This window comes from Ranitomeya variabilis, chromosome 4 (assembly GCF_051348905.1).
Source record: "Ranitomeya variabilis isolate aRanVar5 chromosome 4, aRanVar5.hap1, whole genome shotgun sequence".
In the NCBI taxonomy this organism is placed as follows: domain Eukaryota; kingdom Metazoa; phylum Chordata; class Amphibia; order Anura; family Dendrobatidae; genus Ranitomeya; species Ranitomeya variabilis.
In genome coordinates this window covers 398,541,978-398,643,207 of record NC_135235.1, presented here as the reverse complement: position 1 = coordinate 398,643,207, position 101,230 = coordinate 398,541,978, and the positions used below count along the sequence as shown (strand labels likewise).

Genomic DNA, 101,230 nt, shown 5'->3' with positions numbered 1-101,230 from the left:
TGATGTGTACAGAGCAGAGCTGCGGGTGTATGAGGTGTACGGAGCAGAGCTGCGGGTGTATGATGTGTACTGAGCAGAGCTGCGGGTGTATGATGTGTACTGAGCAGAGCTGCGGGTGTATGAGGTGTACTGAGCAGAGCTGCGGGTGTATGATGTGTACTGAGCAGAGCTGCGGGTGTATGATGTGTACAGAGCAGAGCTGCGGGTGTATGAGGTGTAGAGAGCAGAGCTGCGGGTGTATGATGTGTACTGAGCAGAGCTGCGGGTGTATGATGTGTATGGAGCAGAGCTGCGGGTGTATGATGTGTACGGAGCAGAGCTGCGGGTGTATGAGGTGTAGAGAGCAGAGCTGCGGGTGTATGATGTGTACTGAGCAGAGCTGCGGGTGTATGATGTGTACTGAGCAGAGCTGCGGGTGTATGATGTGTACTGAGCAGAGCTGCGGGTGTATGATGTGTACAGAGCAGAGCTGCGGGTGTATGATGTGTACTGAGCAGAGCTGCGGGTGTATGAGGTGTACAGAGCAGAGCTGCGGGTGTATGATGTGTACTGAGCAGAGCTGCGGGTGTATGATGTGTACTGAGCAGAGCTGCGGGTGTATGATGTGTACTGAGCAGAGCTGCGGGTGTATGATGTGTACAGAGCAGAGCTGCGGGTGTATGATGTGTACTGAGCAGAGCTGCGGGTGTATGATGTGTACTGAGCAGAGCTGCGGGTGTATGATGTGTACTGAGCAGAGCTGTTTGTGTATGATGTGTACTGAGCAGAGCTGCGGGTGTATGATGTGTACAGAGCAGTGCTGTGTGTGTATGAGGTGTAGAGAGCAGAGCTGCGGTTGTATGAGGTGTACTGAGCAGAGCTGCGGGTGTATGATGTGTACGGAGCAGAGCTGCGGGTGTATGATGTGTACTGAGCAGAGCTGCGGGTGTATGATGTGTACGGAGCAGAGCTGCGGGTGTATGATGTGTACTGAGCAGAGCTGCGGGTGTATGATGTGTACGGAGCAGAGCTGCGAGTGTATGATGTGTACGGAGCAGAGCTGCGGCTGTATGATGTGTACGGAGCAGAAATGCGGGTGTATGATGTGTACTGAGCAGAGCTGCGGGTGTATGATGTGTACTGAGCAGAGCTGCGGGTGTATGATGTGTACGGAGCAGAGCTGCGGGTGTATGATGTGTACTGAGCAGAGCTGCGGGTGTATGAGGTGTACTGAGCAGAGCTGCGGGTGTATGATGTGTACTGAGCCGAGCTGCGGGTGTATGATGTGTACTGAGCAGAGCTGCGGGTGTATGATGTGTACTGAGCCGAGCTGCGGGTGTATGATGTGTACAGAGCAGAGCTGCGGGTGTATGATGTGTACTGAGCAGAGCTGCGGGTGTATGATGTGTACTGAGCAGACCTGCGGGTGTATGATGTGTACAGAGCAGAGCTGCGAGTGTATGATGTGTACTGAGCAGAGCTGCGGGTGTATGATGTGTACTGAGCCGAGCTGCGGGTGTATGATGTGTACTGAGCAGAGCTGCGGGTGTATGATGTGTACTGAGCAGAGCTGCGGGTGTATGATGTGTGCTGAGCAGAGCTGCGGGTGTATGATGTGTACTGAGCAGAGCTGCGGGTGTATGATGTGTACTGAGCAGAGCTGCGGGTGTATGATGTGTACAGAGCAGAGCTGCGGGTGTATGATGTGTACTGAGCAGAGCTGCGGGTGTATGATGTGTACTGAGCAGAGCTGCGGGTGTATGATGTGTACTGAGCAGAGCTGCGGGTGTATGATGTGTACTGAGCAGAGCTGCGGGTGTATGATGTGTACTGAGCAGAGCTGCGGGTGTATGATGTGTACAGAGCAGAGCTGCGGGTGTATGATGTGTACTGAGCAGAGCTGCGGGTGTATGATGTGTACTGAGCAGAGCTGCGGGTGTATGATGTGTACGGAGCAGAGCTGCGGGTGTATGAGGTGTACTGAGCAGAGCTGCGGGTGTATGATGTGTACTGAGCCGAGCTGCGGGTGTATGATGTGTACTGAGCAGAGCTGCGGGTGTATGATGTGTACTGAGCAGAGCTGCGGGTGTATGAGGTGTAGAGAGCAGAGCTGCGGGTGTATGATGTGTACTGAGCAGAGCTGCGGGTGTATGATGTGTACAGAGCAGAGCTGTGTGTGTATGAGGTGTACTGAGCAGAGCTGTGTGTGTATGAGGTGTACTGAGCAGAGCTGTGTGTGTATGAGGTGTACTGAGCAGAGCTGTGTGTGCATGAGGTGTACTGAGCAGAGCTGTGTGTGTATGAGGTGTACAGAGCAGAGCTGCGGGTGTATGATGTGTACTGAGCAGAGCTGCGGGTGTATGATGTGTACGGAGCAGAGCTGTGTGTATGATGTGTACTGAGCCGAGCTGCGGGTGTATGAGGTGTACTGAGCAGAGCTGCGGGTGTATGATGTGTACTGAGCAGAGCTGCGGGTGTATGAGGTGTAGAGAGCAGAGCTGCGGGTGTCTGATGTGTACTGAGCAGAGCTGCGGGTGTCTGATGTGTACAGAGCAGAGCTGCGGGTGTCTGATGTGTACTGAGCAGAGCTGCGGGTGTATGATGTGTACTGAGCAGAGCTGCGGGTGTATGATGTGTACTGAGCAGAGCTGCGGGTGTATGAGGTGTACTGAGCAGAGCTGCGGGTGTATGATGTGTACTGAGCAGAGCTGCGGGTGTATGATGTGTACAGAGCAGAGCTGCGGGTGTCTGATGTGTACTGAGCAGAGCTGCGGGTGTATGATGTGTACTGAGCAGAGCTGCGGGTGTCTGATGTGTACTGAGCAGAGCTGCGGGTGTATGATGTGTACAGAGCAGAGCTGCGGGTGTATGATGTGTACTGAGCAGAGCTGCGGGTGTATGAGGTGTACTGAGCAGAGCTGCGGGTGTATGATGTGTACTGAGCAGAGCTGCGGGTGTATGATGTGTACAGAGCAGAGCTGCGGGTGTATGAGGTGTACGGAGCAGAGCTGCGGGTGTATGATGTGTACTGAGCAGAGCTGCGGGTGTATGATGTGTACTGAGCAGAGCTGCGGGTGTATGAGGTGTACTGAGCAGAGCTGCGGGTGTATGATGTGTACTGAGCAGAGCTGCGGGTGTATGATGTGTACAGAGCAGAGCTGCGGGTGTATGAGGTGTAGAGAGCAGAGCTGCGGGTGTATGATGTGTACTGAGCAGAGCTGCGGGTGTATGATGTGTATGGAGCAGAGCTGCGGGTGTATGATGTGTACGGAGCAGAGCTGCGGGTGTATGAGGTGTAGAGAGCAGAGCTGCGGGTGTATGATGTGTACTGAGCAGAGCTGCGGGTGTATGATGTGTACTGAGCAGAGCTGCGGGTGTATGATGTGTACTGAGCAGAGCTGCGGGTGTATGATGTGTACAGAGCAGAGCTGCGGGTGTATGATGTGTACTGAGCAGAGCTGCGGGTGTATGAGGTGTACAGAGCAGAGCTGCGGGTGTATGATGTGTACTGAGCAGAGCTGCGGGTGTATGATGTGTACTGAGCAGAGCTGCGGGTGTATGATGTGTACTGAGCAGAGCTGCGGGTGTATGATGTGTACAGAGCAGAGCTGCGGGTGTATGATGTGTACTGAGCAGAGCTGCGGGTGTATGATGTGTACAGAGCAGAGCTGCGGGTGTATGAGGTGTACTGAGCAGAGCTGCGAGTGTATGATGTGTACAGAGCAGAGCTGCGGGTGTATGATGTATACAGAGCAGAGCTGCGGGTGTATGATGTGTACTGAGCAGAGCTGCGGGTGTATGATGTGTACTGAGCAGAGCTGCGGGTGTATGATGTGTACGGAGCAGAGCTGCGGGTGTATGAGGTGTACTGAGCAGAGCTGCGGGTGTATGATGTGTACTGAGCAGAGCTGCGGGTGTATGATGTGTACTTAGCAGAGCTGCGGGTGTATGATGTGTACAGAGCAGAGCTGCGGGTGTATGATGTGTACTGAGCAGAGCTGCGGGTGTATGATGTGTACTGAGCAGAGCTGCGGGTGTATGATGTGTACGGAGCAGAGCTGCGGGTGTATGAGGTGTACTGAGCAGAGCTGCGGGTGTATGATGTGTACTGAGCCGAGCTGCGGGTGTATGATGTGTACTGAGCAGAGCTGCGGGTGTATGAGGTGTAGAGAGCAGAGCTGCGGGTGTATGATGTGTACTGAGCAGAGCTGCGGGTGTATGATGTGTACAGAGCAGAGCTGTGTGTGTATGAGGTGTACTGAGCAGAGCTGTGTGTGTATGAGGTGTACTGAGCAGAGCTGTGTGTGTATGAGGTGTACTGAGCAGAGCTGTGTGTGCATGAGGTGTACTGAGCAGAGCTGTGTGTGTATGAGGTGTACAGAGCAGAGCTGCGGGTGTATGATGTGTACTGAGCAGAGCTGCGGGTGTATGATGTGTACGGAGCAGAGCTGTGTGTATGATGTGTACTGAGCCGAGCTGCGGGTGTATGAGGTGTACTGAGCAGAGCTGCGGGTGTATGATGTGTACGGAGCAGAGCTGTGTGTATGATGTGTACTGAGCCGAGCTGCGGGTGTATGATTTGTACTGAGCAGAGCTGCGGGTGTATGATGTGTACTGAGCAGAGCTGCGGGTGTATGAGGTGTAGAGAGCAGAGCTGCGGGTGTCTGATGTGTACTGAGCAGAGCTGCGGGTGTCTGATGTGTACAGAGCAGAGCTGCGGGTGTCTGATGTGTACTGAGCAGAGCTGCGGGTGTATGATGTGTACTGAGCAGAGCTGCGGGTGTATGATGTGTACTGAGCAGAGCTGCGGGTGTATGAGGTGTACTGAGCAGAGCTGCGGGTGTATGATGTGTACTGAGCAGAGCTGCGGGTGTATGATGTGTACAGAGCAGAGCTGCGGGTGTCTGATGTGTACTGAGCAGAGCTGCGGGTGTATGATGTGTACTGAGCAGAGCTGCGGGTGTCTGATGTGTACTGAGCAGAGCTGCGGGTGTATGATGTGTACAGAGCAGAGCTGCGGGTGTATGATGTGTACTGAGCAGAGCTGCGGGTGTATGAGGTGTACTGAGCAGAGCTGCGGGTGTATGAGGTGTACTGAGCAGAGCTGCGGGTGTATGATGTGTACAGAGCAGAGCTGCGGGTGTATGAGGTGTACGGAGCAGAGCTGCGGGTGTATGATGTGTACTGAGCAGAGCTGCGGGTGTATAATGTGTACTGAGCAGAGCTGCGGGTGTATGAGGTGTACTGAGCAGAGCTGCGGGTGTATGATGTGTACTGAGCAGAGCTGCGGGTGTATGATGTGTACAGAGCAGAGCTGCGGGTGTATGAGGTGTAGAGAGCAGAGCTGCGGGTGTATGATGTGTACTGAGCAGAGCTGCGGGTGTATGATGTGTATGGAGCAGAGCTGCGGGTGTATGATGTGTACAGAGCAGAGCTGCGGGTGTATGAGGTGTAGAGAGCAGAGCTGCGGGTGTATGATGTGTACTGAGCAGAGCTGCGGGTGTATGATGTGTACTGAGCAGAGCTGCGGGTGTATGATGTGTACTGAGCAGAGCTGCGGGTGTATGATGTCTACAGAGCAGAGCTGCGGGTGTATGATGTGTACTGAGCAGAGCTGCGGGTGTATGAGGTGTACAGAGCAGAGCTGCGGGTGTATGAGGTGTAGAGAGCAGAGCTGCGGGTGTCTGATGTGTACTGAGCAGAGCTGCGGGTGTATGATGTGTACTGAGCAGAGCTGCGGGTGTATGATGTGTACAGAGCAGAGCTGCGGGTGTATGAGGTGTACGGAGCAGAGCTGCGGGTGTATGATGTGTACTGAGCAGAGCTGCGGGTGTATGAGGTGTACTGAGCAGAGCTGCGGGTGTATGATGTGTACTGAGCAGAGCTGCGGGTGTATGATGTGTACTGAGCAGAGCTGCGGGTGTATGATGTGTACAGAGCGGAGCTGCGGGTGTATGAGGTGTAGAGAGCAGAGCTGCGGGTGTCTGATGTGTACAGAGCAGAGCTGCGGGTGTCTGAGGTGTACGGAGCAGAGCTGTGTGTGTATGATGTTGTCACGATTCACACCGTGACTGTCAAGATCCCTCAGCCGCTGCCCACCATATGTCACGGATTGGGGTGACTTTAAACCAACAGACGGCTATCACATGTGCAGGGGGCTTATCCTAGTTATCCCTCCACTGCCACAATGTGATGAAAAAACACACACGAGGCTATTGACCTCTTAGTTTACAGCAGGGGCTTATTCTAGGTATCCCACTGCTCTTCAATATACCATGAACTGCAGGGATTTGTGTCTATCCCGCTTACAGTTCCACTTAACACTTGCAGCTCTCTGGCGCCCCCCTTACTCTCAGGTCAGATTAGGTACTGCACCTGGGGTAATTAGTCGCCAGAAACGCTGCCTGCTATGTACTGGCTATTGGGAACACTGCAGCGATGCGATAACTACTCCCACTCAGGCAGGAACAATAATTATCAAGCCGCAGTCGCTACAGGGACCCCCAAAAGCCGGCACACGGTCGCTGCCACCAGCTCCAATTGAAGGGGTCTGGAGCAAACCCCCAAAAACAGTAGGGTAATTCCCTTCAGAGACAGGGTACGGTTTAGGGCAGGAAGAACGAACTAGTATTAAATAATATACCCCATAAATGATTTTTAGGCAGTGTTTATAAAAATATTTTACAAAGATGTTACAAATGAGACAATTGCAAATATGTACAAGGTAATTATGAAAATAAAAGGATTAAAGGAAGAAAAAGATAACTCACATGTTCTCAGATCATTGCATTGCAGGCAACCACACGTCCCAGCTCATTGGGCGTGCTCAGGTCTGTCCAGGAAAAACTCCAAATCTGCCTCCTGAAAGTCTCCCAGCAACTTAAAACCTGCAGGCTGTGACCTCACAGAAAGGGCTGGCTCTTCCAACCCCTCCTACCTCTTCAGTATCACTCACTGGGCATTAAATATATCTGATGCCCGTAACTTCGCCACAGAACATAAAATAATCGCACCATACCCATCACTCATCTAGCAGTACCGTGGGCACTCCGACGAGACCAAACAAGTCCTATTTGTCACGCACACTGACTGAGAAATCCCTACTTCTTCACCAGATGGAGCTACATGCCTGTGATTATAGTGATGCGTAGATCCTCCGAGTGTGATTATGACGATATATTTTGGTGTTCGTAACTTAAACGGTTTGCATAATATCTTTCAAAAACAGAACAAAGGATTTTCATGATTCTAGAAGTTTCTCTAACAGTTCCTGCTAACACAAATTTCTCTTGCAGCTATGCTAGTCGTAAATACCTTTCGTCAATAAAACTCCCCCACAAGGCAAGCTCTTCTACACAGACAGATAGAAACACAGGGAAGGAAAGAGAACCAGAGAGAGGGGGGGGGGGGGGTTTAGCCCCCGCATGCTAGCAAGAAAACTAACTTATGATATTTCATACCATATCGTGACAGATGTGTATAGAGCAGAGCTGCGGGTGTATGATGTGTACTGAGCCGAGCTGCGGGTGTATGATGTGTACTGAGCAGAGCTGTGGGTGTATGATGTGTACAGAGCAGAGCTGCGGGTGTATGATGTGTACTGAGCAGAGCTGCGGGTGTATGATGTGCACTGAGCAGAGCTGCGGGTGTATGATGTGTACAAAGCAGAGCTGCGGGTGTATGATGTGTACTGAGCAGAGCTGTGGGTGTATTATGTGTACTGAGCAGAGCTGTTTGTGTATGATGTGTACAGAGCAGAGCTGCGGGTGTATGATGTGTACTGAGCAGAGCTGCGGGTGTATGATGTGTACAGAGCAGAGCTGCGGGTGTATGATGTGTACTGAGCAGAGCTGCGGGTGTATGATGTGTACAGAGCAGAGCTGCGGGTGTCTGATGTGTACTGAGCAGAGCTGCGGGTGTATGATGTGTACTGAGCAGAGCTGCGGGTGTCTGATGTGTACTGAGCAGAGCTGCGGGTGTATGATGTGTACAGAGCAGAGCTGCGGGTGTATGATGTGTACTGAGCAGAGCTGCGGGTGTATGAGGTGTACTGAGCAGAGCTGCGGGTGTATGAGGTGTACTGAGCAGAGCTGCGGGTGTATGATGTGTACGGAGCAGAGCTGCGGGTGTATGAGGTGTACGGAGCAGAGCTGCGGGTGTATGATGTGTACTGAGCAGAGCTGCGGGTGTATAATGTGTACTGAGCAGAGCTGCGGGTGTATGAGGTGTACTGAGCAGAGCTGCGGGTGTATGATGTGTACTGAGCAGAGCTGCGGGTGTATGATGTGTACAGAGCAGAGCTGCGGGTGTATGAGGTGTAGAGAGCAGAGCTGCGGGTGTATGATGTGTACTGAGCAGAGCTGCGGGTGTATGATGTGTATGGAGCAGAGCTGCGGGTGTATGATGTGTACAGAGCAGAGCTGCGGGTGTATGAGGTGTAGAGAGCAGAGCTGCGGGTGTATGATGTGTACTGAGCAGAGCTGCGGGTGTATGATGTGTACTGAGCAGAGCTGCGGGTGTATGATGTGTACTGAGCAGAGCTGCGGGTGTATGATGTCTACAGAGCAGAGCTGCGGGTGTATGATGTGTACTGAGCAGAGCTGCGGGTGTATGAGGTGTACAGAGCAGAGCTGCGGGTGTATGAGGTGTAGAGAGCAGAGCTGCGGGTGTCTGATGTGTACTGAGCAGAGCTGCGGGTGTATGATGTGTACTGAGCAGAGCTGCGGGTGTATGATGTGTACAGAGCAGAGCTGCGGGTGTATGAGGTGTACGGAGCAGAGCTGCGGGTGTATGATGTGTACTGAGCAGAGCTGCGGGTGTATGAGGTGTACTGAGCAGAGCTGCGGGTGTATGATGTGTACTGAGCAGAGCTGCGGGTGTATGATGTGTACTGAGCAGAGCTGCGGGTGTATGATGTGTACAGAGCGGAGCTGCGGGTGTATGAGGTGTAGAGAGCAGAGCTGCGGGTGTCTGATGTGTACAGAGCAGAGCTGCGGGTGTCTGAGGTGTACGGAGCAGAGCTGTGTGTGTATGATGTTGTCACGATTCACACCGTGACTGTCAAGATCCCTCAGCCGCTGCCCACCATATGTCACGGATTGGGGTGACTTTAAACCAACAGACGGCTATCACATGTGCAGGGGGCTTATCCTAGTTATCCCTCCACTGCCACAATGTGATGAAAAAACACACACGAGGCTATTGACCTCTTAGTTTACAGCAGGGGCTTATTCTAGGTATCCCACTGCTCTTCAATATACCATGAACTGCAGGGATTTGTGTCTATCCCGCTTACAGTTCCACTTAACACTTGCAGCTCTCTGGCGCCCCCCTTACTCTCAGGTCAGATTAGGTACTGCACCTGGGGTAATTAGTCGCCAGAAACGCTGCCTGCTATGTACTGGCTATTGGGAACACTGCAGCGATGCGATAACTACTCCCACTCAGGCAGGAACAATAATTATCAAGCCGCAGTCGCTACAGGGACCCCCAAAAGCCGGCACACGGTCGCTGCCACCAGCTCCAATTGAAGGGGTCTGGAGCAAACCCCCAAAAACAGTAGGGTAATTCCCTTCAGAGACAGGGTACGGTTTAGGGCAGGAAGAACGAACTAGTATTAAATAATATACCCCATAAATGATTTTTAGGCAGTGTTTATAAAAATATTTTACAAAGATGTTACAAATGAGACAATTGCAAATATGTACAAGGTAATTATGAAAATAAAAGGATTAAAGGAAGAAAAAGATAACTCACATGTTCTCAGATCATTGCATTGCAGGCAACCACACGTCCCAGCTCATTGGGCGTGCTCAGGTCTGTCCAGGAAAAACTCCAAATCTGCCTCCTGAAAGTCTCCCAGCAACTTAAAACCTGCAGGCTGTGACCTCACAGAAAGGGCTGGCTCTTCCAACCCCTCCTACCTCTTCAGTATCACTCACTGGGCATTAAATATATCTGATGCCCGTAACTTCGCCACAGAACATAAAATAATCGCACCATACCCATCACTCATCTAGCAGTACCGTGGGCACTCCGACGAGACCAAACAAGTCCTATTTGTCACGCACACTGACTGAGAAATCCCTACTTCTTCACCAGATGGAGCTACATGCCTGTGATTATAGTGATGCGTAGATCCTCCGAGTGTGATTATGACGATATATTTTGGTGTTCGTAACTTAAACGGTTTGCATAATATCTTTCAAAAACAGAACAAAGGATTTTCATGATTCTAGAAGTTTCTCTAACAGTTCCTGCTAACACAAATTTCTCTTGCAGCTATGCTACTCGTAAATACCTTTCGTCAATAAAACTCCCCCACAAGGCAAGCTCTTCTACACAGACAGATAGAAACACAGGGAAGGAAAGAGAACCAGAGAGAGGGGGGGGGGGGGGTTTAGCCCCCGCATGCTAGCAAGAAAACTAACTTATGATATTTCATACCATATCGTGACAGATGTGTATAGAGCAGAGCTGCGGGTGTATGATGTGTACTGAGCCGAGCTGCGGGTGTATGATGTGTACTGAGCAGAGCTGCGGGTGTATGATGTGTACAGAGCAGAGCTGCGGGTGTATGATGTGTACTGAGCAGAGCTGCGGGTGTATGATGTGCACTGAGCAGAGCTGCGGGTGTATGATGTGTACAAAGCAGAGCTGCGGGTGTATGATGTGTACTGAGCAGAGCTGTGGGTGTATTATGTGTACTGAGCAGAGCTGTTTGTGTATGATGTGTACAGAGCAGAGCTGCGGGTGTATGATGTGTACTGAGCAGAGCTGCGGGTGTATGATGTGTACAGAGCAGAGCTGCGGGTGTATGATGTGTACTGAGCCGAGCTGCGGGTGTATGATGTGTACAGAGCAGAGCTGCGGGTGTATGATGTGTACGGAGCAGAGCTGCGGGTGTATGATGTGTACTGAGCAGAGCTGCGGGTGTATGATGTGTACTGAGCAGAGCTGCGGGTGTATGATGTGTACGGAGCAGAACTGCGGGTGTATGATGTGTACGGAGCAGAGCTGCGGGTGTATGAGGTGTAGAGAGCAGAGCTGCGGGTGTCTGATGTGTACAGAGCAGAGCTGCGGGTGTATGAGGTGTAGAGAGCAGAGCTGCGGGTGTATGATGTGTACTGAGCAGAGCTGCGGGTGTATGATGTGTACTGAGCAGAGCTGTGGGTGTATGAGGTGTACTGAGCAGAGCTGCGGGTGTATGATGTGTACTGAGCAGAGCTGCGGGTGTATGATGTGTACAGAGCAGAGCTGCGGGTGTATGATGTGTACTGAGCAGAGCTGTGTGTGTATGATGTGTACTGAGCAGAACTGCGGGTGTATGATGTGTATTGAGCAGAGCTGTGTGTGTATAATGTGTACTGAGCAGAGCTGCGGGTGTATGATGTGTACAGAGCAGAGCTGCGGGTGTATGATGTGTAGAGAGCAGAGCTGCGGGTATATGATGTGTACAGAGCAGAGCTGCGGGTGTATGATGTGTATGGAGCAGAGCTGCGGGTGTATGATGTGTACTGAGCAGAGCTGCGGGTGTATGATGTGTACGGAGCAGAACTGCGGGTGTATGATGTGTACAGAGCAGAGCTGCGGGTGTATGATGTGTACAGAGCAGAGCTGCGGGTGTATGATGTGTACTGAGCAGAGCTGCGGGTGTATGAGGTGTAGAGAGCAGAGCTGCGGGTGTATGAGGTGTACTGAAAAGAGCTGCGGGTGTATGATGTGTACGGAGCAGAGCTGCGGGTGTATGATGTGTACTGAGCAGAGCTCCGGGTGTATGATGTGTACGGAGCAGAGCTGCGGGTGTATGATGTGTACTGAGCAGAGCTGCGGGTGTATGATGTGTACTGAGCAGAGCTGCGGGTGTATGATGTGTACTGAGCAGAGCTGCGGGTGTATGATGTGTACTGAGCAGAGCTGCGGGTGTATGATGTGTACTGAGCAGAGCTGTTTGTGTATGATGTGTACTGAGCAGAGCTGCGGGTGTATGATGTGTACAGAGCAGTGCTCTGTGTGTATGAGGTGTAGAGAGCAGAGCTGCGGTTGTATGAGGTGTACTGAGCAGAGCTGCGGGTGTATGATGTGTACGGAGCAGAGCTGCGGGTGTATGATGTGTACTGAGCAGAGCTGCGGGTGTATGATGTGTACGGAGCAGAGCTGCGGGTGTATGATGTGTACTGAGCAGAGCTGCGGGTGTATGATGTGTACGGAGCAGAGCTGCGGGTGTATGATGTGTACGGAGCAGAGCTGCGGCTGTATGATGTGTACGGAGCAGAAATGCGGGTGTATGATGTGTACGGAGCAGAGCTGCGGGTGTATGATGTGTACGGAGCAGAGCTGCGGGTGTATGATGTGTACTGAGCAGAGCTGCGGGTGTATGAGGTGTACTGAGCAGAGCTGCGGGTGTATGATGTGTACTGAGCCGAGCTGCGGGTGTATGATGTGTACTGAGCAGAGCTGCGGGTGTATGATGTGTACTGAGCCGAGCTGCGGGTGTATGATGTGTACAGAGCAGAGCTGCGGGTGTATGATGTGTACTGAGCAGAGCTGCGGGTGTATGATGTGTACTGAGCAGACCTGCGGGTGTATGATGTGTACAGAGCAGAGCTGCGGGTGTATGATGTGTACTGAGCAGAGCTGCGGGTGTATGATGTGTACTGAGCCGAGCTGCGGGTGTATGATGTGTACTGAGCAGAGCTGCGGGTGTATGATGTGTACTGAGCCGAGCTGCGGGTGTATGATGTGTACAGAGCAGAGCTGCGGGTGTATGATGTGTACTGAGCAGAGCTGCGGGTGTATGATGTGTACTGAGCAGAGCTGCGGGTGTATGAGGTGTACAGAGCAGAGCTGCGGGTGTATGATGTGTACAGAGAAGAGCTGCCGGTGTATGATGTGTACTGAGCAGAGCTGCGGGTGTATGATGTGTACAGAGCAGAGCTGCGGGTGTATGATGTGTACTGAGCAGAGCTGCGGGTGTATGATGTGTACTGAGCAGAGCTGTGTGTGTATGATGTGTACTGAGCAGAGCTGTGTGTGCATGAGGTGTACTGAGCAGAGCTGCGTGTGTATGATGTGTACTGAGCAGAGCTGCGGGTGTATGATGTGTACTGAGCAGAGCTGCGGGTGTATGATGTGTACTGAGCAGAGCTGCGGGTGTATGATGTGTACTGAGCAGAGCTGTGTGTGTATGATGTGTACTGAGCAGAGCTGCGTGTGTATGAGGTGTACTGAGCAGAGCTGCGGGTGTATGATGTGTACGGAGCAGATCTGCGGGTGTATGATGTGTACGGAGCCGAGCTGCGGGTGTATGATATGTACAGAGCAGAGCTGCGGGTGTATTATGTGTACTGACCAGAGCTGCGGGTGTATGATGTGTACTGAGCAGAGCTGCCGGTGTATGATGTGTACAGAGCAGAGCTGCGGGTGTATGAGGTGTGCAGGGCAGAGCTGCGGTTGTATGAGGTGTACGGAGCAGAGCTGCTGGTGTATGATGTGTACAGAGCAGGGCTGCGGGTGTATGAGGTGTACAGAGCAGAGCAGCGGGTGTATGAGGTGTAGAGAGCAGAGCTGCGGGTGTATGATGTGTGCTGAGCAGAGCTGCGGGTGTATGAGGTGTACTGAGCAGAGCTGCGGGTGTATGATGTGTACTGAGCAGAGCTGCGGGTGTATGAGGTGTACTGAGCAGAGCTGCGGGTGTATGAGGTGTACTGAGCAGAGCTGTGTGTGTATGATGTGTACTGAGCAGAGCTGCGGGTGTATGAGGTGTACTGAGCAGAGCTGCGGGTGTATGATGTGTACTGAGCAGAGCTGCGGGTGTATGATGTGTACAGAGCAGAGCTGCGGGTGTACGATGTGTACTGAGCAGAGCTGTGTGTGTATGATGTGTACTGAGCAGAACTGCGGGTGTATGATGTGTACTGAGCAGAGCTGTGTGTGTATAATGTGTACTGAGCAGAGCTGCGGGTGTATGATGTGTACAGAGCAGAGCTGTGGGTGTATGATGTGTAGAGAGCAGAGCTGCGGGTATAAGATGTGTACAGAGCAGAGCTGCGGGTGTATGATGTGTACGGAGCAGAGACGCGGGTGTATGATGTGTACTGAGCAGAGCTGCGGGAGTATGATGTGTACGGAGCAGAACTGCGGGTGTATGATGTGTACAGAGCAGAGCTGCGGGTGTATGATGTGTACAGAGCAGAGCTGCGGGTGTATGATGTGTACTGAGCAGAGCTGCGGGTGTATGAGGTGTACTGAAAAGAGCTGCGGGTGTATGATGTGTACGGAGCAGAGCTGCGGGTGTATGATGTGTACTGAGCAGAGCTGCGGGTGTATGATGTGTACGGAGCAGAGCTGCGGGTGTATGATGTGTACTGAGCAGAGCTGTTTGTGCATGATGTGTACTGAGCAGAGCTGCGGGTGTATGATGTGTACAGAGCAGTGCTGTGTGTGTATGAGGTGTAGAGAGCAGAGCTGCGGGTGTATGAGGTGTACTGAGCAGAGCTGCGGGTGTATGATGTGTACGGAGCAGAGCTGCGGGTGTATGATGTGTACTGAGCAGAGCTGCGGGTGTATGATGTGTACGGAGCAGAGCTGCGGGTGTATGATGTGTACTGAGCAGAGCTGTTTGTGTATGATGTGTACTGAGCAGAGCTGCGGTTGTATGATGTGTACAGAGCAGTGCTGTGTGTGTATGAGGTGTAGAGAGCAGAGCTGCGGGTGTATGAGGTGTACTGAGCAGAGCTGCGGGTGTATGATGTGTACGGAGCAGAGCTGCGGGTGTATGATGTGTAATGAGCAGAGCTGCGGGTGTATGATGTGTACGGAGTAGAGCTGCGGGTGTATGATGTGTACTGAGCAGAGCTGCGGGTGTATGATGTGTACGGAGCAGAGCTGCGGGTGTATGATGTGTACGTAGCAGAGCTGCGGGTGTATGATGTGTACGGAGCAGAACTGCGGGTGTATGATGTGTACGGAGCAGAGCTGTGGGTGTATGATGTGTACGGAGCAGAGCTGCGGGTGTATGATGTGTACTGAGCAGAGCTGCGGGTGTATGAGGTGTACTGAGCAGAGCTGCGGGTGTATGATGTGTACTGAGCCGAGCTGCGGGTGTATGATGTGTACTGAGCAGAGCTGCGGGTGTATGATGTGTACTGAGCCGAGCTGCGGGTGTATGATGTGTACAGAGCAGAGCTGCGGGTGTATGATGTGTACTGAGCAGAGCTGCGGGTGTATGATGTGTACTGAGCAGAGCTGCGGGTGTATGATGTGTACAGAGCAGAGCTGCGGGTGTATTATGTGTACTGAGCAGAGCTGCGGGTGTATGATGTGTACTGAGCTGAGCTGCGGGTGTATGATGTGTACTGAGCAGAGCTGCGGGTGTATGATGTGTACTGAGCCGAGCTGCGGGTGTATGATGTGTACAGAGCAGAGCTGCGGGTGTATGATGTGTACTGAGCAGAGCTGCGGGTGTATGATGTGTACTGAGCTGAGCTGCGGGTGTATGAGGTGTACAGAGCAGAGCTGCGGGTGTATGATGTGTACAGAGAAGAGCTGCCGGTGTATGATGTGTACTGAGCAGAGCTGCGGGTGTATGATGTGTACAGAGCAGAGCTGCGGGTGTATGATGTGTACTGAGCAGAGCTGCGGGTGTATGATGTGTACTGAGCAGAGCTGTGTGTGTATGATGTGTACTGAGCAGAGCTGTGTGTGCATGAGGTGTACTGAGCAGAGCTGTGTGTGTATGATGTGTACTGAGCAGAGCTGCGGGTGTATGATGTGTACTGAGCAGAGCTGCGGGTGTATGATGTGTACTGAGCAGAGCTGCGGGTGTATGATGTGTACTGAGCAGAGCTGCGGGTGTATGATGTGTACTGAGCAGAGCTGCGGGTGTATGATGTGTACTGAGCAGAGCTGCGGGTGTATGATGTGTACGGAGCAGAGCTGCGGGTGTATGATGTGTACTGAGCAGAGCTGCGGGTGTATGATGTGTACTGAGCAGAGCTGCGGGTGTATGATGTGTACGGAGCAGATCTGCGGGTGTATGATGTGTACGGAGCAGCTCTGCAGGTGTATGATGTGTACTGAGCAGAGCTGCGGGTATATGAGGTGTATGGAGCAGAGCTGCGGGTGTATGATGTGTACGGAGCAGAGCTGCGGGTGTATGAGGTGTACGGAGCAGAGCTGCGGGTGTATGATGTGTACTGAGCAGAGCTGTGTGTGTATGATGTGTACTGAGCAGAGCTGTGTGTGCATGAGGTGTACTGAGCAGAGCTGTGGGTGTATGATGTGTACTGAGCAGAGCTGTGTGTGTATGATGTGTACTGAGCAGAGCTGTGTGTGCATGAGGTGTACTGAGTAGAGCTGTGTGTGTATGATGTGTACTGAGCAGAGCTGCGGGTGTATGATGTGTACTGAGCAGAGCTGCGGGTGTATGATGTGTACTGAGCAGAGCTGCGGGTGTATGATGTGTACTGAGCAGAGCTGCGGGTGTATGATGTGTACTGAGCAGAGCTGTGTGTGTATGATGTGTACTGAGCAGAGCTGCGGGTGTTGTTGTGAATTTGGATTCTGGGCTCCCCCGGTGGCTACTGGTGGAATTGAACTGGTGTCTTCATCTTCTCTGTTCACCTGTTCCCATCAAGATGTGGGAGTCGCTATATAACCTTGCTGCTCTGTTAGTTGCTTGCCGGTCAACAATGTTATCAGAAGCCTCTCTTTGCTTGTTCCTGCTCCTAGACAACTACTAGATAAGTTGGACTCTTGTCCATGTTTGTTTTTGCATTTTTGTTCCAGTTCACAGCTGTAGTTTCGTTACTGTGTCTGGAAAGCTCTTGTGAACAGGAATTGCCACTCTGGTGTTATGAGTTAATGCCAGAGTTTTAAAGCAATTTCTGGATGGTGTTTTGATAGGGTTTTCAGCTGACCATGAAAGTGTCCTTTCTGTCTTCTGCTATGTAGTAAGTGGACCTCAAATTTGCTAAACCTATTTTCATACTACGTTTGTTATTTCATCTTGATTCACCGCCAATACATGTGGGGGGCCTCTGTCTCCTTTCGGGGTATTTCTCTAGAGGTGAGCTAGGACTAATATTTTCCTCTGCTAGCATTATTTAGTCCTCCGGCTGGTGCTGGGCATCTAGAATCAACGTAGGCATGCTACCCGGCCACTGCTAGTTGTGCGTTAGGTTTAGTTCATGGTCAGCTCAGTTCCCATCTTCCAAGAGCTAGTTCCTATATATGCTGATGCTATGTTCTCTTGCCATTGAGAACATGACAGTTTGACCGGACCACTAAAGGGTTAAAATCCTTGGCTGAGAAAGGAGAGAAATAAGAAGTCTGCTGAGATTTTTTTTTTTTTTTTTTTGGCTCTTTGTCCACCTGTTTGTAATGGATCTTCAGAGTGTAACTGCAGGTTTGAATAATCTCGCCACGAAGGTACAAAATTTGCAAGACTTTGTTTGTCATGCACCTGTATCTGAGCCGAGAATTCCTTTGCCGGAATTTTTCTCGGGGAATAGATCTGGGTTTCAGAATTTTCGAAATAATTGCAAATTATTTTTGTCCCTGAAATTTCGCTCTGCCGGAGACCCTGCACAGCAGGTCAGGATTGTGATTTCCTTGCTCCGGGGCGACCCTCAAGACTGGGCTTTTTCATTGACACCAGGGGATCCTGCGTTGCTCAATGTGGATGCGTTTTTTCTGGCCTTGGGGTTGCTTTATGACGAACCTCATTTGGAGCTTCAGGCAGAAAAAACTTTGATGTCCCTATCTCAGGGACAAGATGAAGCGGAAATTTACTGCCAAAGATTCCGTAAATGGTCTGTGCTTACTAGTGGAATGAGTGCGCCCTGGCGGCGACTTTTAGAGAGGGTCTCTCTGATGCCATTAAGGATGTTATGGTGGGGTTCCCTGTGCCTGCGGGTCTGAATGAGTCCATGACAATGGCTATTCAGATCGATAGGCGTTTGCGGGAGCGCAAACCAGTGCACCATCTGGCGGTGTCCACTGAGAAGTCGCCAGAGAGTATGCAGTGTGATAGAATTCTGTCCCGAAGCGAGCGGCAGAATTTTAGACGGAAAAATGGGTTGTGTTTCTATTGTGGTGATTCTACTCATGTTATATCAGCATGCTCTAAGCGCACTAAAAAGCTTGATAAATCTGTTTCCATTTGCACCTTACCGTCTAAGTTTATTCTATCTGTGACCCTGATTTGCTCTTTATCATCTATTCCCTCTGAAATTCCTGAGTTCCTGTCTGACTATCGTGACGTCTTTGAAGAATCCAAGCTTGGTTCGTTACCTCCGCACCGAGAGTGCGATTGTGCCATAGATTTAATCCCGGGTAGTAAATACCCAAAGGGTCGTTTATTTAATCTGTCTGTGCCTGAACATGCTGCTATGCGAGAATATATAAAGGAGTCCTTGGAAAAGGGACATATTCGTCCATCGTCATCTCCCTTAGGAGCCGGTTTTTTCTTTGTGTCAAAAAAAGACGGCTCTTTGAGACCATGTATCGATTATCGGCTTTTGAATAAAATCACTGTTAAATATCAATACCCATTGCCGTTGCTGACTGATTTGTTTGCTCGCATAAAGGGGGCCAAGTGGTTCTCTAAGATTGACCTTCGTGGGGCGTATAATTTGGTGCGAATCAGGCAGGGGGATGAGTGGAAAACCGCATTTAATACGCCCGAGGGCCACTTTGAGTATTTAGTGATGCCTTTTGGTCTTTCAAATGCTCCGTCAGTTTTCCAGTCCTTTATGCATGATATTTTTCGCGATTATTTGGATAAATTTATGATTGTGTATCTGGATGATATTCTGATTTTTTCGGATGACTGGGACTCTCATGTCCAGCAAGTCAGGAGGGTTTTCCAGGTTTTGCGGTCTAATTCTTTGTGTGTGAAGGGTTCTAAGTGTGTTTTTGGGGTACAGAGGATTTCCTTTTTGGGATATATTTTTTCTCCCTCTTCCATTGAAATGGATCCTGTCAAGGTTCAAGCTATTTGTGATTGGACGCAGCCCTCTTCTCTTAAGAGTCTTCAGAAATTTTTGGGCTTTGCTAACTTTTATCGTCGATTTATTGCTGGTTTTTCGGATATTGCTAAGCCATTGACCGATTTGACTAAGAAGGGTGCTGATGTTGCTGATTGGTCCCCTGATGCTGTGGAGTCCTTTCGGGAGCTTAAGCGCCGTTTTTCCTCTGCCCCTGTGTTGCGTCAGCCTGATGTTGCTCTACCTTTTCAGGTTGAGGTCGACGCTTCTGAGATCGGAGCTGGGGCAGTGTTGTCACAGAAAAGTTCTGACTGCTCCGTGATGAGGCCTTGTGCCTTCTTTTCCCGTAAATTTTCGCCCGCTGAGCGGAATTATGATGTTGGGAATCGGGAGCTTTTGGCCATGAAGTGGGCTTTTGAGGAGTGGCGCCATTGGCTTGAGGGGGCCAGACATCAGGTGGTGGTATTGACTGACCACAAAAATTTGATTTATCTTGAGACCGCCAGGCGCCTGAATCCTAGACAGGCGCGCTGGTCATTATTTTTCTCTCGGTTTAATTTTGTGGTGTCATACCTACCGGGTTCTAAGAATGTTAAGGCGGATGCCCTTTCTAGGAGTTTTGAGCCTGACTCGCCTGGTAACTCTGAGCCCACAGGTATCCTTAAGGATGGAGTGGTATTGTCAGCCGTTTCTCCAGACCTGCGGCGGGCCTTGCAGGAGTTTCAGGCGGATAGACCGGATCGTTGCCCACCTGATAAACTGTTTGTTCCTGATGATTGGACCAGTAGAGTCATCTCTGAGGTTCATTCTTCTGCGTTGGCAGGTCATCCTGGCATTTTTGGTACCAGGGATTTGGTGGCAAGGTCCTTCTGGTGGCCTTCCCTGTCACGAGATGTGCGAGGCTTTGTGCAGTCTTGTGACGTTTGTGCTCGGGCCAAGCCTTGTTGTTCTCGGGCTAGTGGATTATTGTTGCCCTTGCCTATTCCTAAGAGGCCTTGGACGCACATCTCGATGGATTTTATTTCAGATCTGCCTGTTTCTCAGAAGATGTCTGTCATCTGGGTGGTGTGTGACCGTTTCTCTAAGATGGTCCATTTGGTTCCTCTGCCCAAGTTGCCTTCTTCTTCCGAGTTGGTTCCTCTGTTTTTTCAAAATGTTGTTCGTTTGCATGGTATTCCTGAGAATATCATTTCGGACAGAGGGACCCAATTCGTGTCTAGATTTTGGCGGGCATTCTGTGCTAGGATGGGCATAGATTTATCTTTTTCGTCCGCTTTCCATCCTCAGACGAATGGCCAGACCGAGCGGACTAATCAGACCCTGGAGACATATCTGAGGTGTTTTGTGTCTGCTGACCAGGATGATTGGGTTGCTTTTTTGCCATTGGCAGAGTTCGCTCTCAATAATCGGGCCAGCTCTGCCACTTTGGTGTCCCCGTTTTTCTGTAATTCGGGGTTTCATCCTCGATTTTCCTCTGGTCAGGTGGAATCTTCGGATTGTCCTGGAGTGGATGCTGTGGTGGAGAGATTGCATCAGATCTGGGGGCAGGTGGTGGACAATTTGAGGTTGTCCCAGGAGAAGACTCAGCTTTTTGCCAACCGCCACCGTCGTGTTGGTCCTCGGCTTTGTGTTGGGGATTTGGTCTGGTTGTCTTCTCGTTTTGTCCCTATGAGGGTCTCTTCTCCTAAGTTTAAGCCTCGGTTCATCGGCCCGTATAAGATATTGGAGATTCTTAACCCTGTTTCCTTCCGTTTGGACCTCCCTGCATCCTTTTCTATTCATAACGTTTTTCATCGGTCATTATTGCGCAGGTATGAGGTACCGGTTGTGCCTTCCGTTGAGCCTCCTGCTCCGGTGTTGGTTGAGGGTGAGTTGGAGTACGTTGTGGAGAAAATCTTAGACTCTCGTGTTTCCAGACGGAGACTCCAGTATCTGGTCAAGTGGAAGGGATACGGCCAGGAGGATAATTCTTGGGTGAATGCATCTGATGTTCATGCCTCTGATCTGGTTCGTGCCTTTCATAGGGCCCATCCTGATCGCCCTGGTGATTCTGGTGAGGGTTCGGTGCCCCCTCCTTGAGGGGGGGGTACTGTTGTGAATTTGGATTCTGGGCTCCCCCGGTGGCTACTGGTGGAATTGAACTGGTGTCTTCATCTTCTCTGTTCACCTGTTCCCATCAAGATGTGGGAGTCGCTATATAACCTTGCTGCTCTGTTAGTTGCTTGCCGGTCAACAATGTTATCAGAAGCCTCTCTGTGCTTGTTCCTGCTCCTAGACAACTACTAGATAAGTTGGACTCTTGTCCATGTTTGTTTTTGCATTTTTGTTCCAGTTCACAGCTGTAGTTTCGTTACTGTGTCTGGAAAGCTCTTGTGAACAGGAATTGCCACTCTGGTGTTATGAGTTAATGCCAGAGTTTTAAAGCAATTTCTGGATGGTGTTTTGATAGGGTTTTCAGCTGACCATGAAAGTGTCCTTTCTGTCTTCTGCTATCTAGAAAGTGGACCTCAAATTTGCTAAACCTATTTTCATACTACGTTTGTTATTTCATCTTGATTCACCGCCAATACATGTGGGGGGCCTCTGTCTCCTTTCGGGGTATTTCTCTAGAGGTGAGCTAGGACTAATATTTTCCTCTGCTAGCATTATTTAGTCCTCCGGCTGGTGCTGGGCATCTAGAATCAACGTAGGCATGCTACCCGGCCACTGCTAGTTGTGCGTTAGGTTTAGTTCATGGTCAGCTCAGTTCCCATCTTCCAAGAGCTAGTTCCTATATATGCTGATGCTATGTTCTCTTGCCATTGAGAACATGACAGGGTGTATGATGTGTACTGAGCAGAGCTGCGGGTGTATGAGGTGTACAGAGCAGAGCTGCGGGTGTGTGATGTGTACAGAGAAGAGCTGCCGGTGTATGATGTGTACTGAGCAGAGCTGCGGGTGTATGATGTGTACAGAGCAGAGCTGCGGGTGTATGATGTGTACAGAGCAGGGCTGCGGGTGTATGAGGTGTACAGAGCAGAGCTGCGGGTGTATGAGGTGTAGAGAGCAGAGCTGCGGGTGTATGATGTGTGCTGAGCAGAGCTGCGGGTGTATGAGGTGTACTGAGCAGAGCTGCGGGTGTATGATGTGTACTGAGCAGAGCTGCGGGTGTATGAGGTGTACTGAGCAGAGCTGCGGGTGTATGAGGTGTACTGAGCAGAGCTGTGTGTGTATGATGTGTACTGAGCAGAGCTGCGGGTGTATGAGGTGTACTGAGCAGAGCTGCGGGTGTATGATGTGTACTGAGCAGAGCTGCGGGTGTATGATGTGTACAGAGCAGAGCTGCGGGTGTATGATGTGTACTGAGCAGAGCTGTGTGTGTATGATGTGTACTGAGCAGAACTGCGGGTGTATGATGTGTACTGAGCAGAGCTGTGTGTGTATAATGTGTACTGAGCAGAGCTGCGGGTGTATGATGTGTACAGAGCAGAGCTGTGGGTGTATGATGTGTAGAGAGCAGAGCTGCGGGTATATGATGTGTACAGAGCAGAGCTGCGGGTGTATGATGTGTACGGAGCAGAGACGCGGGTGTATGATGTGTTCTGAGCAGAGCTGCGGGTGTATGATGTGTACGGAGCAGAACTGCGGGTGTATGATGTGTACAGAGCAGAGCTGCGGGTGTATGATGTGTACAGAGCAGAGCTGCGGGTGTATGATGTGTACTGAGCAGAGCTGCGGGTGTTTGAGGTGTAGAGAGCAGAGCTGCGGGTGTATGAGGTGTACTGAAAAGAGCTGCGGGTGTATGATGTGTACGGAGCAGAGCTGCGGGTGTATGATGTGTACTGAGCAGAGCTGCGGGTGTATGATGTGTACGGAGCAGAGCTGCGGGTGTATGATGTGTACTGAGCAGAGCTGCGGGTGTATGATGTGTACTGAGCAGAGCTACGGGTGTATGATGTGTACTGAGCAGAGCTGCGGGTGTATGATGTGTACTGAACAGAGCTGCGGGTGTATGATGTGTACTGAGCAGAGCTGTTTGTGTATGATGTGTACTGAGCAGAGCTGCGGGTGTATGATGTGTACAGAGCAGTGCTGTGTGTGTATGAGGTGTAGAGAGCAGAGCTGCGGGTGTATGAGGTGTACTGAGCAGAGCTGCGGGTGTATGATGTGTACGGAGCAGAGCTGCGGGTGTATGATGTGTACGGAGCAGAGCTGCGGGTGTATGATGTGTACGGAGCAGAGCTGCGGGTGTATGATGTGTACTGAGCAGAGCTGCGGGTGTATGATGTGTACGGAGCAGAGCTGCGGGTGTATGATGTGTACGGAGCAGAGCTGCGGGTGTATGATGTGTACGGAGCAGAACTGCGGGTGTATGATGTGTACGGAGCAGAGCTGCGGGTGTATGATGTGTACAGAGCAGAGCTGCGGGTGTATGATGTGTACTGAGCAGAGCTGCGGGTGTATGAGGTGTACTGAGCAGAGCTGCGGGTGTATGATGTGTACTGAGCCGAGCTGCGGGTGTATGATGTGTACTGAGCAGAGCTGCGGGTGTATGATGTGTACTGAGCCGAGCTGCGGGTGTATGATGTGTACAGAGCAGAGCTGCGGGTGTATGATGTGTACTGAGCAGAGCTGCGGGTGTATGATGTGTACTGAGCAGAGCTGCGGGTGTATGATGTGTACGGAGCAGAGCTGCGGGTGTATGATGTGTACGGAGCAGAGCTGCGGGTGTATGATGTGTACTGAGCAGAGCTGCGGGTGTATGATGTGTACGGAGCAGATCTGCAGGTGTATGATGTGTACTGAGCAGAGCTGCAGGTGTATGATGTGTACTGAGCAGAGCTGCGGGTGTGTGATGTGTACAGAGCAGAGCTGCGGGTGTATGATGTGTACGGAGCAGAGCTGCGGGTGTATGATGTGTACTGAGCAGAGCTGTGTGTGTATGATGTGTACTGAGCAGAGCTGTGTGTGCATGAGGTGTACTGAGCAGAGCTGTGTGTGTATGATGTGTACTGAGCAGAGCTGCGGGTGTATGATGTGTACTGAGCAGAGCTGCGGGTGTATGATGTGTACTGAGCAGAGCTGCGGGTGTATGATGTGTACAGAGCAGTGCTGTGTGTGTATGAGGTGTAGAGAGCAGAGCTGCGGGTGTATGAGGTGTACTGAGCAGAGCTGCGGGTGTATGATGTGTACGGAGCAGAGCTGCGGGTGTATGATGTGTACTGAGCAGAGCTGCGGGTGTATGATGTGTACGGAGCAGAGCTGCGGGTGTATGATGTGTACTGAGCAGAGCTGCGGGTGTATGATGTGTACGGAGCAGAGCTGCGGGTGTATGATGTGTACGGAGCAGAGCTGCGGGTGTATGATGTGTACGGAGCAGAGCTGCGGGTGTATTATGTGTACGGAGCAGAGCTGCGGGTGTATGATGTGTACGGAGCAGAGCTGCGGGTGTATGATGTGTACTGAGCAGAGCTGCGGGTGTATGAGGTGTACTGAGCAGAGCTGCGGGTGTATGATGTGTACTGAGCCGAGCTGCGGGTGTATGATGTGTACTGAGCAGAGCTGCGGGTGTATGATGTGTACTGAGCCGAGCTGCGGGTGTATGATGTGTACAGAGCAGAGCTGCGGGTGTATGATGTGTACTGAGCAGAGCTGCGGGTGTATGATGTGTACTGAGCAGAGCTGCGGGTGTATGATGTGTACAGAGCAGAGCTGCGGGTGTATGATGTGTACTGAGCAGAGCTGCGGGTGTATGATGTGTACTGAGCTGAGCTGCGGGTGTATGATGTGTACTGAGCAGAGCTGCGGGTGTATGATGTGTACTGAGCCGAGCTGCGGGTGTATGATGTGTACAGAGCAGAGCTGCGGGTGTATGATGTGTACTGAGCAGAGCTGCGGGTGTATGATGTGTACTGAGCAGAGCTGCGGGTGTATGAGGTGTACAGAGCAGAGCTGCGGGTGTATGATGTGTACAGAGAAGAGCTGCCGGTGTATGATGTGTACTGAGCAGAGCTGCGGGTGTATGATGTGTACAGAGCAGAGCTGCGGGTGTATGATGTGTACTGAGCAGAGCTGCGGGTGTATGATGTGTACTGAGCAGAGCTGTGTGTGTATGATGTGTACTGAGCAGAGCTGTGTGTGCATGAGGTGTACTGAGCAGAGCTGCGTGTGTATGATGTGTACTGAGCAGAGCTGCGGGTGTATGATGTGTACTGAGCAGAGCTGCGGGTGTATGATGTGTACTGAGCAGAGCTGCGGGTGTATGATGTGTACTGAGCAGAGCTGCGGGTGTATGATGTGTACTGAGCAGAGCTGCGGGTGTATGATGTGTACTGAGCAGAGCTGCGGGTGTATGATGTGTACGGAGCAGAGCTGCGGGTGTATGATGTGTACTGAGCAGAGCTGCGGGTGTATGATGTGTACTGAGCCGAGCTGCGGGTGTATGATGTGTACAGAGCAGAGCTGCGGGTGTATGATGTGTACTGAGCAGAGCTGCGGGTGTATGATGTGTACTGAGCAGAGCTGCGGGTGTATGATGTGTACAGAGCAGAGCTGCGGGTGTATGATGTGTACTGAGCAGAGCTGCGGGTGTATGATGTGTACTGAGCTGAGCTGCGGGTGTATGATGTGTACTGAGCAGAGCTGCGGGTGTATGATGTGTACTGAGCCGAGCTGCGGGTGTATGATGTGTACAGAGCAGAGCTGCGGGTGTATGATGTGTACTGAGCAGAGCTGCGGGTGTATGATGTGTACTGAGCAGAGCTGCGGGTGTATGAGGTGTACAGAGCAGAGCTGCGGGTGTATGATGTGTACAGAGAAGAGCTGCCGGTGTATGATGTGTACTGAGCAGAGCTGCGGGTGTATGATGTGTACAGAGCAGAGCTGCGGGTGTATGATGTGTGCTGAGCAGAGCTGCGGGTGTATGATGTGTACTGAGCAGAGCTGTGTGTGTATGATGTGTACTGAGCAGAGCTGTGTGTGCATGAGGTGTACTGAGCAGAGCTGTGTGTGTATGATGTGTACTGAGCAGAGCTGCGGGTGTATGATGTGTACTGAGCAGAGCTGCGGGTGTATGATGTGTACTGAGCAGAGCTGCGGGTGTATGATGTGTACTGAGCAGAGCTGCGGGTGTATGATGTGTACTGAGCAGAGCTGCGGGTGTATGATGTGTACGGAGCAGAGCTGCGGGTGTATGATGTGTACTGAGCAGAGCTGCGGGTGTATGATGTGTACTGAGCAGAGCTGCGGGTGTATGATGTGTACGGAGCAGATCTGCGGGTGTATGATGTGTACGGAGCAGCTCTGCAGGTGTATGATGTGTACTGAGCAGAGCTGCGGGTATATGAGGTGTATGGAGCAGAGCTGCGGGTGTATGATGTGTACGGAGCAGAGCTGCGGGTGTATGAGGTGTACAGAGCAGAGCTGCGGGTGTATGATGTGTACTGAGCAGAGCTGTGTGTGTATGATGTGTACTGAGCAGAGCTGTGTGTGCATGAGGTGTACTGAGCAGAGCTGCGGGTGTATGATGTGTACTGAGCAGAGCTGTGTGTGTATGATGTGTACTGAGCAGAGCTGTGTGTGCATGAGGTGTACTGAGTAGAGCTGTGTGTGTATGATGTGTACTGAGCAGAGCTGCGGGTGTATGATGTGTACTGAGCAGAGCTGCGGGTGTATGATGTGTACTGAGCAGAGCTGCGGGTGTATGATGTGTACTGAGCAGAGCTGCGGGTTTATGATGTGTACTGAGCAGAGCTGTGTGTGTATGATGTGTACTGAGCAGAGCTGCGGGTGTATGATGTGTACTGAGCAGAGCTGCGGGTGTATGAGGTGTACAGAGCAGAGCTGCGGGTGTATGATGTGTACAGAGAAGAGCTGCCGGTGTATGATGTGTACTGAGCAGAGCTGCTGGTGTATGATGTGTACAGAGTAGAGCTGCGGGTGTATGATGTGTACAGAGCAGGGCTGCGGGTGTATGAGGTGTACAGAGCAGAGCTGCGGGTGTATGAGGTGTAGAGAGCAGAGCTGCGGGTGTATGATGTGTGCTGAGCAGAGCTGCGGGTGTATGAGGTGTACTGAGCAGAGCTGCGGGTGTATGATGTGTACTGAGCAGAGCTGCGGGTGTATGAGGTGTACTGAGCAGAGCTGCGGGTGTATGAGGTGTACTGAGCAGAGCTGTGTGTGTATGATGTGTACTGAGCAGAGCTGCGGGTGTATGAGGTGTACTGAGCAGAGCTGTGGGTGTATGATGTGTACTGAGCAGAGCTGCGGGTGTATGATGTGTACAGAGCAGAGCTGCGGGTGTATGATGTGTACTGAGCAGAGCTGTGTGTGTATGATGTGTACTGAGCAGAACTGCGGGTGTATGATGTGTACTGAGCAGAGCTGTGTGTGTATAATGTGTACTGAGCAGAGCTGCGGGTGTATGATGTGTACAGAGCAGAGCTGTGGGTGTATGATGTGTAGAGAGCAGAGCTGCGGGTATATGATGTGTACAGAGCAGAGCTGCGGGTGTATGATGTGTACGGAGCAGAGACGCGGGTGTATGATGTGTACTGAGCAGAGCTGCGGGTGTATGATGTGTACGGAGCAGAACTGCGGGTGTATGATGTGTACAGAGCAGAGCTGCGGGTGTATGATGTGTACAGAGCAGAGCTGCGGGTGTATGATGTGTACTGAGCAGAGCTGCGGGTGTTTGAGGTGTAGAGAGCAGAGCTGCGGGTGTATGAGGTGTACTGAAAAGAGCTGCGGGTGTATGATGTGTACGGAGCAGAGCTGCGGGTGTATGATGTGTACTGAGCAGAGCTGCGGGTGTATGATGTGTACGGAGCAGAGCTGCGGGTGTATGATGTGTACTGAGCAGAGCTGCGGGTGTATGATGTGTACTGAGCAGAGCTGCGGGTGTATGATGTGTACTGAGCAGAGCTGCGGGTGTATGATTTGTACTGAGCAGAGCTGCGGGTGTATGATGTGTACTGAGCAGAGCTGTTTGTGTATGATGTGTACTGAGCAGAGCTGCGGGTGTATGATGTGTACAGAGCAGTGCTGTGTGTGTATGAGGTGTAGAGAGCAGAGCTGCGGGTGTATGAGGTGTACTGAGCAGAGCTGCGGGTGTATGATGTGTACGGAGCAGAGCTGCGGGTGTATGATGTGTACTGAGCAGAGCTGCGGGTTTATGATGTGTACGGAGCAGAGCTGCGGGTGTATGATGTGTACTGAGCAGAGCTGCGGGTGTATGATGTGTACGGAGCAGAGCTGCGGGTGTATGATGTGTACGGAGCAGAGCTGCGGGTGTATGATGTGTACGGAGCAGAACTGCGGGTGTATGATGTGTACGGAGCAGAGCTGCGGGTGTATGATGTGTGCAGAGCAGAGCTGCGGGTGTATGATGTGTACTGAGCAGAGCTGCGGGTGTATGAGGTGTACTGAGCAGAGCTGCGGGTGTATGATGTGTACTGAGCCGAGCTGCGGGTGTATGATGTGTACTGAGCAGATCTGCGGGTGTATGATGTGTACTGAGCCGAGCTGCGGGTGTATGATGTGTACAGAGCAGAGCTGCGGGTGTATGATGTGTACTGAGCAGAGCTGCGGGTGTATGATGTGTACTGAGCAGAGCTGCGGGTGTATGATGTGTACAGAGCAGAGCTGCGGGTGTATGATGTGTACTGAGCAGAGCTGCGGGTGTATGATGTGTACTGAGCTGAGCTGCGGGTGTATGATGTGTACTTAGCAGAGCTGCGGGTGTAGGATGTGTACTGAGCCGAGCTGCGGGTGTATGATGTGTACAGAGCAGAGCTGCGGGTGTATGATGTGTACTGAGCAGAGCTGCGGGTGTATGATGTGTACTGAGCAGAGCTGCCAGTGTATGATGTGTACTGAGCAGAGCTGCGGGTGTATGATGTGTACAGAGCAGAGCTGCGGGTGTATGATGTGTACTGAGCAGAGCTGCGGGTGTATGATGTGTACTGAGCAGAGCTGTGTGTGTATGATGTGTACTGAGCAGAGCTGTGTGTGCATGAGGTGTACTGAGCAGAGCTGTGTGTGTATGATGTGTACTGAGCAGAGCTGCGGGTGTATGATGTGTACTGAGCAGAGCTGCGGGTGTATGATGTGTACTGAGCAGAGCTGCGGGTGTATGATGTGTACTGAGCAGAGCTGCGGGTGTATGATGTGTACTGAGCAGAGCTGCGGGTGTATGATGTGTACTGAGCAGAGCTGCGGGTGTATGATGTGTACTGAGCAGAGCTGCGGGTGTATGATGTGTACTGAGCAGAGCTGTGTGTGTATGATGTGTACTGAGCAGAGCTGTGTGTGCATGAGGTGTACTGAGCAGAGCTGCGGGTGTATTAGGTGTACTGAGCAGAGCTGTGTGTGTATGATGTGTACTGAGCAGAGCTGTGTGTGCATGAGGTGTACTGAGTAGAGCTGTGTGTGTATGATGTGTACTGAGCAGAGCTGCGGGTGTATGATGTGTACTGAGCAGAGCTGCGGGTGTATGAGGTGTACAGAGCAGAGCTGCGGGTGTATGATGTGTACAGAGAAGAGCTGCCGGTGTATGATGTGCACTGAGCAGAGCTGCGGGTGTATGATGTGTACTGAGCAGAGGTGCGGGTGTATGATGTGTACTGAGCAGAGCTGCGGGTGTATGATGTGTACTGAGCAGAGCTGTGTGTGTATGATGTGTACTGAGCAGAGCTGCGTGTGTATGAGGTGTACTGAGCAGAGCTGCGGGTGTATGATGTGTACGGAGCAGATCTGCGGGTGTATGATGTGTACGGAGCAGAGCTGCAGGTGTATGATGTGTACAGAGCAGAGCTGCGGGTGTATGATGTGTACTGACCAGAGCTGCGGGTGTATGATGTGTACGGAGCAGAGCTGCGGGTGTATGATGTGTACGGAGCAGAGCTGCAGGTGTATGATGTGTACAGAGCAGAGCTGTGTGTATGAGGTGTATGAAGCAGAGCTGCGGGTGTATGATGTGTACGGAGCAGAGCTGCGTGTGTATGAGGTGTACAGAGCAGAGCTGCGGGTGTATGAGGTGTACTGAGCAGAGCTGTGGGTGTATGATGTGTACTGAGCAGAGCTGTGTGTGTATGATGTGTACGGAGCAGAGCTGCGGGTGTATGATGTGTACGGAGCAGAGCTGCGGGTGTATGATGTGTAGTGAGCCGAGCTGCAGGAGTCTGATGTTTACTGTGCCGAGCTGCAGGTGTATGATGTGTACTGAGCAGAACTGCGGGTGTATGATGTGTACTGAACAGAGCTGTGTGTGTATGATGTGTACTGAGCAGAGCTGTGGGTGTATTATGTGTACTGAGCAGAGCTGTTTGTGTATGATGTGTACGGAGCAGAGACGCGGGTGTATGATGTGTACGGAGCAGAGCTGCGGGTGTATGATGTGTACTGAGCAGAGCTGCGGGTGTATTATGTGTACTGAGCAGAGCTGTGTGTGTGTATGATGTGTACTGAGCAGAGCTGCGGGTATATGATGTGTACTGAGCAGAGCTGTGGGGTATGATGTTTACTGAGCAGATCTGCGGGTGTATGATGTGTACAGAGCAGAGCTGCGGGTGTATGATGTGTACTGAGCAGAGCTGCGGGTGTATGATGTGTACTGAGCAGAGCTGTGTGTGTATGTCACGATATGGTATGAAATATATAAGTTTAGTTTCTCTGCCAGCACCCATAGGGTGGGCGCTGACCCCCCCTTCACTGTGTTTTAGCTTGTCTTGTCAATGAGTGTAGAGATTTTATGGCCTCTAGCTCTGAGAGCCGAGGTATTTACGACCGGTTTCCTGCAGTGTAAACTCTTCTCCAGCTATAACTGGATTAGAAACTTCCAGAATCCACGAAAGTCCTTTGTTCTGTTTTTGTAACATATTAGGCCAACCATTTAAGATAGGAACACGAAAATATATATTCTTAGTCTCCATCGGAGCATCTATCCAGCACTCTAAACATGAGCTTCTAACTCCATCAGGTAAAGAAGTAGGGATTTCTCTGTAAATATACATCCCAAATAGGACATATTTGATCTCACTAGAATGCCAGCGATAATACGAGATGAATGCTGGGTGTGGTATGATTATGACATGTTCTGTAGCGAAGTTACGGGCATCAGATATTTTTAATGCACAGTTAGTAAAACTGAAGAGGTAGGAGGGTTTGGAAAAGCCAGCCCTTTCTGTGATGTCACAGGCTGTAGGTTTTAAGTTTCAGCCAGGCTGCCAGGAGTCAGTTTTCAGTTTTTACCTGAGCTGTCTGTCTGCTGTCTATTCAGACCTACTGATGCATTTTGACATATGGGAACTCCACTAGCCTGGTTGCCTGCAATGCTTTGAACACATGTAAGTGTTATTTCTCATGTAATCCTTGTTTTTTTATATAATTACTTTGTACATATTTGCAATTGTCTCCTTTGTAACATCTTTATAGAACTTTTTATAAACACTGCATAAACTTTATGAGTATAATATTTAATACTAGATTCGTTCTTCATGCTCTAAAACGTACTAAGTCTCTTGAAGGGAATTACGCTACTGTTTTGGGTTAGCTTCGGACCCGTTTAATCGAAGCTGGTGGCAGCTTACTGTGTGCACTGTGCCTGTTGGAGGCGTTGTAGCGACGGCGACATTGATAATTATTGTTCCTGCCTGAGCGGGAGTAGTTAAACCGCCTTGCTGTAGCGTGCCCAATAGCCAGTACATAGCAGGCAGCCTTTCTGGCGACTAATTACCCTAGGTGCAGTACCTAATCTGACCTGAGAGTAAGGGGGGCGCCAGAGAGCTGCAAGTGTTAAGTGGAACTGTAAGCGGGATACATAAGTCCCTGCAGTTCGTGGTATATTGAAGAGCAGTGGGATACCTAGAATAAGCCCCTGCTGTAAACAAGAGGTCAATAGCCTTGTGTGTGTTTTTCCATCACATTGTAGCAGTGGAGGGATAACTAAGATAAGCCCCCCTGCACATGTGATAGCCGTCTGTTGGCCTAAAGTCACCGCGATCCGTGACGTAGGGGTGACGGTCACGGTGTGGATCCCTGACATATTGTTGGCAGAGGTCAGGGGATCGTGACAAATTGGTGGCAAGGCGGTGGGATATTAGAGCATTAGTGATTTGGTTTGAGCAATCATTCCTCTCACTAAAAACTTGCAGAAAGTTCTTGCGAGGACTCTGCGCAAATAAGTTTGGAGAACAAACTCGGTGTTTATTAGTCTTGAGACAATTGTGTACTGGTAATTATCCCCTCCCTTTCTCTTCGTTTTTCTGTCCTATCTTTTATTTGGCAACCATGGTTGGGCTGAGAGAAACCTTTTATGAGCAGCAGACCAGAGACACCCTTGTTGCCTTATGCAAGTCACAGCGCATTGACTTTGCAGGCAAAAACAAAAGCCAACTGGACGCAGTTCTGGTGCAATGGGAAGCCGCTCTAGACCACTCACAGAGCCCAGAGGCCGCAGAAGCCAGCACCAGCGAACATGGTGCTGCAGCAGAGGTCCAACCACTGAATGCTGGCCCCGCTAGCAATCCGGGCAAATTGGACCCCCACCTGCAGGCGGCCTTAAAAGAATTCCCCGCTGACGACCATGAGGGACGTCGGCAGCTGATTCAGCAATAGCGGCAGGAGGCTGAGGCCCGAGCCGAGCAAGAGGCAGAGAGAGCCGAGCGAGAGGCAGAGAGCCGAGCGAGAGGCAGAGAGAGCCGAGCGAGAGGCCCAGCGAGCCGAGCGAGAGGCCCAGGCCCAGCGAGCCGAGCGCCAAGCCCAGCGAGAACATGAACTGGAGATGCTCTGGCAGGGGGGGGATGCCTTCCACCGCCCAGAGCCGTGAGCCCAGCAGCACTCACATACCGAAGCCCCGGCCCGACCACTTTCCTGTTATGAAAAAGGATGGGGACTTGGACACTTTTCTGCGGGCATTTGAGAAAGCCTGCAGACAGTACCAGCTGCCTACACAAGAATGGGCACGATACCTGACACCAGGGCTGAGAGGCAAAGCTCTGGAGGCGTTTGCTGCACTCCCTCAAGAACAAGATGGTGACTATGAGGCTATCAAGCAGGCCCTCATAGCCAAGTACCAGCTTACACCCGAGGTGTACCGTAAGAAGTTCCGGACCCTCCAACGTGGCCCACACGACAGTTACAGCGATGTGGTGCATGGACTGGGGACCCACTTTGACCAGTGGACCCAAGGACTGTCAGTGGCCACCTTTGCACAGCTGCAAGACCTGATGATCAAAGACCAGTTCTTCCATCTTTGCCCAGCTGAGGTGCGACAGTTTGTGATGGACCGAGAACCCAAAGACGTGACGAAAGCAGCGCAGATTGCCGATGCCTATGAGGCCAACCGTAGATCGGAAGTGCGGAAGCCAGTCACCACCAGCTGAAGAGGGGGTAAGCCTGCAACCAACGCCAGTACCCCTGCCAGCCAACACACCAGAGGGCCTGTCTCCGTGGCCAACAGCACCAGACCTACCTGATGATGATGATGGGAAATCGCATGTGTTACCTGACCATGCTTTATCTTGTAATGATGCATCTGATAACCATTTTTTTCCCTAGGATTGATGGTGAAAATGTTGTACCTGTGCCAACTGAAGCTGATAACCATTTTTCTGCAAAGGTTAATGTGTCCATAGGTACAGGAGTGCTCAGCCACGTCGCTCTGTGGAGTGAGACAGCTGAGGAACCCCTAGCAGGGTCAAGTGTTGGTGCTACAGGAAATGGGGAGCTGCATGGGAACCGTGAGACAGGTGACGCCATGAAATTGACCAGTGCCACCGAGGAAGGTAACTGGCCCATAAGTAGCAATGCTCCTGAAGTGTTGGGGGTGGATGGGGAGGTAGAGCCCATAGCAGCGCCGGCTGATGGGTTTGTAGAAATCCCCGGGGAGACAGCCTACGTAGCTGCTGTCACCCGCAGTCAGAGTGCCCGGAACGCAGATAACTGTCTGCCTCCCGGACCCTCCTCAGTCATCAGTGTGACTGAACCAGAGGTGGACCCAGAGCAGGTCCCAGAGGGCTCCTGTGGGGAAGGGACCCTGACGTCGCTTCTGGCTTCCCCTAGCCAGGAGTTTCAGGCCGCTCTGCACACAGATGTGAGCCTAGAGAGTTTGAGACTACTCGCCGGGACGCCATTCTCCTAGACTGATAAGGAGAAGGTGTTCTGGGAAAGACGAAGGTTGTACCGGGAGACAGTACCCGGAAAATCGCAAAAGGAGTAGTTGAGGGAAAGACAGCTGGTCGTCCCGCAGCAATTCCGGGGAGAGTTGTTACGGATTGCCCATGAGATCCCGCTAGCTGGACACTTGGGGATCAGCAAAACTAAGGCCCGGCTGTCTCAACACTTCTATTGGCCTAAGATGGGGACAGATGTGTCAAACTACTGCCGCTCATGTGTCACCTGTCAAACAGTGGGGAAGGCGGGGCCTGCTCTTAAGACTCCCCTGATCCCTTTGCCAGTGATAGAGGAGCCTTTCCAGAGGATCGCGGTGGACATTGTGGGCCCGCTGGCCGTCCCCAGCAGCTCTGGAAAGCAATACATTCTTACTGTGGTAGATTACGCTACCCGGTACCCAGAGGCAGTAGCTCTGTCGTCAACTAGGGCAGATAAGGTGGCGGATGCCCTGTTGGCCATCTTTTCACATGTAGGATTTCCCAGAGAAATGCTTACTGACCAAGGGACCCAATTTATATCTCGCCTAATGGAGGCTCTCTGTAAGAGAATGCAGGTGACGCACCTGGTATCGAGTGCGTATCACCCACAGACCAATGGCTTGTGTGAACGCTTCAATGGTACCCTCAAACAGATGCTACGCATGCTGGTTGAGACTCAACGGCGCGACTGGGAGCAGTACATCCCACACCTGCTGTTCGCTAACAGAGGTTCCGCAGGCCTCGACGGGGTTCTCTGTTGTGATCCGGTGACCTAGGAGCCGCATGAGAGACTTTCTCAGGAGTAAGTGGTATCTGTACTGACCGCAAACCCTAAACTGACACCGCAACTAGAAGTAGCCGTGGGGTGTGCCTAACCCGTCCTAGACACCTCCACACAGCCGGAGGACTAAATACCCCTATAGGTGGAAATGGGAATTCTATCTTGCCTCAGAGCAGAGCCCCAAAGGATAGACAGCCCCCCACAAATATTGACTGTGAGTATAAGAGGAAAGACACACGCAGGCAGAAAAACAGAGTTTAGCAAAAGAGGCACTTCTAGCTAAATAGAAAAGGATAGGACAGAATTCTAAGCGGTCAGTATTAAAATCCTAAAAATATCCACAGCAGAAAATACCAATATACTACATCTAACTAAAGACATAGCAAGTATATCTGCAACTCCTGAGAATCTAGCATGACTGAAAAATCCAAACAAAGTCTAAGCTGGACAAAAACACAAATGAATTGCACTGAATTACAAGCACACTGCATGTGTGCACAGAGACAAAAAACCAGACACTTATCTTAGCTGAATTGGCAGCAGAGCAAGAGGAACAAGAGAGAGAAGCAATCCCTCCAAGGACAATGGACAACTGGCACTAACTAATGAATCCAGCAGCCCTAAATACCCCAGTCAGGCCTGCAATCAGCAGGAACACCTGACCATGATTGCAAACCAGGGACAGCAGCAATACCACCAACAACCACCGGAGGGAACCCAAGAACAGAATTCACAACAGTACCCCCCCTTGAGGAGGGGGCACCGAACCCTCACCAGAGCCCCCAGGCCAATCAGGACGAGCCAGATGAAAGGCATGGACCAAATCAGCAGCATGGACATCAGAGGCAAAAACCCAAGAATTATCCTCATGGCGATAACCCTTCCATTTGACAAGGTACTGAAGCCTCCGCCTCGAAAGGCGAGAATCCAAAATCTTCTCAACCACATACTCCAACTCCCCATCAACCAACACAGGAGCAGGAGGATCAACAGAGGGAACAACGGGCACCACATATTTCCGCAATAAAGATCTATGGAAAACATTATGGATGGCAAAAGAGGCCGGAAGGGCCAAACGAAAAGACACCGGATTGATGATCTCAGAAATCCTATAAGGACCAATAAGCCAAGGCTTAAACTTAGGGGAAGAGACCTTCATAGGAACATGACGGGAAGACAACCAGACCAAATCCCCAACCCGAAGCCGGGAACCAACACACCGACGACGGTTAGCAAAACGCTGAGCCTCCTCCTGAGACAACACCAAATTGTCCACCACATGAGCCCAAATCTGCTGCAACCTGTCAACCACAGAATCCACACCAGGACAATCAGAAGGCTCAACCTGCCCTGAAGAAAAACGAGGATGAAAACCAAAATTGCAAAAGAAGGGCGAAACCAAGGTAGCCGAACTAGCCCGATTATTAAGGGCAAACTCGGCCAATGGCAAGAAAGCCACCCAATCATCCTGATCAGCAGACACAAAGCATCTCAAATAAGTTTCCAAAGTCTGATTAGTTCGCTCGGTCTGGCCATTTGTCTGCAGATGAAATGCGGAAGAAAAAGACAAATCAATGCCCAGCATAGCACAAAAGGCCCGCCAAAACCTGGAAACAAACTGGGAACCTCTGTCGGACACAATATTCTCCGGAATACCATGCAAACGAACCACATGCTGGAAAAACAACGGAACCAAATCAGAAGAGGAAGGCAATTTAGGCAAAGGCACCAAATGAACCATCTTAGAGAACCGGTCACAAACCACCCAGATAACCGACATCCTCTGGGAAACCGGAAGATCTGAAATAAAATCCATAGAAATATGCGTCCAGGGCCTCTCAGGGACCGGCAAAGGCAAAAGCAACCCGCTAGCACGGGAACAACAAGGCTTGGCCCGCGCACAAGTCCCACAAGACTGCACAAAAGAACGCACATCACGCGACAAAGAAGGCCACCAAAAGGACCTACCAACCAAATCTCTGGTACCAAAAATACCAGGATGGCCTGCCAACACAGAACAATGAACCTCAGAAATCACTCTACTAGTCCATCTGTCAGGAACAAACAGTTTGCCCACTGGACAGCGGTCAGGTTTGTCAGCCTGAAATTCTTGCAGAACCCGTCGCAAATCAGGGGAAATGGCCAAAAGGACCACCCCTTCCTTCAGAATGCCGACCGGTTCCAGTACCTCCGGAGAATCAGGCAAAAAACTCCTAGAGAGGGCATCAGCCTTAATATTCTTAGAACCCGGAAGATACGAGACCACAAAATCAAAACGGGAGAAAAACAGGGACCATCGGGCCTGTCTAGGATTCAGCCGTTTGGCAGACTCGAGATAAATCAGATTCTTATGATCGGTCAAGACCACAATACGGTGCTTGGCCCCCTCAAGCCAATGTCGCCACTCCTCAAATGCCCACTTCATAGCCAACAACTCACTATTGCCGACATCATAATTGCGTTCCGCAGGCGAAAACTTTTGAGAAAAGAAGGCACACGGTTTCATCAAGGAACCATCAGAATTCCTCTGAGACAAAACGGCCCCTGCCCCAATCTCAGAAGCGTCAACCTCAACCTGAAAAGGAAGAGAAACATCTGGCTGACGCAACACAGGGGCAGAAGTAAATCGGCGTTTAAGCTCCTGAAAGGCAGAAACAGCCGCAGAGGACCAATTCGTCACATTAGCGCCTTTCTTCATCAAATCGGTCAGGGGTTTAACCACACTGGAGAAGTTGGCAATGAAACGGCGATAAAAATTAGCAAAGCTCAAAAATTTCTGAAGGCTCTTCACGGATGTGGGCTGGATCCAATTATGAATGGCCTGAACGTTAACCGGATCCATTTCTATAGATGAGGGAGAAAAAAATGAAGCCCAAAAAAGAAATCTTCTGTACTCCAAAGAGGCACTTAGACCCCTTCACAAACAAGGCATTATCACGAAGGATCTGAAATACCACCCTGACTTGTTTCACATGAGACTCCCAATCATCTGAAAAAATCAAAATATCATCCAAATATACAATCATGAATTTATCAAGATAATTCCGAAATATATCATGCATGAAGGACTGAAACACAGATGGAGCATTAGAGAGTCCGAATGGCATCACAAGGTATTCAAAATGGCCTTCGGGCGTATTAAACGCAGTTTTCCATTCGTCACCCTGCTTAATACGAACAAGATTATATGCCCCTCGAAGGTCAATCTTAGTAAACCAACTAGCCCCCTTAATCCAAGCAAACAGATCAGAAAGCAAAGGCAAAGGGTATTGGAATTTGACCGTGATCTTATTCAAGAGGCGATAATCAATACAGGGTCTCAAGGAGCCATCTTTTTTGGCAACAAAAAAAAAAACCTGCTCCCAATGGTGAAGAAGATGGCCGAATATGCCCCTTCTCCAAGGACTCCTTAACATAGCTCCGCATGGCGGTATGTTCTGGCACAGACAGGTTGAAAAGTCGGCCCTTAGGGAACTTACAGCCTGGAATCAAGTCAATAGCACAATCAGTCCCTATGCGGTGAAAGGGAAGTGGACTTGGGCTCATTGAATACATCCTGGAAATCTGACAAAAACTCAGGAATTTCAGAAGAGGGGGAGGAGGCAATTGACATCAAAGGAACGTCACCATGAACCCCCTGACAACCCCAACTAGTCACAGACATAGATTTCCAATCTAATACCGGATTATGCACCTGTAACCATGGGAAACCCAGCACAATAGCATCATGCAAATTATGCAACACCAGAAAACGACAATCTTCCTGATGGGCTGGCGCCATGCACATGGTCAGCTGTGTCCAAAACTGAGGTTTATTTTTAGCCAACGGTGTAGCATCAATGCCCCTCAAAGGAATAGGACTCTGCAAAGGCTGCAAGGGGAAACCACAACATCTGGCAAATTCTAAGTCCATTAAGTTTAGAGCGGCGCCTGAATCCACAAATGCCATGACAGAAAATGACGATAATGAGCAGATCAGGGTCACAGATAACAGAAATTTAGGTTGTACAGTACTGATGGTAACAGAACTAGCGATTCTCTTGGTACGCTTAGGGCAATCAGAAATAACATGAGCAGAATCGCCGCAGTAAAAACACAACCTATTCTGACGTCTGAATCCTTGTCGTTCAGCTCTAGACACAATCCTATCACACTGCATAGGCTCAGGACTCCGCTCGGAAGACAATGCCATAGTGTGCACAACCCTGCGCTCGCGCAAGCGCCGATCAATCTGAATGGCCAGAGACATAGAATCACTCAGACCAGCAGGCGTGGGGAACCCCACCATAACATCTTTAACGGATTCAGAAAGACCCTTTCTGAAGATTGCCGCCAAGGCATCCTCATTCCATTTAGTCAGTACAGACCATTTTCTAAACTTCTGGCAATATGATTCTGCCGCTTCTTGACCCTGAGACAGGGCCAACAAGGTCTTCTCAGCATGATCCACTGAATTAGGTTCGTCATACAATAACCCAAGCGCCTGAAAAAAGGTGTCTACATTAAGCAACGCCGGATTCCCAGGTTCCAGGGCAAATGCCCAATCCTGGGGGTCACCACACAGCAGAGATATAACAATTTTAACCTGCTGGATGGGATCACCAGAGGAACGGGGTTTCAGAGCAAAAAACAGTTTACAGTTATTTTTAAAGCTCAGAAATTTGGACCTATCCCCAAAAAACAAATCAGGAGTTGGAATTCTAGGCTCTAAAACCGGAGTCTGAACGATATAATCGGAAATACCCTGTACTCTAGCAGCAAGTTGATCCAAGACGAGAAGCCAATCCCTGAACATCCATACCAGCGCCGAACTCCTGAGCCACCCAGAGGTAAAGAGGGAAGAAAAAAAAAAACACAACAGACTACAGAAAAAAAAATGGCTCAGCACTTTCCTTCCCTTCTTCTGAGATGCGGTTAACTCATTGTTGGCCAGTTGTACTGTTATGATCTGGTGGCCTAAGAGCAGCATGAGACGTACTCTGGAGGTGGGTACCTGTACTGACCGCAGACCCTGAACTTAACACCGCAACTAGAAGTAGCCGTGGAATGTACCTAGCGCTCCCTGGACATCTCGACACAGCCGGAGGACTAATTACCTCTAGAGATAGAAAAGGGAAAACTATCTTGCCTCAGAGAAAATTCCCAAAGGACAGACAGCCCCCCACAAATATTGACTGTGAGAGGAGAGGGAAAAAACATACACAGACTGAAATCAGAATTTAGCAAAGGAGGCCACTTCTAGCTAAATAGAAAGGATAGGACAGAGTACTATGCGGTCAGTATTAAAACACTAGAAAATATCCACCACAGAAAATACAAAAACTCCACAGCTAACTAAAGATATGGAGGGTATATCTGCATCTCCAGAGATACCAGCTTGGCTAAACAAATCCTTATACAGACCAAGCTGGACAAGACAAAAAACATGGAAAAGAACTGAACAATAAGGCCACAGCATGTGGACAGCAAAAAATCAAGGCCAGAACTTATCTTTGTTGAAAAGAACTGCAAAGCAGGAGAGACCAGGCAGAGATGTGAATCCTCCAGGAACAATGGACAACTGGCACTGACTAAAGGGTGAAGCAAGACTAAATAGCCCAGTCAGATTTGCAAAAAGTGAACACACCTGATAAATGCTGCAATTCAGAGACAGCAGCGCTACCACTTACAACCACCGGAGGGAGCCCAAGAGCAGAATTCACAACAGTAATTTTCATCAAAGTTGTATGAAGACTTGGACTCGCCATCAGAGACATCACAGAACTCTTGCACAGAAGCAAAGAGCTACAACTGACGGACGATGTACGGATGATCTCTACTCCTTATCCCTTAAAGGCTGGATATATTGGATAATTAACAAATCCAGCAAACACATTACTTCAGACACTGGGTTACCGCATCTTTAGGTAGGAACAACTTGCTACTTACGTGTGCTACAGACCAGTTTGCAACTTTCATTTTTATTTTTCTACCTTTGGTACCAGGCAATAGTGAGAGCAGCTTGTTTTGCCACTAATTGCAGAAGCAGTGCAATACACATGGAGGGATATTACAATACAGCTAATAAATAAACAACCAAACACAGCTCTAAGTTGTAAAAGAAGATATTTAATAATTGGTAACAAGTTTCAAAGGGGTTGTCCGACGCCTCTCTTTCACTAGATCTGAAATCAGACTTGGAGAGCCGCTATTGTATGTGATCTGAACTATTGACAAGACACCTATTTGATTCTTAATTAGTCTTATGCTGTAGCGAACGCCAATGGGTCCTGTGAGCCGGGGGAGCATAGATGCGTTCCAACTTCAATAATTACGGTATCATCAGGAGTAAGATAACTTAGTGATGAGCGAGTATACTTGTTGCTCGGGTTTTCCAGAGCACGCTCGGGTGGTCTCTGAGTATTTGTGAGTGCTCGGAGATTTAGTTTTTGTTGAAGCAGCTGCATGATTTACAGCTGCTAGCCAGCCTGAGTACATGTGGGGGTTGCCTGGTTGATAGGAAATCCCCACATGTAATCAAGCTGTCTAGTAGCTGCAAATCATGCAGCTGTGGCAAGGAAAACTAAATCTCCGAGCAGTCACAAATACTCGGAGACCACCCGAGCGTTTTCAGGAAAACCCGAGCAACGAGTATACTCACTCATCACTAAACTTAATATAATGGTGGAGCAGGGAACTGTCAGCTCCTTGCTCCACTATTCAGCATGTGAGTCAGTTTCATACCACCAGGTTCAAGGCTATCATATTATGCCTGGTGTCCACACAGTACAGACAAGAGTATCGTATTTTGGAAATGCATTTAGATGAGTATTTTTTCATTATGTCAATTTTTCTTATTTTTTTGTGTGTAAATGGGAATTCATACTGTACTGGGGAGCCTGAGGGCATAACAGTGGCCTTCTCAAACATCATGCTGTAATAGGGGCACTGGGGGGACTTCTTACTGTATTGGAGACCATGGATGGTGGCATCATTTTGTATTGGGGCATTGTGGTGGAATCGCATTGTGTGAGGGAATGCACCTTGGTAAGCATCTTAATATGCATGTGGGGTCTACTAAAGGTGAAAAATGTGTGGAGAATTTATCATGGGGACATCATACTGTGTAAGAGACAACTTTGAAGCGTTTATGACCATCATAGTCACATCATACTGTGTAGACACCATGAAAGAAGTACTGCAGTGGATGGGGACACTAAAGGGCATCACTAGGAGAACTATTTTTGTGTGCATGCCAGTATATAGTTCTCTTTTCCCAGTCTTTTAAAATTGGGAGGTATGCTTTTCCACGACTGACTGCGCCTACACATTGTGACCCCACTGAGTTATTGAGGTTTAATTAGACTTTTACTATGAGGCACCTGGTTTAATAGGCCATTTTATTAATTGCAGTACACAAACTGGGAATGGATGGTTGCCAACTCTCCTGGTCAATTATAGCAGCTTCACTCCATAGCTGATGTCAAATAGGAAGGAACAGAGCAGCTCCAGACAACCCACTTAAGCTGCAGTTATACAATGTATGCAACATATACATGTTGAATTTTTTATATACACGGTTCATATATTGGTGAAATATTTGGATACTAATTTCAATGGTAATTGATAATTTTATATATTTTCTGATAATCATGTAGAGCTCTAAACCGTTTTCCCTTCCTCTTGTAGACATGTGAGTTTACTAGACTACAACATGTTAATTTTCTTCTACTCATGGTCAATAAAATTCATGAAATTGAAGACAATGGCTACTTCCCTGTGTGAATTTGCTATGGTTGACAAGACATGGTTTCAGATTTAAAATCTTTCCCACTCTCTGAACATGAAAATGGTTTCATCCTTGTGTGAGTTCTCTGATATCTAACAAAATCTGATTTCTGGCTTAAACATTTCCCACATTCTGAACATGAATATAGGTTCTCTTGTGTAAATTATTTGGTGTATGACTAAAACAGATGTACGGTATTTAAAAACAGTTCCCAAACTAAGGACACTAATATAGCTTCTATCCTGTGAAAATTCTCTGGTAAGAAACAAAATATCATTTCTACTGTATGTAAAATGTTACCCACATTCTGTATATGAAAATGGCTTCTCCAACGTATGAATTTTCTGATGTTTTTTAAGATGTGTTTTCCGACTAAAAAATTCCCCACATTCAGAACATGGAAATGGTTTCTCCCCTGTGTGATTTCTCAGATGTGCAACTAAACTGGGTTTCTGTTTAAAACTTTTCCCACATTCGGAACATGAAAATGGCTTTTCCCCTGTGTGGATTCTGTGGTGTGCAACTAAATCTGATTTATTTTTATAACATTTTCCACACTCTGAACATGAAAATGGTTTCTCACCTGTGTGAATTCTCTGATGTTTAACGAGATCTGATTTATGATTAAAACTTTTCCCACATTCTGAACATGAAAATGGCTTCTCCCCTGTGTGAGTTCTCTGATGTGTAACAAGATATGATTTCTCTAAAAAACATTTACCACATTCAGAACATGAAAATGGCTTCTCCCCTATGTGAATTCTCTGGTGTGCAACAAGATTTGCTTTCCAGTTAAAACATTTACCACATTCCGGACATGGAAATGGCTTTTTCCCTGTGTGAACTCGCTGATGATTAACAAGATTTGATTTTGAAATAAAAAATTCCCCACAATCAGAACATGAAAAGGTCTTCTCCCCTGTGTGAATTATCTGATGTAAAGCAAGATTTGTTTTCCGAATAAAACTTTTCCCACATTCTGAACATGAAAATGGTTTATCCCCTGTATGAATTTTCTGATGTAAAACAAGATTTGCTTTCCAATTAAAAGACTTCCCACATTCTGAACATGAAAATGGCTTTTCCCCTGTGTGACTTCTTTGATGTTCAACAAGTTTGGATTTCTCGCTATAACTTTTCCCACATTCTGAACATGGAAATGGCTTTACCCCTGTGTGAATTATCTGATGTAAAACAAGATTTCCTTTCCGATGAAAACATTTCCCACATTCTGAACATGTATACGGCTTCGCTCCTGTATGAATGCTCTGATGATTAACAAGATATTTTTTACGTTTAAAACATTTCCCACATTCTAAACATGAAAATAAGTTTTCCCCTAAACAAGCTGTTTGATGTTCATCAACCATTCTGGGACTTTCATTTTTTATATCAGTCTTTGATAAAAGGACCCCTTTAAAAGGATCCGATGATAGTTGTTTTCTGAGAAGGGCTGGATGTATATCTTGGATACTGGCATGGTCTTCATCTATTTCTGATTTGATATCACAATCATCTGCTGTAAAACCTGAAAACATCAGATATCCCTCTGAGCTCATCGTATAGTCATCTGTCAGGAATAAAACAAGATTTTTATAAGTATAATTATATATGTTTATAACATTTTAATACAAATTGTAATGCAATCCAATTATCAAATCAATTAGACAATAGATCATAAAGCCAGCCAGGCACGAAACAGCAGTATGATCAATTACTAATGATTAGCAAGTATACTCGTTGCTGGGGTTTTCCCGAGCACGCCCGGGTTACCTCTGAGTATTTATTACTGCTCGGAGATTTAGTTTTCATCGCGGCAGCTGAATCATTTACAGCTACTAGCCAGCCTGAGTACATGTGGGGGTTGCCTGGTTGCTAGGGAATCCCCACATGTAATTAAGCAGGCTAGTAGCTGTAAATCATTCTGCTGCCTCGATGAAAACTAAATCTCCGAGCAGTCATAAATACTAGGAGGTCACCCGAGCAACGAGTACACTCGCTCATCACTATCAATTACATACAGTGTAAACATGACTTTCGAGCAAGTGTAGGGGTTTTTTGTTTTGTTTTTAATGGAATTAAGCAGTTGATAATAGAAAGGAGAACAAGTTCTTTATATCTGAATATAATTTTTTTTTACGTTATGGCAGCAAAGAGAAACATTGGTTTCCATCACGCATATGGGAGCAATAAGGGATCTGAAAACGAATTTGTAGGAGTGACCTCTGAAAGCCATAGTTATCAGTCCCTGACTTTTGTACATCCCCTAGTTTAAAGGCCATGGACACTTTTCTGCACAAATGTATAAGTGATCACATTAGTTTCTGTATCTGTTTTTTCAAACTGTACATTCCTTCTCATCAGAAACTGTCATAGCTGTTTTTTCACCTCTAACATGTTTAAACTTTTTACTATGGGAGCATTTTCCCAGCACTGGTTGCATGGTACATTTTGGTTCCTCAGTACTAGGGCAGCACAAGCTCAGCTTCTCTCACCCGTTGTACGCTTGCTAAAATGGTTTACCATGACCACTCCCTCACACTGCCAGACGGGTACAAGACCTGTCCGTCATCCTCCTTCCCTTTCCACCTCAATTCGGGGGTTGTACGGCTGAAAAAGGTGTCTGATAGTCCAAAAAGGAAAACATTTCAGCATCCAGTTAATGGACCAGGATATTGTATGCAATAGAGGGCAGGTCCTGCACCCGTCTGCAATGCAAACATAGAACTGCACATATGGCCAAAAAAATTATGCAATTTCATGCATACATGAAAATTTGCCTTTATTCATCCGTTTGTACAATCCATGTATCATCCGTTTTTTTCCTTTTATGAAAAAAAAAAGATTTTTTTCAAAGCTGCTCATATCAACTGATCTGTGAAGAATAGACAGCACTCAGATGACACAGATGTCATTTTTTTTTTGCAGACAGCATCAGGCTGTGTTCGCATTTACATTTACATTTTTTTGTTTGTTCCATTTTAGGAAAAAAGAATTCATATCCAACACTGATCTGCAGCAAAAATTATGGAAACAGAAGTATAGTGGCCCCACTGATTATTATGGCATCAATCCGGGTTTTGTGTCCTTTTCCTATGATGGAAAACAAAACTCAGAATGAAAAATGATTAGTGTTTAATACTCTACCAACTGACATGGATAAATATCTGTATATATGTTAGTATATTATGCTTGTAAAGAAAAATACTATTGAGGATTTTAGGCTGAGAAAATTCTCTTGTACATAATAGTGAAGCACATTACTGATGTCTCCATATTATATCAGGGGTCCAGAATTTGAATCTCCAACACTAACAAGCTTCTAAAGTCTATTCGCAGACATCAATTGAGCATATTGTCCTGGGTTTATGACAGGTCTGTGAACTAAGAAATATCTATTCTCTGTCAAACCTGGCTAAGATGATCACAATATAATGTGTAATGTACAAAAATGAGTAAAGTAACCAAAACGAGTTTAAAAAAATAGCAAAGTCCCTTATGAGGGGCAAAAATATACTATATTATTGGTGAGAGTAGATGATAGTATCTTATTTTTGTTAACCTGCTATCAGACAGATCAGAAGAGAGCACTAAATCTCCATATAATGTGCGTCAAGCCTGATAATGTAAACTTACCAGATATGCAAAAAGGTGAAAAAGAACATGTCACAAGTATAATAATCATATACTACATGTATCATGGGGCATTAACAAGAAATACCCATAATAGAGGTGTGTTTCTTACAAGATGGTGGCAACAACGACGCGCGTTTCTGGCACTGATTGTTTTTAAGGTTATATTCACCTGTGTAGCTATCTGTATCTATCTCCTTTTTACAATTCACATCACCCATCACATGGCTGAGATCTGTACCCTGAAACAAACATTGAAAAATTCACACACAGTTGGAAAAGTTGCATCAAAGGATTTAAACAAACTGAAAAGATTGTAAATGAACATGTTGACCAAAAGTTACATCATAGCTGCATGTCTCCTGTAGAAATCCAACTTGTTAACTCTTAAAGGGCATCTTCAGTAGCATCAACACTACTAGACAGTCTATATGTAAAGTGCTGTGCAATTTCTTTTGTTGTCGCTATTCAAATAAAATTATTATTATTATGCTATGGGCATGTGCAGGAGGTTATAGAAAGTTGAATAAAATGATACCTTGATACCAGTGATCCAATGTCTTATTCTAGAGAAATCCAAATTTTTGTTATATGTAAATGAGCTGTTAAGAGCTAAGGGCTGGGCACAGATCTCCCCGAGAAACTGCCTCCAAAGCTTATTTTAAATGAAAGGGTGAGTTACCAGTGTGAGACATGTAATAACTGATGGTGCACTCTCCTTATCTAAAATGTTCAATCTAATGTGCATTCACACTGAAAAGGGATCACTTCATTGAAGCTGCCCTACTGGTTTGTGGCTCTAATTTCAATACAGGGAAGCTATAAAGTGACCATTCAGTGTATAATACTGGTGGATAAAACAAGACTGAACATAAGACCTTCACAGCCTTCTACATATCAGAGGGAACATTTGATGAAACCTTCTCTGCATTTACCTCATCATCCCAATACACTTTGTGATATTCTTCTGACCAGTCCTGTGGGAGAAGAGGACTGGGCCATCTCTCTTTTGTTGCTCTCTTATTGAATGGAACTGTAAGAAACACATACAGGGAGTGAATTAATTGCTTGCAAAAAGTTACGTATAAGGCACATGTATATAGTCCTGTCTATTACCTGGTGATGTGAAGGGCTCGTAGTGCTCCATCATGACATCCTTGTATAGATCCTTGTGTTCTTCTATGTACTCCCACTCCTCCATAGAGAAATAGACAGCGACATCCTGACATCTTATAGGAACCTGACACACAATGATACAGTCATCATCCCTATCCCTTCATAATGTTATGTATAATGTCCCAGTTTTGCCAGCAATGTCACCTCTCCAGTCAGCAGCTCAGTCATCTTATAGGTGAGTTCTAGGATCTTCTGGATATTGATTTCCTCATGTATCATGGGGTGAAGTGGAGGCACCATGATTGGGCTCAGAGTTCTTCCCCATCCTTCAAACACAGGGGTCTGACAGCGTTCAGTGGTCTTCTTTACTACTGTGTAATTCTGTTTATGGAGAGATGCATATTCAATAGCAAATCTAACATTCTAATTCGCCAACTTTGCTGAATTTGATCAGGAAATTTCATTTGTTGCGAATTGAAAGACTTCAATTGCTATGAAAATAGAAGTACGAGACTCGGAGGTCTTCTTGGACTCTATACAGTCAGAGCTCTGATGGAAGGGTGAGAGCTGCTGCAAATCAGTTCCTGGGCAGGGGAAGACACAAAAGAGTATACAGACATGACAGCACGGGATCGCAGATGATTCTTTTATGAGGCAAAACATTTCACTGCCTGTTTTTAAACAAGGTTTTACTTCAAAAGAAAGAATCAGCTGTGATCCCGTGCTGTAATGTCTGTATACTCTGTTGCTTCTTCCCTGCCCAGGAGCTGTGGTATGATCACACCATGTTCCTGTACGGTCAGACACAGACATTACACAGTACAGGGGCACATTTATAAGATTATCTCAGCACAGGAGCATTTTATTTAAACACATCCAATTGTGGAAGATATTATTATTCCAATATCTATTGATTAAAATGAACTTTTGTTCGTGGGACAACCCTTTAAACCCTTCCCGACCTTAGCCGTACCCAGCATGTGTCGATTGGCAGATACTTATTAACTTTATATGTACTGGGTACGTCTTCAATAAAATGCGGCACCGCGACTGCTGTGGTGCTGACCACTTCCATGCCTCCCCCCCTTTCCTCCACTCTCCCCACTCCACACCCCCATTCTGCCGAGAGCTGATCAGTACTCGATCGCTCGTTTTTTGGCAGTTATTTTTCTTTTTCTTGAGTCTTGCAGCCGTTGAGTGACGTAATCAGATTCCTGATTTTGTGGCGCAATCAGGAATCCAATGGGACATCACCGGCCACACAGAAATAGACTTTTTCAAAGTTTTGTAAACATCATGGTGGCTGAGAAAGTTGTACACCCAGCAATTTTTATCACAAAACCGCCCTGCATCATTTTCTAGCTGGACCCCTGTAGACAGTAGAAATTATGACATTTTGGAACCTGGTTCTTCACATGGGGTTAGGGAAGAAGCCAGAACATCGGCAAAATTGGAGTGTTGACATTTTGTATAACATTCCACAGTTCCTCTTGGCCATGACCCGTAAACATTTTTAAGTCATCCACAAATTTTTGCATTACAATGATAATACACGGTGTCCTTCCCGAGATAACCGCAATTTTGACCGACTTTTCAAAGTTCGGCTGGTCATTGATCACTTCAACAAAAAGTTTAATGAGGTGTACGTGTCCCAGAGGGACATCTGCGTGGATGAGTCCGTAATCCATTTCAAGCAAGAGGAGGTTCAAATTCCGAAAGTAGCTGCCCAGTAAGAGGGCCAGGTATGGAATCAAGCTGTACAAACTGTGTGAGAGTACCTCAGGGTACACCCACAAGTTTAGGGTTTATGAAGGAACAGAAACACGGATTGAACGCCCTAGAATGCCCCTATCCTGGGAGCGAGTGTGAAAATTGTGTGGGATTTGATGCACCCACTGCTGGATAAAGGTTATCACCTCTAACTTTTATACCAGCATCCCACTGTTCAAGTCCCTCTGCACGACGTACCGTAGCCTGCGGTACTGTCCGCAAAAAATCAAAAAGGCCACCCTAAAAGGCTAATTGGGAAGCTGCTCAGGAAGGGCAAGAGCAGAGCCCAATGTGGCGACAACATGATGGTGGTCGAGCACAAGTACAAGAGGCATGTCCTTTAGTTGACCACCATACTTGGTAACTGCAGCATCACCACTGTACTAAGTACCTCTACAGAGGTCCACAAACCACACTGTGTACTGGGGTACAACAAGAGCATGGGGGGGGAGTTGATCTGTCTGATGAATTCCTCCAGCCGTTCAGTGCCATGAGAAATGCCAAGGGGTGGTACAAAGTACACTTTCGTGCTATCACGATGTGCAGGCCAGACCGGTACCCTCAGTTCTAGGAGGTAGTCATTAAGGCCCTGATATTTGGCAGTCAGGAAGGAGTGGGCCCCAGTACTTCTGGAACTGAAGGTGCTCATATCATACCAGGCAAACATTTAGTCAGTGAGGTCCCTCAAACCACAAATAAAGAATGTCGCAAAAAAGGTGCAGTGTGTTACAAAAGGGGAATACGCAAGGACACCATTTGGCAATGCGACACCTGCCCCGACAAACCTGGCCTGTGTATAAAAGAATGCTTCAGACTGTACCACACATTCGTGGACTACTACATTCATTTCTAACTTACCCAACTCACGTTTGCCAGCCTGATGCACTCTATACAATTTAAGTATATGCTACCACATTATAAAATTCACATACCAGGAAGGAATTAGATCAATTCCAATTCCAATATGGGGTCACTTGTGGGGGGCTTCTACTGTTTAGGCATATCAGGGCCTCTGCAAACGCGACATGATGCCCGCAGGTGCCAGGGCTCTTTAACCTTTTCTGGCACCTCCGCATTGCAGTACTTTGCCCTGTCCTCGACAGGGCAGGGAAGTACGCCTGCGCAGGAGAGCAATGCCGGGGAGCCTGTGTGGATGATAAAGGGTTGTGTCATCCACAAGAAGCAAACAGCAGGGCGGTGATCGTAAGAAGATGGGAGGCGCTGGACCAAGACCAGGGACACCCATCGGAACGCCCCATAGGTGAGCATAATAAAACATTTTTCAGTTCTTATAGGTCAGGTTGGGGGCTTGTATGCAGCAGTTACAGGTCGGGTTGGAGGCTTGTATATAGCACTTACAGGTCGGGTTGGGGGCTTGTATATAGCATTATAGAATTCTGTATATCAGCCCTGAAAGGCAGTGTATCTGATATTGGCCAAAACTGCTGACAGGTTCACTTTAAAGGGAACCTGTCACCTGTATTTGGCGGGACCAGTTTTGGGTCATATGGGCGGGGTTTTCGGGTTTTGATTCACCCTTTCCTTACCCACTGGCTGCATGCTGGCCGCAATATTGGATTGAAGTTCATTCTCTGTCCTCCGGAGAACAGAGAAAGTTCTCTGGAGAAAGTGCAGGACACTCCATTTGAGGTACCACAGTCTCCAGCATCCATTCCCTAGTGATGTGACCCCAATGAGCTGGAGAATTGTCGTCCATGAAGATGAAATTAGGTCTGTGTTATTCGTGTAGAGGCACAATGACTGTATTAATGATGTTATTCACGTAGTAGGGGCTTGTCACTGTACCATTCACAAAGTATAGGGCAGTTCTGTATAGACCAGACACACCTGCCCAGACTAACACCACCACCAAAGGCTCGTCTGGTGACAACATTGGCTGATGCATAGCGCTCTCCTTGACGTCTTCAACAGGGCAGAGTAAAGTACTGCAGTGCGCAGGCGCTGGGCCTCTCTGACTTTTCCCAGCGCCTGCGCACTGCAGTACTTTGCTCTGCCCTCAACAGGGCAGATAAGTTCGCCTGCGCCGGAGTGCAATGCCGGGGAACCATGAAGAAGCAGAAGGGCGGCATCGCAAGAAGATGGGAGGTGTCGGACCTGGACCTGTGACACCTATCGGACCCGGACCTCCCCACAGGCGAGTATAATAAAACGTATTTTTCTTATCTTTTTGGTCGGACCGGGGGCTTATCTACAGCATTATAGGGTGCTGTAGATAAGCCCTGAATAGCAGTGGCCGCATCTTATAGCGGTAAAATCTGCTGACGGGTTCCCTTTAACTGTGGCTCTGTGACATTAGGCATGTTCATTTTTCTTAGAAAGTCTCTGCCCCCTGTTTGTGCCCCTGGCCTCCTCCAAATATAAATCAGCATAAAACTCCCGCAGGGTTGCGTTTATTTCCCTGGGATTATCTACCATTAAAGCCTCTCTAGTCTTAAGCTTTAGTATATTACTCTTTCCCTTCCCACCCTTTGCCAATAGCTTTCCTGCCTTATCTCCATATCCTCTCAACTCAATTTCCATTTGCGTCTTTCTAAATAATTCTCTTCTTACCGCCCATATGTCAAACTCTCTTTTGACCTCCCTCCGTTCTTCTCTAGCTTCTATTGTTTTTTGTTGTTGAAAGCGCAAGCACTTCTCCCTTAATTTTCTACTGAATTCCTCATATTTAGTGTCCCAAAATGCATTTTAAAATGAGCTATAATGTGCTGTAAAGGACATCGCCCATATAAAACCATATTAACCTTGCGCCTGTTACAGGTACAGTGCCGGAGAAAATTACTCTGAGTATGTAGGCAGATGCGGTGTAACAAAGCTCATCTACTCATTGGGAATATTATAGGCACATAAAGGGATATATGGTGCAAATTGTCAGCATCTTCACTTTGTGCAATGTACCTAGCGAATTCTGCAGGAACTCTACAAAAATATTAAAGGTCAAACCTGCACGTAGAACATGGAGATTTTTCTGCAAATTTGCAAAGATTTCACCACAAAAAAAGCTGTGGATTTGCGCTGCTCTTTTACCAGAACCACTGTAATTTTTACCATGATTTATACAATATTGCATTAGAAGAGAAAAGATTTTGCCAAAACTGTGCCGCCTTTATTATAACTTGTGCAAAATTGGAGGAAAAACAACTTATTTTTGCCATGATGCTGGAAAAATCTCCTTGTTTCTGCCACAGTCAGGCGTATCTTCCCAACTGGGCAGCTTCTCGGTTGGCTACCCACACCAGCCTCTCCTGAACTCTTTCATTCCTGACTGACAGGAGAGTGCAGTGCGAACAACATGCTGCTTTGGTGAGTGACACTGGCTGGCAGGACAGACTCCTTACTACACAGCCGGAGAGCAGACAGTGACCCTGTGCGAGGATTCGGGACGAGGAGGTGAGCCACCCTTTGCAAAAAGAGGGAATAGTCTTCTCAGAGGGAATAGTCTTTTGAGATTCGTTGTCATGGGGGCAGCGTTCAGCAGTGTTGGCATGAGGTAAGCGACAATAAGACTGATGCTTTATGGTCATGTTTGGAAAGTATGTTTGTGAGGTGTATATCCTGTACTTGTGTGCAATACACGTGTGTCTGACATGTGCATAGTGCTTGTGTGACATATGCTATGAGCATGGTTAGTGCGCTGTACTTCTGTGATGTATGCATGGTTCTTGGGTGACGTGTGTGTGAGCTATGCTTGTGTGACGTGTGAATGGTTCTTGGGTGACGTGTGTGTGAGCTGTGCTTGTGTGACATGTGATGTATGCATGGTTCTTGGGTGACGTGTGTGTGAGCTATGCTTGTGTGACGTGTGAATGGTTCTTGGGTGACGTGTGTGTGAGCTGTGCTTGTGTGACATGTGATGTATGCATGGTTCTTGGGTGATGTGTGTGTGAGCTATGCTTGTGTGACGTGTGAATGGTTCTTGGGTGACGTGTGTGTGAGCTGTGCTTGTGTGACATGTGATGTATGCATGGTTCTTGGGTGACGTGTGTGTGAGCTATGCTTGTGTGACGTGTGAATGGTTCTTGGGTGACGTGTGTGTGAGCTGTGCTTGTGTGACGTGTGATGTATGTATGGTTCTTGGGTGACGTGTGTGTGAGCTATGCTTGTGTGACGTGTGAATGGTTCTTGGGTGACGTGTGTGTGAGCTGTGTTTGTGTGACGTGATGTATGCATGGTTCTTGGGTGACGTGTGTGTGAGCTATGCTTGTGTGACGTGTGAATGGTTCTTGGGTGACGTGTGTGTGAGCTGTGCTTGTGTGACATGTGATGTATGCATGGTTCTTGGGTGACGTGTGTGTGAGCTATGCTTGTGTGACGTTTGAATGGTTCTTGGGTGACGTGTGTGTGGGCTGTGCTTGTGTGACGTATGTATGGTTCTTGGGTGACGTGTGTGTGAGCTATGCTTGTGTGACATGTGATGTATGCATGGTTCTTGGGTGACGTGTGTGTGAGCTATGCTTGTGTGACGTGTGATGTATGCATGGTTCTTGGGTGACGTGTGTGTGAGCTGTGCTTGTGTGACGTATGTATGGTTCTTGGGTGACGTGTGTGTGAGCTGTGCTCGTGTGACGTGTGATGTATGCATGGTTCTTGGGTGACGTGTGTGTGAGCTGTGCTTGTGTGACGTGTGATGTATGCATGGTTCTTGGGCGACTTGTGTGTGAGCTATGCTTGTGTGACATGTGTGATGTATGCATGGTTCTTGGGTGACATATACTCTGTGCTTTGTAGAACATGTGTGTGAGCTATGCTTGTGTGACATGCACTATGCTTGTGTGACATGCACTATGCTTGTGTGACGTGTGTGAAGTATGCATGGTTCTTGTGTGACATGTGCGCTGTGTGACGTCGCTTGTGTGGCAAGTGCGGGCTGACAGACACTGTAAGGAAGAGTAGGCAAAAACTGCCAATTCTAGATGTGCCATTTCGACCCAGAAAGACCGAATATCGTAAACTTCAACAAGTTATTAGCTTAAGGGTGTGCATATTTATGCAACCACATTATTTTAGTTCTTAATTTTTCTTTTTCCACCTGAAAAAATGTAAGTTTTATTTTCAATGAATTTGTACAGATTATAGTCGACATTAAAGGTGGGGAAAGTTCTGAAATTATTTTTCTTGGCATATTTCTTTACATGGCAAAAATCTGGCATTTTAACAGGTGTGTGCAGACTTGGTGTAATGTGACCTCATCAGAATCTCCCACCTCTCCAGTAAGCCGAAAAAGAATCTCTAGGGTAAGGTGTAGTATCCTCTCCGCCATCTTGTCCCTGTCCCTATCCATCCTGGATGAGTCAATCAGGAAAGTTCTCTTATATAGAAGATATCCACTGATTGGATCCGATATAGGAACCTGAATGGAAAGAAGACAAGACTATGTAAAATCATTAAGATTCCTATGGAAAAATATACAAATGACCCTAGATCATCATTTGCATTTTTTGTTAAGTCACTTTCCCTTTTTATCTTGCAATATTAGTTGTCAATTTTTGGTACCAAGTTTATCAAAATGGCACACATGATTGATAAATTTTACGCAGTCAAAAAATGGGCATTTTTTCTTAAGAGGTTTCTGTGACTTTTGGAGCCAAAAGTTACATTGACCCCAAAAGTCACAAAATTGCGGGCTCAAAAATACACCAGGGTTGACTGGAGTAGAGTTGCGCCAAATTTTGGTACTTTTTAAAAGGTTGCAATTGATGAATCAGGTGAAGACATCTGGAATTGATAAACTCTGCCCACAAAGCCAAAAAAATAAACAAAAAACAGGCAAGCACATTTAAAAACAGGTGCAAATACAATAATGAGTTGGGTGCAAACAAGAAAGGCACAAAACTAGAAAAAAAACAAAAAAACGTATGTTACCTGCTTCATATGATGCCTACATCTGGTTACAGACACCATACTCCCCCTGATAGAGCATACAGTCCACATACATATACTGTACTGATTACATTATACATCATTCCAACACCAAAATCAAAGAAGCAAAAAAACATTTTTCTAAAATATATATTTAATAATTACAACACTAAATTTTAAATTCCAGGGAACATCCACAGAGATTGAGACAGCAGAAGCGGGGAGCTGAATTATATAGATAAGGATACAACAGAAACCCGAGACATCCTCCATACATACCGTATCTAAAAAGCAGCAAGATGCAGGACTGTGCCTAGTTGCAAGGTGGACAAAGATGGCTGCTATTCTTGACATCTCCACTTATTGCCTAGGGAGGATCTTTCGCCCCCTTCCTCGGCCACCCTTTCACCTCCACCCCCCCAAGTAATTCTGGAAAGTGGTAATCATCATCCACTACAAAACGAGAGCGGTGGTTACCAGTTTATAGCTCCACCATTTACCACGTACAGGGAGGCGCTCATACACACGTCACCACGTACAGGGAGGCGCTCATACACACGTCACCACGTACAGGGAGGCGCTCATACACACGTCACCACGTACAGGGAGGCGCTCATACACACGTCACCACGTACAGGGAGGCGCTCATACACACGTCACCACGTACAGGGAGGCGCTCATACACACGTCACCACGTACAGGGAGGCGCTCATACACACGTCACCACGTACAGGGAGGCGCTCATACACACGTCACCACGTACAGGGAGGCGCTCATACACACGTCACCACGTACAGGGAGGCGCTCATACACACGTCACCACGTACAGGGAGGCGCTCATACACACGTCACCACGTACAGGGAGGCGCTCATACACACGTCACCACGTACAGGGAGGAGCTCATACACACGTCACCACGTACAGGGAGGCGCTCATACACACGTCACCACGTACAGGGAGGCGCTCATACACACGTCACCACGTACAGGGAGGCGCTCATACACACGTCACCACGTACAGGGAGGCGCTCATACACACGTCACCACGTACAGTGAGACGCTCATACACACGTCACCACGTACAGGGAGGTGCTCATACACACATCACCACGTACAGGGAGGCGCTCATACACGTCACCACGTACAGGGAGGCGCTCATACACACGTCACCACGTACAGGGAGGCGCTCATACACACGTCACCACGTACAGGGAGGTGCTCATACACACGTCACCACGTACAGGGAGGCGCTCATACACACGTCACCACGTACAGGGAGGTGCTCATACACACGTCACCACGTACAGGGAGGCGCTCATACACACGTCACCACGTACAGGGAGGCGCTCATACACACGTCACCACGTACAGGGAGGCGCTCATACACACGTCACCACGTACAGGGAGGCGCTCATACACACGTCACCACGTACAGGGAGGCGCTCATACACACGTCACCACGTACAGGGAGGTGCTCATACACACATCACCACGTACAGGGAGGCGCTCATACACGTCACCACGTACAGGGAGGCGCTCATACACACGTCACCACGTACAGGGAGGCGCTCATACACACGTCACCACGTACAGGGAGGTGCTCATACACACGTCACCACGTACAGGGAGGCGCTCATACACACGTCACCACGTACAGGGAGGCGCTCATACACACGTCACCACGTACAGGGAGGCGCTCATACACACGTCACCACGTACAGGGAGGCGCTCATACACACGTCACCACGTACAGGGAGGCGCTCATACACACGTCACCACGTACAGGGAGGCGCTCATACACACGTCACCACGTACAGTGAGACGCTCATACACACGTCACCACGTACAGGGAGGTGCTCATACACACGTCACCACGTACAGGGAGGCGCTCATACACGTCACCACGTACAGGGAGGCGCTCATACACACGTCACCACGTACAGGGAGGTGCTCATACACACGTCACCACGTACAGGGAGGTGCTCATACACACGTCACCACGTACAGGGAGGCGCTCATACACACGTCACCACGTACAGGGAGGCGCTCATACACACGTCACCACGTACAGGGAGGCGCTCATACACACGTCACCACGTACAGGGAGGCGCTCATACACACGTCACCACGTACAGGGAGGCGCTCATACACACGTCACCACGTACAGGGAGGCGCTCATACACACGTCACCACGTACAGGGAGGTGCTCATACACACGTCACCACGTACAGGGAGGCGCTCATACACACGTCACCACGTACAGGGAGGCGCTCATACACACGTCACCACGTACAGGGAGGCGCTCATACACACGTCACCACGTACAGGGAGGCGCTCATACACACGTCACCACGTACAGGGAGGTGCTCATACACACGTCACCACGTACAGGGAGGCGCTCATACACACGTCACCACGTACAGGGAGGCGCTCATACACACGTCACCACGTACAGGGAGGCGCTCATACACACGTCACCACGTACAGGGAGGCGCTCATACACACGTCACCACGTACAGGGAGGCGCTCATACACACGTCACCACGTACTGGGAGGTGCTCATACACACGTCACCACGTACAGGGAGGCGCTCATACACACGTCACCACAAACAGGGAGACGCTCATACACGTCACCACGTGGATGGATCAAATAATATGCAAAACACGGCACTCTGCTGGATGGTGAGATATGGTGCTCAAGTAGGGTCTCCAACCCGTCAATCAATGTATACAATAAACTTGGCACTCAAATCGGTTGTAAGATGAAGTTAATTGACTTTATTGCACATCCCAGATACAGATTCAACAGTTAAACGTTTTCGGTCCCACTGGACCTTCTTCAGAACAATTTCCAATTTATCTGGTTAAGCTGGTTACAGCGTGTTGAAGGAAAAGTCACCTTATAATGATAAACTGTGGAGCAATGCAATAAATGAAAAAACGAAGGGGCTCTAGGCGTACTAAGCCGCTAATGGAGTCTGTGGCCCATGATCAGGATGAGGAGCTCAGATCTGCGTGGCACTGGATCGCCAGTGAGGGACGTACGTGCCGAAAACGTTTAACTGTTGAATCTGTATCTGGGACGTGCAATAAAGTCAATTAACTTCATCTTACAACCGATTTGAGTGCCAAGTTTATTGTATACACCACGTGGATGGAGACGCTCACACACAGATGACCACGAATAAACTCATACTTATCACATAGTCACACATACAACAGACTCGCTGTAAGCACACATACACACAGATGAATAGCCGCCTACCTTTCTGCTGGAGATATAAGAGCAGGAGGCGCACTACAGGCCATTTCCTAGGAGCATGCTTGTAATGCACAAGAGAACCATGGACATGTTCTTTTAGCTTCCACAATAACAGCCCTGCACCCTTCCAGCTATTTGTCCTGACCACTGAGCTGCAGGAATCAAGTTACAGCATTCAGAAGCTTCTAGTGAAGGGAACTTTGTTTCTAGCATCAGGGAAGGGGGGAGTTAACCCTTGGATGTTAAGGCCCAACCTGCCGCCAGATGAGAAAAGTCTATACAACCAGTTTGTGGTGTGCCAATAAGGCGGTTATCAGGTTATTTCATAAAAATCGCAGTTATCGAAAAGAAGGCTGGGGTGGCACAAATTTCAAGATCTACCTCAATAAGTTAAAGAGAAGACCAGAATAAATCAAAACCCTCTCCGATGATTATATTCAAATATTTAATCTCTCAGGCATCAATAATACCTCACAATGCAAAATAAATGTGTTCTATCAACGTAAAAACCAAGGCCTTGCGTTATTGGCAAGCTAAGGGTATGTGCACACGTTACAGATTTGCCTGTGGAATTTTCTGCGCAGATTCTGCATCTCTTGGCAGAAAATGCAGGTAAAAATCCACGCGGATTTGATGTGGATATTTATGCGTTTTTTTTCATGCGGATTTGTATGTGTTTTTGTAAGCCAAATAAAGATCTATTAATTAACAAAAAAAAAAAAAAAGTTTTCAGCGGTACCATGGTTATTCATATCAGTCTTTTTGATCGCGCTATTCCACTTTTTGTTCGGCTGTATGATAATAAAGCGTTGTTTTTTGCATTTTTTTTACGCTGTTCACTGAAGGGGTTAACTAGTGGGACAGTTTTATAGGTCGGGTCCTTACGGACACGGCAATACTAAATATGTGTACTTATTGTTTTTTTTTTATATATTTAGATAAAGAAATGTATTTATTGGAACTATATATATATTTTTTTATTTAGGATTTTGTTTTGTTTTTTTTACACAATGTAAATTTTTTTTTTTACTTTTTTACTTTGTCCCAGGGTGGGACATCACTATATATAATCAGATCGCTGATCTGACACTTTGCAACGCACTGAGTCAGATCAGCGATCTGACAGGCACTGCAGGAGGCTTGCCGGCGCCTGCTCTGAGCAGGCGCTTGCAAGCCACCTCCCTGCAGGACCCGGAAGTAGCCCCACGGCCATTTTGGATCCGGGGCCTGCAGGGAGGAGGAGGTAGGAGACCCTCTGAACAATGCGATCACATCACGTTGTTCCGAGGGTCTCAGGGAAGCACGCAGGGAGCCCCCTCCCTGCGCGATGCTTCCCTATGCAGCCAGAACGCTGCGATCATGTTTGATCGCAGTGTTCCGGGGGTTGAAGTGCCGGTAGCGATCCGTGACTGCTCCTGGCACATAGTGCCGGATGTAAGCTGCAATAATCAGCTGACACCCGGCGGCAATCGGCCGCGCTCCCCCCATGAGCGCGGCCGATCGCCTATCACGTACTATCCCGTCCCTAGGAATTAAGTCCCAGGTCACTTCGACGGGATAGTACGTCATATGGGATTAAGGGGTTAATAGCCAGAAAAGGCTATGCATAAAGCTGCGGGCTGATATTCATAGCCTAGGAAGGGGCCATGGATATTGCCCCCCCTGGCTACAAACACCAGCACACAGCCGCCCAAGAAATGGTGCATCTCTAAGATGTGCCAATTAAGGCACTTAGCCTTTCTCTTCCCACTGCCCTATAGCATGGGGTAATAGTTGTGGGGTTGATGTCACCTTTGAATTATAAGGTGACATCTAGCCGGCTTAATAATGGAGAGGCGTCAATAAGACTCCTATCCATTACTAACCCTATAGTTGTGAAAGGGTTAAATAAACAGCCAGAATAAAGTATTTTAATAAAATAAAACACTACACAGTTTGCCATCTTTATTATACGCCTAATTTCATGCAACACCCTCGATCTCCTGCAAAAAAAGCAAAACAAAACAAAAAAAACACAAATACTCATTGGTCCGATGTAGTCCATATAATAACTACTGTCCCACGACAAACTCCCCTAAAGAGCAGTCACATCAGATGTGACTGCTCTACAGGGCCTCCAGTGACACACTGACAGGAGAAACAGCTCCTGCAGTGTTATCACTGAGGTTTCAATGAGTTCATGTTCTCACTTTACGGCATTGCTGCGTGAGAATTTTCCCACGCAGTGGTGCTGCAAGTGACAGTATGAACTCTGCACTCATAGCGGTGTAGCGATACGGTGCGGAGGATTATCTCCTGTAATTGTATCACCGGAGCCCCTGGAGAGAGGTCACATCTGCTGATGTGACAGCTCTCCACGGGAGATCGTCGTGGGACACTCATTATTAAATGGATTACATTGGAACAGGGAGTATACTGTTGGTTTATTATTTATTCTATTTTATTTTTTATTTTTTACAGGTGATCAAGGGCGTCGGGGATTACCGTATTTTTCGGACTACAAGACGCACTTTTTCCCCCCAAAAAAAGGGGGGAAAATGGGGGGTGCGTCTAATAGTCGAAATGCAGGCTTACCCGTGGCGGCAGAGGTGCGGTGGCAGAGGTGCGGCGGCAGACGTGCGGAGATGAGGAGGCGCAGTGAGCGGGGTCCCTTTCCCCGGTGAGGTGATGCAGCAGCCCGGTAAGGAGCAGAGCTGGGTGAATCCTGTTGTCATCGGTGGTGGCGGCCATCTTCCGGGGGCCGCGCGTGCGCAGATGAAGCGCTCTGCTTCCCGGGGCTTCAGGAAAATGGCCGCGGGATGCCGCGCGTGCGCAGATGGGGATCGCGGCGGCCATTTTTCTGAAGTTCTTAGCTTCAGGAAAATGGCCGCGCGATCTCCATCTACGCACGCGCGGCCTCCCGCGGCCATTTTCCTGAAGCCCCGGGAAGCAGAGCGCTTCATCTGCGCTCGCGCGGCCCCCGGAAGATGGCCGCCGCCACCACCGATAACAACAGCATTCACCCGGCTCTGCTCCTTACCGGGCTGCTGCATCACCTCACCGGGGAAAGGGACCCTCTCACACCATACCTGTCACTGCGCCTCCTGATCCCAGCGCCTCCTGATCCCAGCACCTCCTGATCGCAGCACCTCCTGATCGCAGCACCTCCTGATCGCAGCACCTCCTCATCCCAGCACCTCCTCATCCCAGCACCTCCTCATCCCAGCACCTCCTCATCCCAGCACCTCTGCCGGTAACCAGTGCTGCAACCCTCCCATGGACACCAGGCCGTGGCGTCGCCCACCTAAGCAGGAAGGGACCCTGCTCAGGTGCACGCCGTACCGCATCACCCCACCTCTGCCGACACCATGCCTCCTGTGACCCTGCTCTGCCACGGCCAGCCTTCAGGTAAGATACTGTTAATTCGGACAATAAGACGGACCCCCATCTTATAAAAAATCTTTTTTTCTGCAATTTTCACCCCAAATTTGGGGTGCGCCTTATGGTCCGGTGCGTCTTATAGTCCGCGAAATACGGTAGCTGTATGGGGAGTATGTACTGTACAGTATGTGTATATGTATGTACTGTATATGTGGTTTGTTATTTTTTACACTTGAACACAGTAGCCAATGATGGGACTACTGCTGTCCCATCATTGGCTAGCTGTCACTGTAGCAGGCATAGCCGGATGGGACTAGTAGTCCCATTGGATAATGCCTGCCTACATACAGACCCACACAGCCCTGGATACCCACGTGCACACACTCACACAGATACACACAGCCCCGCAGACCCTCGCACACACACAGACACCCAACATCTCTGCACACACAGTCTCCGCCCGATCTGCAGCGTTTCTCGCACCCAACTATGCAGCAAATAAGGAAACCAGATCTTTTTAAACCTGGGGTTTTTCTGCGGATTGGCCTGACACAATGGAAGTCAATTTGTGCACACCAATTGTTAATTTTCCATTGACTAACATTGCTTGTGCACTACACTGCGGATTTGATGCAATTCCGCGGGTCCAAAAACGCTGTGGAAATGCATCAAAATCCCCAATGTGTGCACATAACCTAACAAAGCTTTGAAGATATAATAGCTACCTTATTCTTTCATATTTAATTCCCTTTCTGCTGTACAGATCCAGTAGGAAAATAACAAATTGACAACTTATTGCCAACAAATGCGATAATTATTATTCAAAACTCTATAACCTTAAAAGGGGGTGTCCAAGTTTTAAGACTGAAGACTTGTCAATCCTCACATTGTGTGATTTGAGAATTCACTGGTTCGGCAGCAAGACCGAGTGGTCAAGTGACCACAAGTATATGCATCCTTCTGGCCACAATCTAGAGGTGCGCGGCCTCGCTCAATTCACCTGTATTAAGTAACACTGCGCACGTCTGGTCAGCATGTGGCTGGGAGAATGCATTTGTGGTCACGTGACAGCAAGGTCCCACCGATCGTCATCTTCCTCGGTTTCCAAACCCGTTCCAGTCCTCTCCTGGGTCACATGACTTTTTTCCGACTTCCTGGATCACACTGGGGTTTACGTGTGAGCCGGAGGTCACTTTTTACAATTTAAGTCTATGGACTTGTTTTGATTGTGAAAGCAGCTTCTAGCTCACACATAGACCCCAACGTGATCCATCACCTATATTACCGCACAGGTTTAGGCAATAAAAAGTTTGGGTTGAAGTTTACCCCCAACCCTCGGAAGAAGGGATATATTAATTTTTAAATATTAGACTTTCAACCCTCACCGAGGAACAACAGACTATCCTTACGTAATTACTGGCTGACGAACTAATACATAATCTCCCTTCTCATACACATTGTGATCAGGTCGGGTCCACGGGAAACAGAAACAGTGGATGGCCTAGAGCCCTAGACTCATTATTGATATTGCTTATTGTCATCAGATGCCTGCCCTCCTCCTATCTTCGGAAGCAGAATAAGCATTTAACAAAGTTCACTGGGGCGACCTTTCCACAGTATTACAAAAATTACACACGCACATTTTTTATGCATTTTTTGATGGCCACTCGTTTTTCTTTACTTAGCTGCTTTTTTCTTGCCAGAATACAAATTCTAAGTCTATTCAGTAGGACTATCAGCTGTGTATCCACTGCTCAACACAACTGATGATCCCAACCCCATTTATAAGGCAAGAAATCCCACTTATTAAACCTGACAGGGCACAACTGTGAAGTGAAAACCATTTCCCGTGACTACCTCTTAAAGCTCATCAAGAGAATGCCAAGAGTGTGCAAAGCAGTCATCAAAGCTAAAGGTGGCTACTTTGATGAACCTAGAATATAAGACATATTTTCAGTTGTTTCAGGCTTTTTTGTTAAGTATATTATACCACGTGTTAATTCATAGTTTTGATGCCTTCAGTGTGAATTTACAATTTTCATAGTCATGAAAATACAGAAAAATCTTTAAATGAGAAGGTGTGTCCTAACTTTTGATCTGTACTGTATACCAGGAAGGTGCCCAGGATGGAGCACAGATATACCAAGAAGGGGCACAGGATGGGGGCCATTACTACATAATAAAAAGGGGGGAGAACATGTATGTCTTTACAGGATTTAGAACACTACAAGGGCTCACACATCTTACGAACATGATGGGGAAAGCCAGGTCCATATTTTGCACCGGGGCCCATTGGACTCTAGTTACACCACTGTGCTTTATGAAAGTTTAGAACACTGGGATGTGAAAATTTAAAATTTAATTTTTATTCCATAGAAATTTTGCTTTAGCCCAAAATTTTCCCTTTTCACAAGGGTAACGGAACAAATGGACCCCACAATTTGCAAAGCAATATCTACTGAGTATGCTTATATCCCAAATATGTCTGGTAATTACTGTTTGGGCAAATGGCATGGCACAGACGAGAAGGTGCGCTATTTGACATTTGGAGGACAACTTTGGCTGGAACAGATCGTGGACACCATGTAACTTTTGCAGTACCCCCAAGGTGCCAAAACAGCAGAAACCCCCCAAAAGGAACCTAATTTTGGAAACTATGCCCCTCAAAGAATTCATATATGCGTTACATGAGTGGTGTGACCTTTTTAGACACACAGGTTCTTCACAAAGGTTTATAACATTGGGACATAAAAATGAAAAATAATGCTATTGCCCCAATTATTTTTATTTTCACAAAGGTTAATAGAAGAAAATGGATCTCATAATTCCCAAACATAGCAATAACCCATAGATGATCGGAAACTACTGTTTGGACACACGACAGGGCTCAGAAAGGGAGTGCAGATTTTTCTGCAATTGTTTGCGGCTGCTAATTACAAAGTCGTCAAGGTCCAAGAACAGTACAAATCTGTACATATTCCATGAAAATCCTCCTATCCTTCTCCACCTATTTGTATGGGATACGTGATCATTCCCCTATAGCAGGGGTGGGGAACCTCAGGCCCCAGGGCCATTTACAGCCCTCGATGACATTTTGTCAGGCCCCTGGGCAGATTCTCAGGGACCACATTCTTGGGCACGGAGCTGTATTTTGGTTACAACCAGCTCATTAATTTCTTCTTGCTCTGTTAGCACACACAGTGTTCACTACTGAACACTGAAGGGCATGCAGTGAAAGATTACATCCTGGAACAAGTGCCAGAGTCAAGATGTACTTTGTGGGCAGAGTTTGTACGGCCCCCGAAGGATGGTATAAATATCCACATGGCCCTTGGCAGAAAAAAAAAAAAAAGATTCCCCACCCTGCCCTATAGGGTTGATCGAATAGCTTTGTATAACTCCTTATCCGAATAGCTACACTGTGTGCAGAATTATTAGGCAAGTTGTATTTTAGAGGATTATTTTTTATTATTGATCAACAACTATGTTCTCAATCAACCCAAAAGACTCAAATATCAAAGCTTAATATTTTCGGAAGTTGGGGTGGGTTTTTTTTTTTTTTTTTTAAATTTGGCTATCTTAGGAGCATATTTGTTTGTGCAGGTAACTATTACTGTGCAGATTTATTAGGCAACTTAATAAAAACCAAATATATTCCCATCTCACTTGTTTATTTTCACCAGGTAAACCAATATCACTGCACAAAATTTAGAAATAAACATTTGACATGCAAAAACAAAACCCCCCAAAAATTAGTGACCAATATAGCCACCTTTCTTTATGATGACACTCAGCAGTCTTCCATCCATAGATTCTGTCAGTTGTTTGATCTGTTTACGATCAACATTGCATGTAGCAGCCACCACAGCCTCCCAGACACTGTTCCGAGAGGTGGACTGTTTTCCCTCCCTGTAGATCTCACATTTTATGAGGGACCACAGGTTCTCTATGGGCTTCTGATCAGGTGAACAAGGGGGCCATGTCATTATTTTTTCTTCTTTGAGACCTTTACTGGCCAGCCACGCTGTGGAGTAGTTGGAGCATGGAGTATCTTGAACGATACCGACTTCTTCCTGTACCAATGCTTGAAGAAGTTGTCTTCCAGAAACTGGCAGTAGGTCTGGGAGTTGAGCTTCACTCCATCCTCAACCCGAAAAGGTCCCACAAGTTCATCTTTGATGATATAAGCCCATACCAGTACCCCACCTCCACCTTGCTGACATCTGAGTCGGAGTGGAGCTCTCTGCCCTTTACTACTGATCCAGCCTCTGGCCCATCAAGAGTCACTCTCATTTCATCAGTCCATAAAACCTTTGAAAAGACAGTCTTAAGATATTTCTTGGCCCAGTCTTGACATTTTATCTTATGTTTCTTGTTCAAAGGTGGTCGTTTTTCAGCCTTCCTTACCTTGGCCATGTCTCTGAGTATCGCACACCTTGTGCTTTTAGTTACTCCAGTAACGTTGCAGCTCTGAAATATGGCAAAACTGGTGGCAAATGGCATCTTGGCAGCTTCACGCTTTATTTTCCTCAATTCATGGACAGTTATTTTGTGCCTTTTTTGCCCAACACGCTTCCTGCGACTCTGTTGGCTATATGCCATGAAACGCTTGATTGTTCGGTGATCACGCTTCAAAAGTTTGGCAATTTCAAGACTGCTGTATCCCTCTGCAAGACATCTCACAATTTTGGACTTTTCAGAGCCCATCAAATCTCTCTTCTGACCCATTTTGCCAAAGGAAAGGAAGTTGCCTAATAATTAACCACACTTTAGGCCAGTCTCACACGTCCAGATAATTCCGGTACCGGAAAAATCTGTACCGGAGTTATCCGTGTCCTGTGTGTCCGTGTGCTCACGTGGCACATCACTGTGGCACACGTGCGGCAGCCGTGTGCCGACTGGGTAGCACACGGACCGTGCAGGAGACAGCGCTACAGTAAGCGCTGTCCCCTGCTTTCGATGCTGAAGCCGCCATTCATTTCTTCTCTCCAGCAGCGTTCGCTGGAGAGAAGGAATGAAAAATCATTGTTTTTTTTATTTTTTTTGCCGTTGAAATAAAGTACCCGGTAACCAACCCCCTCCCACCCCCTGTGCGCCCGCCCGCTGGAAATAAAATACTCACCCAGCTCCCTCGATGCTTCCTCTCAGCGTCGCAGCTTGTCCTGTATGAGCGGTCACGTGGTACCGCTCATTACAGTGATGAATATGCGGCTCCACCCCTATGGTATGGTTACCGGGAACTTTATTTCAACCGCAAAAAAAATAAAAAAAACAATGATTTTTCATTCCTTCTCTCCAGCGAACGCTGCTGGAGAGAAGAAATGAATGGCGGCTTCAGCACCACAAGCTGGGGGGACAGCGCTTACTGTGGCGCTGTCTCCTGCACGGCACACGGACTGCACACGGACAGCAGCCGTGTGCGTACCGTGTTTTACACGGACCCATTGACTTTAATGGGTCCGTGTGATAAGTGAGCTCCCACGAACACTGACATGTCTCCGTGTTTTTCAAACGGACATATGGTCTGTGAAAACACGCTGACATGTGCAGAGACACATTGATTTTAATGTGTCTACGTGAAACAGTGTCTCCGGTTCGTGAGAAAACTGTCACCACACGTACCGGAGCCACTGACGTGTGAAACAGGTCTTATATAGGGTTTTGATGTCATTAGACAGCACCCCTCCTCATTACAGAGATGCACATCACCTGATTTACTTAATTGGAGTAGGACAACATGTATAAAAAGTATCATGTGATCAAAATACAACTTGCCTAATAATTCTGCACACAGTGTATGGCAGTAACCTGGATACCTGGAGCGCTCCCGATGATCAGCTGTTCGATGCCGCAGTTGCATGTGTCTCGGCTGTGTGCATGGAGAGCCTGTGTTAGTCTCCCTTACCATGAGGCTAGATGAGAATCTCAACTCAGATGGCGGTCTGAGGAGCATTTTAAGGCAAGGTATAAGAATCGACCGCTTTTTAGGTTGTCCGACCGGGTGTTAAACTGACATGTGTTTCGGAAAATACGTAGAACACAAAGTCACTGCAGACTTGTAGTTTTAGACAGATCATCCCTTTTAACTCTTAATCTCCCAGTATGGACAGAACTACAAGTCCATGAGGATGCAGAACTAGAACTGTCAGATCGTGTCACGAGCAACAAGAGTGTGGCGCTGCCCACTGACAGAAGCAGAGACAAAGAGGGCAGGCATCAATATAGATGTCACTTAATGTTGGCTCTGGTTTTGTATTCATAAACCAATGTTGTACTGGTATTGTTTCTGATCCAGTACCTATGTAGAAATCTATAACCGGTCAGATGACGTATAAAATGGCTATGCTAGTACGGTGTTATGCTGACTACATCTGTATATGTTAGGAGATTTAAAGGAAACCTGTCACCTTTGAAAATGCTACTAACCTGTAGATATAGGGTTAATTTGCAGGTTAACAGTGTTATAATGATGCCTGGCCTGGGGTTGTCTTAATCACAACTCCATCAGGTAAGAAGTATCCCACCCCCACCTGTACCCCTACATCCCCTACCCCCACATACCATGCAATATCACACTATGGGCGCTTGTCTGCTCCTTATTTTCTCCTGTTAGTCACACTTTCCGTAAGACAGACGGACGGCACGGTAACACTACTGACCTGCCAATTCACCATATAGCTGTAGGTAAATAACATTTTCCAAGGTGACACGTTCCCTATAAACCTTTGTATTTAAAGACCCCCGCTGCTGCCATTTTGTCAGCCCTGTGAATCTGAGCTTCATAGGAGATTGTGACTTATTTCCCATAATGCAATACTGTAGAATTACACTCTACAGGACAGAAAGGTATTTAGAATTGAGAGTCCTCAGTGGTTGATACCTTTTAATGGCTAACTGAAAAGATGGTAACCAATTGTAAGCTTATAATCGCAGGTTCAAGTTACAGAACTACAAATTAAGTGTAAAAAAAAAAAAAGGCAACAAATTTATTTTTTGTTGTAAAACTTTATATATAAAAAAAAATCTATGAAAAGTATGGTGCTGCTGTAATCCCACTGACCAGAAAAATCATCTTCACAGATCATTTTTACCAAATGGGGCTGGGGAGAGACGGGGCTGGGGAGAGACGGGGCTGGGGAGAGACGGGGCTGGGGAGAGACGGGGCTGGGGAGAGACGGGGCTGGGGAGAGACGGGGCTGGGGAGAGACGGGGAGACGGGGATGGGGAGAGAAGGGGATGGGGAGAGAAGGGGAGACGGAGCTGGGGAGAGAAGGGGAGACGGGGATGGGGAGAGAAGGGGATGGGGAGAGAAGGGGAGACGGGGCTGGGGAGAGACGGGGCTGGGGAGAGAAGGGGATGGGGAGAGACGGGGCTGGGGAGAGACGGGGCTGGGGAGAGACGGGGCTGGGGAGAGACGGGGCTGGGGAGAGAAGGGGAGACGGGGCTGGGGAGAGACGGGGATGGGGAGAGAAGGGGAGACGGGGCTGGGGAGAGAAGGGGATGGGGAGAGAAGGGGATGGGGAGAGAAGGGGATGGGGAGAGAAGGGGATGGGGAGAGAAGGGGATGGGGAGAGAAGGGGATGGGGAGAGAAGGGGATGGGGAGAGAAGGGGATGGGGAGAGAAGGGGATGGGGAGAGACGGGGCTGGGGAGAGAAGGGGAGACGGGGCTGGGGAGAGACGGGGCTGGGGAGAGAAGGGGAGACGGGGCTGGGGAGAGACGGGGATGGGGAGAGAAGGGGAGACGGGGCTGGGGAGAGACGGGGCTGGGGAGAGACGGGGCTGGGGAGAGACGGGGCTGGGGAGAGACGGGGCTGGGGAGAGAAGGGGATGGGGAGAGAAGGGGATGGGGAGAGAAGGGGAGAAGGGAGAGACGGGGCTGGGGAGAGACGGGGCTGGGGAGAGACGGGGCTGGGGAGAGACGGGGCTGGGGAGAGACGGGGCTGGGGAGAGACGGGGCTGGGGAGAGACGGGGCTGGGGAGAGACGGGGCTGGGGAGAGACGGGGCTGGGGAGAGACGGGGATGGGGAGAGAAGGGGAGACGGGGATGGGGAGAGAAGGGGATGGGGAGAGAAGGGGATGGGGAGAGAAGGGGATGGGGAGAGAAGGGGATGGGGAGAGAAGGGGATGGGGAGAGAAGGGGATGGGGAGAGAAGGGGATGGGGAGAGAAGGGGATGGGGAGAGAAGGGGATGGGGAGAGAAGGGGATGGGGAGAGAAGGGGATGGGGAGAGAAGGGGATGGGGAGAGAAGGGGATGGGGAGAGAAGGGGATGGGGAGAGAAGGGGATGGGGAGAGAAGGGGATGGGGAGAGAAGGGGATGGGGAGAGAAGGGGATGGGGAGAGAAGGGGAGACGGGGCTGGGGAGAGACGGGGAGACGGGGCTGGGGAGAGAAGGGGATGGGGAGAGAAGGGGAGACGGGGCTGGGGAGAGACGGGGATAGGGAGATGGAGATAAGGGGAGATAAGGGGACAAGGGGAGATGAGGAAAGTACGGGGGGATGGGGAGATAGGTATGGGGGGTACAGTTCCAATTATCGCCTCAGGCAGCAGGAAAACTAGTCAACTCATTTCACAATTATCTGCCACATGTTCCTTCCATTTCTATGATGCCCAGGAAAATTATTGGCCATCTCTCAGTTTTTCTACACTGTGAGGATGGTGCTGTACAGTGAGGGGCCAAGCAGCGAGGTCAGGGTGAGGAGGACACATCGCTATAGCGCGCTACAGGCGGCATGTGCTGACGGGGTTAATGCCGAGCCCCCACATACCTGCAGAGCGCGCACTAGTCTCCAGCACAGCTGCTCCTGTCAGGGTAGATGCTAGAGTGTAGGGGCTCCTGGTAGGTGTGACGTCACTCAGTCCTATGAGCGCTGCCCCTTCCTGTGACGTCACACACCCCTGGAGCAGCTCCATGCAGGAGCCCGGACCAGTGCAGGTAGGTGGGCAGTAACCATTACAGGACACACCATTAACCCATTAGGACTCTGGCCAGTTAATAAAAAAAGATTGCTTGCCCCATGCCTGCTCTTTGTGTGTGTATTCTTCTGCCGGGGAGAGCTCGGTAATGTGGGGGCTTCTCTGGAACATCACTTCTGTCATACAAGTATGAGCAGTACATGGTTCTTGTGTTTCTCCCCTGAGAGGATGAGTCTCTGTGGTCACTCGCTGCCCTACTGCTGTACAGTCCCCCTGATCATCATCAGAGTATGTGGTGACGCTCATCAGGGGGACTGTCCTAATGTCATATCTGTTACTGACTCCTACGGTGCTGCTGTGCCCATCTCCGATAATGCTCCCTGAACTTTAAGGCTATGTTTACACGTTGCTTTTTTTTTCCATGCATTTTTTTTCTTGGTATTTGCTGCGTTTTTGCGTGCTACATTCGTCTCTTGTGCATGCTGATAACGTTTAAATAAAATCATATTCTGCTGAATCAGGTTTTGGCACAAAATAATGCAGCAAAACGTGATACATGCGTTTTTTTCAGTGTTTTTTTCACCACTTATTACTTTCAATGGATGAAAAAGCCCAGTAAGAAGTGACATGCTCCATTGGACAAAAACCAAGCAAAGCACAAAATCCTGAGGAAAGAAAACCAATGTGTGTGCATGGATTTCTGACATTTCATAGACTTTGCTGGTACTGTAAACTGCAGCCAAAAATTGCACAAAAAAAACACCACATGCCCTTGGGGTAAGTTCACACACTGCATTTTTGCTGCTCTTTTATGCTAATTTTCAGCTGCTTTTTACAGTACCAAACAATCTCATGCACACACATTGGTTTTTGTGTGATCAGTATTTTGTGCTTTCCTGCGTTTTTTGGACATAGAGCATGTCACTTCTTTCAGCGTTTTTTCATGGTTTTTCACCCATTGACTTGAATGGATGGTGAAAAAAACGCAAATACGCAGGTTGACTTTTCTTGTAGCGTATTTGCTGCAGAAAAGTCAATGACAGCCGGATGTGACGTCACACCCTGCTCTGCTACATCTAGATGGCAGGCTGCATGGTGCGTCCATGCAGCCTGTCATCCAGCAGCAGACCCCCCCTTTCACTTGAATGGGGGGTCCGACATTAGTGTTTGACACGGCAAACACCGCTTTTGATTATTTCCCCGCCGGTCAGAGAGCCGCGCTTCCCACACTGTCAGAAGACATAAATAATAAAAACAACCCAAAATGAAAGAAAGTAGTGCACTATTCCTCCACATGCTTACAACCACAGTGGGGGAGCCTATCCGGGAGGCATGCTTTCTAAAGCGAATAGAGGGGACACTCCTATAAACACTGTTACAATACGAAAAAAATGGAGTTAATGTCCACACGATATTTGAAAAATCTTAATAATTTATTATTACCAAAAGATATCAAAACAATACATTATAATAATTTCATCATAAAAGTAGAACCGGCTAGACAAAAATGGCTATAGCACAGAAAAACAGAGAACGGTGCGGACCTCAGGTTGGTGCCAAAAAATACACCAATTATATGCAAAGTGCAATATCATATATTGGTAGGTACACGGGGGGAGCCTAGTTATAAGTATAAAGTGTCTGAAAGAGCCCTGTACACTGACTCTTCCTATATCATAGCACACCCATATCCCCGGATGCTTACCAATCTCCAGGCGCCAAAACCGAGCCGCACCGTCGCCCCAACGCGCGTTTCGCGTTGGCTTCGTCAGGGGGCCTGACGAAGCCAACGCGAAACGCGCGTTGGGGCGACGGTGCGGCTCGGTTTTGGCGCCTGGAGATTGGTAAGCATCCGGGGATATGGGTGTGCTATGATATAGGAAGAGTCAGTGTACAGGGCTCTTTCAGACACTTTATACTTATAACTAGGCTCCCCCCGTGTACCTACCAATATATGATATTGCACTTTGCATATAATTGGTGTATTTTTTGGCACCAACCTGAGGTCCGCACCGTTCTCTGTTTTTCTGTGCTATAGCCATTTTTGTCTAGCCGGTTCTACTTTTATGATGAAATTATTATAATGTATTGTCTTGATATCTTTTGGTAATAATAAATTATTAAGATTTTTCAAATATCGTGTGGACATTAACTCCATTTTTTCGTATTGTAACACTGTCAGAAGACAGCAGGAGTGAGGCCGGCATCACACTAGCGAGTTTTACGGACATAAGAGCGCAGAAAATACGTCCGTAAAACTCGCCAAACAAACGGCACAATTATTCTCAATGGGTCTGGTCCTATCAGCCGTATATTACGGATCCGTATTATACGGCTTTCTACAGCCGTACAAAATCGCAGCATGCTGCGTTTGTCAGCGTATTGCGCAAATAATACGCCAATGAAAGTCTATGGGGGCGAGAAAAATACGGATTCCACACGGACCAGCAGTGTGACTTGCGAGAAATACGCAGCGGTGTTAGTGAAAAGTCGGTAATTCAATTCCCGGCTTTTCATTTCTCCTGCCTAAACCCGACATGATATGAGACATGGTTTACATACAGTAAACCATCTCATATCCCCTTTTTTTTTTTGCATATTCCACACTACTAATGTTAGTAGTGTGTATGTGCAAAATGTGGGCGCTGTAGCTGCTAAAATAAAGGGTTAAATGGTGGAAAAAATTGGCGTGTGCTCCTGCGCAATTTTCTCCGCCAGAATGGTAAAGCCAGTGACCGAGGGCAGATATTAATAGCCTAGAGAGGGTCCATGGTTATTGGCCCCCCTGGCTACAAACATCTGCCCCCAGCCACCCCAGAAAAGGCACATCTGGAAGATGCGCCTATGCTGGCACTTGGCCACTCTCTTCCCACTCCCGTGTAATGGTGGGATATGGGGTAATGAAGGGTTAATGCCACCTTGCTACTGTAAGGTGACATTAAGCCAGATTAATAATGGAGAGGCGTCAATTATGACACCTATCCATTACACAGGTCAACAAAAAAAAAATTTTTTTCTGGTGTCCAAAATATTTTAATGAATTTGGGGTATTTTTGGGGTGCTGATTCTGAATATGTCATCAGTTTTGCCAGATTGGCTCAAGTTTTTGACATTTTTGGTATCTTATTTATAGCACTTGTTGGTAAATGCGACGCATCATCTCATTAATTTCTTTGGATTAGTACTTGAACTGAGCAGTTCTCAATATAGTTTTGTGTTAATTAGTGTTCTAAAAGTTTGTTCATAGCTTGATTTTTGCACTAACTTTATGTTGTTGTCTGTTTTCCAGTGAAAAGCATGAACTCATCAAGAAGAAGTTGTCTTAACGATCCAGACTCATTCTGTTACATTTGTGGTGAATACACACTGCCAAAACATAGAAGAAACATAACAGACTTCGTAAAAAAAGTGTATTTTGCCTATTTTGGGGTTATGCTTGGGGACCAAGACAAGTTTTGGGCACCACACATAGTGTGCAAAGCATGTATCGAATTATTACGAAAATGGAGCAAAGGACAAAGAAAAAGCTTCAAATTTGGTGTTCCAATGGTGTGGAGAGAGCCAAAAAATCATCATGATGACTGTTATTTCTGTGCAGTGCAAGTGCAAGGATTCAATAAGCATAAGAAACGAAAATGGGAGTAACATGGAATCTGCAAGAAGGCCTGTCCCTCATTGTGAAGATGTGCCTGTACCTGTGTTTACCATAAATAACAGTCATCATGATGATTTTTTGGCTCTCTCCACACCATTGGAACACCAAATTTGAAGCTTTTTCTTTGTCCTTTGCTCCATTTTCATAATAATTCGATACATGCTTTCGCAACATGTGTGGTGCCCAAAACTTGTCTTGGTCCCCAAGCATAACCCCAAAATAGGCAAAATACACTTTTTTTACGAAGTCTGTTATGTTTCTTCTATGTTTTGGCAGTGTGTATTCACCACAAATGTAACAGAATGAGTCTGGATCGTTAAGACAACTTCTTCTTGATGAGTTCATGCTTTTCACTGGAAAACAGACAACAACATAAAGTTAGTGCAAAAATCAAGCTATGAACAAACTTTTAGAACACTCATTAACACAAAACTATATTGAGAACTGCTCAGTTCAAGTACTAATCCAAAGAAATTAATGAGATGATGCGTCGCATTTACCAACAAGTGCTATAAATAAGATACCAAAAATCTCAAAAACTTGAGCCAATCTGGCAAAACTGATGACATATTCAGAATCAGCACCCCAAAAATACCCTAAATTCAATTAAATATCTTTGGCACCAAAAATGCTGTTGACCAGTGTTATTAATCCAATTGTCTGAAAGGGTTAAAAAACACACACACACGTTATTAAAAAGTATTTTAATGAAATAAACAAACAGGTTGTTTTAGTATTTTATTGCTCTCTCAATCCATCCGGAAGACCCTCGCTTGGCAAAATAATAAACCAACAATATACATACCTTCAGATGGTCTGTCACGTCCCACGAGGTAATCCATCTGAAGGGGTTAACTCAATTTACAGGCAGGAGCTGCGCTAAAGCACTCGCTCGTGCCTGTAATCCCCGGGTGCTGAAAGGAAAGCTGGGTGATCTGTACTTACATTGAGTTGCGGTGAGGCGCCCTCTGGTGGATGTTCTCATGAACTGGAGCCTTGGAAAACTTCCCACGCTCGAGTTCAAATGAGTTCATCCACCAGAGGGCGCCTCACCGCAACTCAATGTAAGTACAGATCTCCCAGTTTTCCTTTCATCACCCGGGGATTACAGACACGAGCGAGTGGTTTAGCGCAGCTCCTGCCTGTAAATTGAGTTAACCCCTTCAGATGGATTACCTCGTGGGACGTGACAGACCATCTGAAGGTATGTATATTGTTGGTTTATTATTTTGCCAAGCGAGGGTCTTCCGGATGGATTGAGAGAGCAATAAAATAATAAAACAACCTGTTTGTTTATTTCATTAAAATACTTTTTAATAACGTGTGTGTGTGTTTTTTAACCCTTTCAGACAATTGGATTAATGGATAGGTGTCATAATTGACGCCTCTCCATTATTAATCTGGCTTAATGTCACCTTACAATAACAAGGTGGCATTAACCCTTCATTACCCCATATCCCACCACTACACGAGAGTGGCCAAGTGCCAGAATAGGCGCATCTTCCAGATGTGCCTTTTCTGGGGTGGCTGGGGGCAGATGTTTGTAGCCAGGGGGGGCCAATAACCATGGACCCTCTCCTGGCTATTAATATCTGCCGTCAGTCACTGGCTTTACCATTCTGGCGGAGAAAATTGCGCGAGAGCCCACGCCAATTTTTTCCGCCATTTAACCCTTTATTTTAGCAGCTACAGCGCCCAAATTTTGCACATACACACTACTAACATTAGTAGTGTGGAATATGCAAAAAAGGGGGATATGAGATGGTTTACTGTATGTAAACCATGTCTCATATCATGTCGGGTTTGTGAAGGAGAAATGAAAAGCCGGCAATTGAATTACCGGCTTTTCACAGATATCGCGCTGAATTAAATCTATTTACAGAATATATATATGGGTGTCTCAATGATATATATATATATATATATATATATATATATATATATATATATATATATATATATATATATATATATACTGTATATATGTTTTCCCGAACATTTGAGCACATAAATCCATTAGATGTCGGTTTTGCAAGCCTGCGAGAAAATCTCGCAGTACGGATGCCATACGGATTACATACGGAGGATGCCATGCGCAAAATACGCTGACACACCCTGCCTACGGATCACTATTTTGGGAACATTTCTCCGTATTACGGCCGTAAAAAACGGACCGTATTGTCTTACGCTGAGTGTGACGCCGGCCTGATCGGAGGTGTAAACTCCCCTCCGGTCACTGGTGTCAGATGGTGGGACTAATGCTCCCATCATCTGACACCTACAGCTGCTAATTACTGTGAGAGCAGGAGCAGCGGATGGGAGTATTCATCTGCCGCTCCTGCGCTATAAATAATTAAAAAAAAAAAAATGGCGTGGGTTCCCCCCTATTTTGATAACCAGCCAGGAAAAACGAACAGCTGGGGCTGCAACCCTCAGCTTCAGCAAGGCTAGTTATCAAGAATAGAGGGGTCCCCACGCTTTTTTTTTAAATTATTTAAATAAATAATTTTAAAAAAAGTCATGGGTTCCCCCACATTTTTTACAACTATCCTTGCTAAAGCTCACAGCTGGGGGCTGGTATTCTCAGGCTGGTAAGGGGCCATGGATATTGCCTAAATATCCCCAGCCTAAAAATAGCAGTCCGCAGCTGCCCAGAAAAGTTGCATCTATTTAAGTGCGCCAATTCTGACGCTTTGCCCGGCTCTTCCCACTTGCCCTGTCGGGGTGGCAAGCGGGGTAATAAAGGGTTAATGTCACCTTGCTATTGTAAGGTGACATTAAGCTGGCTTAGTACTGGAGGGGCGTTAATAAGACACCTATCCATTACTAATCCTATAGTAATTAAAGGGGATAAATAAACATACACATGCAGAAAAAAGTATTTTAATGAAATAAAGCACCACACAGTTTTGCAATCTATTTATTGTTCTGCCATTCCAAGTGAAGCCCTCAATCTTCTGTAATAAAAATAAAATAAAAAAGCAAAAGTATACTTCCTGATCCGTCGTAGTCTAATATACCGAGTGTCCCACGCAGTATCTGGGGGAGATAAAGCTTTCACCCGGGAGTGCTGCTAATGCGACCGCTCCTGGCTGTAAGTACTGGGGAATGAATGAGACGGAGTGGGCATAGGCTCAGTAACTAGTGGTGACGTCACCGAGCCTGCGCTCCCTCACTGCCTGACCTGAGCTAACCTCTGCACCGTGGGAAAATGCCAGGGAAGAGGATACCGCAGGTTATCTATCTATTCTATCAATCTATGTATTCAATCTATCTATCTACATGAAGTTGTTTTTTTTTCTCTGTGTGCACTCAACTTTATTGGCATGCATGAAGAGAAAAAAAAAAAACACATGAGAAAAATGCACAGAAAACGCGACACAAACGCACCTAAACCTGCGTTTTTGGTGCAGCTTCTTTCCTGCCAAGAAAATTAGGTTTTGCTGCAGAAAGAGCAGCAAAAAATACCCTGTGTGATCTTACCCTAAAAGTTATACCTTGTATTTTCTTAAATGTTTACTAGAGTTGTAAGTATTGTAGATTTGCTTTTGGCTCAACAATCCCTGATAAATATATGTATGAGGACCATTGGATTGTATTGTATATTACACCAGGATGAGGAACAAAAATTATGTAGGAGGGCAAACAGCGAGGTGCAGAGAGAAAACAAAAGCACAGCAGTGATGGAGCCAAAGAAGCATGAAGGCAGCGCAGTGGAAGGAGGAATTCTGGCCTCTACAGTCAGCCCCTGGGAGACCCCGGAGAGGACAAGTACCAGAGCTCTGCACTAACATGATGATAGCCTCCAGCTTCTTTCAGATCCATGATGGGATCCCCCTCCTACCCCGTGTACTGCAGACAGGACAGGGCTCTGGGGTCCTGCAAGTCTGGTATAGTGTGATTCCTGAGCTGATGGGGCTGCAGGTTTGTCACTCTGCCCTGTCAGGCCCTCCGGCTCAGGGACTGTGCCATTCCTGTATACTGGAGACCTCAGTCCTGACTAGTGTTGAGCGATACCGTCCGATACTTGAAAGTATCGGTATCGGAAAGTATCGGCCGATACCGGCAAAATATCGGATCCAATCCGATACCGATACCCGATACCAATACAAGTCAATGGGACTCATGTATCGGACGGTATCCCTGATGGTTCCCAGGGTCTGAAGGAGAGGAAACTCTCCTTCAGGCCCTGGGAACCATATAAATGTGTAAAAGAAAGAATTAAAATAAAAAATATCGCTATACTCACCTCTCCGACGCAGCCGGGACTTCAGCGAGGGAACCGGCAGCGTTGTTTGTTTAAAATTCGCGCTATTACTTGGTTACGTGAATTCCCGGCTTGTGATTGGTCAGGTCGGCCATGTTGCCGGGACGCGGACCAATCACAGCAAGCCGTGACGAAATTACGTCACGGCTTGCTGTGATTGGTCCGCGTCCCGGCAATATGGCCGCCCTGACCAATCACAAGCCGTGACGTCACGGGAGGCTGGACACGCGCTCATTTTAAAAAGGGCGCGTGTCCAGCCTCCCGTGACGTCACGGCTTGTGATTGGTTGCGCCGCGGTCAACCAATCACAAGCCGGGAGGCTGGACGCGCTCATTTTGAAATGGGCGCGTGTCCAGCCTCCCGGCTTGTGATTGGTTGACCGCGACGCAACCAATCACAAGCCGTGACGTCACGGGAGGCTGGACACGCGCCCTTTTTAAAATGAGCGCGTCCAGCCTCCCGGCTTGTGATTGGTTGACCGCGGCGCAACCAATCACAAGCCGTGACGTCACGGGAGGCTGGACACGCGCCCATTTTAAAATGAGCGCGTGTCCAGCCTCCCGTGACGTCACGGCTTGTGATTGGTCAGGGCGGCCATATTGCCGGGACGCGGACCAATCACAGCAAGCCGTGACGTAATTTCGTCACGGCTTGCTGTGATTGGTCCGCGTCCCGGCAACATGGCCGACCTGACCAATCACAAGCCGGGAATTCACGTAACCAAGTAATAGCGCGAATTTTAAACAAACAACGCTGCCGGTTCCCTCGCTGAAGTCCCGGCTGCGTCGGAGAGGTGAGTATAGCGATATTTTTTATTTTAATTCTCTCTTTTACACATTTTAACATTAATGTTGTTCCGATACCCGATACCACAAGAGTATCGGAATCCCGGTATCGGAATTCCGATACAGCAAGTATCGGCCGATACCCGATACTTGCAGCATCGGAATGCTCAACACTAGTCCTGACACTAACACGGCTCCTGGAGGAGACTTGTGGCCGCAGTCTACTACCGGCAGACATAGTCCCGTCACAGCGCTGCAGTCAATCAGTGACCTCAACTGCTCTGACAGATCCGCTGAGCTTACCAAATTTCTTTCGCAGTGCCAGACACAGGGAGCAGTGTGCAGACTTGCTAGTGGACCTGGGGATGGTGAATACAGGGCATTTTTTTGTTTTGTTTTTTTTTTATACCAAACTGCACCTAGCGACGAAGACTAACTGAAAGGGGACATCCTCTTTAACATCAAAGTCTCCCAAGGACTTATAATGCCTCATAATATAAAGTACAATTCAGATGTTCTAATGAATCTGTATATAGGAAAGCCAGGTAATAAGTAACATGGCGCCATCACAGCTCCCTCCAAGTGCCGCTAAAGATTTACAAAAGGCTTATTTACCAAGCAGGTTGAGAAACTGGGTGCTGCAGCCGTATTAAAGAAGTTGTCCACTACTTGGATAACTTCTTGCCATACCCCTCACTTGGCCCCATAAAATAATAAAACTTACCTCCCGTGCCAGCGCCATTCCCACGGTGTTGGCCCTCACTCTCACCAAGTCGCTGGGAATCTCGTGTGTTTGGGTGCCGACGCCAAGTGTCACAACAATCAGATCTGGCATCACTGCCTCCACTTTCGGAAAAATCGAACATGAAGATGAAGTTGGAGAGCAGCTGTAGCCTGGACTTCCTCTTCATGATCGATTTCCCCGAAGATGGGGACAGTGACGCCAGAGCTGATTGAGCGCTGGCTTCACAACAACCTATTAGAGCCCCGCTTGAGAGAGCGAGTTCCGCCACCGTGGGAACGGCGCCGACACGGGAGGGATGAGTAGAAGCTTTATTATTTTATGGGGGCCAAACGTTTTGATCAAGAAGGGGTTGTTCTAGTGTTGGACAACCCTTTAATATTCACCCAATTTTCCTCTGAAACCTCTAACTGAAAATGGATTTTTGTAATAAATTGAGGGGCGTGTTAGGATGTCTTATTATTTCTCCTAATTAGTGACAATAGTGGGGGGGCTCATTCAGCTTCTACACATCCTGAGGTGTTCTATAGATTCATCTCATCTTCCTCCCTTTGACTGCCTTTGGCCTCATCCAGACGTCAGTGAAATTTTAATTTTAATTTTGCATGCAAAAAAAATTGTCCAATTTTTATCAGTTTGGCCACTGTCAGTTTTTACCATTTGAGTTTGGTGAGTTTCATCAGTTTTTCTTGGATGAATAAAAATTAGATAACTAACTAATGGCGGACACCGCGTTAGAGGCGCCACACTACCGACATACACGGGCACGTTTGTCTACCGAGTACGCTCTCCTATATGACGCATCACATTGTACTTTTCTAACTGGCTTTCTTACTACAAATCTGTAGCCTATCTATTTGGTGCCACGTTTTATGTATAATCATACAGGCTCTATCTACATGCCATTGTTCCATATACCAATCTAATATTGCACATCTTGATGCCACATTGGACATGTTCCTTCCATACTGAACGATTTATATTAGCTACTGTCTCTTACAAAATCTGAAGCCCCAGGCCTTTAGTGTCATAATTGACAAATAACCACAACCGGGAGACTATTCTCCCTGATAGGTCACTTAGGACTACACCTCACATCTGTGGACCTATTTTGATGTACAGTGACATCTGTCATACTTGCTATATGAGCAGTCGGTTTACTGAAGAAGGTCTTGTGTTGACCGAAACGTTTATTATTTTTGGACTGCTATAATAAAAAAACTCTTCTCAAAGCTACTACTACGAACAAGTTGAGTGCCAAGTTTATTTACTTTAAGTTAAATTTTTGTGAAAAAAAAAAAAAAGAAAAATGTTCATTTTTCCTTCCGCATTTCTTTAGTTCCTGTGGGAGTCTGATGCTCTTATAATACATGCAATGTCCATGTTGAATTCCAACATGCTCACAACTTTATGACGAAAAACCTGTAGAATACTTCCAGCAAAGGAATATACCCTGATACCCTGACAGAACGGTTGGATGGGGATTATTGTAAGCTCTCAGGCACGACTAGGAGTTTCTTGCTGGTCTGTTCCTCAGGTATAATTTTACCCTCATAGGTTTATCCATGTATGATTAAACCTTATCATTAGCAGGGTGGTCTGTACAGGGCATGAGGGGTTGTCTACAGCTGGGCGTGCGACGAGGTGCAGCTTTATGCCCCAGACACGGGCATCTTATTAACTGAAAACTTCTAACACTAATTACACAAGAACCACAAGACGGATTTCTTCACCCCAGGTATCATTTTAATCAACGTAACTGTGGTAATATAACAATGCCTATAGTTTACTTATTAGGCCGGCGTCACACATGCGTGTTTTACGGACGTAAGAGCGCAGAAACTACGTGCGTAAAACTCGCATTACATACGGCACAATGATTCTCAATGGGTCTCGTCCTATCAGCCGTATATTACGGATCCGTAATATACGGCGTTCTACGGCCGTACAAAATCGCAGCATGCTGCGTTTGTCAGCGTATTGCGCAAAAAAAATCGCCAATGAAAGTCTATGGGGGCGAGAAAAATACGGATTCCACACGGACCAGCAGTGTGACTTGCGAGAAATACGCAGCGGTGTTAGTGAAAAGTCGGTAATTCAATTGCCGGCTTTTCATTTCTCCTGCCTAAACCCGACAGGATATGAGACATGGTTTACATACAGTAAACCATCTCATATCCCCATTTTTTTTGCATATTCCACACTACTAATGTTAGTAGTGTGTGTATGCAAAATTTGGGCGCTGTAGCTGCTAAAATAAAGGGCTAAATGGCGGAAAAAATTGGCGTGGGCTCCCGTGCAATTTTCTCCGCCAGAGTGGTAAAGCCAGTGACTGACGGCAGATATTAATAGCCAGGAGAGGGTCCATGGTTATTGGCCCCCCCATGGCTACAAACATCTGCCCCCAGCCACCCCAGAAAAGGCACATCTGGAAGATGCGCCTATTCTGGCACTTGGCCACTCTCTGCGAAAGCAGTGATCTATACTTACATTGAGTCGCGGTGATGCGCCCTCTGGTGGATGTCCTCATGAACTGCAGCCTGGGAACTTTTTCCCACGCTCCAGGTCATATGAGGACATCCAGTAGAGGGCGCATCACCGCGACTCAATGTAAGTATAGATCACTGCTTTCCTTTCAGCACCCGGGGATTACAGGCACGAGCGAGTGGTTTATCGCAGCTCCTGCCTGTAATATTAGTTAACCCCTTCAGATGGATTACCTCGTGGGACGTAATAGGACATCAGAAGGTATGTATCTTGTGTGTTTATTATTTTGCCAAGCGAGGGTGTTCCTGATGGATTGAGAGAGCAATAAAATACTAAAACAACCTGTTTGTTTCTTTCATTAAAATACTTTTTATTCATGTGTGTGTGTGTTTTTTAACCCTTTCAGACAATTGGATTAATAATCGATAGGTGTCATAATTGACGCCTCTCCAATATTAATCTGGCTTAATGTCACCTTACAATAGCAAGGTGGCATTAACCCTTCATTACCCCATATCCCACCGCTACACGGGAGTGGGAAGAGAGTGGCCAAGTGCCAGAATAGGCGCATCTTCCAGATGTGCCTTTTCTGGGGTGGCTGGGGGCAGATGTTTTTAGCCACGGGGGGGGGGCAATAACCATGGACCCTCTCCTGGCTATTAATATCTGCCGTCAGTCACTGGCTTTACCACTCTGGCGGAGAAAATTGCGCGGGAGCCCACGCCAATTTTTTCCGCCATTTAACCCTTTATTTTAGCAGCTACAGCACTGAAATTTTGCACATACACACTACTAACATTAGTAGTGTGGAATATGCAAAAAAAAAAGGGATATGAGATGGTTTACTGTATGAAAACCATGTCTCATATCATGTCGGGTTTAGGCAGGAGAAATGAGAAGCCGGCAATTGAATTACCGGCTTTTCACAGATATCGCGCTGAATGAAATATAAATACAGAATATATATATATATGTGTCTCAATGATATATATATATATTTCTCCAGTCACCTTCCACGACAGCAGTATCGGAGGATGTCTCCCCGCCCTAATAGGGGACAGGAAACAAAGAGGTTAAATACCCCTCCCCTTCCTGCAACCACCAGTGTTTTTCCTGTCCCCTATGGGGCATGAAGAGGTTCTCTGATAGTGCAGCCGTGGCCGGCGATCGGGAGCACTGTTACCTTTCTAGTCGGGCAGTCGAGGTCGGGGGCTCCGCTCTCCTCCATCCAGACTGCTCCCATCTCCGTGACCTTCCACGCGACTTGGGACCCCTGCCCGCCCTACCCGCGCCTCTTTCGAGAGGCAAAGCAGGGCGGTGCGGTGCTCCGGGGTCCTTCTCAAGCTCCCCGGCTTCCTCCTCCCTCCACGCTGCTGCTGGAGCTGGCGCGCATGCACCGGAAGTGACGTTCAGATAAGGGCAAGGAGGCAGCCAAAAGCACAATCGCTAATTGGATAAAGCAGGCCATTAGCCTAGCATACTCTTCTCAAAAGCTATCACCCCCAGCTTCTCTGAAGGCCCACTCTACCCGCTCAGTCTCAACCTCCTGGGCGGAAAGGGGAAGCGCTTCAGCAGAGCAGATTTGCAGAGCCGCCACCTGGTCGTCAATACACATATTCACCAGGCACTACAGGCTCAACTTCAACAGGGATCTAACGTTCGGCAGACGTGTTCTGCAGGCGGTTGTCCCTCCCTAAAGAAATTAGCGGTTGGTATCACTCCGATACTGCTGTCGTGGAAGGTGACTGGAGAAAATAGAATTAGTTCTTACCGGTAATTCGTTTTCTAGGAACCTTCCACGACAGCACTAATTTCCCTCCCTATCTGTTTTATAAATTTATGATTCCTGCACTTAAATGGTAACTACTGTATACATGCTACTGTGTCCAGAAAAAACACTGGTGGTTGCAGGAAGGGGAGGGGTATTTAACCTCTTTGTTTCCTGTCCCCTATTAGGGCGGGGAGACATCCTCCGATACTGCTGTCGTGAAAGGTTCCTAGAAACCGAATTACCGGTAAGAACTAATTCTATTATATATATATATATATATATATATATATATATATATATATATATATATACTGTATATATGTTTTCCCGAACATTTGAGCACATAAATCCATTAGATGTCGGTTTTGCAAGCCTGCGAGAAAATCTCGCAGTACGGATGCCATACGGATTACATACGGAGGATGCCATGCGCAAAATACGCTGACACACCTAAGCAACGCATTAACTACGGAAGTCGATTACGGAGACATTTTGGCGTATTGAACGCGTAGTACGGACGTATAATACGTGGCGTATTGTCTTACGCCAAGTGTGACGCCGGCCTTAAAATCCTGCTGACAGGTTCACTTTAATGGTGGTCAAATAATTCCATAGACTTGAAATGTATTACTAGTAAAAGTTATTTTTTAATACGTTGTTTTTCCATTCTATTTCCCATATTATCCTGAAAAACTAGACCCTATAAGGTTGAACGGGTTGGAGCACTGTACATGGAATTGTGGTGACCAAAAACCCACAATTCTGGCGTTCGATAATTTTTTTTTCTCTTTAATAGTTTTTACAGATCCGGTTAATTTTAGATTTAAATAGATAATTCTTATGTGGACACATTGATACCAAATGTGATCTGATTTTCCATTTTTTTTAACACTTATTGTTAACTAGGGTAAAGGAGGTGGATTTAAATTTTTATCTCTGATAATGCTTCCTTTAACTATACCAGTAGGCAATGGGATTCAAGAGGAAGTAGAAAAGGAGAGAAAAGCTGTCAGATAGTGTAGTTAAAACACCACTCCAGCATCCTTTGTTTTTTGTTTTTTTTTCTAATTTCACAGCTGGAGTGGTGCTGTAAACCTCAGTCCCATGCCCCAGTCACATTCTTATCCTACGGTGTCTTCACCTGTTGTTGCCGCTCTGGCCAGCATTCATAGCAGATGATGATTTTTGCTATGCATAGCAGGGCATTGATGAAGTAAAATAAAATGTTTTACAAAACGTAAAAAAATATAAAAGTTTAAATCACCCCCCGTTTACCCCATTCAAAATAAAAGCTCAAAAATACACATATTTGGTATGTCCGCGTTCAGAAACGCCCGATCTATCAAAATCTAAAAATAATTAATCCGATCGGTAAACAGCGTAATGAGAAAAAAAATTAAAAAGTCAAGAATTATGGTTTTCTGGTCTTCGCAACATTGCAATAACAGGCGATGAAAACATCGTATATACCCCAAAATGGTATCAATGCAAAAAATAAGCCCTCATCCTGCCCCAGATCCCGAAAAATGGAGACTCTAATGGTCTGAAAATTGTAACTTTCTTTTTCTTTACCACTTAAAAAAAAAAAAATGTATAAATGTTTGGTATCTGCAAACTAGAACTGACCTGGACAATCATAATGGCAGGTCAGTTTTAGCATTTAGCGAATATGGTAAAAAAAATAAATAAATAAATAGTGAAATTCCATTTTTTTTTGTTGCAATTTTACTGCAATTGGAATTCTTTTCCCATTATCCAAAAGTACAACCCATCCCGCAAAAAAAAAACCTCACACTGCCATATTGACTGAAAAATTAAAAAAAGTTAAAAGGGAAGCAAAAAAACAAAAATGGGAAAAAACTGAAAATCTCAAGGTCGTGAAGGGGTTAAAGGTGTTGTCCAGGATATTTTTTAATATGGCATGGAGTCTAGCATCTAGAATGGAATCCTAACAGTGTGTAGTCTCTGATAGGATTCATCAGTTTCTGCAATCCCAGCATTCAGCAGTACACCTTCTGCTTCTCAATTTGGACTATTGAGAAAAGCAGAAAAGGAAAGTGCTTGGCTCCTGACTGCAAGTATGCATCTAGGAGTAGTGCTCAGATAGTTGAGTCCTAGCAGTGAGCATTAAACGCAGTGCCAGCAAACTGCATTTCTTCCCATTAATGACGTAGTTGTTTCTGGTTTTTTTTGGTGTTATGCAGATTTTGAGTTCATTGATGAGCGTGATATTTTGTGGAGCATCAACGCCTTGGGCAACTTTATTTCCATTGGCACAAAATAGGATGGAAAACTTATATTCTTGGCTTCTGGCTTGAGCTGTTGCAACAGGAGTGTGATCGCGTTCGTTCACAGCTTATACAGGTACAACCATCACACCATTATCATGCATTTGTCTACATAACTGCTAGCTAAACACGCTTTTGGCCAACAGCTGTCCAACATGGCCGGCTTTGGATCCCAGCAATGTGCCATATCCACCGGAGCACAGTGTTTTTTTTTGCCAGGAAACTGTATTCATTCCCATAAATGACTTTTTTTTTTTGTTTTGTTTCTTTTGCAGATTTTGAGTTCACGGCCGAGCGTGATATTTTATGGATCTTGGTAACCTCGGGTTGTCATGTCAACCCATCGGCGACCCGCGCTCATGTGACACGGGCGCCGATGGGCGGCGTTAAAGGGAACCTGTCACCCCCCCCCAGTCGTTTCAAACTAAAAGAGCCACCTTGTGCAGCAGTAATGCTGCATTCTGACAAGGTGGCTCTTTTAGTTCTGGGTGCTGTAACTGCAGAAATAATCCGTTTTGTAATTTGTCCCAAATACCTTTCTTCAGTCAAGGAGGCCGGCGTTTCCCCCCTGCAGCAGACGCCACACAACCGTCACTCAAATCTTCTTGGCGGCGCCGGGCGCCGCCTCCTCACCGCTGTTTTGAAAATAGCCAGCTCCTGCGCTCTTTTCTCCTGCCTGGTGCAGGCGCAGTGAGCGCTGCCCGTCTTTCCTCATATGCAGTCTCGGTGACTGCGCCTGTGCGGCCGCCCTGCTTGTGAATCCCAGCCCCGCAATGTGAATAAATCATAAGTCACTGCGGGGCTGGGAATCACAGGCAGGGCGGCCGCACAGGTGCAGTCACCGAGACTGCATATGAGGAAAGACGGGCAGCGCTCACTGCGCCTGCACCAGGCAGGAAAAAAGAGCGCAGGCGCCGGCTATTTTCAAAGGAGCGCTGAGGAGGCGGCGCCCGGCGCCAAGAAGATGTGAGTGACAGCTGTGTGGCGTCTAAAGCAGGGGGGAAACGCCTGCCTCCTTGACTGAAGAAAAGGTATTTCTGACAAATTACAAAACGGATTATTTCTCTAGTTACAGCACCCAGAACTAAAAGAGCCACCTTGTCAGAATGCAGCATTACTTCTGCACAAGGTGGCTCTTTTAGTTTGAAACGACTGGGGGGGGGGGGGTGACAGGTTCCCTTTAATGATGCGCTTCCTGCACGTGCATGTTAAATGCTGCGGTCAGAGATCGACAGTGGCGTTTAACATGTTAACAGCCGCGGGTGGATCGCGATTTCACCGGCGGCTGTTAGGGGCATATGACAGCTAATCAAGTCAGCTGTTATGTGCCGGAAAAGGTGCGGGCTCATCGCCGAAGCCAGCACCAAACGGGGAGGCGTCGAATGTCGCATATATCCGTCATTGCACGTTAAGGGGTTAAGCACAGTGAGCCTGTACTTGGTTTGAACAGTCATTTTGTTCTGACAGTCCCTTTAAAGAGGTCCACGAATTTAACATTGATAGCCTATCTTTAGTATAGTTCATCAATGTCTGACCGGTGGTGGGGTGACATCCGGCCCACTCCCTGATCAACTGTGCTTGGTGTTAGCAGCCACGGAAACTGCTCATTGCACAGCCGCCCCTTATTGATTTGAATAGGAGGCAGATGAGCAATACCCAGCCGCGCCCACTATACAGTGAGCAGAGCAGCTCTGTATCTGGTCAGTTCTAGCCTCTGCCAACACCAAGAATCGCTGATCGGCGGGGTGCCATGTGTCGCATCATGATTGATCAGACATTGATGACCTATACCAAGGCTAGGCCATCAAAGTTAAAACCTGTTCTACATGCAATACTTTGATGAGGGGGCCATGCATACCAGGATAGGGATGAGGGGGCCATGCATACCAGCATAGGGATTTGGGGGCCATGCATACCAGGCTTATACTCGAGTCAAAAAGTTTTCCCAGTTTTTTTGTGGTAAAATTGGGTGTCTCAGCTTATACTCGGGTTGGCTTATATTTGAGTATATACGGTACTTTGGGGTTTCCATTTAAATCTCCTAGTGACATAATTCAGATGAAACCCCTGAGGGAGGCACTCACTATAATGCGGCAGCAGAGTTACTCCATCTGGCCTTATTTCAGCATTGTCTTTTTTTTTCAGAGGTGATGAAAACTGGCAGTTGGCAATTTTATGCACTCCTAATTAAATGGCGGACACCACTGGATCACAGGTCAGATGGCGTCCACAGTGCCTCCATCTGCCTCATTATAGGGAATCTTGCACTGGGGTTCCATCTGAATCACGTATTTCAGAGATTTATACGGAATCCCTGGTGTAAGTGCTCAGTGTAGAGCGCAGGATAAAGCCGAGCCTTACTGCGATCATTGTGAGTCAGAATGACCAAATCAACAGCAAGTGAAGTTTTGGGTTTATTTAAAATTGATAAGTCGGCTTTATTCTTTGGGTCGGTTTGATTACAGTGATACCCCATTTATATAGGTTTTTTTTATGTTTTGACACTTTTACACAATTAAAGGGAACCTGTCACCCCCAAAATGGAAGATGAGCTAAGCCCACCAGCATCAGGGGCTGAAAGATGTATCCTGAAAGATGAAAAAAAGAGGTTAGGTTATACTCACCTAGGGGACGGTCCGATCCGATGGGCGTCGCGGTCCGGTCCGGGGCCTCCAATCTTCATAGGATGAAGTCCTCTTCTTGTCTTCTTGCTCCGGCGCAGGCGTACTTTGTCTGCCCTGTTGAGGGCAGAGCAAAGTACTGCAGTGCTCAGGCGCTGGGCTTCTCTGACCTTTCCCGGCGCCTGCGCACTGCAGTACTTTGCTCTGCCCTGTTGAGGCAGACAAAGTACGCCTGTGCCGGAGCCGCAGCGTGAATACAAGAAGAGGACATCATCGTAAGAAGATGCGAGGCCCATCGGACCGGACCGCAGCGGGACCGCCCCTGGGTGAGTATAATCTAACTTGTTTTTCTCATCTTTCAGGTAACATCAGGGGGTTATCTGCAGCATTACAGAATGCTCTAGATGAGCCCCTGATGCCGGTGGGCTTAGCTCACCTTTGATTTTGGGGGTGACAGCTTCCCTTTAACACTATTCTATAGAAAAAATAATTATTTTTGCATCACTTTATTCTGAGAGGTATAACTTTTTCATTTTTCCGCTGTATGGCAGCTTTTTTTCTGCGGGACAAGATGACGTTTACAGCGATTAATATTTTTATTTACATCCGTCTTTTTGATCACGTTTTATTCCACTTTTTGTTTGGCAGTATGATGATAAAGCATTGTTTTTTGCCTTGTTTTTTTTTTATTTTTAGTTACAGTGTTCACTAAAGGGGTTAACTAGTGGGAAAGTTTTATAGGTCAGATCATTACGGATGCGGCGATTCCATATGTATACTTTTATTCATTTTTTTCATAATATTTATGGGTACAAATTTTTTTTTACTTTTGTTTTATTATTATTTTTAATAACTTATTCCCACTATAAATGGGACTTTCACTTTCTGCAGGCTGATCTCAGTTATAAGGTACAGCAATGTAGGAGCATTTCTATGCCTTATAACCTGTCAACCCTGCAGACCCAAGTAAAATGGATCATGTGCTGCGCATGATCTAAGTAACTTGCTAGTGCCTGGTGATCCAGATGTCGTCATGCTGACATCGGGTCACCATGGCAGTGATCTGGACAACACAATGACGTCACGGGGTCTCCGATCCAAGGGCAGAGGGGATTTCTTCCCTCTAGTTATTTGCTAGATGCTGCAATTGCAACATTTAGGGGGTTAAACTGCCGGGATCAGTTCGGGCACCGCTCCTGCCACTTGGAGCTGGGTGTCAGCTGTCAGAGTCAGCTGACACCCGGCGGCGATTGCCCACGACATATATATACCTCATTGGTTGGGAAGAGGTTAAGAATTCTAATCTTATCCAGTGCCAGCACAGATCACAGCACTTACTAGTTAAGAAAGGACAAACAATATTAGATATTAGAAAGTAACACAGGTCAGCAATACACAAGAGGAGTGAGTGCCCTGTGCACAGGAGCTGACAATCTGAGGGAATGGCAATGCTATAAAGCCATCTGTACTGCGTCACTAGATGCCTGTACAGCTGTATAATGAGGTACTGGCTTTTCAGTCAAGGGACTGGAATGATAACAGTGGGAAGAGTAAGGCTATGTGCACACATTGCAGAATTGCCGTGGAAATTTGCGCTGCAATTCTGCAACTCCTGCTGTGGGAAATACGCATGCGGAATTGGCATGGATATTCCCGCTAAACACTAGCGTTTTACAAACGTAATTAGCTTACAGAATGCTAGCGTTTTACAAGCAATCTTTAGCATCGCTTGGAAAACTGATTGACAGGTTGGTCACATTTGTCAAACATAGTGTTTGACAAGTGTGACCAACTTTTTACTATTGATGCTGCCTATGCATCATCAATAGTAAAAAGATAGAATGTTAAAATAATAATAAAAAAAAAAAAAATCATGATATTCTCATCTTCCAGCGACCCTCGCAGCCTTCCCGATCCTCGCGATGCTCCCGGCAACTCCCATTCCCAGTATTGCCTCGCGGCAATGACCCAAGATGACGTAGCATCACGCGAGACCGCTACGTCATCACAGGTCATTGTCGCAAGGCATTACTGGGAATGGGAGCATCGCGAGGAGTGGGAAGGCTGCGACGGACGCCGGAAGGTGAGAATATCACGATTTTTTATTTTAATTCCTTTTTTTTTTTTACACAGGATGTGGTGCCCAGTCCCTGGAGGAGAGAGTCTCCTCTCCTCCACCCTGGGTACCAACCGCACATGATCCGCTTACTTCCCGCATGGTGGGCATAGCTCCTTGCAGGAAGTGAGCGGATCAATGCATTCCTAGGTGTGCGGAATCCCCGTGATTCCACACAAAGAATGAACATGCTGCATTTTTTTCTGGAATGCGATTCCGCCACATGAAAAAACGCAGCATTAGCACAAAAAATGCGGAATTAATTAAAAATGATGGGATGCTTATGTAAGTGTTTTTTAGCTGAAGATGTCCAAAAAAACGCTAAAAAAATGCTAAAAATCCTGAACGTGTGCACATAGCCTAATACTATTTGCAAGAACAGATGTTTTTTGAGTCATAAGAGCCAACTCTTTGATGAACAGAGCTGAGTTAGCCAGATCGGCAAAAGAGCCAGAAGGCCCATCACTAACTGTAGCAGGGAGGACACCCGTGTTACAGACACTGGTGGGAGAGGGGAATGCCACATAGATGATGGGCCTGTATGGAGAATCTACTCATCTCATTATTCCTCATGCCTAGCTTCCTGCATACAGCGTATTAATCAGACTACATGGTGTATACTGATAGTTCTGTATGCTGATAGTGTTGCATACTGATATATCATATTTCTGGTGTCAGACCGCCATGTTATCAGTGCTGTATACTGATCTTTCTGGTATCAGACCACCATGTTGTGAGTGCTGTATACTGATCTTTCTGGTATCAGACCACCATGTTATCAGTGCTGTATAGTGATCTTTCTGGTATCGGACCACCTTGTTATCAGTGCTGTATACTGATCTTTCTGATATCAGACCACCATGTTATCAGTGCTGTATACTGATCTTTCTGGTATCAGACCGCCATGTTATCAGTGCTGTATACTGATCTTTCTGGTATCAGACCACCATGCTATCATCTGTATGAGGTTATATGGAGCATCAGTGGACCTATGATTATTATCCACATCCTACTGAAACCTTTAGAATCTGGTACTATCAGATTTCCCATAATGTCTGGTCACATATATAAATGACGAAGGCAAGACCGAAATGTGCGTTGGGGCGGGCACATAGTCCCGCTGGGTCCCCACTCTGCATTTTACATGTAGGTATAGGATTGGATTTTCCCCGTTGATTGTGATTAATGGCATGGCCCATAATTGGGTTTAATGGAACTAATAAATTATGCCATTGTGATCTTTGAACAATAGTGACATCTTTATTACCCTATATCTGTTTTGCTATATGTGCAATCACTGATATGTGTTATTATGGATTTGTATATTGGGATATTAGAGATAGTATTTTTTTTTTTTTTGGTGGGGTTCCCTCTAACCTTTCCTTTCGGGAGGGGGGGGGGGTTGCGTCTTGCATAACAGCAGTTTCATAGTTTTGTGAAATTTAAATTTTATTCTTCATTGTTCATCTGTCAATCTTTTCAATTGTTTTCAATAAACTTTACATATTTTGTGATTTGGACGTGTACATCCTTTATTTCCTAAGGGAAATATGTTTGTGGTCACATATATAAATGTGTACTGGTATGATCCTGCCAACTGTTCCTAATTTGCCAGAACAATCCCACAAACAGGACTGCAAAGGGGATGAGATTTTTCATATGACTATATTCACAAAGCTGACATTTTGGTTGTTCACTCTTCTTTATGTATTAACCATGTATATATTAGCTTGATCATGTGTTATGTACTAGAGGGACATAGCTCAGGTTTATTGCTGAGAGTTGTCAGTTTAATGTAGTACTTGCTCCACCTGTCAGGGTTTAACTGTGGTGTCTGGGGTCCACACGAAGCATGAACCCTAGGGGCCCACCCCACAGCTATATGCAAGTACCTGTTAGCCATTATCCCCGTTACAGTGGAGCATCGACTGTAAAACACAGGAATCTCCTGATCATCTAGTGTGCTCTACCATAACTGGGATGTACAATTACGGTAGTTTGCATTAATGGTTCTTTGACGAAAACAAGTTATCATCGATCCACAGTTCAGGTCGGTGATAACTTATTGATCGGTGGAATCCGACCATTGGAAACCGCAATGATCAGAAGAATGGGAAACTTTTATCCCTCATCATTTATGGGGACTTCCAGAAAAAGTCAAGGGCAACCACTTAGGGAATGAATGGATCAGTTGTAGAGATGTACATGATGCTCCATACTAATGGGGATATAAGTTGCACATTCTGCAGATCAGTGCAGGTCCCAGCAGTTGGACCCCCACCAATCAATAGCTTATCACTTTTCCTTTGGTCACGTTCAGTATTTGGTGATTATTTTACATCAGTATTTGTAAGGCAAACCAGGAGAACAGTCAAATTCAGAAGTGGTGACGTGTTTCTATCATACTTTTCCTCTATTCCCCACTACTGGTTTTGGCTTACAAATACTTAGACAAAATACTGACCAAATAATGAATGTGTGAACATGGCCGTAGAATAGGTGATTATTTGTTTTCACCGTAGAACCCCTATAAGTGCATATTTTCTACTGTGTAATAAATTAATAAAAAACTTGGCACTCAAGAGTTCTTTTTGAAAAATGAAGAAATAATTGTTCGTTTATTGGTGCAACCAGTTCAGTAATTGATGATGTATAAACGTTTTCGGTCACAAGACCTTCATCAGAAACATCATATATGAAACTGGAAGCAGGGCTGCAATAATGTATAGGCACAAAAGGCCTGCGTACAGGTGTTACCGGGCAGATGAACCTGGAGGCTCCTGGGGAGACTGTGAGGTGGGGCGCACCTTCTGGTTCTTCCAGCTACACAGCGTTCCCTGGACCTGGATACATAAGCGCTAGTCCTTTACAGCGGGACCTTGCTTCCCCAGTGCGCCCCACCTCACAGTCTCCCCAGGAGCCTCCAGGTTCATCTGCCCGGTAACACCTGTACGCAGGCCTTTTGTGCCTATACATTATTGCAGCCCTGCTTCCAGTTTCATATATGATGTTTCTGATGAAGGTCTTGTGACCGAAAACGTTTATACATCATCAATTACTGAACTGGTTGCACCAATAAACGAACAATTATTTCTTCATTTTTCAAAAAGAACTCTTGAGTGCCAAGTTTTTTATTAATTTATTGACGGGTTGGAAACCTTACTTGAGCACCACCCAGGAGCCTCGAGTGCCGTGTATAATTCCTGTATTCTACTGTGTAATAGTCACAAGACAGAGAGGGGTTAAACATCAAAGTATTTAATCTCTATTGGACATCAAGAATCTTCTTATTGATATCAGAGCTAACAGTGACCTCCATACACAGCACAATTCCCTATACCAAGATCAATAATACCACATAAAAGCAACAAATACAACCACACCATGACCAGACCACATATTACCACCACATAGTGACTGAATAATACCACGTAGAAGGAACAAATACCATAACACCATGACCAAGCTACATATCACCACATAGTGATCGAATAATACCACATACATGGAAAAAATACCAACACATCATGACCAGATCACATATTACCACCACATAGTGACCGAATAATACCACATACAAGAGACAAATACAGTCACACCATGACTAGACCACATATTACCAACACATAGTGACAATAATACCACATAAAAGGGACAAATACAGTCACACAATGACCAGACCATATAGTGACCGAATAATACCACATACGAGAGAAATACCACCACATCATGACAAGATCACGTATTACCATCACATGGTGACCAAGTGCTACAATACTGATCATTGATAAAAACCATAGTACTAATAACACTAATATTACCACTGGGGATATTATACACAGGAGCGCTGTATTTAGTTTCAGTGTACAGGCAATGCAGTAAACACCACTGACATTTTACGCAGGAACTTTATGTATAATGTAAGTTTACAGGTAATACAGTACTCACCAGTGACATTATACACAGGAGCTCTGAATATAGTATGCAGTTATCACCAGTGCCATTATACACAGGCACTCTGTGTATAGTGTCAGTTTACAGGTAATACAGTCATCACAGTCATACAGGAGCTCTGTATATAGTATTAGTGTACAGGTAATATACTGATTAGATTACCAGTGACATTATACACAGGAGCTTTATATGTAATGTAAGTTTGCAGGTAATACAGTGCTCACCAGTGACATTATACACAGGAGCTCTGAATATAGTATACAGGTAATACAGTGATCACCAGTGACATTATACACAGGAGCTCTGTATATAGTGTTAGTGTACAGGTAATATAGTGATTAGATTACCACTGACATACACAGGAGCTCTACATATCATGTAAGTGTACAGGAAATATAGTAATCACCAGTGACATTATACACAGGAGCTCTGTATATAGTATACAGGTAATGCAGTGATCACTAGTGACATTATACACAGGAGCTCTGTATATAGTGTCAGTGTACAGGTAATACAGTGATCACCAGTAACATTACACACAGGAGCTCTGTATATACTATACAGTGTATAGTGTACAGATAAAGCAGTGATTACCAATGACATTATACACATGAGCTCTGTATATAGTGTACAGGTAATACAATGACCACTGGTGGCATTATACATGAGTCCTATTGGATCTTTAAGTTAGCAATGTTCAAACCTGATGGTCTAAATGAATGCTTAGATAACAAGTAAGGAATAGAGAGTTCTAATGAATTAGAAATTATGTAAACTCTCATTTATTTTTTTAGATTTGTTTAATGATGTTATTCATTATTTTTATATGTAATTTTTCATGTTTTGTACTTGTACATTCTCACACTGCACTCGCAAGTGTGACCCCGGCCGTCACATTAAGCGACGCTTCAGCGATATCGACAACGATGCCGATCACTGCAGCGTCGCTGTGTGGTCGCTGGAGAGCTGTCACACAGACAGCTCTCCAGCGACCAACGATGCCGAAGTCCCCGGGTAACCAGGGTAAACATCGGGTTACTAAGCGCAGGGCCGCGCTTAGTAACCCGATGTTTACCCTGGTTACCAGTGTAAATGTAAAAAAACCCAAACAGTACATACTTACATTGCCGTGTCTGTCGCGTCCCTCGCCTTCAGCTTCCCTGCACTGTGTAAGCGCCGGCCCTAAAGCACAGCGGTGACGTCACCGCTGTGCTTTGCTTTACGGCTGGCACTGACACATTCAGTGCAGGAAGCTCTGAGCAGCAGCGCGGACGCCGGGGGACGTGACAGACATCAGAGGGTGAGTATGTAGTGTTTTTTTTTTTTACTTTTACAATGGTAACCAGGGTAAATATCGGGTTACTAAGCGCGGCCCTGCGCTTAGTAACCCGATATTTACCCTGGTTACCATTGTAAAACATTGCTGGCATCGTTGCTTTTGCTGTCAAATACGACGATACACGCCGATCTGACGACCAAATAAAGTTCTGGACTTTCAGCAACGACCAGCGATATCACAGCAGGATCCAGATCGCTGCTGCGTGTCAAACACAACGATATCGCTAGCCAGGACGCTGCAACGTCACGGATCGTTGTCGTTCTCGTTGCAAAGTCGTTTAGTGTGAAGGTACCTTTAGGCCGGAGACACACTGGTGCGAGAGACGGCCGAGTCTCGCTGGTTAAAAGCAAGCTGTGGCACCTGCACTCCGGAGCTGAGCGTGCAGCTCCATGTATTGCTATGCAGCTGCACGCTCCGCTCCGGAGTGCACGTGCCACAGCTTGCTTTTAACCAGCGAGACTCGGCCGTCTCTCGCACCAGTGTGTCTCCGGCCTTAGACTTGCTATCCATCAGTTGCAACTCGCAGGTGACAATTAACTAATTAATTGCAATGTTAAACCTATTCACTGCCACCTTCTGTGAAGTGCATATAACTATTCAATTGTATTGTGTATCTATACCTGCCTGATGAAGGCACTTGACCAGCTCTGAAACATTAGCACAATAATAAAGATTCATTCATATGATAATCTTCCTTGAGATTGCGTATTCACACCATTGGCAGCGCTGGTACTGCCACCACAATCCCGATACTTTATTTGTATCCCTGGATTCTTTTTCCTTAAGTAATAGAAATTTAGATGAAAGCAGAGTGACAGCACTGACATCGCCTCAGTCTCATATTTTAACTGTGAAACAAGACGTCATCAGGGGGCAGAGGTAAACGCAATGAGTTCAAAGGAAAAAGAAAAAGATTGCCGCACCAACCGCTAGTGAAAACACCTGTGCAGATGTGTGCCAGATATCCAGCATATATGCTAATTGCAGAACTTGGGTGCTGCCACAGAAAAATAATCCATAAAATAGCAAAAATGTAGAAAAAAGTGGGCACTCACCATCTGCTAATGTTCAGTCTTTATTGTGCCAATTGCAGAAATAGCAGGGAGAAACGTGATATAAAAAGACACCGTCCCACAGCTTCTGGCACCAACCTTAAACCAATCTCCATCTGGTACAGTACTAGAAACTGTGGAACGGCGCTTGTGTCCATCTTGGCCCCCTGATGACGATTTGTTTGAGAAATATCACAGGAAGTAAAGTTAAAAAACACATATAGGGATTAGCAGGATAGGGAGAACTGCAGGTCCTTGTAAAATCAAGCTAATTACTAAAATTATTATGGTGTAAAAATATATTTTTATTAAAGGCCATTTGGGACCAATGATTGGTTGTTGGCTTGTTATTCATAAATTTATAGACACAATGGAAACGGGCTGTGATTCTTTCAATTTGTAACTGTATGACTTCATAACATCTTAAAATAGGTGATAACAATATACTTGAGTAATTTTTATTTTTCTTTTATTTTAGGTTTTTGTTCTTTTTTTGCTGTCTTACAAAATGCCTTCGTGCATTGTTAACCAGTGTGCAAACAAAACGGGCCGCAAGGGTCAAAGCAAAGATATAATGTTGCACAAATTCCCAAATGAGATTGAGAAAATAATTGAATGGTTGGCGAACACCGGACAGCAGTTCATTGACTTGCAGGCGTTGGCAATGAAAATAATGGCTTTAAGAAAAAGGGGTAAATATGCGCTATGTTCAGGACATTTTACTTCGGACAGTTATGACTACCACTGTAAAGGGAAAACTTTGAAAGCTAATGCCGTACCAACAATATTTCCTATAGTCTGTGATGGAGAGATAATGATCGAAGAAATTTTTAATAAAGATCGTAGCAGAGGCAAAAGAAAAAGAGTGTTTTATTCTTCTGCCAGCCAAGGTCCCCATACAGCAGCAGCTCAGCCTGAACAATTGAACTTTCAGGAAGATGAAGTATGCAAACCAGGCTTCAGAAACCTTAGTACTCAAACCAGCAGCTCGCTGACAAACTCAACATTTATCAAGTTAGAAGTTAATACAGAATCTGGCAGAGATGCATTAACGGAAAACCTTTCACACAGTTTTTGAATCCCTCAAAGTACTTCAACACCAATCCAAAATAAGCAGATGGGGACTTTCTTCTTCAGTAATTTATTCTCTTCACCATTGAAGAAAAAAACCCAAGATGTGAGAACCTTACTATTTCAGTCTTCATTATCTCAAGATTTGGTTAACCCAATTACAGTGCCTCACTTTATGGATACTACCTTAGAAGATTCCACAGAACCACCACCATTGGTTGAAGATTCTGACCACGTACCGCATCTAGAAAGCTTGGAAGAATCTGACCTGTGCATCTCTTTTCAAAGATTTGTCTAACTTACAACCGGTTACAGTGAAGAATTTTACCAAGGAACAGATTGTCCAGGACAGAAAAAATGTATTATTTGAATTCTGCCTCAATACTTTGATCAGAAAGGTGAAATGTCAACATGATCCAAACTGTCAATCAACAGTTTATTCCTTTTTGAAAAAGTTTTTGAGGGATCATTCTGTAAAATCAGTGGTAAATTCTTCCATGGGCATAAATTTAGGATTTTTGAAAGACAGCCAAGCATCGGCCAATATGCTACTGGAAATCTAATGACTGCACCGTCAATCTTGTTCAGCGGACTGAGTTTTTTAAAAAAATATAAATATAATAATAAAATTTTCAATTTGCTTGCAATGGTTTTAATTTCAGAAAAAAAAGTACTACTGTTACTAGAGCATGTTTTTGTTTGTTTCCATCAATCCATATTGCATGGACAAAAGAGAAGGAGGACATTAAAAACAAATTGATCAACCACTGTATATTTCTGGCGATGGGCAATGTGACAGCCCAGATCACAGGGCCAAGTATTGCATATACAGTAATGGACAATGTTACTGAAAAAAATAGTTGACTTTGAGATAGTTCAGCATAGTCCGTGTCCATCCTCATTTGCTATGGAGAAATATGGGTTTGGAAATATAATTGATAGATCTCATTAGAATATAACATTAACATTTTTGATTCCACAGACATGTTGGAATAAGGAAAAAGATGCGCCAAGATTACCTGACCATCAAACACCAATTCGATATTATGCCAAATTAATAAAGAAAAAAAACTTATGCCAGCAATTTGAGGTTAATCAAGTCCATTGTACCTTAGGTTGACAAAATAGTCTGATATTTCTGGTGGTCTGTTATAACCTGTGAGTGAAATGAGGAACCTAAGAGAAAAATGGCTTTCACTACTCCAGCACACTACAAATAGGCAGAGTGGGAAGGTGGAGTATATTCTAAATGCGGACAGTCTCCAATAGAGTTTGAGGAAGAAATAAATTGGCTCAAAAAGGGAAATCTTATATATATACTAACATAGAGCGTATTATTAGTAATGCACAAGTCTTGACTGACCTCCCACATTTAGTTCACAACTGCCATACTGGTCAATTGGAAAATTTCCAAATTTCCACAGCACAGCATGGCACTGAAATATCAAACCAAAAGGATACATTTTTGTATAGATGACAGGGAAGCAGCTTTGTAACACTTAACAGATATTTTGATATCGAACAGGCTGTGTGGAAAGTACAAAACAAAAGTGAGCCAAAGAGAACAAAACTTGTTCTTTGGGGGGTCCCTCCTTGGTTTCTCTGGGTTAGAGCAGGAAGATAAGACTCTGCCTACAGTCCTGCCCCGGAGCACGGGCAACTCATTAACTGAAAACTTCTCATGGATTACACAAGAACCACAAGACAGATTTCTTTACCCCAGGTATCATTTTAATCAGTTTAACACTGCCAAACTGACAATGCCTGTAGTTTTCTTAGCAAAATCCTGCTGACAGGTTTGCTTTAAAAATGTTTATAAAAAGGTGGTCTTTTAATATCTTGAGGAAATTTGTATTGATGTACTTAACCCCTTCTATCATGTTCTCAATGGCAAGAGAACATAGCATCAGCATATATAGGAACAAGCTCTTGGAAGATGGGAACTGAACTGACCATGAACTAAACCTACCGCACAACTAGAAGTGGCCAGGTAGCATTCCTACTTTTTATCCCTAGATGCCCAGCGCCAGCCGGAGGACTAAATAATGCTAGCAGAGGGAAATATTAGTCCTAGCTCACCTCTAGAGAAATACCCCGAAAGGAGACAGAGGCCCCCCACATGTATTGGCGGTGATTTAAGATGAAATAACAAACGCAGCAGGAAAATAGGTTTAGCAAATTTGAGGTCCACTTACTAGATAGCAGAAGACAGAAAGAACACTTTCATGGTCAGCTGAAAACCCTATCAAAACACCATCCAGAAATTACTTTAAGACTCTGGCATTAACTCATAATACCAGAGTGGCAATTCCTGATCACAAGAGCTTTCCAGACACAGTAACGAAACAACAGCTGTGAACTGGAACAAAAATGCAAAAACAAACATGGACAAAAGTCCAACTTATCTAGTTGTTGTCTAGGAGCAGGAACAAGCACAGAGAGGCTTCTGATAACATTGTTGACCGGCAAGCAACTAACAGAGAAGCAGGGTTATATAGCGA

At 46.8% G+C, this 101,230-nt stretch overlaps 2 protein-coding genes across 3 annotated transcripts; one reads left to right on the top strand and one right to left on the bottom strand.

Annotated features, from left to right (window-relative positions):
* Positions 1-40,971: 40,971 nt before the first annotated feature.
* Positions 40,972-70,552, bottom strand: LOC143764890 (uncharacterized). 2 transcript variants are annotated; one of them, XM_077250969.1, is made up of 7 exons: positions 70,434-70,552; positions 54,386-54,532; positions 47,599-47,775; positions 47,395-47,518; positions 47,214-47,311; positions 46,451-46,520; positions 40,972-44,215 (listed from the first exon to the last, which is right to left on the bottom strand). In XM_077250969.1, the coding sequence occupies exons 2-7, from the start codon at positions 54,461-54,463 to the stop codon at positions 42,942-42,944; spliced, it is 1,821 nt and encodes a 606-aa protein (XP_077107084.1). In that variant the 5' UTR covers positions 54,464-54,532; positions 70,434-70,552; the 3' UTR covers positions 40,972-42,941. The 2 variants fall into 2 exon arrangements, with proteins under 2 accessions (XP_077107084.1, XP_077107085.1); XM_077250970.1 differs by lacking the exon at positions 70,434-70,552 and adding an exon at positions 58,309-58,445.
* Positions 70,485-99,548, top strand: LOC143764892 (uncharacterized). Its single transcript, XM_077250976.1, has 2 exons — positions 70,485-70,600; positions 98,137-99,548. The coding sequence occupies exons 1-2, from the start codon at positions 70,529-70,531 to the stop codon at positions 98,734-98,736; spliced, it is 672 nt and encodes a 223-aa protein (XP_077107091.1). The 5' UTR covers positions 70,485-70,528; the 3' UTR covers positions 98,737-99,548.
* The last annotated feature ends 1,682 nt before the right edge of the window (positions 99,549-101,230 follow it).

What these genes read in the sequence shown, in the direction of transcription:
- LOC143764890 (XM_077250969.1), bottom strand. Translation starts at nt 54,463, where the DNA reads ATGGATAGGGACAGGGACAAGATGGCGGAGAGGATACTACACCTTACC. An exon ending in TTTTTCGGCTTACTGGAGAG is followed by an intron (nt 47,776 to 54,385) that starts GTGGGAGATTCT and finishes CTCCATAAACAG; the next exon opens with AATTACACAGTAGTAAAGAA. An exon ending in AAGTGTATTGGGATGATGAG is followed by an intron (nt 46,521 to 47,213) that starts GTAAATGCAGAG and finishes TGTTTGTTTCAG; the next exon opens with GGTACAGATCTCAGCCATGT.
- LOC143764892 (XM_077250976.1), top strand. Translation starts at nt 70,529, where the DNA reads ATGAGCGCTGCCCCTTCCTGTGACGTCACACACCCCTGGAGCAGCTCC. An exon ending in AGGAGCCCGGACCAGTGCAG is followed by an intron (nt 70,601 to 98,136) that starts GTAGGTGGGCAG and finishes CTTTTATTTTAG; the next exon opens with GTTTTTGTTCTTTTTTTGCT.